The sequence below is a fragment of the Oncorhynchus clarkii genome, chromosome 8 (genome assembly GCF_045791955.1).
Source record: "Oncorhynchus clarkii lewisi isolate Uvic-CL-2024 chromosome 8, UVic_Ocla_1.0, whole genome shotgun sequence".
Classification (NCBI taxonomy): Eukaryota; Metazoa; Chordata; class Actinopteri; order Salmoniformes; family Salmonidae; genus Oncorhynchus; species Oncorhynchus clarkii.
The window spans coordinates 32821234-32940115 of NC_092154.1; the positions used below are offsets into that span (position 1 = coordinate 32821234).

The 118882-nt window shown below is 41.3% G+C and overlaps 1 long non-coding RNA gene across 1 annotated transcript; it reads left to right on the forward strand.

Annotated features, from left to right (window-relative positions):
- Positions 1-35511: 35511 nt before the first annotated feature.
- On the forward strand, positions 35512-112197 carry LOC139415292 (uncharacterized). Its single transcript, XR_011634954.1, has 3 exons — positions 35512-35724; positions 80534-80641; positions 112084-112197. It is a non-coding gene; the product is annotated as an uncharacterized lncRNA (long non-coding RNA).
- Positions 112198-118882: the final 6685 nt, after the last annotated feature.

Genomic DNA, 118882 nt, shown 5'->3' on the forward strand with positions numbered 1-118882 from the left:
ACCACTTTGCAAACTCTTGCCTGCATCTATCTGATCTAGGGTGTAATAAATAGTCCAACATTTGCAAACGAGAGTTTCCATTGGAATTAATACACCCTTGATAAAACACAAACACAGTTTCCTTTCATAGCAGCCACATACAAACAGCATGATCATTTTGATCGTTGTAGAATTCCTTCTTGCATCTATGGGCTCTCCTCCTCTCACCTTTTCTGTTGGCTTATGGACTTCAGTGCACAACACTCCAGGCACAAAAAAGTTTCCAAGCCAAACCATGATATCATAACCACCAGCTGTTACACACAGCCTATCGACATCATTGTAGCAACTAGAACTAACAGATTAGTAAACCCGCTACAATCATGCATTGCAGTGTACAGTCAGCAAGCAGTTCAGCAGTTACACCGGCTGGCCTCGGTGGCAATAAATTAATAAAACCAAAAGCTTACCATGACTTAGAAGAGTTCCATTGTTGGATAGCCATAGTCGGCTAGCAGCATCCCAGCAAGATTTCTGGCTCTCACAGACCTGTAACTTTTTCTTTTTTAAGAGGCTCCTTTGTCCTCCACTCATTACCTGTATTAATGGCACCTGTTTGAACTTGTTATCAGTATAAAAGACACCTGTCCACAACCTCAAACAGTCACACTCCAAACTCCACTATAGCCAAGACCAAAGAGCTGTCAAAGGACACCAGAAACAAAATTGTAGACCTGTACCAGGCTGGGAAGACTGAATCTGTAATAGGAAAGCAGCTTGGTTTGAAGACATCAACTGTGGGAGCAATTATTAGGAAATGGAAGACATACAAGACCACTGATAATCTCCCTCGATCTGGGGCTCCACGCAAGATCTCACCCCGTGGGGTCAAAATGATCACAAGAACGGTGAGCAAAAATCCCAGAACTACACGGGGGGATCTAGTGAATGACCTGCAGAGAGCTGGGACCAAAGTAACAAAGCCTACCATCAGTAACACACTACGCCGCCAGGGACTCAAATCCTGCAGTGCCAGACGTGTCTCCCTGCTTAAGCCAGTACATGTCCAGGCCCGTCTGAAGTTTGCTAGAGAGCATTTGGATGATCCAGAAGAAGATTGGGAGAATGTCATATGGTCAGATGAAACCAAAATAGACCTTTTTGGTAAAAACTCAACTCGTCGTGTTTGGAGGACAAAGAATGCTGAGTTGCATCCAAAGAACACCATACCTACTGTGAAGCATGGGGGTGGAAACATCATGCTTTGGGGCTGTTTTTCTGCAAAGGGACCAGGACGACTGATCCGTGTAAAGGAAAGAATGAATGGGGCCATGTATCGTGAGATTTTGAGTGAAAACCTCCTTCCATCAGACCCGTGGCTGGGTCTTTCAGCATGACAATGTTCCCAAACATACCGCCCGGGCAACGAAGGAGTGGCTTTGTAAGAAGCATTTCAAGGTCCTGGAGTGGCCTAGCCAGTCTCCAGATCTCAACCCCATAGAAAATCTTTGGAGGGAGTTGAAAGTCCGTGTTGCCCAGCAACAGCCCCAAAACATCACTGCTCTAGAGGAGATCTGCATGGAGGAATGGGCCAAAATATCATCAACAGTGTGTGAAAACCTTGTGAAGACAGAACATTTTTGACCTCTGTCATTGCCAACAAAGGGTATATAACAAAGTAATGAGATAAACTTTTGTTATTGACCAAATACTTATTTTCCACCATAATTTGCAAATAAATTCATAAAAAATCCTACAATGTGATTTTCTGGAGAAAAAAAATCTCATTTTGTCTGTCATAGTTGAAGTGTACCTATGATGAACATTACAGGTCTCTCTCAGCTTTTTAAGTGGGAGAACTTGCACAATTGGTGGCTGACTAAATACTTTTTTGCCCCACTGTATATCATATCATAAGATTTGCCAGTCGTAACATATCATACGAATTGTAATTCGTAACGTCATATGAATTGTAATTTGTATTATGTCTTATGCTTACAGTACGCACAGAATAATATGAAATGCTATGAGATCAGTTTGCAGCCTGCAGCAGAGTCTAGCCAAGTGCAGTCAAAAGAGAACATATTGCTTATTAAATAATAATTAAATGAGTCAGTTTTCCACAAATCAACTGTTTTAGTTTATTGTATTTTAACCAAGCAAGATAAATAAATCTGCAATCACTAACAGAGTGAATGAACAAAATCATTTTGGAACAATTGCTACCAGACATTTCAACGATTTGTCTGTCGAAGTCAACATGTTAAGAACAGGATTCATAGTGTAATGAATACTGTTAAATTAAACAGTGCAGGTTCGCCTCCCAGAGGAAATATTTTCACCATTCTGCCGTTTATAGTTTTGAAAGCCCCCTCCCGATACACCTATTTATTAGGTGGCTATTAAAAGAGCCTTTACATTCATGGAGAGGCAGGCAAGTTTGGAAAACACTGCCCTACGGTGCTGCCCAGGGACACAGTGATTTATGGCAGAGTGGCGGATTGTTGGCATGTGCCAGTCACAGAGAAATGCAAACACCAGCTGGTTGATAGAGTGCCAGACCATCTCTATGCGCTTGTTGATGTCCTCCTCCGACTGGAACATCCAAGTCATCCACTGTGTGATGTCAGAGTAGACCACCATGTCCCAGGGAACGTTTGGATGACTACCTCCTAAATCAGCTCGCATCTGACGCACCAGGGCTGTCCGCTTTGTGTCCCAAGTTGTTTCCGACTAGGTGGATGACTATGTTATATTCACAGTCACACCTTGCCTTGGCAAGAGAGAATAATTCAGAACCCTTCCATTGCGGACAGCTCATCCATATTTTACACTGTGGTAGTCATCCAGACAGCTACATTGTGTAATCGCATAGTAAATATTTGCTTCAGTCTGTTTCCTTGCTCTTGCCAATTTGCTTAGAGAAAAGATCAGTAGGATTATGATCTGGGATTTTACCAATCAATAAAATCAATAAAAAGCACAACACTGAGAGGTATTATAATGTTGTGTAATAATGTTGCATAATTCTAGTTATGTTTGTACTTGTATTATTTTTGCAATAAAGATGGTGATTCAACAATAATACACATTTACAATAGGCCTATGTCTAAAAATGCATACAAAAAAATGAGATACAGTATATATATATATATCATTTGGTTGTATGCATTTTTATATATAGGCCTATTGTAAATGTGTATTATTGTTATATAAAGCATGTAAATAATTTTAATAGCAGGACACTGTAAAGTCCATTATCCCTCTGAATAGTATGAGCTACTGCAGTAGGTCAAATGTCTGCTGGAAAACCTTGGTAGAGCATGTGTGGAATAGGCATTGTGGTGCTAATGTGAATTTCCTTTCTTTTTTGGCTTCTGACCAATGCATATGCTCACTTAAATAATATTGTTTTTTGGTTTTTAATAGAAATAAGGCCATGCTCCTGAAAAAATGGTCCTCCCTCATCATAAACGGCACCGACCGCCACTGGATTCCACTGTAGTAGTGCCTCCAGTGTATGTGTACCACAGTGTAACGGCTTTCATCGTCGGATGAGGAAGAGTAGTCGGACCAAAACACAGCGTGGTAAGTGTTCATGTTGTTTATTGAACTGAACACTAATCCAAAATAACAAGAGAATAAATGAAACCGAAACAGTCCCGTAAGGTGCAAACACTAAACAGAAAATAACTACCCACAAAACCCATGTGGGAAAAAGCTACCTAAGTATGGTTCCCAATCAGAGACAACGATAGACAGCTGTCCCTGATTGAGAACCATACCCGGCCAAAACAAAGAAATACAAAACATAGAATGCTCACCCAAATCACACCCTGACCAAACCAAAATAGAGACATAAAAAGCTCTCTACGTTCAGGGCGTGACACACAGGCGTATTTGTGGTTGTAGAAATGTTGGTGAAAGGGGATGTAGACATGTACTGTACATTTAATATATTAAAACAGCATAATATGGCAGACTGGATTGTGTTACCTGTGATAAGAACCAGTCCTTTTTCAAGACATTTTCATTTCCACTTTAAAGCATTAATTAGCGGAGGTGGCCTAGCGCTTAAGAGCGTTGGGCCAGTGACCAAAAGTTTGCTGGTTTGAATCGCTGAACTGACTGGGTGCAAAATCTGGCAATGTGCCGTTGAGCAAGGCCTTTTTAACCCTAATCGTGCTGGATAAATTATTTGTTAAATTATTCAAATGTAAATTAATCAGTTGACACTGACCTAAATTTAAGATTAAAAAGAGTATTTGTCTGCACATCAACCTCCTTTCCCAAAGCTGTGTATGATACACAGTAGCGACCCGTCATTCATGGCAGGTGGTGCTCTGCACCACACTTTTAGGGCTTGCCTGTTTTGCTTGTTATTTTGGCATTTATACGTGTCACGTATCAGTTTGCAAAAAATATGCAGAAAAAAAATGTCATTGAGTTATTAAAGCTGCATTCAAACATGGTCTACTTTTTGCTTTCTTGAGTAAGGCAGCTCCAAAATGAAGGTGTTTCAGCCTAGCTCAGTGCTTTCTGTGGTGGTGGGGCTAACCAGCAAAAAATACAGAGCGTTGCTCCTGATTGGCTCAGTTTTCTGTCATGATTGGATCAGTTTTCTGTCACTTATGGGACAGTACACCATCCCCAATTCTAAGCTTAGAGCCTGAAAATGTGGGTTCTGTCATAGAGTTATATTAGAAGTGCCCATCCAAGAAGGTTCAAGGTCATTGGCCACAGATAGAACGACATCAAATCACGTTATATCTACAGTAGCTTTAATTGGACAAAGCTACTGTATAACATCTTCATTTCAAAGTCTTAGCTAGCAGTCATCATCAGTTGTCATTAAGACAACAATCTACTGGTAAATCCTTTTTAATCCTTGTTATATGAAGAGAAATAATGAGAAATTATAGATAAAACATATCGATGCTCATCGGGCACTGTACATAAAGATTACACAACAAGTTGGAAATCGCAAATACAACAATGAGTCGTTTGGAAAGAATCAGTGGCTAACTGCAAGCGTTGCAAATTAACCACTAACATTAGCTTTGACAGTGCTACCGATAGTAGTGCTTGGCTTGCACGTGCGAATTCAGCTCACACAACATTCTATAATATAATTGTGTTATTTGACGTGTCAAATGAAAGCTTATTTAGTGTTATATGATATGTCTTTTTTGACACGCAAAGACCCGAACGGCATTCAATGTGCCTCACCCTAATTTTCAACTCTTAATTTCGCCTGCTGTTCTAACTTGGTGGTTGACAAATAGCCTATAACCTGTTTTAGAGGAATGTAATCCTCGAATAGTGTAAGAGCTTTCATTGTTTGTTTATATGCCCAATTTATTTATCCTACAGTTCTGACGTGTACTCTGTAAGAACGGCCAATGTTCTGAATTCTGAGGCTGTACATTTCAAAAGTGCTGAACAAATAGTTCAATTGACAATGTCTGTCGTCGTTTGCTCATTAATGCCTTAATCGAAATTACACATTTGTCACGTTCTGACCTTAGTTCTTTTGTTATGTCTTTGTTTTCGTATCGTCAAGGCGTGAGTTGGGTGAGTTGTCTATGTTAGTTTTTCTATGATTTGCTATTTCTGTGTTTGACCTGGTAAGGTTCTCAATCAGAGGCAGCTGTCAATCAATGTTCCTGATTGAGAGCCATATTTAGGTAGCCTGTTTTCTATTGTGTTTCGTGGGTGATTATTTTCTGTTCTGTGTTTTATGTATGCACCGTACAGGACTGTTTCGGTTTCATTTCGTTCTCTTTGTTGTTTTATTATTTAGTGTTCTGAGTTATAAATAAATATAATGAACACTTACCACGCTGAGCATTGGTCCTCCGATCCTTCTTACTACTCCTCCTCGGAAGAGGAGGATGAGAACCGTTACAACATTGCCTCTTATCAGCTTGTCGTCCCTTTATGCCATAGTTTGTACATCTCAATTGTCAGTAGAAACCACTTTTTTTGTTTGTTTGCCGCACCAAGATTCACATGATGAAATATACACACATGTATATAGTGCCACACGTGCAAATAGTTGGCCTTGCTGTTTTGATTTTTGTTTGTCTTGACGTTCTTTGTTTTTGCGTTATTGTTTTCTGTTGTTGGTTTCTCTTGTGTCCATTTTGTTGGTTGTTGTTGTTTTGGTTGTTTTGTTTTGGTTGGGTTGGAGGGGGATGGTGGCTTGGGGGGAATGGTGAAGGTGCGGTTTGTGTGTGTGTGTGTGTGTGTGTGTGAGGGAGGGGTCTATGTGATGGATGAGGATGGTTGAGGTGCAGTTCTCGGGGAACTGTGGGGGGGATCTTGACACTGGTTTCTCCGGTGACTCGCATTGGATGGGATTGTCTGCTAGATGACTGAATGTAATGTAAATGTTGAGCGGTTTCACTGCAGTTTGTTTTAAAATAAAATCCTGCAGTGAGCCATCGGGCAAAAATTCAATCTCACTTTAAATTACCCGTTAGACAATTTGAGTCTAAATAATTTAGTCACCCGTTAGGCAAGTGTTTGTTGACAGTTGCAAGGGGAAGCTGCAGGAGGCAATCCCCCCATGCAGAACAAACAATTGTGGTTTCATCTGAGAAAGGTGCTATTCTCCTCCAACAGTAGAGATACAGTACATGTAATGACAAGGCATGTGGTTATGCAACATTGTAGAGATTAAGAACCAATAAATGCTATGCTGTAAATCTCAATAGCTATACAATAGCTATATTCTAAGTGGTAGGTGTCTCAGGGAAACAATAACTGTTGTTTTCCAATTTTTGCACTGATTAATGTTAGTCAACAATACACATATACATATACATAAATAATGCATACACACAAATGTCTAGGCATGCATGTAAAATCATATATGTCCTTTGTGTCCCTTATGTAAATGTACCTATCCCCTTTTAGATCTTGACAGATGACAGATGCCTGTAATCACTAGTCGTGACATCATCCCTGTCCGCTGACTGATTCTCTTTAGCTGCCTGTTCTAAATGCTTATCAACATTATAATCTCAGGGAACATACATTTGCATTATTATTACCAGGAAATAAATGAATGATATGTAAAAGTGAACATCCGGGTTGAATAAATATTGTAATCCCTGTTACTGAATACCAATGCATTGAACAGTATTAATCCATGATACGTTATGTGAAAGGAAACATTTTTCTTGATTGCTTATCTTCTCTTCATGAGACAAAACATGCTGTTGTCTTATCCTGAGGTAGCCTGATGTTTCCACTGACTTCGAGTATGATAGACTATGAGTATCAAGTGTGTTAATGGACATAATGGTTGCATTTCCCAGCTGTCTCTACATTGTTAGTTATTTGTACCACCAAAACCAGTGGCAACTGAGCTGCCACCAGCATGAAGGAGAAGAAACCTTAACTTTGGTGGAGTATTGAAGCATATCATCCTGAGATGTATTGAAACATTACATGGTGTGTTGTATCACCACTTAATCAAGTGTTTAAACCAATCGTTTTGGTTTGTTTGTTTTTTTACAGTGTAGCTGTGATGTGAGTTTGTAAAATTCCAATGAAATATAACATCTTGCTGACCCAGAAATCAGTGGTTCAATGCCGGCTTCCGCCTGTCCCACTTTCACTCCTTCCCTGTCTCCTCCTGTTTCTAATATGTCGAAATAAAAAAATATATTAAAAAATATTGTGGAATTCGCTCCCTGGCCCCCAGTCATCAATTTTAAGGCTAGAAACTAATTTGCATTTCTTAACCATTTGATTGTATGAGAGACTGTCCGCAAAAAAAAAGAAAAATTGTGATTTGAGCCTGTCTTTTCCATGCAATTAAACCCCAATAGGTGTTTTCAAAATACTCTCTTAAAAACACCAATATTCAGATTGAAGATTCACTTTGGGTGTTTCATACTTCTATTCTGCTTTAAAACACGTTTTTTTGTGTATCAAAACACTTTGGTTTGGTATTGTTGATGTTTTGATTTGTTCTATTCAAACACACACCAAACGCCTGATCTCAGGTTATGTGCACTACCTTTCATGGTTTCATTTACACAATCAAGGTGTTTTGAGTCGTTCTATTTTACTTTTAGTGTACAGGCAGTTAAAGCATATAGAGTGTTTGAACAACAACACCCCACACTGTGAGCATGAAATTGGCAATCCGTATGCATCAATGCCAATCAGTATACAGGATATGCCTGGGTTTTTCAACTTTTTTTAAACAAAACCATTGTCTTAATTCAGAGAAAATATGAACACAGTTTCTGGTTGTGATGAAAGTGAGTTATAACAGTCAGTTTTGCAACTCAAAACAGAACGGCCACATATAGTGCATGCGGAAAGTATTCAGACCCCATGACTTTTTACATCATAGCGTTATTTTAAAATGGATCAAATAAAAACAAAATCCTCATGACTGTACACAATACCCTATAATGGCAAAGCGAAAACAGGTTTTTAGTTATTTTTCATTACACAATCATGGTGTTTTGAGTCGTTCTATTTTTACAGTGTACATAAAGTTGAAGCATATGAGTGCTTGAACATCAACACCCCACACTGTGAGAATGATATTTGCAAAGACATCATCAATGCCAATCAGTACACAGGATATGTCTAGATAACCTTTTTAAACAAAACCATTGTCTTACTTCAGAGAAAATATGAACACAGTTTCTGGTTGTGAGTTATAACAGCCATATTTGCAACTCAAAACAGAACAGCCACATACAGTGCATGGAGAAAGTATTCAGACCCCTTGACTTTTTACACATTTTGTTACATTATAGACTTATTCTAAAACAAATTAAATAAAAACTCATCAATGTACACACAATACCCCATAATGACAAAGCGAAAACAGGTTTTTAGATTTTTTTGCAAATCTATTAAATGTAATAAACAGAAATACATTATTTAAAGTATTCAGACCCTTTGCTATGAGACTCGAAATTGAGCTCAGGTGCATCCTGTTTCCATTGATCATCCTTGAGATGTTTCTGCAACTTGATTGGAGTCAAGCTGTGGTTAATTCAATTGATTGGACATAATTTGGCACGGCACAAAAAATGTCTATTTAATGTCCCACAGTTGAAAGTGCATGTCAGAGCAAAAACAGAGCCCTGAGGTCGAAGGAACTGTTCGTAGACCTCTGAGATACGACTGTGTCGAGGCACAGATCTGGGGAAAGTACCAAAAAATGTATGCAGCATTGAAGGTCCCCAAGAACACAGTAGTCTCCAACATTCTTAAGTTAAAGATGTTTGGAAACACCAATGCTCTTACTAGACCTGGCCACCCGGCAAAACTGAGCAATCGGGGGAAAGAGCCTTGGTCAGGGAGTTAATCAGACCAAGAACCCAATGATCACTCTGACAGAACTCCAGAGTTCTTCTGTGGAGATGCGAGTACCTTCCAGAAGGACAACCATCTCTGCAGCACTTCACCAATCAGACTTAATGGTAGAGTGGCCAGACAGGAGCCACTCCTCAGTGAAAGGCACATGAAAGTACGCTTGGAGTTTGTCAAGAGGCCCCTAAAGGACTCTCAGACCAAGAGAAACAAGAATCTCTGATCTGATGAAACCAAGATTGAACTCGTTGGCCTCAATGCAAAGCATCACGTCTGGAGGAAACCTGGCACCCTCCCAATGGTGAAGCATGGTGGTGGCATTATCATGCTGTGGGGATGTTCTTCAGCAGCAGGGGCTGGGAGTATAGTCAGGATCGAGGGAAAGATGAACAGAGCAAAGAACAGAGAGATCCTTGATGAAATCCTGCTCCAAAGCGCTCAGGACCTCAGACATGAGCAACGGTTCATCTACCAACATGACAACAATCCTAAGCACACACCTAAGAAAACGCAGGAGATGCTTCGGGACAAGTCTCTGAATGTCCTTGAGTGGCCAAGCCAGAACCCAGACTTGAACCCGATTCAACATCTCTAGTGACACTTGAAAATAGCTGTGCAGCGACGCTCCCCATCCAACATGACAGAGCTTTAGAGGATCTGCAGAGAAGAATGGGAGAAACTCTCCAAATACAGGTGTGCCAAGCTTTTAACGTCATATCAAAGAAGACTCAAGGCTGTAATTGCAGCCAAAGGGTTTCCAACAAAGTACTGAGTAAAGGGTCTGAATCTTTATGGAAATGTGACATTTCAGTTCTTCATGTTTAATACATTTGCAAAAAAATTAAAAAATCTGTTTTTGCTTTGTTGTTATGAGGTATTGTGAGAGAATACAACGTTTTAATCCATTTTAGAATAAGACTGTAAAAGTATTTTTTTAAATGGAATAAGTCAAGGGGTCTGAATACTTTCTGAATGCACTGTATGTCCAAAGAAACTGTAGACTTTTGTAACTCTAACACAACTTCCTCCAACTTTCACAAGATGGCGGCCATGATTCTTAGTTAGCAAGGCAAAGACTAGCTGTATTATTTTAAATCTGCCTTTGTGTTCTTTTTTCACAACTTCAAAGCACTCGGAGTATGGAGCCTATGGTGGTCTTTGAAATTGCATTGACTCACCGTACCCAAACACCTCTGGGTCTGAGAGGATTTTGATGTCCTCTCGACAGGTTGAAGTGATGTCATTTCAACCAATCCCATCGACCTCAAACACATCCAGGAACACACACTCCACTTCATTTATTTCAAGTAGGCAGAGGCTAATTGTCATGTAGCACACCAAAAGTGAAGGTGATCAAACTGGATGCGATGGATTTTGCCTCTTTCCTCCTTTTCTATCTCTGTAGAAGAGTGTGTAAGCTATAATCGAGCCGACACTTTGAAAGGCCTGTGCAACTTAGATCTCAGTACAAAGCAGGAAACACCTTGCATTCATCAAGAGGTATTGCATCCCATTGCAAGGATGGAAGAAGCATTGAGAAGAACAGAACACATTTTTGCTCGGTTAAAGTTTCCTCTTTTTCTATGCATGACCAAAATAGCCAACTACCACAGTCATTTCATATCTGCCCAGAAGGCATTATTATGACAAAATGTGCATGCCACAGGCCATATTCTATCAGCAAAGTCAATTGAGAGAAGGGGCATATTATTGAACTGATCTGCCATAAATAACAAAGTATAAAATCATGAAAATTAAAGATGCATTTTCTTATATTTTATCACATCCACAACTTTGAAATATGTATCAAACAATGGTGTTATTAAACCTTGCTCCCAAACACACCCTGCATCAACCAGAGACAGATAAAACAAATAATTTGCCTTCATGGCAGATGTTTGCATGTATACGAGCTATCTGAGAAAATGGACTGTGCCATAGCCAGAAGGATTGTTAGATGTGATGCTGAAGGACCATGTCAGGTAATACCCAATCAACCCCTCACTCAGACAAGGAGCAGCAACCACACATGGGTCTCAAAGTTCATGTTATCCTGATTGGGCTTCCCTCGGATTCCTCACACCCTGGTCAATTCTGTTGGCGTAGGGATTTTATTCCGAAGGCTAAGCATGTTAGGGCCATTCTAAGGACGGCCTCAACATGGAACATGGAAGTATATAATTATCATGACTGTAATCCCTAAGATAGGCATAGATGGGTATCAACCTAAAGCTTCTAGGGATCATTTCCATTTTCCTTTTTGCATTTAAAGCATTGCACACACATGCCCCCACGCAAGCACGCACACTAATACAGACACTAATACAAAGAACAGAGAAATCCTTGATGAAATTCTGCTCCAAAGCGCTCAGGACCTCAGACATGGGCAACGGACACACAATTTAGTGTAATGTAGACTTTGTGTGCAATCATTGTGTTGTCTTTCAATTATAGGTAAGAGCATGAAACTGAGATCCCGTAACACTTTGCTCTAGGTTCAAGGTATAAATTAACCAGACAAATAGATAGTTTTGACTGTTTTCTAAACAGCTTAAGTAGTTGATTTTATTTCTCTATGATAAGTAAGCAATTTCAAGCTGATTTCCATTTCAATTGGCATAGCAATTGTACCCTAATATTAAAGTCTAAACTGAAGCTTTTTGGCCATCAAGGAAAACGCTATGTCTGGGGCAAACCCAAAACCTCTCATCACTTCGAGAACACCATCCCCACAGTGAAGCATGGTGGTGGCAGCCTCATGCTGTGGGCATGTTTTTTATCGGCAGGGACTGGGAAACTGGTCAGAATTGAAGGAATGATGGATGGCTCAAAATACAGAGACATTTTTGAGGAAACCTGTTTCAGTCTTCCAGAGATTTGAGACTGGGACGAAGGTTCACCTTCCAGCAGGACAATGACACTAAGCATACTGCTAAAGCAACACTTGAGTGGTTTAAGGGGAAACATTTATCTTGGAATGGCCAAGTCAAAGCCCAGACGTCAAATCCAATTGAGAATCTGTGGTGTGACTTAAAGATTGTTGTACATCAGTGGAACCCATTCAACTTGAAGGAGCTGGACCAGTTTTGCCTTGAAGAATGGGCAAAAATCCCAGTGGATAGATGTGCCAAGCTTATAGAGACATACCCCAAGAGACTTGCAGCTGTAATTGCTGCAAACGGTGACTCTACAAAGTATTGTCACGCCCTGGCCATAGAGAGGCGTTTTATTCTCAAATTTTGGTTAGGCCAGGGTGTGACTAGGGTGGGCATTCTATGTGGTTTTTTCTATGTTTTTGTATTTCTTTGTTTTTGGCCGGGTATGGTTCTCAATCAGGGACAGCTATCTGTCATTCTCTCTGATTGAGAACCATACTTAGGTAGCCTTTTCCCACCTGTGTTTTGTGGGTAATTATTTTTCCGTGTGTGTTTGTGTGCACCTCGGTTGCATCACGGTCTTTGCTGTTTACCTGTTTGTTTTTTGGTTGTTTCGGTTTCACTTTCATTAAAAGATGTGGAACTACATGCACGCTGCACCTTGGTTGATTCATGACAGGGAGTTTGAGGATAGCGAGCGTGACAAGTATTGACTTTTGGGGGGGTGAATAGTTATGCATGCTCAAGATTTGTTTTTTGTCTCATTTCCTGTTTGATTCACATTAAAAACATATTTTGAATCTTCAAAGTGGTAGGCATGTTGTGTAAATCAAATAATACTAACACCCCAAAAAATCTATATTAATTCTAGGCTGTAAGGCAACAAAAAAGGAAAAATGACTAGGGGGGTGAATACTTTCGCAAGCCACTGTATACATATATATTTCTTTAAATGTAACCTTTATTTAACTAGGCAAGTCAGTTAAGAACAAATTCGGATTTACAATGATGACCTACTCCGGCCAAACCTGGACAACGCTGGGCCAATTGCGTGCCACGCTGGGCCAATTGCGCTGGGCCAATTGCCTGTATTCAAACCAGGGACTGTACTGACACCTCTTGGGATGAGATGCAGTGCCTTAGACCACTGCTCCACTCGGAAATATAGGGGAGGTAATCACGAGGGTAATCAGCAAGGTGATGGAGTCCAGGTGATTGTAACGATGGCGGCAGGTGTGCGTAATAGCAGTTTGAGTGGAAGGCAAGTGTTTGTTAACAGTTGCTAGGGGAAGCTGCAGGAGGCAATCACCCCATGCAGAACAAACAATTGTGGTTTCATCTGAGAAAGGTGCTATTCTCCTCCAACAGTAGAGATACAGTACATGTAATGACAAGGCATGTGGTTATGCAACATTGTAGAGATTAAGAACCAACAATTGCAATGCTGTAAATCTCTAAGAACTACAATAGCTTTCTTCTAATTGGTAGGTGTCTGCAAAAAAATACAACACTTATTGTTTTCCAGTTTTTGCATTCATTAATGTCAGTCAACAACACACATATGCATATACATACGTAATGCATGCACACAAATGTCTAGGCATGCATGTAATATCATATATGTCCTTTGTGTCCCTTATGTAAATGTACCTATCCCCTTTTAGATCTTGACAGATGACAGATGCCTGTAATCACTAGTCGTGACATCATCCCTGTCCGCTGACTGATTCTCTTTAGCTGCCTGTTCTAAATGCTTATCAACATTATAATCTCAGGGAACATACATTTGCATTATTATTACCAGGAAATAAATGAATGACATGTAAAAGTGAACATCCGGTTGAATAAATATTGTAATCCCTGTTACTGAATACCAACGCATTGAACAGTATTAATCCATGATACGTTATGTGAAAGGAAACACTTTTCTTGATTGCTTATCTTCTCTTCATGAGACAAAACATGCTGTAGTCTTATGTTTCCACTGACTTCAAGTATGATAGAGTATGAGTATCAAGTGTGTTAATGGACATAATGGTTGCATTTCCCAGCTGTCTCTACATTGTTAGTTATTTGTACCACCAAAACCAGTGGCAACTGAGCTGCCACCAGCATGAAGGAGAAGAAACCTTAACTTTGGTGGAGTATTGAAGCATATCATCCTGAGATGTATTGAAACATTACATGGTGTGTTGTATCACCACTTAATCAAGTGTTTAAACCAATCTTTTTGGTTTGTTTGTTTTTTTACAGTGTAGCTGTGATGTGAGTTTGTAAAATTCCAATGAAATATAACATCTTGCTGACCCAGAAATCAGTGGTTCAATGCCAGCTTCCGCCTGTCCCACTTTCACTCCTTCCCTGTCTCCTCCTGTTTCTAATATGTCGAGAAAAAAAAAATATATATATATATATTGTGGAATTCCACAAAAAAAAAATCCCTGGCCCCTACTCAACAATTTTAAGGCTATAAAATAATTTGAATTTCTTAACCTTTTAATTGTATGAGAGACTGTCTGCAAAAAAAGAACAATTGTGTGATTTGAGCCTGTCTTTTCCATGCAATGAAACCCCAAAAGGTGTTTTCAAAATACTCTCTTTTGGGATACGGGGCAGCATTTTCACTTCTGGATGAATAGCGTTTCCAGAGTGATCTGCCTCCTACTCTGTCCCAGATGCTAATATATGCATATTATTGGATAGAAAATACTTTGATGTTTCTAAAACTGTTTGAATGATGTCTGTGAGTATAACAGAACTCGTATGGCAGGCGAAAACCTGAGAAAAATCCAACCTGGATGTGGGACATCTGACGTTTGTCGTTTTTCAAAGCTTGGCCTACCGAGTACACATTGAGATATGAATGAGGTTGCACTTCCTAGGGCTTCCACTAGATGTCAACCATCTTTTGAAACTTGAATGAGGATTCTACTATAAAGAAGGGGCTCATGAGACCTGTTTGAGTCAGTGGTCTGGCATAGTGACTCGGTCTCATGACGTGCGCTCCCTCACAGAGTTATCTCGCGTTCCTGTGCTTTTTCTGAAGACAAAGGAATTTTCCAGTTGGAACATTATTGATGTTTTATGTTAAAAACATCCTAACAATTGATTCCATACATCGTTTGTCATGTTTCTAAAGGACTGTAATGGAACTTTTCGAGTTTTTGTCTTGATGAAATGCTCAATAGCATCGTTTGCTTTCGCTGAAAAGCCTTTTTGAAATCTGACCTGTTGGCTGGATTCACAACAAGTGTAGCCTTAATTTGCTATCTTGCATGTGTGATTTAACCTCCCTGGGATATGTGAGACGCTAGCGTCCCACCTGGCCAAAAGCCAGGGAAAATGCAGAGCGTTTTATAGTAATTCAAATAAATTACTATAGAAATCAAACTTGAATTATATCACACATGTAAGCTACACGTGTTGTGAATCCAACCAACATGTCAGATTTCAAAAAGGCTTTTCGGTGAAAGCAAACGATGCTATTATCTGAGGATAGCACCTCCGTAAACAAAAGAGAGAAAGCATATTTCAACCCTGCAGGCGCGACACAAAATGCAGAAATAAAAATATAATTCATGCCTTAACTTTTACGAGCTTCTTTTGTTGGCACTCCAATATGTCCCATAAACATCACAAAGGCTCCTTTTGTTTGATTAATTCTGTCGATATATATCCAAAATGTCCATTTATTTGTCTCGTTTGATCCAGAAAAACAACAGTTCCAACTTGAGCACAACAACTTGACTACAAAATATCTCAAAAGTTACCTGTAAACTTTGCCAAAACATTACAAACTTTGTAATACAACTTTAGGTATTTTTAAACGTAAATAATCGATAACATTAAAGATGGGATGATCTGTGTTCAATACAGGAAAAAAACTAACTGAAGCATGGTCACGCTCCTCTATCTAAGAGTACACTTCAAGTGACCCTCGTTCAAGATTGCCGTACTTCTTCATTACACAAAGGAATAACCTCAACCAATTTCTAAAGACTGTTGACATCCAGTGGAATCGATAGGAACTGCACTCATTGAAAAGAGAGGGACCTAAAAAAAAAAATCTATATGGTTTGTCCTCGGGGTTTCGCCTGCTAAATAAGTTCTGTTATACTCACAGACATGATTCAAAAAGTTTGAAACTTTAGAGTGGTTTCTATCCAAATCTACTAATAATATGCATATCTTATCTTCTGGGGATGAGCAGCAGACAGTTGAATTTGGGATTTGAATTTGCATTTCCTCCGGACGTGAAAATACTGCCCCCTGTCACCAAGAAGTTAATGAAAGTTAGATTTTTATAGTAATTTATTTGAATTTGGCGCTCTGGGGCGCTAGCGTCCCACATATCCCAGAGAGGTTTTAAAAGGCCTGTGCAACTTAGATCTCAGTACAAAGCAGGAAACACCTTGCATTCATCAAGAGGTTTTGCATCCCATTGCAAGGAAGGAAGAAGCATTGAGAAGAACAGAACACATTTTTGCTCGGTTAAAGTTTCCTCTTTTTCTATGTATGACCAAAATAGCCAACTACCACAGTCATTTCATATCTGCCCAGAAGGCATTATTATGACGAAATGCGCATGCCACAGGCCATATTCTATCAGCAAAGTCAATTGAGAGAAGGGGCATATTATTGAACTGATCTGCCATAAATAACAAAATATAAAATCATGAAAATTAAAGATGCATTTTCTTATATTTTATCACATCCACAACTTTGAAATATGTATAAAAAAAATGGTGTTATTAAACCTTGCTCCCAAACACACCCTGCATCAACCAGAGACAGATAAAACAAATGAATCGCCTCCGTAGCAGATGCTTGCATGTATACAAGCTAACTGAGAAAATTGACGGTTCCTATCAGGCATGTTAGGGCCTTTCTAAGGATGGCCTCAACATGGAACATGGAAGTATATTATTTTCATGACTGTAATCCCTAAAATAGTCCTGGATGGGTATCAACCTAAAGCTTAGTTTCCTTTTTCCTTTTCGCAGACTCTTTGCTGTGCATTTACAACAACCATGTAAAGACATGTGCACATGGAGAGTATTGCACACACATGCCCCCACGCAAGCATGCACACACACACTAATACAGATACTAATACAGATGTCTAACACACCATTTAGTGTAGTGTAGACTTTGTGTGCAATCATTGTGTTTTCTTTCAATTATCTGTAAGAGCATGAAACTGAGATGCCGTAACACTTTGCCCTTGGTTCAAGGTATAAATTAACCAGACAAATAGATAGTGTTGACTGCTTTCTACACATCTTACATAGTTGATTTTATTTCTCTATGATAAGTAAACAATTTCAAGCTGATTTCCATTTCAATTGGCATAGCAATCGTACCTTAATATTAGTGTTTTATTTTCTCTCAGGCCAATTTGCTGTAGGCCAGTGCTGAAAAGCCTAATTAAAAACCTAGAATGAGAGGAGTGGAATCTTGAAACCCAGCATCAAATTGCTCTCGTTCCATGAACCATTTACTTTACCCCTGTGATTATTGTAAAATGAAAAGGAATTTTGGGAGCTTTTTTTGATATACTGATATGGAACAGGAATGTACAATTGTCCTTGTCTCTGTTGTTCTAACTATCCACCATGCTTGGTCACAGACAGCAAGAAAACAAGTATTAATGAAAACAAGATGTCCACTGATTCTGAAGTGAGATGCACAGCATAGACACTACAAAAAGAGGGTTCCTCAAAGGTTCTTTGGAAGGGTGATGGTTCTTTGAGGAACCATAATGACTCAAATAAACACTTTGAGCCCTTCAATGGTTCTTTGCCGTTCAGAAAAGGGTTCTTTCTTCTTATACTGATAATGAAAATGAAGAGCTGTTGGCTCATTTGAATATTTTGGGCCATGGTTTGAGCACAGATCTTTTCGTGCAACCGTGAGTGAGTGTCATTCCAGGTTATCTAATGTTTTGTGTTATACAGTGTCATGAAAAGGTGTTTGCTTCCATTCTGATTTTCTCTATTTATGCACATTTTTGGTACTTAATGTTTTCCGATCTTCAACTAATATTATATAAAAGTAACGTGAGTCTACGAATAACAAAGAAAATGCATACTTTTTTAATTAACAAAGTTTTGCATCACCCAATTCCCCTTTGTGAAAAAGGAATTGGCCCCTTACACTCAATAACTGGTTGTTCAACTGTAACGTGTAAGCTGGGAGTCGGGAAGCAAGTACAGGGAGTGCAAATTGAATAAATAAACGAACATGGAACAAAACAAGAAACACTAAAAGCGTCCAGACATGAACAGAGTCAATAACGCCTGAGGAAAGAACCAAGCGGAGTATTATGTATATATATATATATTTAATGTAACCTTGATTTAACTAGGCAAGTCAGTTAAAAACAAATTCTTATTTACAATGACGGCCTACCCCGTCCAAACCCGGACAACATGTGGCCAATTGTGCGCCACCCTTTGGGACTCCCAATAACAGCCGGATGTGATACAGCCTGGATTCAAACCAGGGACTGTAGTAACACTGCTTACACTGAAATGCAGTGCCTTAGACTTCTGTGCCACTCGGAAACCCAACTATATGTGGAGGTAATCAGGAAGGTGATGGAGTCCAGGTGAGGGTGTCATGAGGCGCAGGTGTGCGTAATAATAAGACAACTGGTGACGTCAAGCGCCTGAGAGGGGATGCGGGTAGTAAACGTGACAGTACCCCCTCCCTGACCCGCGGCTCCAGCCGACGGACGATGGCCCCCAGAGGGACGGTCCCGAGGACCATGAGCTAGCCGGTCGCTTCCGCTGAATATAAGCAAGTAATGTCTGCTAAATAATCAAGTTGATGGCGCTGTCATATAGCCTCAGCACCTAGATAAAGCTGAGTGACTCACTCATTCATGGCTTTGGATCAAAATAAATAAGTACCAACATTCTTTCTGGTAGCTGTTAATAAAGACATGTTTTGGTTATCCTGACCTGGACAACATGTATAATAGTTTCTAAAGGAAAAATATTACCACCGTCTCATGCGCATGTCATTTTCCATATGGTTCCATAACGAATTACTATGGAAATAAATATCGCTGAATGACAGAAATATTGGAACAAAGTAGGCTATTGAAGGTAAACAAATTGTTGCTTACTGGAAAATACTCTTTAAAAAAAATTATTGGAAGAGGCAAGTGAAAGGGGGAAAAGACAGCATTCAGAGGTCAAGACAGCGCTGCTCTGAGACAAGCATGGGGACTGGTCTTGATAAATCAATGAGATTTTTATTTTCACTGAATCTCCGTTTGGATATTGGTTAGACTACAATTAGGGTGTGGAAATGTAAGGATTATTTACTGTAGTACTGTAGCCTACTCCCAACAGGTCAAGTTGTACAGCGGCATTATGGGTTACTAGAATTGTATTGTCAAATGTATTTCTTAGTTAGGTTGGCTGTATCACAACCGTCCGTGATTGGGAGTCCCATAGGGCGGCGCACAATTGGCCCAGCGTTGTCCAGGTCTGACCGGTGTAGGCCGTCATTGTAAATAAGAATTTGTTCTTAACTGACTTGCCTAGTTAAATAAAGGTCACCTTGTACAACGCCATATTTTTTGTTTTTTCGTTTTTCTTGTAATAGAACCAGCATAACATTAATCACATTAATGAGGCTACATTTCTTAAAATCAATCCCATGTGCTTACAAAAAAGGTTTTAAATTCTCTAGTACAGCCAATAACTTTCGGTTATTTGAAAACAAAATAATCTCCAAAATATCATTAATGTTTTCGAACACTTGTTTTTCACAAGGGCTATTAGCAGGACAATAGACACGATGTGGTCCCAAAAACACCTCTCTGACAAAGGGTCCAGCACAACTCTTGCTGATGTCACTGAATGGCTCTGTTTAAGTAGCATTTTAGGATTTTGATACTTTGTGCAAAGCAATAGATCAGTATTAAAACATGTGTGGATGGGGCCTCCTGAGTGGTTCAGCAGTCTAAGACATTGCATCGCAGTTCAAACTGAGTTGCTACAGATGCTGGTTCGATACCTGTGCCGGCCGCGACCGGGAGACCCATGGGGCAACGCACAATTGGCCCAGCGTCATTAGGGGAGGGTTTGGCCGGCCGGGATGTCTTTGTCCAGAAAATAGATGCTTTTGGTTTCTCTCCCTCTAAAAACAGAAAGAAATCATTCTAAAAAACAAACTGTCTTTATTTACAAATTAGTTAGAATGTCTCACCCCATGTTCAAGAATGGCCTTTTACCCTTTCGTCAGATTTCAATTGCTCACTTTTGGTTATTTGAAAAGGAAATAATCTCCACAATATCGTTATTTTTTAAACAAGCCGTAGAAAGTTGGTTGCAATTTCAGTTTAGCGCAGCAAAAAAAAAACAGAACAAATAATGCAAGAAATATTGTCGTTAAACTCAAATAAACTAATTGATAAAAAAAAAAAAACGTTTTCAATTGGAACCGTTAACAAATGGAAGGGGAGAAAAGTATTATTATTATCATTAACCCTGCATTATAATTATATAAAATACCCTTTTTATTTACAGTAGTGATGGACAGCTGGAGGCATTTTGTTTTTCACCTGCGTCGCAGGCTGTGAATTCTGCAAACAGCGTTTCTAGGATGGGCTATTAACAGGCGAGGCACAATTGGCCCAGCGTCAACCGGGTCTGGCCGGGGAAGGCAGTCATTGTAGTTAAGAATTGGTTCTTAACTGATTTGCTTATTTTTTTAAAACAACTGGCGGCAATATTATTTGGCCGCCCATATTAATTGTGAAAATTGTTTTCATAAAAAAATAACTATAAAAAAAATACTCCCAAATGCAATATCCCAAAAAGGAAGTCACTGTACCTAAAATACAAAATATAGCTAACTTGTTATGCAAGTGTTGCACACCAATGGAATGTGATTTTGATGTGCAGGCAGTCCTCGATTGACTTATGTGATAGCCGATTCCTGTCGTGAGTCTATATTGTGTTCATAGAGGAAAATGAGGATTTGCAGGTGTAAGATGATACAATGCAAGTTTTTTTTATTGTGCTATATTCCTCTGACCATGCCACCCTCTGAGCATGCTACCCACAACTCACACAGGGACTCGGCACTCCTGAGCGCATCCCTGATTTGGCTCGATGTCTGGAATTCAATCAGCTCAGTTTGAATTGCGACCTCATCCAGCGAGGGTATCGTTTTCTTAGCAAGGGAGGAGAATTTTCCACCTGGGTGGACAGTGAGAGGATCATGCACAAACGCAATGATATCCTTGGGCATGCTGTCATCTTCAAATCTGGTGGATAAGTTGTCCCTCAGCTGCTTGATGAAATCTTCCATCACCTCTGTGACAATGCTGCGGCCTGGTCCCTCTGCCTGTCATTTCTTCAGTGTGCTGAAGTGCAGTGGCCTTCCAGATGACAAGTCCAAATCGAACAACTCAAGCTTCCTAGTAAAGGCCTCAAATTTCTCCACCATGTCCACGACTGTTTCCTCTTCCTTGTAACTGCAGATAAAAATATTATTTTTAAAATTTTACCCCTTTTTCTCCCCAATTTCGTGGTATCCAATTGTTTAGTAGCTACTATCTAGTCTCATCGCTACAACTCCCGTACGGGCTCGGGAGAGACGTAGGTTGAAAGTCATGCGTCCTCCGATACACAACCCAACCAAGCCGCACTGCTTCTTAACACAGCGCATCCAACCCGGAAGCCAGCCGCACCAATGTGGCGGAGGAAACACTGTGCACCTGGCAACCTTGGTTAGAACGCACTGCGCCCAGTCCGCCACAGGAGTCGCTGGTGCGCGATGAGACAAGCAAATCCCTACCGGCCGAACCCTCCCTAACCCGGACGACGCTAGGCCAATTGTGCATCGCCCCACGGACCTCCCGATCACGGCCGGTTACGACAAAGCCTGGGCGCGAACCCAGAGTCTCTGGTGGCACAGCTGGCGCTGCAGTACAGCGCCTTTAACCACTGTCCACAAAAAAAATGTGCGGGTGCAGTTTGCAGTTAACGATTCAATGTTTCTGAGTCAGTCCTCTTATTGGGGCGGGAAGGCCACTGAAAGTTTTAAGCTGAGATTCATAATTACATCTGAGATTGAATTAGTTTCAAGCATCTTATTTGAAATGAAAATATCACTATGGAGAGATGAATGCATATCTCTGTACATTCTTCTCTGAAAATTCCAATTTCATTATCCACCTTTCTTCTTGATACTTTTTGAGAGTGACATTTTATCTTGCTATCAGGAACATTGTTCTGAACAAATGCTGACATTAAAAACATTTGTGTAGCCTTCAGTAGGCTATGTAGACCTGTTTTTCCCTACCAATCAACGAGACTTATCTTATTATCTTATTGTCAATTAATTTATTATGTACTAATCATATGTGTGTTATAGAAATCCATATGATTTATATGTCTAAGGTAATGATAAGATAATGACTAAATTATTTATATGTTTAAAGTCAAGTTAATGTTACGGTTTTCTTCTGGTGAAAGAGAGGCGGTCCAAAACGCAGAGTGGTTATTTATAAACATCTTTAATAAAGATGATAACGTGAACAATATACTTATACAAAACAAGAAAACGTGGAAAACCGAAAACAAAACACAGAGACAGGAACAATTACCCACGAAATACCCAAAGAATATGGCTGCCTAAATATGGTTCCCAATCAGAGACAACGATAAACATCTGCCTCTGATTGAGAACCACTCCAGGCAACCATAGACTTTCCTAGACAACTATACTGAACACAACCCCATAAATGTAATGAGCCCCTAGACAAGACAAAACACAATAAATCACCCATGTCACACCCTGGCCTAACCAAAATAATAAAGAAAACACAGAATACTAAGGCCAGGGCGTGACAGTCCCCCCCACTCCAACACAGTCTTGGACCGCTTACTTCGCGTCCCTTGAGTAGCGACCCTCGCCGCCGACCTTGGCCTACTAATCCTAACAAAGGGCCCCACTGGACTGAGGGACAGCTCGGGACTGAGGTAGCTCGGGACTGAGGTAGCTCGGGCCTGAGGGGTAGCTCGGGACTGAGGGGTAGCTCAAGACTGAGGGGTAGCTCAAGACTGAGAGGAAGCTCAGGACTGAGAGGAAGCTCAGGACTGAGAGGAAGCTCAGGCAGGTTGACGGCTCTGGCAGATCCTGGCTGAATGGCGGTTCTGGCAGATCCTGGCTGACTGGCGGATCCTGGCTGAATGGCGGATCCTGGCTGAATGGCGGATCCTGGCTGAATGGCGGATCCTGGCCGACTGGCGGATCCTGGCCGACTTGCGGATCCTGGCCGAATAGGGGCTCTGGAAGATCCTGGCTAACTGGCGGCTCTGGAAGATCCTGGCTGACTGGCGGCTCTGGCTGCTCCATGCTGACTAGCGGCTCTGGCTGCTCCATGCTGACTGGCGGCTCTGGCGGCTCCATGCTGACTGGCGGCTCTGGCGGCTCCATGCTGACTGGCGGCTCTGGCGGCTCCATGCTGACAGGCGGGAGACTCTGGCGGCCCATGACAGGCGGGAGACTCTGGCGGCTCATGACAGGCGGGAGACTCTGGCGGCTCATGACAGGCGGGAGACTCTGGCGGCTCATGACAGGCGGGAGACTCTGGCGGCTCATGACAGGCGGGAGACTCCGGCGGTTCATGACAGGCGGGAGACTCCGGCAGCGCTGGACAGGCGGGAGACTCCGGCAGCGCTGGACAGGCGAGTAGCACTGTAGGCCTGGTGCGTGGTGCCAGCACTGGTGGTACTGGGCCGAGGACACGCACCTCTGGGCGAGTCCGGGGAGCTGCCACCGGAGGTCTGATGCGTGGAGGTGGTACCGGATAGACCGGACCGTGCATGCGCACTGGAGCACCGAGCCTGCCCAACCTTACCTGGTTGAATGCCCCCAGTCGCCCTGCCAGTGCGGCGAGGTGGAAAAGCCCGCAACTGGGCTATGCAGGCGAACCGGGGACACCGTGCGCAAGGCTGGTGCCATGTATGCCGGCCCAAGGAGACGCACTGGAGACCAGATGCGTAGAGCCGGCTTCATGGCACTTGGCTCGATGCCCACTCTAGCCCGGCCGATACGCGGAGCTGGTATGTACCACACCGGGCTATGCACCCGCACTGGGGACACCGTGCACTCCACAGCATAACACGGTGCCTGCCCGGTCTCTCTAGCCCCCCGGTAAGCACAGGAAGTTGGCGCAGGTCTCCTACCTGGCTTCACCATACTTCCTGTGTGCCCCCCCACAAGACATTTTTGGGGCTGACTCTCGGGCTTCCATCCACGCCGCCATGCTGCCTCATACCAGCGCCTCTCCGCCTTCGCTGCCTCCAGCTCCTCTTTGGAGCGGCGATATTCTCCTGGCTGAGCCCAGGGTCCTTTACCATCCAGTTCGTCCTCCCTCTTTGCGCAGCTCCTGCTGCCGCTGCCTGTCACCACGCCGCTTGGTCCTGTTGTGGTGGGTGATTCTGTTACGGTTTTCTTCTGGTGAAAGAGACGCGGACCAAAACGCAGCGTGGTTATTTATAAACATCTTTAATAAAGATGATAACGTGAACAATATACTTATACAAAACAAGAAAACGTGGAAAACCGAAAACAGTCCTAACTGGTGCAAAACACAGAGACAGGAACAATCACCCACGAAATACCCAAAGAATATGGCTGCCTAAATATGGTTCCCAATCAGAGACAACGATAAACACCTGCCTCTGATTGAGAACCACTCCAGGCAACCATAGACTTTCCTAGACAACTATACTGAACACAACCCCATAAATCTAATAAACCCCTAGACAAGACAAAATACAATAAATCACCCATGTCACACCCTGGCCAAAATAATAAAAGAAAACACAGAATACTAAGGCCAGGGCGTGACAGTTTAGGCAGTAACTAACAAGTATTCCACCCTGTCACAGTATAATGGAGTGAAATGTGTTTGAATCATAAGACTAGAATTATTGAATGTATGTGCATAGGAAAAGAGGAACTGTTAGTAGACAAGGAACTGTGGCAGACAACTTGTGACCACTGTGAAGCTGACAGTAAAGTCTTATCACGGTCGTCCGGGGCCCGCGACGAGGCGGAGGGGGGTCTACGTCCCACACCAGAGCCGCCGCTGTAAGGGAATGCCCACCCGGACCCTCCCCTTTAAAGTCAGGTTTTGCGTCCGAGTCCGCACCTTTGGGGTAGGCCAGGGTGTGACTGGGGTGGGCATTCTAGTTTCTTTATTTCTATGTTTTCTGTTTCTATGTTTTGGCCGGGTATGGTTCTCAATCAGAGACAGCTGTCTATTGTTGTCTCTGATTGGGAATCATACTTAGGCAGCCTTTTTTCCTTTGTATTTTGTGGATAGTTAACTTTGTTAGTGGCACTATAGCCCTAGTAAGCTTCACGGTCGTTGCTTTGTTTCTTGTTTTGTTTATATAAATAAAGGAAAATGTACGCTCACCACGCTGCACCTTGGTCCGGTCATTTCCACGACGATGTCCGTGACAAACAATGCCTCAAATATTTGTCTGTCAGCCTTGCATTAAAGAAAATTGTGATAAATAAAAAAGTATGCCAGTTTAAATTCAGGACCAAAAATTGACAGCTGTGCCATGTAGATTGCAAAATAGTTGGAAAGAGATTTTAGAAGTACTGATTCCATGGCACATGGTTTATGTATCGGTTTACTGATATACCGGATTCAAAATTCTTGCAACTAATAGAATGTTATCTTGTAACGGAGATGCTGGGAGTTAAAAAACAAGTGCAGGGAGGTGATTTGGACATGAAACACATAACCAGTACTGACTGGGAAATGGAACTACAGGAATGACAGATATAGGGGTCGTGATAGAGTCCAGGTGTGTCACATGATGAGGCGCAGGTGCACATAATTAGTAAACCAGCAGCATCAAGTGCTGGAGAGGGGGAGCAGACATGACAGTACCCCCCTGATGCACGGATCCAGCCGGAAGATGAGGACGGCCTAGAGGGCGTGGAGCGGGCTGGTCCACATAACAAAATTAGAAATCACGGATGATGTTGGGATCTACAATGTCCTCCACCCAAACCCAACACTGCTCCTCTAGACCGTGACCCTCCCAGTCCACCAGGTACTGTAGCCGAACCCCATGACATCGGGAGTCCAGTAAGGATCTGAGGGCATAGGCGGGACCTCCCTCGACATCCAGGGGAGGTGGAGTGGTGTCGTGGGGGACAACCTCAGCCAGGGGACCAGGTGGTGATCCGCCTGCTCCTTCTGACAGTGGACAGTGCACTGGAGTCTCACGTGGGCATCGCTCCACACTTCATCTGTGTGCCTGAACCACTCATCCACTGCCGAAGTTGGAATAGGCGCTCACCCCCCCTCTCTGCCCGCCGGCGGATGCTCTGCAGATTTTGTTGCAAAGAGACAGAATCGTTAGATCATTTGCTTTGGTACTGTCCATATGTAGCTTGTTTTTGGTCGCAGGTTCAGGAATGACAGTTAATTTAAAAATATATGGCAAATAGGAATCAAACTGGATGGTCTTCAGAAATACATGGGAAGTGTTGAGGGCAGTGGAAGGATAGGAGTAAAAACAAACAAAAGATAACTATTGTAAAATAGATTGTGCCCTTAAACATAGCATGTTTAAGCTGGAAGTAGAAGCATTGTTGTGTTGTTGACAATTAGTTTACGCCAATTATGGGAGGGGTGGTAGGGTTAGTGGAAAATAACAAAGGAAAATATATTTAAAAGATTGGACACACCTACTCATTCCAGGGATTTTCTTTATTTTTACTCTTTCTACATTGTAGAATAATAGTGAAGACATCAAAATGATGAAATTACATATATGGAATCATGTAGTAACCAAAAAAGTGTTAAACAAATCAAAACATATTTTATATTTGAGATTCTTCAAAGTAGCCACCCTTTGCCTTGATGATAGCTTTCAACTGTTCAAATGAGACTGCATGAATCAGGCCTTCATGGTTGAATTGCTGCAAAAAAAACACTGCTAAAGGACACCAATAAGAAGACGAGACTAGCTTGGGCCAAGAAACACAATTACTTGACATTAGACCAGTGGAAAAATATATTGGAAGCCAATTACATTGATGGAAGCTACAATCTATCGACATCTATAAAAAATATATATACAAAATAAATACAAAACAATGCTTCAAACGTATTTCTTTTATTTTACTTGTTTTCTGTTTTAGAAATGTTTCAATGGTCACACAGTATGGAAGTGGAACTCCTAACCAACAATGATGTTGGGGATGCAGGCTGGGAATTTCATGCTGGCGTTCAACATCCTGCTCCCTGGGAACAACTACAGAAAGATCTCCCTTTCATTCACATGGGGGTTGTTTCCAGACTCCTTCTTCAAGGTACAGCAGCTGTTGGGGCCATCAAGGCATTCTGGCAGCACAAACATAATGAAACCATTGACCGACTGAAAACAAAAGATGCAGTTGTCATACTTAGTAAATAAAATACTTATCATTTTTGTAAGGTTGGGAAATTAGAAACATAGCACCTTTATTAAGAGGAAGGATGTTTTTAAATGTATGAATAAAATGGGAAATATCTTCCAAAGTTCTCAAATTGTTTGTGATACAAAAGCAAATTAGACATCCTTCCTCCCAATGAAGATACAGGATATTTGCCAGAACAATCTGTGATACCAAAACATTTTTTGGACCTTCCTGGTGTGAAATAACCCTTATTACATACAATAGACAATTTACAATATTATTTGGGATTGCAGCTGATGGTCATATGGACGGTTCTGGACATTGTGCCCAGTACTGTTCTTATACAGCAATGGAGAATGAGACCAAGGAAATCCTCTCCATCATGACCATCGGCAAAAGGGAAACCTAGCAGAGCTATTGCAGAATGGAGAAAGAGGGCTTCGTAAGGACGAAGCTGGTGACCCAAGTCCCACTGACTTGGGTCACCAGCTTGTCTGCTTGTCTGTAAGTCTGTAATGATGCCCACACCCAAATTTCTGCCCTAATGAATGAGTTTGGTTTTAATTTGAATACCAACAATAGACAAACACAACTAGACAACACATGGCTCCAATAGTATCAACTCATAGTAATTCAACAATAGTAATTTCATCTCTCAGTGGAATTCAAATTGTGTAATTGCACAGACTTGAATTCTCAAACATCACACACAGTGATGTGCGATGTTTTGTCCTCAGAACCAGACAGGCCGATACAAAGAAGTGAAGCACTTCATATGTGGCATGGGGGGCAAAGGACATAGGCAAAAATATTGATGCTGTAAAGTATTTATATTGAGGAAGTCATGCGATCTCCACTGCTTATTATATTGTACCTTATGTTTCAACTGAAATGCCTAATTGAGAGAATTCTCTTAACCCACTTTTCAAACATTCTCTCAAGAAATGCTGGGCAGCAGGCAGCGTATTGCATCCTTCTCCAGTGGAGTATGGATATTGTCAACCACAGTGGACGCTGCTGAGGGAGAATGGCTCATAATAAATGGCCAGAATGGAGCCAATAGAATGGCATCAATCACCTGGTAGCCATGTATTTGATACCATTCCGCTCCAGTCATTACCAGTTCTCCCCAATTAAGGTGCCACCAAGCTCCTGTTGTCAACCACTTCTGGTGGAGATGTAAGGAGGCTGGGACATATGAAGAGTTCATTTTAAGTGAAATACTGTGGCACTAAGAACAGCTTACTATTGGATGATTTATATTTTGAATTTATATTTGGAATGGCTTGTATCGTACTTGACTGTAATTTCAGCACTGCCATTACCGTGATTAATGATATGTCAGGCTATTGTGTAGTAAATAAATGGTTACTGATAAATGGTTTTCACTGCTGTAGAACATGAGAGGCATCCTGCACCATGTTGTAGAACACAAATGGGCCTTCGGCAGCTTTCAGCATGACAGTTTTCCTGAGAAAGGCCCAAAGTCCTGAATGGAGAGAGGTTCAGCAGCCCACAAGACTGACTGAAATTGTGCTCGACCAGAGGTGTCTTAAAGTTATCACCAAACACCTGGCTTTTAGGTCTTGTAAATCATATATGTGTCATATATTTTTCTATGTTTGATGAGACGACACGTATAAGGCTAATTGTGATGCTTTTCTGAGGTCAACTGCAGAGCTGGAGGCATTCCAATATCACATTCTGATGTATGCCAGCAATAGGTTTGCCTTCACACTGCACATATATGAGGACAGGACTCTCCTGGCAGCATTGGACAACAATCAACATCGAGAGAGGCCTGCTCTCGAGGAACAAAGCTGGCAACAAGATGTGAGTGATTCCTGTTTCCGTACCTGTTTTGGGCACTCATCTGTTATGTACATCTCCGGTAAGAACCAGAACCTGCCCAAACTTATTCAATGCAGCAGCACATTTTCCAGCCTATTGGTTATACCTTGATGTTGTAATGATAATTACTCGTTCCTCGATGTTCGGTGTTCTATACCCTGAGCTACTCACAGTACAGACACTTTCAAAACAAGTCCAAAAAATGGACAGTGCTTGCGAAGAAGAACCCCAAAACCCTAGCTACATCTCTGAGCAGCAAGCATGTGTGGTCAGACAAAGGTTGGCATCCAATATAGGAATGCCAAGGATCATCCCTTGTGTAGCCAGTGACCCAAGAAATCTTGGCCTTCTCCCTGACATTGCAACACCACTCATCCAGGAACTGGGTCAGGCACACGTCAGCTGGGGGCCAGGTATGAGTGATAAGATTTAAAACAGTGTTTTTACAAAGGAGGGTCAAACAGAGTGTTTCTAGATGCATCTTTTCCTCCCTCTCCCTAGGATCTGAACAGCTGCACTGACTGGAAACCCCATGTCCACATGCACACACACATGCATGCCTGCACAAGCACACACACATGCATGCATAATCTCACACACACACACTGAATACCAATAGCTAACAATTAGTTCCTATAGTTTCTTGTAAAAAGCTATTACAAATAACCACCATTGTTATTGTACATTGTGTTATTGTACAGTCCCCTCTACTCAATTAAATAGACCTCATTGCTTATAAATAGCAATTGTAAATAACCTCATGTTATTGATCATGTATTATAGAGTCCCTTCGACTCAATCCACCTGTAAATATACCTTGTGAATACTTTGTCACTCATGAATGTTGTCTTACGTCTAAATAAATGTAGTTATGCAGAGTCAAATGATTTGTTCTATGATTCTGTTTCATTTTAAAAGACTTAACTATTTGTGGAACAAATAAATACTTTTGTACTTCCACTATATTCAACCTTTGTTTGTAACATTAGTTGTTTTTATTAAACAGTGGGTTAGAGTTAGCGAACAGTTCATAATACATGGACAGAATTCTCTAGGTCAGTCTGCCAGGAGTGAATCCTTTATAGTGGCCATTAGGGTCAGGGAAAGCGTCTCTGATGTCCCACACGCAGCAGCTTGGAATAACTATCCTGTGGCCCTGCCAAAGCGTTGCACGCTGCCAACAGATGAACTGCTGGTAGGCAGCATGCCTGTACTCTGCATGGTCTTCTCCCTGTTCCTCACTTTCAACCAGGGATAACAGATCATTCCTATAACCCTGATGTTCCTTAGGTTTCCAGGCTCCAGGCAGTATGTGTATGTGTGTGGCATTGTACTGATACAGGTATTTGGCCCCCCAACGCAGCCCTTCTTCTCAAAGTCAGTTGGCATTTTCACCACACCTGCCACAGGTGCACCAAAAATCTAATCAAATAAAAGTTGATTTGTCACGCGCGTCGAATACAACAGTGAAATGCTTACTTACAGGCTCTAACCAATAGTGCAAAAAGGGCCTCCCCCCACATCTCCACCACCTCCCTGGTTAGCCTGGATGTCCTCTCCAGCATCAGCATCAAGACATCATGCCTCTCTCTCGCTCTCTACTACAGCTGTTTATGATACAACTAAAGTTAATGAGCAAAAATAAGAGCTACTGTATATTTCCTGGTTGACATGAGTACCGGAGTTGACAATCTGGTCTAGATTTGGTTTAGACTAATCAGACATGGTGTAATGTGGCTTACAAACCTCCACCAGTGCTCTTCTATCTTGACTATGATGATCAACTCTCTCCCTGTAAGCCAGGGATTTTTCCCAGATTCTGAATCTGCCCCTTCTACCTCTTCCACTGTTCCCTCCCCTGGAACTGGTTGATCCTTTTGCCCTACTCATTACATGGGCCCCTGTCTCTACACTGGCCCTCAGCAGTCCTCCACGGACCATTTGACATCTGCCCCTGGCTTTCTCTCTCTGTGTAGGCTTCTCTGTGCCATGTTCAAGCAACAGATTGTCCGAAAGGGAATAATTCAAGAATCAGGATGCGCCAAATACATTTACATGTACCAAAAATTTGACCTGGTGAAATGGTGCTGCCAACAATTGACAGAAAATATACTCTTTGTAAGAATAACAATTAGTAAATGGTAATAGTATTTACTGTAAATATTTTGTTAACCAAGCCTTGACTGATAGGTAACTTAGCTACAACTATAAATAAATTCATATGGTCATTAAATATTAGCTATATTACCTCGACATGATCTGCCATCTCTGATGATGTTAGTTCTTTGGATTTTTATGTTGTGGAAGAAAGACAAACGTGACTCATTAGCGAACATAAATACACTCAATGTTTTCTAATACATGAAATGAAAACAAACATTTTATATTACAATGAACCTAACTTTAGCCAACTTTTATTCTGCTCCCTAACTAATTTAGCCAGCTAGCTAGCCCACTAGTCTAGCCAACAGGCAGAACACAGCTAAACACTACAAAACATGCAGAACAGGTTATCAGAAACTACATATTTTCCAGAACAGAACAAAGTGTACAATATAATGCATAATGGCTCATCACATAAAATAATTGAACGTTTTATTCCAAAAGTACTTACCGGGATTATAGTCCGACTGGATTGGCTGCAATGCTAAACTGCAATATGGCAGAGTGACAGTTGAGTTATAAACATCACTCAGCATGTGAGCCAGATTACATATTGCCTACACTCGAGCCCTATGTCATCACCTCGCCTGGCTGAGAAATCAACTGAAAAATATTTTTAAAAACCTGAAGGGGTGAATATTTTAAAAAGCTTGGGTATTTCCAGTGCCGTGGCGTCAAAGCATTGAATAGGTATAGTTAAGCCGTAATATCTCTTATTTGGGAGATATAAACCAAAATAGAAAGTGCATTATTTAATTTAGCGCTTACTGAGTCTGGTTTCAGTAGAAGGAACCATGAATTCTGCTTTATATCAGAGAATTCGATAATGTAAGGCCATCTGTCTGGGAGCTGAATCTGAAGCGCAGCGGAGTCATGCAGCAAGACAAATATCCAAAACACACAATCAGGTCTACACAATCAGGTCTACACAATCAAGTCTGAAAATGGCTAAAAAGCAACACATTTTAAGTTTTGTAATGGCCTTTAGTCAAAATCCAGACCTAATCCCAATTCAGATGTTGTGGCAGGACTTGGAAAGAGCAGTTCATGCTTGAAAATCCACAAATGTTGCTGAGGTTAAAGCAGTTCTGCATTGAAGAGTGGGCCAAAATTCCTCCACAGCAATGTGAGAGATTGATCAACAACTACAGGAAGCTTTTGGTTGTAGTCATTGCAGCTAATGGTGGCACAAGCAGTTATTGACCCCTCCTGTCTCAGCCTCCAGTATTTATACTGCAGTAGTTTATGTGTCTGGGGGCTAGGGTTAGTCTGCTATATCTGGAGTATTTCTCCTATCTTATCCGGTGTCCTGTGTGAATTTAAGTATGCTCTCTCTAATTCTCTCTTTCTCTCTTTCTTTCTTTCTTTCTTTCTTTCTTTCTTTCTCTCGGAGGACCTGAGCCCTAGGACCATGCCTCAGGACTACCTTGCATGATGACACCTTGCTGTCCCCAGTCCACCTGGCCGTGCTGCTGCTCCAGTTTCAACTGTTCTGCCTGCAGCTATGGAACCCTGACCTGTTCACCGGACGTGCTACCTGTCCCAGACCTGCTGTTTTCAACTCTCTAGAGACAGCAGGAGCGGTAGAGATAGTCTCAATGATCGGCTATGAAAAGCCAACTGACATTTACTCCTGAGGTGCTGACCTGTTGCACCCTCGACAACTACTGTGATTATTACTATTTGACCATGCTGGTCATTTATGAACATTTGAACATCTTGGCCATGTTCTGTTATAATCTCCACCCGGCACAGCCAGAAGAGGACTGGCCACCCCTCATAGCCTGGTCCCTCTCTAGGTTTCTTCCTAGATTTTGGCCTTTCAAGAGAGTTTTTCCTAGCCACTGTGCTTCTACACCTGCATTGCTTGCTGTTTGGGGTTTTAGGCTGGGTTACTGTACAGCACTTTGAGATATCAGCTGGTGTAAGAAGGGCTATATAAATATATTTTATTTTGATTTGATTTGAAGAGGGCGGATACCTTTTTTACACAGGGGCTTTGGGTGTTGCATAACTTTGTTTATGAAATAAATTAAATAAGTATGTAATTGCTGTGTTATTTGTTCCCTCTGGTTCCCTTTATCTAATATTAGGTTTTGTTGAAGATCTGATAACATTCAGTGACAGAAATACACAAAAATAGAGAAAATCAGAAAGGGGCCAAATACTTTTTCACAGCACTGAATATGACCATGGCCAGTTCTGCTGTCGTGTGAAAGGCTCAAGTCTTCAATTGCTTCAATTGAGAAATGTTGACCAAATCAGCTGTCCCAGAGCTACCGAACCTTATTCAACTTGTCAATTAATACAATATTAACACCTATGGAATTTTAACAAATAGCATGTTAAACCAGAATAAAAAAAAACTGTATTGTTCTTGAAAAGGTTATTTGTAGAGCCTTTAAGATTGGGCTCCTGAGTGGGGCAGCATTCTAAGGCACTGCATCTCAGTGCACGAGGTGTCACAACAGTACTTGGTTCAAATCCAGGCTGCATCACATCTCATAGGGAGTCCCATAGGGCGGGCAACAATTGGCCCAGCGTCGTCCGGGTTTGGCCAGGGTAGGCCATCATTGTAAATAAGAATTTGTTCTTTTAACTGACTTGCCTAGTTAAATAAATAAAAATATAGAACCATTCTCCATGAATGTTCTACAAAGAACAAATAAAAGGGCCTTTTTATGGTTCTTTATAGAATTTTATGGAACTGTTCTTTATAGCACCATAAACATTCCATGTAGAACCTTATGAACATGTTTTTTTATAGAACCTTACAAAAAAGGGTTCTATATAGCACCACAATCTGCTGTGGTTAGCCTGCAAGCCAAATAACCCTTATTTGGCACTATATATGACGTTTTTTTTCTGTGTGTATTTATGAAAGAATAACATTATGATTGGGGGTATTTGGGCCATTTGAAAACATTAAATTAACACAAATAAAGCAAGTGACATGTGAAATGATATTGCAAAACTCTGACTCAGACTATTGCAAGTGGCCTGTGTGTCGCCCTCGCAATTTTACGGAGGACCGAAAATCAATTTGTTAAATGCTGTTAAATGCAAGCATGTTCAATCTTGAATCACTTAAATCTATTTATATTAAAATATCTAGGCCTAATGTTTTAACTATGACTCCAAATGTGACATTTCAACCAATGCATTTGGCATCATCTTCTGAATGCACGCTTATAGACCCACTCATCCTTTCATTAGGCTGTAAAAAAAAAAAAAAAAAAAAATGTCGTTAGATTGAATGTGCGACAAAGAGGACGATAATGCGCAATATGCGGTCAATGTTGGTCAAAGTTTAGATGGAACCCTGACTATAATAGTGTTGTTGGGGGCGAATGAGCGCTTCCTCTCAGTCTCTCACTGCCGGTCTCTCCTGCGGTTACCGAGACGCAGGCTGGTCGTGCCACCTAAATACCTCAAGCAGCTATCTGCTGCTCTGCGTTATCCCCTTTGTGCCGCGCTGTGTGATTGTTGCAGAGGATTAGGCTACTCGTTTCTACAAGGTTTTGCTCGGAGCGCAAAATTATCCGGTATAGGTGTTTTGCCAAAAATCAACTAATTCTGAATTGAACAATAGGCTATTGCTTTTTAATTAATTTGTCCTGGTATGCTTTTAATCCTGTGCTATTTTTCAAGTATTTTAAGGAAGAATGGAAATCGATTCAAGTAAAGACGAATTACGATAGATCAGAACTATAGATTACAGTAAAATTGAGTGAGCGTTCGAGTTTGATTGAAATAACTCAACATAGCCTACATTTGACCAGTTTCGCTGCACCAATATAGTGCCCGTCTTTCAAACTGCTGAGAGACTGGAGAGGTTGTCTCGCACTGAATGAGTCGCTTTGGAACGCGCGCTATCCACAGAGCGAGCCGGTGATGAAAAAGGTCGGGATTGCGATCAGTAGGCTAGCCTATATTGGAAATTAAAAACGATTTTGGAATAATGGTGAAGTGAAAATAAGAACGCCGAAGATGCAACATCTCCTTGGTAGAATACACGATGGACAAACGCCTGCCATGAATGGTAAGAAAAGCACCTGTCCGTTTTGGGTGAGGTTTAATCATTATCAAGTCGTTAGAATGGCACATTGAAAAGTCCATTAATTTGTCTAAACATACTTTCTCATGCCCTTATGCATCGTAAATTATTATCAACATGTTCTATTAATTTGTGGCAAATCATGGTGCCATTATTGGCTAAATATTTTGATGTTAGATGGAATTACTCTTGTTGTTGTTTAGGATATATTTCTGCATTATATCATTTTTAACCCGCGCCCCTACCCTAGTCGCATCCATGCCCCATTGATAGGCTATTGTAGCCTGAAACATTAACTAATATTTAACACCCATGATCAAACCGGAATGTAAGATAACAATACCCATATTCATTCAGATGTTCGATTATTTAATAGAAAGGCAACGATACAAGTATACGTTTTTAGGGGACATATGAAAGGAGAATGGAATTGGACATGATTATTGTCTTAGTAAGACCCCAGTGCAGATGAACGCAGTTATTGTATGACTAACGAAGATTTCTAAATGCATGTTACTGACTATCTGGGCATGTTGACAATTTGGAGCCATCTTTGACCTTAACATATGAACCAATTTTGCACTCTCCTGTGCATGAATGCATAATACACATGTGACCCAGACTAAAGAGTGAACTGCTTGCATGGCTGGAATTTCTGGTGACCTTACATCAATCTATTAAGATTAGTCAACTTGGGAAAGCAACACTACTGGATACTGTGTTTATGGTACTTGCAGAGTAGCCCTAGTATTCACTAGTTCTTGAAAAGGACTCCCTATTTCACACATTGAAGTACTTCTGGGAAAGTAATCTGATTCAATGTGTGGAGTCATCCTGAATAGGATGGGTTCCATTTAGTGGTGTGGATGGAAAGAGCACCATTGAAAAGAAACACAAAAAAATGTGTTGGGTATTGATGTAGCCCATTCTTTTTACTCTCCATTTGAAGCGCTTATGCAATTAAAGTTATTTGTCCAATTTGTACATGCCCATGCCTGCACTTGCCACAAGTCATTTGTCCAATTTGTATCAATCTAAATGTGTTTTTTTCGCGAAGGTTTAAGGGCTGGCCGATATATTGTATTTTAAGGTATGGATCCATAAACCGGTATGGATTTTTACAATACCAACTATAAATCTATTTAGATCAAATTTTAAATAAATTAGAAGTTCTACACATTGGATCACTTCACTGTCAGTTGTTATCCTCTGCCAAGGGATAATCTGCGGTGGAAGGTGGCCGAGCCACCTCGATGTTTGTAACACCATGGGACATCCAGAAAATGGTTCTTCTCGCGGACACCTCTGTAGCTTCTGAACGGTTTGGCCTAGAAACTGCAAGTCCCACGGGACTCGTCTGAATTCGGTACCGTCAAAGTGCCAACTTCTGTTTGTAGCGTCCGAACCGTTTGGGCTTCAAACTTTTGTGACCCTCCCCTCTAATGGCTTAGACTCTTAAGAATCAAAGGGATACTTTCGGATTCTGGCAACGAGTCCCTTTATCTACTTCCCCAGAGTCAGATGAACTCTTGGGCACTATTGGCATGCTTCTGTGTCCAGTATCTAGTTGATGACCTGCACTCTAAAAGTCAAACGCAAGTTCAAGAATGTGTGAAGAAAAATAATGAGCACCTTCCACAACACGTTCTCCAAACCTCCAGTTCTGCTTCTAAGATAGTTGTGGCACTGCTCCTAGATTCTCAGTCCTGCCAGAGCTGTGTGTATCAGTCCACAGATGGGGTGGTCAGTACAGTATGTGTGAAGTGTTTTACAGAGGGAAGAAAGCCCTGCGAATACAGGGCCAACAATATCTTTAATACCTGTACTGTGCATGCAGGAACACTAACTCCTTCTCTGGCGGTGCTAGCTGTTCATGGCCAGAGCTCACTACAACATCACGCCAGGCCATACAGAAGGAAAGGGAACCTCGCTATAGTGCTTACTGCGAACCCACTGTCTGCTGTTTTAAGAGATGGCGTTTGCCTCACAGGGATTAGAGGCGTGCCTCTAATTGACTTAGCATGAACCATTTTACACCATACAACTCACAATCACACTCCAAACCCATGGTGACACATGCATGGAGATCCTAGCTCAAATCACCATGATGTGGTGGAGAGGTTAAGTGACAGCCAATAAGACCAGAGCCAGATTCCGTCATTTTAAAATGCATGCTGCCTTGTGTGTGAAACAAATGCTGGGCTCAGCCCAATCAAACTGCTAATCTCTTGGTAATCACATATTAGGTACCCCACGTGAGTTTTGTTTACATTTAAGGTAGGCAACATTGAATATGTGCCTTGTATCTTTACTGCAAAACATTCAATATACTTGCAACCATCAGGGAACTGATTTTCTTTATAAGACATCTGTATTGCTAACTCATGCATTCAACTGAATCCATCCCCTCCTCCCCATCTGTATCTTGGGTGCCTATGTGTATATACTGTAAATACAGCAGTTCTGTAAACAGTCACGTATTCTTATAATTGTCTTCAAATGATTACATTACAACCACTCTAATAAGTATACTTGATTGCTTATGCAGTTGTCATTTTTGGTCAATTGAATCGAATTGAATTACTTAATTTTTCAAGAAGAACTTCAGTATTCATTGTGAAATGTCCTGCGGGTTGGGTTGGATGGCACCGACATAGACAGGTCTTTGGGCTGTCAAATAACACCTCTCTAAGCAGCCCCTGGGCAGGGCCTCTCAGAGGATCTGCTGGCTATAAATAATGGCACATATGTTGCCATGCTTCTGGCTGACGCACGCTAAGCCCCATCCTTAGCTGCCTGGGACACACAGTACAGAGAGCTCAATGCATGCACTGCTGTGTGGTATGACTGAGGAGCTGAGTGATAGGACTACGTGTGTGTGAACGGTGTGTGTGTGTGTGTGTGTGTGTGTGTGTGTGTGTGTGTGTGTGTGTGTGTGTGTAGGGTATTGGGGGGTGACATAGGCCTCAGGCGTGCCTCCCTCTATCTCTTCATCTTTCTCGTCATATTTGTCATTCTTGTTTTATCACCATAACCTCACCCTATCACTGTTGTTTTTTTCATCTCCTTTCTCTCTTATCCTCTGCCTCTCTACACCCACCCCTTCCTTTTCCTCCCACCCAGCTTGCACTCCTGACTGGCAGACTCTTAACCTGTCAGAGAAAGTGGTTACTGCCACTTTGTTTTGCCAAATATATTTCAGAGAATTTTATAGGCCCATCAGCAGAAGGAAACAATAGCATCACCATGGGACATGTAAAGACTGCTTGGTGTGCTAAGCACTGATATCATGAACATAGCATTACAGTTTTAAACCACAACACCAACCACAGGGACACACACACAATTACTACAAAAATGCTGGCCAACAGGCCTGATATCAGGTGTAAGATGGGACAAAAAAAATGAATTCACAAGCTTTTCAGCTACAGGCATTCCCACAATGTCCATATACCAAGTTATAGTGAGTTAATACTTTCATTGATGGTGTAAATTCCTCCTGTAAATAAGGCATTTATAACACTTTTGATAATGCAACACCCATGAAGTTGTGATGGTTTCATAAAGGGTATTATTCAAGGCCTTATGTATACCCCCTTGAAGTAATGTATTTTTGTTTTAGCATGGTTGGAACAAATAACAAAGAGTGCGTCATCTGATAGCAAAAATATGGCTAAATATGAATTTATATCGGTCCTGCTCTAAAACGCAGCATGCATTTCAAAAGAGTGACAACATCGCTGGTCCATCAAATAATTGTCATATACATTACTCTTACAGAATTGTCACTTGGGCAAGGATATTGGACAATGAAAGCCTATTGGAGGATAACGTTTATCTAGGACAGAAGAATTTATAACTGACTTTTTCCAACATAACATAGTAGGTAGAGCAGATCCCCTTATTGTATGGGACACTTTTAAATGTGACTTTAGTGGCCATACAATTCAATACTCATCTCTAAAATAAAAGCAATTTAGGTCTAAAGAGTCCATATTAACAAAGGAAATAAAAGGACTAACAGTACAGATATATAGCAATACAAACTGTACCATAGAGGCACAGAATATGTTAGAGGAAAAACAAAAAGAAATTGAGGAACTTATTCAAGAAAGATAAAGTGCAATGTACTATAAAAATTAAGTGAACTGATGGAATATTGGGGAAAAATGCACCAAATTATTTTAAGATTTTCAACTTAGAAATGCTACCAAAATTAATTTACAGAAACTTCTTACAAATGTTATAGTCACCACGATTCACCATTCAATATTTTGAAAGAGGACGCAAAGTACTTTAAGCATATGCTTTCGTTTCAGTCTCCTTCATTTCCATTAACCAAATTCATTGTATGGATTTGTTTCTATTAATAATGTAAAACTAACATCTGTACAGAAAGACTCATGTGAAGGCCAAATTGCAGAGGCGGAACTTCTTGATGTAATTAAAGCCTTTAAGTCTGGGAAAACTCCAGGGTTGGATGGCATACCAGTTGAGGTACAGTGCCTTGCGAAAGTATTCGGCCCCCTTGAACTTTGCGACCTTTTGCCACATTTCAGGCTTCAAACATAAAGATATAAAACTGTATTTTTTTGTGAAGAATCAACAACAAGTGGGACACAATCATGAAGAGGAACGACATTTATTGGATATTTCAAACTTTTTTAACAAATCAAAAACTGAAAAATTGGGCGTGCAAAATAATTCAGCCCCCTTAAGTTAATACTTTGTAGCTGCGATTACAGCTGTAAGTCGCTTGGGGTATGTCTCTATCAGTTTTGCACATCGAGAGACTGACATTTTTTCCCATTCCTCCTTGCAAAACAGCTCGAGCTCAGTGAGGTTGGATGGAGAGCATTTGTGAACAGCAGTTTTCAGTTCTTTCCACAGATTCTCGATTGGATTCAGGTCTGGACTTTGACTTGGCCATTCTAACACCTGGATATGTTTATTTTTGAACCATTCCATTGCAGATTTTGCTTTATGTTTTGGATCATTGTCTTGTTGGAAGACAAATCTCCGTCCCAGTCTCAGGTCTTTTGCAGACTCCATCAGGTTTTCTTCCAGAATGGTCCTGTATTTGACTCCATCCATCTTCCCATCAATTTTAACCATCTTCCCTGTCCCTGCTGAAGAAAAGCAGGCCCAAACCATGATGCTGCCACCACCATGTTTGACAGTGGGGATGGTGTGTTGCTTTTACGCCAAACATAACGTTTTGCATTGTTGCCAAAAAGTTCAATTTTGGTTTCATCTGACCAGAGCACCTTCTTCCACGTTTGGTGTGTCTCCCAGGTGGCTTGTGGCAAACTTTAACCTACACTTTTTATGGATATCTTTAAGAAATGGCTTTCTTCTTGCCACTCTTCCATAAAGGCCAGATTTGTGCAATATACGACTGATTGTTGTCCTATGGACAGAGTCTCCCACCTCAGCTGTAGATCTCTGCAGTTCATCCAGAGTGATCATGGGCCTCTTGGCTGCATCTCTGATCAGTCTTCTCCTTGTATGAGCTGAAAGTTTAGAGGGACGGCCAGGTCTTGGTAGATTTGCAGTGGTCTGATACTCCTTCCATTTCAATATTATCGCTTGCACAGTGCTCCTTGGGATGCTTAAAGCTTGGGAAATCTTTTTGTATCCAAATCCGGCTTTAAACTTCTTCACAACAGTATCTGGGACCTGCCTGGTGTGTTCCTTGTTCTTCATGATGCTCTCTGCGCTTTTAACGAACCTCTGACACTATCACAGTGCAGGTGCATTTATACAGAGACTTGATTACACACAGGTGGATTGTATTTATCATCATTAGTCATTTAGGTCAACATTGGATCATTCAGAGATCCTCACTGAACTTCTGGAGAGAGTTTGCTGCACTGAAAGTAAAGGGGCTGAATAATTTTGCACACCCAATTTTTCAGTTTTTGATTTGTTAAAAAAGTTTGAAATATCCAATAAATGTCGTTCCACTTCATGATTGTGTCCCACTTGTTGTTGATTCTTCACAAAAAGTACAGTTTTATATCTTTATGTTTGAAGCCTGAAATGTGGCAAAAGGTCGCAAAGTTCAAGGGGGCCGAATACTTTCGCAAGGCACTGTATACCAAACCTTTTTTATGTACCCAGAGGACCAATATTAGTATGTTTTAACCACTCCTATGACAATTTTTTGATGATCAGATACTCAACAAGAAATTCTGATTTAATTATTACTGAAACAGGGGGGGGGGGGGGGGGATTCTAGGCCATTTAGCAAAATGCATAGCGCATATACTGTAATTTAAAAGGTATTGTTGGATACTATTCATCCTAATCAGTTTTTTACACGGATGATGGGTTGAAGATAATATAAGACAAGTACTGGAAACTATAATATATAACACAAATATAACACTATGAAAAATCTGGGAAACCAGGCCTGCTGACTTTGAAAAGTATTTTGGTAAAGTACAACGGAAATGTATACATAAATGCCTGGAATATTTCAATTTTGGATATTATTTTATGCAATGGGTTAAAGATATGTATAGTAACCACAGGTGTAAAATAGTAAATAATGGCTACTTCTCAGAAAGTATTAAACTGTCAAGAGGAGTTACACAAGGTTGTCCACTATCGCCATGTCTACTTACTGTATTTTGGCCATCGAAATGTTAGCTTTAAAATCAGATCCAACAATAATTGCAAGGGGCAAGAAAGCCACGGCTTAAAAGCAAAGTTGTCATTGTATGCTGATGATTCATGTTTTCTTTTGAATCCACAATTTAGATTCCTCCAAGGATCTTAGATACTTTTTCCAACCACTCTGGATTACAACCAAATTATGATAAGTATACTATATTACTTATTGGATAACAAAGAAATACAACTTGTGTAGTTTACCAATTAAACGGCCTGACGGTGATGTGGACATACTTGGTATTCAAATAAATTATCTCGCTGCAATACATTTTTATAGAAAGTTAGCAACAATAGATCCGATCTTGCTACTATGGAAAGAAAAATACCTGTGGAAAAATCACCCTGATTAACTCTTTAGTCATATCGTAATTTACAGTTGAAGTCGGAAGTTTACATACACCTCAGTTTCACAATTCCTGACATTTAATTCTAGTAAAAAATCCCTGTCTTAGGTCAATTAGGAACACCACTTCATTTTAAGAATGTGAAATGTCTGAAAAATCTTAGAGAGAATGATTTATTTCAGGAATTATTTATGGGGTGAATTTATCAGTGAATTATAAGAGAAATAATCTGTCGGTAAACAATTGGTGGAATGTCCTAACCAACTTGCCAAAACTATAGTTTGTTAACAAGAAATTTGTGGAGTGGTTTGAAAACGAGTTTTAATGACTCCAACCTAAGTGTATGTAAACTTCAACTGTACCTATTTGCTTATGGCCTTACCTACACCTAGCGACGGGTTTTAAATTATATGAGCAAAAAATCTTTCCCTTCATTTGGAACGGCAAACCAGACAAAATTACATGGGCCTGTTTGTATAATTAATATGGGCAGATTAAATATTAAAGCATTAAACCTCTCACTAAAGGCTTCAGTCATAGAAAAGTTGTACTTATTAAATCCAAACTGGTACTCTAGCAAATTAGTAAGAATGTCTCACTGAATGTTCAAGAATGGCCTTTTTCCCTTCATTCAGATTACAACCTCTCACTTTCAGTTCATTTCAAATGTAATCTCATCTACATATGTATATATTTACAAAACATTACATGGGGGATTGGAAATTATGCAGACAGTCACATTGATGGAAGCTACAATCTTTCTGCAAAATTAAAGCTGATCTACCCCATTAAAAATGTAAAACAAATGTAGCCACCTTAAAGGAGACTTTTTATATCTATACACTGCCTTTCGTGTTCCATATTTCTAAGCAGTTTGTCAAAGCTGAGCTCTTGTGCATTGGCACAAATTATTTATCATGGTGTATATTAGTGATAGTGCAGAGATGACATCCTCCCTTCATTTTAACTCTCTAAAGTGTTATGTGCTGTGAAGATATACAATGCCTTCGGGAAGTATTCAGACGCCATTACTTTTTCCACATTTTGTTACATTACAGCCTTATTCTAAAATAGATGAAATAAATACAAATCCTCAGGTATCTACATACAATACCCCACAGTGATGAAGTGAAAACAGGTTTTAAAACTTTTGGGAAAATGTCATAAAAATAAAAAACTGAAATACCTTATTTACATAAGTATTCAGACCGTTTGATATGAGACTTGAAATTGAGCTCAGGTGCATCCTGTCTCCATTGATCATCCTCGAGATGTTTCTACAATTCAATTGATTGGACATGATTTGGAAAGGCACATGTGCATGTCAGAGCAAAATCCAAGCCTTGAGGCTAAAGGAATTGTCCGTAGAGCTCAGAGACAGGATTGTGTCAAGGCACAGATCTGGCGAAGGGTATCAAACCATTTCTGCAGCATTGAAGAGCCCAAGAACACAGTTGCCTCTATCATAAATTGAAGACGTTTGGAACCACGTTTGGAAACACCAAGACTCTACTTGGAGCTGGCCACCCAGCCAAACTGAGCGATTGGGGGAGAAGGGCCTTAGTCAGGGAGGTGACCAAGAACCCGAGGGCCACTCTGACAAAGCTCTGGATCCTCTGTGGAGATGGGAGAACCTTCCAGAAGGACAACCATCTATGCCACACTCGGGTCAATCGGGCCCTTGTGGTAGAGTAGCCAAACGGAAGCCACTTCTCAGTAAAAGGCACATGACAGCCTGCTTGTAGTTTTCCAAAAGGCACCTAAAGACTCTCAGACCATGAGAAACAAGATTATCTCTGGATGAAACCTGGCACCATCCCTATGGTCAAGCATGGTGGTGGCAGCATCATGCTGGGGGGATGATTTTCAGCAGCAGGGACTGGGAGACTAGTCAGGATCGAGGACAAGATGAACGGAGCAAAGTGCAGAGAGATCCTTGATGAAAACCTGCTCCAGAGCTCTCAGGACCTCAGACTGAGGCAAAGGTTTCCCTTCCAACAGTACAACGACCCTAAGCAGACAGCCAAGACAATGTAGAATTGGCTTCAGGGCAAGTCTCTGAATGTCCTTGAGTGGCCCAGCCAGAGCCCGGACTTGAACCCGATCGAACATCTCTGGAGAGACCTGAAAATAGCTGTTCAGCAACGCTCCCAATCCAACTTGGCAGAGCTTGAGAGGATCTGCAGAGAAGAATGGGAGAAACTCTACAAATACAGGTGTGCCAAGCTTGTAGTGTCTTACCCAAGAAGACTTGATGCTGAAATCGCTGCCAAAGGTGCTTCAACAAAGTACTGAGTAAAGGGTTTGAATACTTACAGTATGTAAATGTGATATTTTATTTTTTATTTATTTTTACTTTTTAGCAACAAGTTCTAAAACCCATTTTTGCTTCGTCATTATTGTGTGTCGATTGATGAGAGAAAAAACTATTTAATACGTTTTAGAATAAGGCTTTAACGTAACAAAATTTGGAAAAAGTCAATCTGTCTGAATTCTCTCTGAAGGCACTGTATGCTGTTGCTAGGATGTGTTCACTCTCATCTCTGGGTTGAGTGTTGTTTGGTGCTGTGTCATGAATGGTCAGAGTGTCCTTACTGTTGTGCTTGCCAGTGGAGGCTGCTAGCCTGAATGTCAGTCAGAGCAGAAAAGGCATTAGACTAAAAGGCTCAAGAGATGAAGTATCCCCTGCACAGCACAGACAGGCACTGCACTCAACTATATAGGCCTAGCCTGGTCTTCCTAACTGCCTTATTCGTCATGTTGGACAAGACAGCAGCAAGTCTAATTTGTCATTACAGCCACTACAATGTCTCCTCATCAGCCATTTATTCTGTCCTTGGACCAGTAGCATCCCTAAAACTGGGATTAGAAGGTCATGCCTGCCAGCCCACTCCATCACCCAGTGTACAGAAACATGTATGGGTGGAGAGGGGTATTCAAACAAAGGCATGGCGGTGAATTATACACAGGACGATGTGTTTGGTTTAGCCTGGTTCCAGGTCTTGCCAAATCCTATGGTTATCATCACTATTTGGCAACAGAAACCGATTTGGGACCAGGCATGTTTGGTTTGTTCCTCAGTGTCGAGCAGGAGGTCATGTGACCTCTGAGTCATCCAGAGGTGGAAGTAATAAGCCTTCTGGCGAGGGTTCAGGTGGCAGTCGAGAGATGAGTTCGGATTGGTCTGCCATATAGAAGGCTTCTGTCTACTTGAGCTTGTTAGTAAGTAAACGTCTGCAAAAAAGCATAATGAAATTGTTGCCAGCAGAGCTGGTTAGGCTGTTTTCATGTTATCCAATCATCAGCCAGAGCGTCAACTGTACGCTCCGAGAATGAAACGAGATTGGTGGGGCTAAAGCTTAAGAGGGTGTGAACGATGCTGAATGGGTGTAGACAAAGAAGATCTCCTCACTAGATACCAAAACATTCAAAGGCCATTTTCTCAAAAGTGAGTTTACAAGTTGATCAACTTTAAAAGCAGAATTACTTTCCCATTTTTACTCAAATGCAGTGAATGATATACCATTTTGTAGCTCTGAGTCTCTACAATAAAAGAGTTTAACATGATTTTTGAATGACTACCTCATACAAACGTCATCCTCACCCTCCATTTGGCAAATCAGACCATAATTATATCCTCCTGATTCCTGCTTACAAGCAACCAGTGACTAGATCAATAAAAAATTGGTCAGATAAAGCAGATGCTAAACTACAGGATTGTTTTGTTTTCAACCAAAAACAATTCAATATTACTTTCGAAATATAGTTAATGACCTTAAAGTTAAGGCGATCTTACAAACTTATGTAACAGTATTTATTCAGCCTTAAAATGAATAACACACATCCATAGCCACATTTTGAGATTACTTTTACTAAATGTCTTCTTATGTAATCATAGAAAGCATGCATGCATGTTCAAGATAGAATGCAAAGATCACAGGCATGTGGAGATCTTCACAATTCCTCTAATAACCTGTGCAGAATCTTAAACAACATTGATCACTTGCACTATGTACTTTTAATGGAATATCAACTTCAATTGAGGTCATTTGGTGGGGCTATTAGATGAAGCACAGTTTTAAAACATTAAGTTGTTGTGTAAATACAAAATATCTGACATTGCGTTCCCGTTTGAACATTTTTGTGCTTTAAATTGTTTGTAAGCGAAGTGATGACACATTTAGATGACAACTAAACCAAAAATCCGACAGTGTTTTTCCATTGAAATTTGGTTGTGCTTTAGACGGTTGAAAGCATAGCGATAACACATTGGGAATTCAACAAACTTCTGGCTGTCTTTTTTGGGGTGGGTGAATAAAGGTTGAAATCTTATTGATCAATGTCTCAACCAAATATTACCCAAAGTTCCACAGTTAAATGACGTGGTGTGCCCAGTGGGTTATGTCTGCAGCCAATCAAAGCTCAATTGTGGGACAAAATGTCCTAATTCCTTTGTCTCAAACCTGTCTGTGCATAGCCAAACTGTGGCCAAAGCCAAATCCACTCCTTATTTATATATTTATTCATGATTCCCTGATCCCTCTCTTCTATGGACGACCCAATCCCGCAACTGACAGGTCAGCACTTAGAGAGTTAGAAACCTGCCCCAGCTGAATTGTATACTGAAAAGTATTTAGTTGTTTTGTCAAGTGGAAATGTGCGGCTGTATGATTCAGTCCTTGCTGCATGCATTTCCTGTTTTGGTAATTGATTAAGATATCGCCCCCCGCCCCTTGCTCTGTGAAGCTTCACAGTCCTCCAGTGCTCCTATAGTGCTGATTTCTTCGAGCAGCATGCATTCCATCACATCGTTTACACACCTAGCTTTATCAATAACTCCGCTGCATCGAAGGCACTGGGTGTCTCCGGAAAACTGAGGTCAAGCAATGCCAGAAATGATTTAGAGGCTAACGTATTGTTGGTGCTTTTCAATTGTTATATGTTCAATTGAATTATGTCTGTCCATGTCTTCAATAGCTTGGAACATTTAAGAGATTTAGGCACACGGTGCATACTTACTAGAAGTTAATGTTGAGTAAACTGCTGCCTACATGTTCTCTTATTATGATTAAAGAAATTAGAGAAATTAGTTGTACTGCTGGGTTTTACACACTCAAATGTAACAAAAGACCACATTTGTTATAAAGAAACGTACAAATAATACATTTATGATATCAGTTATCATTATCATTAAAACGTCAAATTATGGTGCAGAGCGTTCGATTTGGCTGCTGGGGGAGGGCGCAAGGATTCCCCCTGCTCCGCTGACACCATTGACAACTATGTGTCGTTGGCAAGGGAATGGTAAATAAATATCAGAACTATTCGGCTTTAATATCATCACCTTTTGAAGAACATATTCAGAACTAAACATTTCTGATTATTCCACATTTACCTCTATCATCAGAGTTATTCAGCAAGTAACTGCATGCTTGTCATGATCAGTAAACATCAAGGACATGTATTTTCATATACAGTTTCTCCAGAAAGTATTCATACTGTACCACTTGACTTGTTGCGTAATAGCCTGTATAGATTGTCTTCGCTCAGTCATCTACACACAATACCTCATAATGACAAAGTGAAAACATGTGTGTAGAAAATGTTGCAAATGTATTTAAGAATGAAATATTGAAATAACTACGTTACATAGAGTACCAGTCAAATGTTTGGACACATCCATTAATTCAGGGGTTTTTCTTTATTTTTTATTATGTTCTACATTGTACATCAAAACTATAAAATAACACATATGGAATCATGTAGTAACCATTGTTCAACAAATCAAGATATATTTTATATTCTTCCTAGTAGCCACCCTTTGCCATGATGACATCTTTGCACACTCTTGGCATTCTCTCAACCAGCTTCATGAGTTAGTCACCTGGAATGCATTTCAATTAACAGGTGGGTCTTGTTAAAAGTTCATTTGTGGAATTTCATTCCTTCTAAATTAATTTGAGCCAATCAGTTGTGTTGTGACAAGGTAGGGATGGTATACAGAAGATAGCCCTATTTGGTAAAAGACCAACTCCATATTATGGCAGGAACATCTTAAATAAGCAAAGAGAAATTACAGACCATCATGACTTTAAGACATGAAGGTCAGTCAATGCGGAACATATCAAGAACTTTGAAAGTTTCTTCAAGTGCAGTCGCTAAAACCATCAAGTGCTGTGATGAAACTAGCTCTCATGAGGACCACCATAGGAAAGGAAGACCCAGAGCTACCTCTGCTGCAGAGAATAAGTTCATCACCAGCCTCAGAAATTGCAGCCCAAATAAATTCTTCACAGAGTTCAAGTAACAGACACATCTCAACATCAACTGTTCAGAGGAGACTGCGTGAATCAGGCCTTCATGGTCAAATTGCTGCAAAGAAACCACTACTAAAGACACCAATAAGAAGAAGAGACTTGCTTGGGCCAAGAAAGATTCTGAGTCTTTGTGAGATGCAGAGTAGGTGAACAGATGATTTCCACATCTGTGGTTCCCACTGTGAAGCATGGAGGAGGAGGTGTGATTGTGTGGGGGTGCGTTGCTGGTGACATTGTCAGTGTTTAATTTAGATTTCTAGGCACACTTAACCAGCATGGCTAACACAGAATTCTGCAGCAATATGCCAGCCCATCTGGATTTCACTTAGTGCGACTATCATTTGTTTTTCAGCAGGACAATGTCCCAAAACACACCTGCAGGCTATGTAAAGGCTATTTGACCAAGACCAAGAGTGATGGAGTGCTGCATCAGATGACCTGGCCTCTACAATCACATGACCTCAACCCAATTGAGGTGGTTTAAGATGAGTTGGACCGCAGAGTGAAGGAAAAGCAGCCAACGATTGCTCAGTATACCTGTATGTGGGAACTCCTTCAAGACTGTTGTTATTGCATTCCTAATGAAGCTGATTGAGAGAATGCCAACAGTGTGCAAAGCTGTCATCAAGGCAAAGGTTGGCTACTTTGAAGAATCTAAAATATATTTTGGTTTGTTTAACACTTTTTTGGGTTGTACATGATTCTAGATGTGTTCTTTCATAGTTTTTATATCTTCACTATTATTCTACAATGTAGAATGAGTAAGTCTTCACAAGTATTCAAGTAGTCAAAAGTTTACTATTTGGTCCCATATTCCTAGCATACAATGATTACACCAAGTGTTTGCCTACAAACTTGTTGGATGCATTTGCTTTGCTTTGTTTGGTTGTGTTTCGGATTATTTTGTCCACAATAGAAATTAATGGTACCCCATAACGACAAAGCAAAAAAAGATTTTTGGAGAATAAAAAAAAAAAATCTCCCGGTGTCTGGTGGAAAGCAGACTGAACCAAGTTTCATCTAGGATTTTGCCTGTGCTTAGCTCCATTTCGTTTTATTTCTTATCCCGAAAAACTCTCCAGACCTTAGCAATTACAAGCACACCCATAACATGACGCAACCACCACTATGCTTGAAAATATGGAGAGTAGTACTGAGTAATGTGTTGTATTGGATTTGCCCCAAACATAACACTTTGTATGAAGGACAAAAAGTAAATTTCTTTGCCAAATGTTTTGCAGTATTACTTTAGTGCCCAGTTAAAAACAGGATGCATGTTTTGGAAAATTTGTATTCTGTACAGGCTTCCTTCGTTTCACTCTGTCAATTACAGTGCATTCGGAAAGTAGTCAGACCCCTTGACTTTTTCCACATTTTGTGACGTTACAACCTTATTCTAAAATTGATTAAATTAAACATTTCTCATCAATCTACACACAATACCCAATAATGAAAAAGCAAAAACATTGTTTGTTTTTTTACATATTTGCAAAGGTAATTAAAATAAAAAACAGAAATACCTTTTTTCCATAAGTATTCATACAGTTTGCTATGAGACTCGAAATTGAGCTCAGGTGCATCCTGTTTCCATTGATCATCCTTGACATGTTTCTACAACTTGATTGGAGTCCACCTGTGGTATATTTAATTGATTTGACATTGACGGTCTCCAAGAACACAGTGGCCTCCATCATTCTTAAATGGAAGAAGTTTGGCCAAACTGAGCAATCGGGGGAGAAGGGCCTTGGTCAGGGAGGTGACCATGAACCCAATGGTCACTCAGACAGAGTTCCTCTGTGGAGATAGGAGAACCTTCCAGAAGGACAACCATCTCTGCAGCACTCCACCAATCAGGCCTTTACAGTAGAGTGGCCAGATGAAGCCACTCCTCAGTAAAAAGGCACATGACAGCCTACTTGGAGTTTGCCAAAAGTCACCTAAAGGACTCTCAGACCAACTCTTTGGCCTGAATGCCAAGCGTCACGCCTGGAGGAAACCCTGCTCCATTCCTATGGTGAAGCTTGGTGGTGGCAGCATCATGTTGTGGGTTTTTCAGTGGCATGATTTTCTTCAGAGACAGGAACTGGGAGACTAGTCAGGATTGAGGGAAAGATGAATGGAGAAAAGTACAGAAAGATCCTTGATTAAAACCTGCTCCAAAACGCTCAGGACCTCAGATTTGGGGCGAAGGTTCACCTTCCAACAGGACAATGACCCTAAGCACACAGCCAAGACAACGCAGGAGTGGCTTTCGGACAAGTCTCTGAATGTCCTTGTATGGCCCAGCCAGAGACCGTACTTGAACCCGATCGATCATATCTGGAGAGACCTGAAAATTGCTCTGCAGCGACTCTCCCCATCCAATCTTACAGAGCTTGAGAGGTTCTGCAGAGAAGAATGGGAGAAACTCCCCAAATATAGATGTGCCAAGCTTGTAGCGTCATACCCAAGAAGACTCCAGGCTGTAATCCCTGCTGTAAGGCTGTAAGATGCTTCAACAAATTAATGTGCTAGAAGTCTGAATACTTATGTAAGGTGTGAGGTTAGCAATCTTTTTACTACTTTAATACGCATATAAGTGAAGATGTGCCAATACTTATGCTCCCCTAAAATGGGGGGACTATGTGCGAAAAGTGTTGTAATTTCTAAACGGTTTACCCTCAAATTAAAGCACTGTAAACGCATAGCCATTGTTTGATTTCAAATCTAAACTTTTAGAGTATAGTTCCAATAATGTGGAGGGCACTGTATATATCTTGAACAAGAATAAAAATGCAACATGCAACAATTTAAACAATTTTACTGAGTTACAGTTCATATAAGACAATCAGTCAATTGAAATAAATTCATTAGGCCCTAATATATGGATATCACATGACTGGACAGGTGCGCAGCCATGGGCGGGCCTGGGAGGACATAGGCCTACTCACTTGGGAGCAAGGCCCACCCACTGGAGAGACAGGCCCAACCAATCAGAATTCGTTTTCCTCACAAATGGTCTTCGGTTGTGATTCCCGGTTGGACATACTGCCAAATTCTCTAAAACAACGTTGGAGGCAGCTTATGGTAGAGAAATGATGGTGGAAATTCCTGCAGTCAGCATACCAATTGCATGCTCCCTCAAACTTGAGACAGCTGTGGCATTGTGTTGTGTGACTAAACAGCACATTATAGAGTGGCCCTTTACTGTATCCAGCACAAGGTGCACTTGTGTAATTATCATGCTGTTTTATCTGCTTCTTACTATGCCACACCTGTCAGGTGGATGGATTATCTTGGCTAAGGAGAAATGCTCACTAACAGGGATGTACACAAATTTGTTCACAAATAGTTTACACACACATAACCAATAATCTCTGACGAAAAAACACAAATGTAAAAAAATTGGTGGAATTCTGCTGTTCTATCGCACATGAAATGATGTCCCACAGACAAAACAGTGTGCGTTGTTTCCAGTATCTTCTTTATTGTTGTAATATCGTAAATGGATGTTGCAGTTTCACCATTAAAGTTGAGATCCGCATTAGGAGAAATGGAGCCACTGGCCGCCTTAGGCGCATTTGTTGTTGTTTTTGTTTTTGTTTTGTTTATTCAACGGTGGAGTGGAACTTCAGCATCAAGGTAAAAAAAAAAAAAAAAAAAAACGTAGTACATACTCTGCTGTTCTATGGCGTGTGCAATGATGGGCAATGATAATTAAACAGTGTTCATTATTTGAAGTAGCGTCTTTGCTGTTGGAATATCACAAACGGACTTGGCAGTTTCACTGGCATTGGATTCCAAATATTAAGTATTCCATCTTTAATGTTTTGCCTATCAGAAGTGTAACCTGAGGCATTTGTCTCACTTGTTAGCTCCTGTGGGATACTAAGATGGCTAACGGGGGTAAAGACATAAAAATAGATAAATTGAGCTGTGTGTCTCTCTCAGCCACCAGAGAAGAAGCCCTGTGTCAGCTCTTCCCCACTGTGGCCCTGAAATGAAACACTCTAAGCCACAGATTTACGGCGAGCTCCAGTTGGCCTTTGTGTAATTTTCTAAAGATTCATTTTGCAATGAGGGCCAGACCTTAGCCACTCAATGGCCTTACTCATTTTTAGACGCCATTGCAAAAATAGACAGAGAGAAGGAACCAAAGGCTTAAAGAGGGGAAGATATGAAATAGACAGAGGGACAGCCAAACACAGAGAAAGAGCAAGAGAAGAGAGAAGAGAGGAGAAAAAGACACTGCAAAGAGAGCAAACAAGAAGGAGCAGAAAGATTGAGAAAGGGAGGTGCAGAGTGAGATAAAGAGGAGGTACTGAGGGCGACAAAGTGATACAGAATGAGAGAGGGCCTTACTCATGAATCATTGAGCAACGTATGATGAGAAAGAAACAAGGAGAGAGTGAGATGAAGAAAAAACAGTGACAGAGGAGAGAAAGAGAAATGATAGACGAGAGAAAGAATGTAGGCTGCAGCGAGTGAGAGCTGGGGAATGAGCAAGAACCATGAAATGGGGGAAGAAAGAGAGGAGTGTTACCCGGCATTGCGCAAGAGGCTTTCATTAACACAGGGCCCTATCTGAGGGGGGTACTGTGTCCATGTCAGTGTGCCACAGCTGACCCGCTTTCTGCCACACGCTGCGCCATGGCCCTTGAGCCAATTAGAGGCTCACATCGGCCCTGCTCATTTCCTTGCTCACTGCAACACCTCGGCATGCTCACTGCATGCTGAGTGAGTGTGATCTGAATGTGAAAGGAGACGCTTAAGGGGACAACGCCTCCACATGAACGCTCTCTGAACACTCTCTCTTTATCTTTCTCTCTTGACGTGAACACTCACCTCTTTCTTCCTCTCTTTCTCTTCATCGCTCTCTCTCTCTCTCTCCCTCCCTCTCATAGAGATGATAGAACATGTTGGCTACTACAGTAGCCTAATGCAGGGGAAAAGGGAAAGTTTGTTATTTTCACAATAATGCCCATATCTTAGACAGTGATTTCCTAATAGTACCAGCCAGGTTGTTCAAGATTGACGTCGAAATGCCTTCAAAACCGGCCACTAGGGGCAACAGTGAGCTCTATTACGATAAAGTAGACTTGGGTTTTGCTAGGGCTTTGTTGATCAGGTTGGATGGGGAATCCCATGACTCTGGATCAGAAGGTTACGTGTTCGATCCCTGTAGTGGCATTGGCTTTCTTTGGGGTGGTTTTGAACCCTATCCCAAACTTAATCCTAACCATAACCATTTGGAATGAGTGCCTAAACTTAACCCTTAACTTCAAAATGTAGAGAAATGGAATGATGCATAGCAGCAGGAGCAACAAAGACACTTTGAAATTTGATGGTTGGAGAACGTGGATTAACTTGTTGACAAGGACAGGGAGCTCAGTATTGGTCTTGTTACTAATACTGTATACAGTTGAACAAAAAGTCAAAGTACTGTAAATTACACTCACGCACACACACACACACACACACACACACACACACACACACACACACACACACACACACACACACACACACACACACACACACACACACACACACACACACACACACACAGCTGTGTCCCAGAGGATCAAGTATAACAGCTTTGGGAGTGTGTAGTGGGAGGGAGAACAGCAGGATTAGCATGGTTCTGCTGCTGATGCTAAAACCACTGGAACTCAGCATGGGTCTCCTGCAGAATATAGCTTCCGTCTTGTCTTTGATAACTCTCTATATAACACCCTATATTATAGCAGAAAATGACTGCCCGAAAGGTCAAGATTGGGTTTGTTTTGAAATGACTCCCCTTCTTCGATAGCACTCTCTTCTTACATAAAGCTTTTATATCGGGGAGCCATGTGGCAAGAAATGTTGTTTGGCAATTATTGGATTTCTAAAGGTCGCGGATACACTCTTAAAAACACACACACGCACGCAAGGACACACACAAATACACAATCACACTCAAACATAACCGTTGTGATGTATGAATTAGTTCTATTAGGGCTGTGTAAAGATAACGCCCTCAAACAGCAATGCAACTCTGGCTTCTTGGCAACTACATTGGCCCTTATTTATCCTAGCTGCCTGGTAACTCGAGCGGTTTGTAAAGTGGTTATCTCCTTAGGGAGTAGCTGAAATATGTCCTCCCCTCCCCTTAGGGTAGTATCAGGCAGGCCTTGGCAGAGATAAACGCTCAGGATTATTGTTGTCGCCATGTTGGCGAACCTCCCATTGTTTTCTCCTGACATTGTTCACCTGTCAGGAATACTTAGCTGCCTTTAGAGAGATCTGTCTCCTCTCCACATGTATATAATTCACCCTGTTCTCTCTCCATGTGGCCCCCGCATGACTTTGTTCTTTGCACGTTGTCCTCAGCCATTGTATAAGGGATGAGTGGCTTCAAAACTTTTGGTTCCCCCTGCTCAAGTGCTAGCATGTTGTGTTAACTTCATTAAATTATTCAGGCAATGAATGGCACTATTTCCTCTCTCAAAGACATCAAGGATCATCTCATTCAACCTTGTTACTGAATTTGGCTCATGAAGAAGCATGATTGTATAAAATAAATAGGTCATGATAATGTTTTCTCTTAATCTCCCCAATGGATACAATTGTTTACTATATCAACAATTCAGCGCTAATATCATTGAAATGTTCAATACTTAGCATCCTTAATTAGCAGGCTTTTGTCGAGGACAACTCTATCCAGGGCATTACGTTTTTATGGCAATTTTCTCACACAGCTTCATTGTGTAATTGATATCCCGTTCACTGCATAGCCGTTCATGCCAGGCGAGCCTGAAAAGAGGACGGAAGAGCCCAGAGGACCAGTGCAGCACACAAAAAAAGAGCTTTGAAGTGAAGCTAATAGTGGAGAATTCAACCTACATACGGCTGTGAAGAAGAAACGCATGGTTGCTTTTCATGGCCCACATTTTGTGTCATTTTGTGTTTTGTGTCTCTGTTTGTGTGTTTTAGGTTATACTATCCTTTTGGGAACAGAAGTCCCCAGAAAGATAGTAAAACAAGGAAAATTGGGACAAGTGAGGAAATTTCACTGGTCCCCACAAGGAAAAAAACTATTTTACACTTAGGGGTTAGGGTTAGAGTTAAGGTTAGGAGTTAATGTTAGGAGTTTGGGGATAAGGTTAGGATTAAGGTTTAGGGTTAAGGGTTAGGGAAAATAGGATTTTAAATGGGAATCAATTGTTTGGTCCCCGCAAGGATAGTAAAACAAACGTGTGTGTGTGTGTGTGTGTGTGTGTGTGCGTGTGTGTGTGTGCGTGTGTGTGTGTGTGTGTGTGTGTGTGTGTGTGTGTGTGTGTGTGTGTGTGTGTGTGTGTGTGCATATATGTGTACACTCAGAGTGTCACGGCTGTCGTAAGAACGGGACCAAGGCGCAGCGGATGTTGAGTTCCACAAATTTAATTCAAAGAGAAACTTAAACAAAACAAAATTTAACAATAAACGAACAACTAAACGTGGTGCACATGCACAAACAAAACAATATCCCACAAACACAGGTGGGAAAAATAGCTACTTAAATATGATCCCCAAATAGAGACAACGATTACCAGCTGCCTCTAATTGAGAATCATACAAAACACCAACATAGAAAATATAAACTAGAACACAACATAGAAATTATAAACTAGAACACCCCCTAGTCACGCCCTGACCTACTACACCATAGAGAAACAAGGGCTCTCTATGGTCAGGGCGTGACACAGTGTTTGTTTATTTTCAAGGTACACCGTTTTTTTTGCCTGGTACCACCCCTTTTTGTGTTATCGACACAGTTTGGAAAATCGTATAATTTATATTTGCATGATACAGTACCGCCTACTTAATAACTGAGTCCTAACTGCCTCACTGCAGTAATTTAGGCAAGGCCTCTTGATTGGCATGGCATGATGGCAGGATCTGACCTTTTGGTTGCTCTAAATATCAGTTGTTTAGTGAAGCGGAGACCACAGTTCGTTCCCTACTCGGGCCTTGCCTCTGGCTGTGCTTGTACTGTGGAACCACATTACTAGTCCAGCTATTAGACACATAAAATGTTAAATTTTTCCTTTGAAGTAAGCCAGCTAAGGTCTCGCCCACGGATTAGCCCCATTTCCCCCTCAGGCAATCAGTTAGTCTGCCAGTCCGCCATCCGGCGCAATTTTGGCCCAGCGTTGGCAACTGGCCTCCTTAGGATTGACCTAGGTCAGAATGCCCATGTCAGGACAAATGTCAGATCAGACTTTTGATACTCAAATATTAGCACATTTTATATCCCTAATATCTGGGCTGTAGTTGTCAGTAAATAATGTCAAAGAGCTTGTTTTCTGAAAAGCACTTTATTTGATCGTATTTTCATTAGTGGACAGATTTGACTTGATGTATTTCATAGCTGATAGGAAATATTACGTTGGCTTGTGTTTTTGGAGGTATCGGGTAATGTTTTATTTTTTGTAGACTACGATAGGGATTACGTCTGTATCATGTTTTTACCAACTGACAAGTGCTGGGTTCTGCCTAATGCAAAGTCAGTATTTCCATATGCATCCTTACATAGATAACATAGATAATGGTATTTTAAACCATCCTACTTTAATTTGGAGATAGCCTGGTCCCAGATCTGTTTGTGCTGTCTTTCGAGTTTGGAAACAGCACAGACAGATCGGGAACCGGGCTAGCTTTGAGACCAGTTAATAGCAAGGCAGTGCAGAACAGATCGCCTCGACCCGTTTGCATCGCATCCTTAGGACAGTGTCAGTGTGTATTGTGTTTGGAGGGTTATTGTTTTCTTATCAAAATGGATTCATAGTCTGTACTCTGTAGCTGAAGGTTGCGGCAATAACAAAGGGGCTAACGTGATAACAGAACCCTGAGCACTAATGCAGCCCAATGTATTATACATGGCCCAGCGGCCCTCCATTAGAGAGGCCTATCCCCCACTCTTTACTACTGCATGGGGAAGCAGAGCAGGCACAGCTATACCGTACAGTACTCACAGTTTCTTTGCCTACCCCTCCCGCACCGTTCTTCGTCTGTAGTTGTCTCTAGCCGTCTCCATGCAGCTGGTGAAAGCAGATGTAAGACAGGGTGGCTCTTCTGAGCACACCCAGACCGACGTGACATCAAACAGAGGTGAGAGGGAACGAGAGGAAGGAAGAGAAACACACAGCACTTTGATGCGAAACAGGATTTCTTTTTTTTTAAATGCATGTTGACATTTGGCACCTTCTTGTGTACTTCAGTAACAGGTTGTTAAAAAATGTCTTACAAATGTGGCAAAGCAACATCCTATATTCTTGTTAGTATTGAAACTTTGAATTGTGGCATTGACTTTTGAATGGCACTGATCTGATGTACAAACAGTCGTAACTGTCAAAATGGAGGCTCTTAGCTCAGGGTTATAATACAGAGGTGTCATCGGTGTTGCCGTTTACCGCTGCCTACGAGAGTACATCTATTCAATTTTAATTGAAGTTAAGTACTCCCATGATCCCTTGGATTATTACAGCATGATTTGGTGGATGCAAACTCATAAAGGGGACATTGGGGATTGAGATTGAACTCAGCCAACCCCAAAATGTATCCTACTATTATGCTGTTGTGCCATGGCCATATAGTTAGTTAAAGGTCTCTAGATGGATAAACCCATTTCGGCATGGATATTACCATTGAGGGTTTGCACCATTTTTAAGTAGTCAATTGGGCGGGGCATTTTATGGGTTAAGGAAGGATCACATGATTCCATCTGGGTAATCAGGAGGGACCAGCTAATGAATTATTCTTGTGAACAAACATTGAGAGGCAGTATGCACCCTTTCAGTTTGTTTGCCAACTCATAGCAGAAGACTAAGAATGACTTATTTTTAAAATGGAGATTGCCTCAATAGTATATTTGAACTCCTTCAAAGGTCTCAACTGCCTTATACCACTGGGATTAGAAATTATTTGAGTGACTAAAACAAGTAAATAGCCTGCTCCTATTTCCCGCTTACGATCATGGCTGTATGGATGCATGGCGATACTCAGACCTCTTCCATACGGTGGCCAAATCTAAACAGTTTCACTGTCTTAAAATTTAATTGCAAAACTGCTGAATTGTTCAATATGCTCGTTGATGCATTGACCACAAATCATCTACATGGATATGCAGTATGAATTTAATGAATTAAGATAAATGAAAATCAATCGCTAAGGAGGAGTGGGGAAGTCGTTCTCCTCAACGGCCCTTGCCCCAGTAATAAAAAGAGCAGCCTTGCAGTTTCAGGCCTGTTAGTAAGCACAGCCAATGTAATATTTATAACATTTATTGGCTACAAAATAAAGTCCAGCTTTCCTGAATTTAATCTCCAGTTCACAAAAAGACCAAGGCTACGGGGAATGGCAGGAGAATACAAATCACCTCTCTGCTTCCCAGTGAAAAATGTCCTGCAGCCCACCATACAGCTATTTATGTCTCACTTCATTTTAATACCAACCCATGTGGGTCAATACCGCAATATCAAAACTGTCATGATACACTGAGTGTACAAAAAAAGTAAGAACACCTTCCTAATTTTGAGTTGCACAGGCTCAATTTGTCGGGGCACGGACACCTACAAGGAGACGGAAGCGTTCCACAGGGATGCTGGCCCATGTTGACTCCAATGCTTCCCACATTTGTGTCAAGTTGGCTGGATCCCCATTGTGTGGTGGTGGACCATTCCTGATATACACACAGGAAACTGTTGAGCATGAAAAGCCCAGCAGTGTTGGAGTTCTTGACACAGACCAGTGCACCTGGCACCTACTACCATACCCGTTCAAAGACACTTAAGTATTTTGTCTTGCCCATTTACCCTCAATGGCACACATACAGTACAGTCTCAATTGTCTCAAGCCTTAAAAAACTCATTCTTTAACCTGTCTCCTTCCCTTCGTCTACACTGATTGAAGTGGATTTAACAGGTGACATCAATAAGGGATCCTAGCTTTCACCTGGATTCACCTGGTCAGTTTATGTCATGGAAAGAGCAGGTGTTCTTAATGTTTTGTACACTCCTTGTATACATCATATGATGTATCATATAGGTTATTGAAGGTTATTGGACATGCAAAAAGGGGCATTTTTAAAAGTAAAGATGACAAAGTGCTTGACTGAAAACCTGCTAGGTCACTGTGTTGTATGATAAGTGATGTACTATTGCTGCAATTCTCTATCACAAAATGTGGTGGGGAGTAGTTGTTGTGGTTCCTATAGAATCTTAAATAGCTGCTATTGTGGCCATGTTTGCCTGTTAAATAAATGTGGTGCATGCTTGAGTAGCTAAAATAGACTCTGACAAGAAAGTACACACTGCATGTTCAGCTGCAATATTTGGATGAGATTAAGTGTCGCTGTTCTTTCTCAAACCCTCACCAAATCCCTGTTGTTTGTATACTTGTTGGTTGTCTTACTCACCCTGAGTCTAAGCACACTAGGCCCCCTACCTCTTGATCAGCTTTGCCCTTTGTCAGACACCCTACTATACAGGCTCAGTGGCTACACATTGAGACGGGCGTCACGTTAGGTTTGGTAAAACCCTCTAGCAATTAAAATAGAGTAAATAGGTTAAATAGATCAACTTAAACAATGTGTTAACCCAGGCCCTCAATTGGCTACCTCGCCAAACCAGGACAATTTAAAAAATAGTCTTCTGTGATTTTGTTAAAGCTGACATCCTCATGAGAGAAACAGTGGCACTGCCCCCCTCCCTCAGACACATGTAATATAGCTTATTTTTCAACTTTTTAAAATTAATCATAATACATATTCTGCTGTTCTATCGTGTGTATAATGTTGTGCAATGATGCAATGGTGTCTGACCCTAACCCTATCCTAGTTAAATAAATACAAGTGACATTAGAAGCATGTTGTTGGTGCACTTTCTCCAACTAGAAAGCTTTCTCGCGATGCTTTCTCTGTGTCTACTACTGGGATGTACTGTATAGTAGTAATTGCACAACCTGTTTAGTTAACTAGAATAACCTTTGTGAACATACAATACCTTGGCAGGGCTTTCCATTGATTTCCAATGTGTTCTCACAAACCGGTTAAAAGCCCCATTCAGACTTCAGAAGGGAACCAGTGTAACGATGTACGCTGAGAGTCGGGAAGTGAAGTGAATACAGTGTGAATACATTTAATTCATAAATAAACAAAACAAGAACCACAAACAGCGCACTGACATGACACAGAAACAGAAACAATGACTACTGGGGAAGAAACCAAAGGGAGTGACATATAAAGGGCAGGTAATCAAGGAGGTGATGGAGTCCAGGTGAGTGTCATGCGCAAATGCTCGTAACGCTGGTGACAGGTGTGCGCCATAAGCGAGCAGCCTGGTGACCTAGAGGCCGGAGAGGGAGCACACGTGACAACCAGGCATACTAGAAAGCCCAACACACACACACACACACACACACAACATGCATACAGTCAGTTAAACCCCTCAGCAGTGTTTCCGATTCCTCTTCTTAATCAAGGTAAATAGAGTGGACCAAAGCTTTGATTACTCCAGATTCTGAGAAGTGATTTCATCCCTGTTCTGACCATCTCATTAAAGCCCATTGAAATGTCTGTTTAGAACCTTAAGATGAGACCCTCATCAGTGACATACAGTCTTAAGACAGTCTTTCAGGGTCAGACACTGACTTTCACCATTAGGATGCAGGTCAGACAGGATTTTTACATGCTTATTATTGCACAGTTAACGTGTATTGGAATAGGCAGTGTGTGTGTGTGTGTGTGTGTGTGTGTGTGTGTGTGTGTGTGTGTGTGTGTGTGTGTGTGTGTGTGTGTGTGTGTGTGTGTGTGTGTGTGTGTGTGTGTGTGTGTGTGTGTCCAGGAGTCCGCTTGATGGAATAACTGAATGTTTTAAGTAAATGTATACTGTAGGTATTAAACCGTATACTGTAGGTATTAAACTCACTCTTGAGATAAGTAGCCTAATTTGGGCGACACAGAGGAGAGTCATTTATGGCCTGAGCATTTCTTAATGATCTATCGCCACTGCGGTTGGGCTGCCTATAAAGGTGTATTTAAAGGTGCTTAACGCTGATAAAGGAGTAATACTAGATAACGTTATGTTGGACTCCTACTAGGCTGTCTTTAGCCTCCTTCGGCAGTTGAATTGTGCTATCAACAGTGTCCACAGTAAACAGAGTCAACAAGATAGATGGTGAGAGGAAGAGGCCGTGCAGCTCTACTTCCGCACGTTACTAAAACACACATCTTGAGCCATTCTGCCTCTGTTGACTGGTGGCTGTGTGTGTGAAAGGGAGGTTGTCGTTGTGCGTGGGAACTGCAGTGTCTGTGTATGTGGGGGGTGTAACTGCGTGTGTGTAAATTTGTTTTGGTGCTGCATGTGACAGCGTGTATTCAAAGGCTCTGATTTGCACCCACTGTATTTTTGCACCTTCAGCCTATTCGTCCTTTCAAAATGACTCCATCACTCCATCTTTCCTTTGCCAGGTTCCACCGAGACTGGGACTGCTCTGTGATGACTCACACAAACAACTATTGATCAGTTGTTTAAAAATGCACTTCTGTACTCTACAGTATCTACTGCTGTGTTTGAGTATAGTCCTGCTAGTGCCTGTTAAGAACCGGCTCAATCCCCATAGTTCAGGATAAGGCTCCCATCTCCCATGCAGTGTTCATGTGAGGATACGATACAGTGGGCATGTGTGGAAGACGAGGATTTAGCCCAGATAATCAGATAAACTTGGAATGAAAGACAAATGGCCTTCGGGCATTCCTGTGCTTAACCTACTTAATTGTAGCATTCTCACTGTAACAGGTAACAGTTTAGTGGAAGGGGACATTCACATTGGGAGACTATTAGGAAGCATTACTTTGTCATTAGTTATAGGCATGTCATTTAGCCCTTAGCACATTGAATTTGAATTTCAGCTACTGGTGGGCAGGATATTGTATTTCAATACAATTATTAGGGTCCTACCATTTGGGATTTTATAGTAAATAATGTAATTAAGTTATATGTGGTTAAGGAGCCTATATGGGTTTTATATACATTTTTAGATTGAGAGCAGTAAACTGTACCAGCCAGGCCTCAAAGTACTATAGTAAACCTAAATCTGTGACACTGAAATTAGTATGAAATGTTACATTTGGTACGGTTACATAAGACAGAAGATTACTTAAGGAGGGAGGGAGGTTGGGTGGGTGTATAACGTGAACATCTAGCAAGCCAAAGGTTGAGTGTCTGAATCACGTCACAGACAACCTTAGAATTCTAGCTAATTAGCAACTTTGCAACTGTATACTACATTTTTGCTTCCTTGTAACTGCTTAGCATGTAAGCTAACCCTAACCCTAACACCAATCTTAACCCCTAACCCTATCCTTAACCTTAACCCTAACCCCTGAACCTAACCTTAACCCCTAAGTTATTGTACAAATTGCAATTCATCACAGATCATATGAAATAGATGATGGACATCCACAAATTAATACATACCGTAGGAAACGTTAACATATTATACTAAATGGAGGGAAGGAGATTTACAATTACTATGGACACTAATGGACACTAATATTATATTAGCTTATATTAGCTGAAATTGAGACGTATGATTGCACTGGGGTAATCTTCCAGGAGAGAGCTTTTTTATTTAAGTATTCAGCATGTGAGTCCAAAATGGCTGTTTTAGTTAAGGGGATATCTACTCATATTTCTTCACCGTGCATGATTATTCAGTTCTGATTATAGGCCTATGCCTGATGCCAAGCCCATACAGTAGTAATGTAATCTACCCCTGAAAGACATCATAAAGATGATCCATCTCAACCCAGAACCATATCATATACATACAGTATGACACTATCTCAACCCAAACACAACTTGACATTCAGTGAAGGGACACATGCTGATTTCCCCCTAAGTGTGCATGTCCAATCAAACAGGACAACAATAGTCACAACATCCCTTCAGCGGTCTCCGATCTGAGTGTGTCAATGAGCGAGTCAGGAACCTGTTAAGAGAGCAGAGCGGACTGCACACAGCGTGCACAGAAAAACACACCGTTGCTCATTTAGTTTCTTGCTTTGTTTCATTCCATGCTCCGGCCTCTGAGAGTTCATTTGGGCCTGTCAAGATTGATAAGCATGCGTCATCATGCTCTGATTAAAATGTAATGTCGTCTCGATGCCGTGTCCTTTGAATAAGAGATAGATGGAGGAGGTAATGCAGTGGAAAGCAGAATAGATTTCATGCAGTGCTTCTGTGTGAAGCCTTGTGCACAGGAATAGCACAGGGTGGAGCAAGTCTACATCAACCCCTGGCAAGATGTTTAAGTTGCAGTCATTCATACTTGTGTGGACTAGCTAGATACCTGGTTCTTGTATGAGTCACCTCTTGTAGGTCTTTTCTCTTTTCTGGGTTGTGCATTTTTCTTCTTTGTTGCATTAGTACTCAGGAGCATTATCGTTGTTGTCTGTTTTAGTCTTTCTTCCAAACAATTTAACAAATAGATAAAAAGCACATGGTAAACAGCGTTTGAGAGCGGACATGCAAAACCACTTTCTCCCCAAGCCTAGCGCACCTTCTCCCTTAGATGTGATGGACATTTTTAAAACATGTTTACTTTGATTTTGCATAAAAACATGCCTTGGCGAGACTATTTGAGGCGGATTCAGAGGGTGAGGGGCACCTTTGTCAACCGTGTCACCCTACCTGACTGACTGAGGACGGCCCTGTCAACACCAAGTCACACTGATGTTTATTCATGTCCCCAGAACAGACCTATATATAGCGGAGCAGAGAAGCTAGCGGAGAGTGATACAATTGCATTTCAAGGCAAAAATGAAAAACACCTTCCGGATAGGCTGTCAGCTGTACACACATTTTTATTTATTGGCTGGCTTCTCGAGACATTGTTTTGTAAGTGACATTGTGTGACATTGTTTTGTATTGTTGTGTGTAGACATGGACGGTAATAGTTTTGTTCCATTAAGATTTAGTTGTTTTTCTCTGGACTTAACTGTCTTTTCTCCAAGACCTTTTGCCACCAAAGTTGAAGGGTATGCAAATTATTATCACGTCACTGTGTACACTTTCTCCTGCATCTTGTAGAGAAGTGCAGTCACAGATGATTAAATGTGGAGCACACAGAGGATGGTCCATTTGAGACAAAGATGTCTGAAACTCTTCCGCTATTAGCATGTCCATGCGCATTCTGTCAGTCCCATGTGTTTTCCTGTGTTCTTCTTACCTACCGTATTAATTCTCTCTCTCTCTCGCTTTCTCTCAATCTCTCTCTCTACCTCTCTCACTCTTTCTTTCCACTGCCCCAAACCACTGTTTTTTTTTCCATGAGATTAGTAGTGCAATTTGAACATAAATCATTCTAAAGCTGACAGTGGGGCTTGATTTGCATGACACAGCAAGATTCCTATTTAGGAAGTCTGTCTCACCTAGGAATGAAATACAAGGCACCATGGCTCACTGCAACACGACTGTGTTGGATTTGGGTTTGGGAGCTTATACTTTGCGAAGATGATGCTTTCAAGCGAAATATCCGGGAGTCATGGCATCTAGGGGTTTAGGGTGATGATTTTGGGAGGGGCAGAGCTGCAGCAGCTAACTGTAATGACAAACTCTAGAATAAGTCCATAAGAAGAGACAGCGAAGCAGACCCATGTGTTGGCGATAGCCCCTTTTTAATCTCTGCCAGGGATGGGTGGTGTGTGTCTGTGCGCGTTTGAGCTCTTTAGCCAGACCTGACGAAGATGCAGCTCTTACCGTTGTAGACACTGATGATCTAAGTAGGCAGGGAGGCCAGGGATTGAGGTCACATTACACCCAAACCAGAACTGTCCAACTTCATAACACGGCAGCTTGGCTCAACTTTTAAGTTTGGGTGTACAGTTTTTTTTAGTTATGTTTGGCTGAGGTAATTCAAATGAAACTCAGCCGAAACCTAACTATAGCTAACAGTTAACTATATTTTTGATGATGGTAATCTTTATGTGCCAACAAAACTAACGAACAACCAATCAAGTGCCAGATCCCTTATAATCGTTGCTTGATTTTATTTTATTTCCCCTTGCCAAAGACACACTGTGTAGCTTTGCCTCAGTAGCACCTGATAGGTTTCAGTGACAAGAGGAAGCAACTCCAGCCAGAGGGCTGCTGCTACTCGTGTGCTGCTGTGCCTGGGAGAACTCACCCGGCAACACATCAGAAGTCGTAAATCCATTATTTATGCTCTCCAGAAACATCAAAAAGGTTTCCTTGGCATTCATGAGAACGATGAGATGGGATGCGTGCTAATCAGCCGAGCACGCAATCTCTGAAGACTCCTGGCCACCTCTGACCCTTCCAACACAGGGGGTTTCAATCAGAGCCTAGCCAATTCATTATTGGTGTCAGTGTAATGGCAATAATAATAATAATAATAATAACATGGTGATTTGGCAGATGCTTTTATCCAAAGCAACATACTGTAGTGATTAACAAGATATCTCAAATATGTGCTGTTGCTGAAATTGACAGCACTATGCATGCTCCTACCAACTAAGCTATCTGAGCAACTATTTAGTGTCTACTCTTAAGTGTGCTTGCACATCAACCTTTTTAGTTCCTTATCTTTTGGGCACTGATGTCTCTAACTCTCTGCCCACTTTGGTGTGTTACCTCCAGTACATCTCGGCCCTGAGTGTGAACAAGCTGCCGACCAACCAACGCCATTATGACAGACACATCTTGCCTCTGGGGCAGGAAAGCCTTCACTGCATTGACTGGGGGCATCATACAATACCGCTGTGCATGCTGAAAGGTGTGACACCACCTGCTCGGTGAGCTGTCTCTCTCTCAGTCCAGATGAATCATTGAAGAGGGAGGGAGGTGCAGTGAGTGAACACACACTTTGTCTTAGAGAGTGTGCCTGGCTTCTGCTATCATGGTGTGCAGAACACCATACCATGTATGATCAGTCACAAAACTGTGCTGTGTCCTACAGTCCCAAAACATTAGTGGTTAGAACCGTCCCAATAGCTTGCAGTGTAGAAGAGTCCCAAGAACTTGCAGTGTAAAACAGTCCCCAAAATGTGCAGTGTTCAACAGTCCCAAAACTTTGACATGTAGAACAGTCCCAACACTGCCATTTAACACAGTCCCAACACTTTGACATGTAGAACAGTCCCAACACTTTGCCATGTAACACAGTCCCAACACTTTGCCCTGTAGAACAGTCCCAACACTGCCAAGTATAAGAATCCCCAAACTTTGACATGTAGAACAGTCCCACAACTTTGACATGTAGAACAGTCCCAACACTTTGACATGTAGAACAGTCCCAACACTTTGACATGTAGAACAGTCCCAACACTTTGACATGTAGAACAGTCCCAACACTTTGGCATGTAGAACAGTCCCAACACTTTGACATGTAGAACAGTCCCAACACATTGACATTTAGAACAGCCCCAACACTTTGACATTTAGAACAGTCCCAACACTTTGACATGTAGAACAGTCCCAACACTTTGACATGTAGAACAGTCCCAACACTTTGACATGTAGAACAGTCCCAACACTTTGACATGTAGAACAGTCCCAACACTTTGACATGTAGAACAGTCCCAACACTTTGACATGTAGAACAGTCCCAGTTTGAACAGTCCCAACACATTGACATGTAGAACAGTCCCAACACGTTGACATGTAGAACAGTCCCAACACTTTGACATGTAGAACAGTCCCAACACTTTGACATGTAGAACAGTCCCAACACTTTGACATGTAGAACAGTCCCAACACTTTGACATGTGGAATAGGTCTCAACACTGCCATGTAGAAGAGTCCCAACACTTTGACATGTGGAATAGGTCTCAACACTGCCATGTAGAATAGTCCCAACATATTGACATTTAGAACAGTCCCAACACTTTGACATGTAGAACAGTCCCAACACTTTGACATGTAGAAGAGTCCCAACACTTTGACATGTGGAATAGGTCTCAACACTGCCATGTAGAACAGTCCCAACACTTTGACATGTAGAACAGTCCCAACACTTTGACATGTAGAACAGTCCCAACACTTTGGCATGTAGAACAGTCCCAACACTTTGACATGTAGAACAGTCCCAACACATTGACATTTAGAACAGTCCCAACACTTTGACATGTAGAACAGTCCCAACACTTTGACATGTAGAACAGTCCCAACACTTTGACATGTAGAACAGTCCCAACACTTTGACATGTAGAACAGTCCCAACACTTTGACATGTAGAACAGTCCCAACACTTTGACATGTAGAACAGTCCCAACAGTTTGACATTTAGAACAGTCCCAACACATTGACATGTAGAACAGTCCCAACACGTTGACATGTAGAACAGTCCCAACACTTTGACATGTAGAACAGTCCCAACACTTTGACATGTAGAACAGTCCCAACACTTTGACATGTGGAATAGGTCTCAACACTGCCATGTAGAAGAGTCCCAACACTTTGACATGTGGAATAGGTCTCAACACTGCCATGTAGAATAGTCCCAACATATTGACATTTAGAACAGTCTCAACACTTTGACATGTAGAACAGTCCCAACACTTTGACATGTAGAAGAGTCCCAACACTTTGACATGTGGAATAGGTCTCAACACTGCCATGTAGAACAGTCCCAACACTTTGACATGTAGAACAGTCCAACACTTTGACATGTAGAACAGTCCCAACACTTTGACATGTAGAACAGACATGTAGAACAGTCCCAACACTTTGACATGTAGAACAGTCCCAACACTTTGACATGTGGAATAGGTCTCAACACTGCCATGTAGAAGAGTCCCAACACTTTGACATGTAGAACAGTCTCAACACTGCCATGTAGAAGAGTCCCACTTTGACATGTAGAACAGTTTTGACATGTAGAACAGTGACATGTAGACATGTGGAATAGGTCTCAACACTGCCATGTAGAATAGTCCCAACACTTTGACATGTAGAACAGTCCCAACACTTTGACATGTAGAACAGTCCCAACACTTTGACATGTAGAACAGTCCCAACACTTTGACATGTAGAACAGTCCCAACACTTTGACATGTAGAACAGTCCCAACACTTTGACATGTAGAACAGTCCCAACACTTTGACATGTAGAACAGTCCCAACACTTTGACATGTAGAACAGTCCCAACAGTTTGACATGTAGAACAGTCCCAACACATTGACATGTAGAACAGTCCCAACACGTTGACATGTAGAACAGTCCCAACACTTTGACATGTAGAACAGTCCCAACACTTTGACATGTAGAACAGTCCCAACACTTTGACATGTGGAATAGGTCTCAACACTGCCATGTAGAAGAGTCCCAACACTTTGACATGTGGATTAGGTCTCAACACTGCCATGTAGAATAGTCCCAACATATTGACATTTAGAACAGTCCCAACACTTTGACATGTAGAACAGTCCCAACACTTTGACATGTAGAAGAGTCCCAACACTTTGACATGTGGAATAGGTCTCAACACTGCCATGTAGAACAGTCCCAACACTTTGACATGTAGAACAGTCCCAACACTTTGACATGTAGAACAGTCCCAACACTTTGACATGTAGAACAGTCCCAACACTTTGACATGTAGAACAGTCCCAACACTTTGACATGTAGAACAGTCCCAACACTTTGACATGTAGAACAGTCCCAACACTGCCATGTAGAAGAGTCCCAACACTTTGACATGTAGAACAGTCTCAACACTGCCATGTAGAAGAGTCCCAACACTTTGACATGTAGAACAGTCCCAACACTTTGACATGTAGAACAGTCCCAACAGTTTGACATGTAGAACAGTCCCAACACTTTGACATGTGGAATAGGTCTCAACACTGCCATGTAGAACACTTTGACATGTAGAAGAGTCCCAACACTTTGACATGTAGAAGAGTCCCAACACTTTGGCATGTAGAGCAGCACACCAGGGTGGGGTGTAGAGAGAGAGGAGGAATACCTCACTGCATCTCACAGCGTGAGAGACTGCCCCAGCTCCTGATCTGTACTGATGCAGATTAAACAGTCGCACTTCTACTTCAGGGCTGCTTTAGATTGCCAGTGCTTTTAGTTCCCTGGGTTTGCAGACAGTGAATTTTAAAACATGCGTGTGCACACAATGGAGGATGGATCATTTTTTTTGCCATGCATATGCCACAGTGTGGAAGAAGACGTGATTTTAGCATAAGAACAAGAAGAGGTGTTACATGTACGAGTGAGAGTGAGCGTGAGAGTGAGACATAGAAAGCACTGGGTGTATGTGCGTAGAATGTGGTGTGTGCACCATCAGCAGGCTGGTCCCTTACAACATAAAAAAATATGTCGAATTTGCTGCAGTTCCACATGTGAAATAGCTGTTTTTACATGTTGAGCTTAAATAGTTAATTCACATGCAAGAAAACTCCCAACTGTTAAAATCTCACTTTCACGTGTGGAAATCCAGATTCATGTGGGGTTGAAATAATGTTATTCTCCTCACATGTGGAAAGATGATGTCAATATAATTAAAATAAGGATATACAGTGGGGCAAAAAAGTATTTAGTCAGCCACCAATTGTGCAAGTTCTCCCACTTAAAAAGATGAGAGGTCTGTAATTTTCATCATAGGTACACTTCAACTATGACAGACAAAATAGGAAAAAAATAGCAAAAATCCAGAAAATCACATTGTAGGATTTTTAATGAATTTATTTGCAAATTATGGTGGAAAATAAGTATTTGGTCAATAACAAAAGTTTATCTCAATACTTTGTTATATACCCTTTGTTGGCAATGACAGAGGTCAAATGTTTTCTGTAAGTCTTCACAAGGTTTTCACACAATATTGCTGGTATTTTGGCCCATTCCTCCATGCAGATCTCCTCTAGAGCAGTGATGTTTTGGGGCTGTTGCTGGGCAACACGGACTTTCAACTCCCTCCAAAGATTTTCTATGGGGTTGAGATCTGGAGACTGGCTAGGCCACTCCAGGACCTTGAAATGCTTCTTACGAAGCCACTCATTCGTTGCCCGGGCGGTGTGTTTGGGATCATTGTCATGCTGAAAGACCCAGCCACGTTTCATCTTTAATGCCCTTGCTGATGGTAGGCTTTGTTACTTTGGTCCCAGCTCTCTGCAGGTTATTCACTAGGTCCCCCCGTGTGGTTCTGGGATTTTTGCTCACCGTCCTTGTGATCATTTTGACCCCACGGGGTGAGATCTTGCGTGGAGCCCCAGATCGAGGGAGATTATCAGTGGTCTTGTATGTCTTCCATTTCCTAATAATTGCTCCCACAGTTGATTTCTTCAAACCAAGCTGCTTACCTATTGCAGATTCAATCTTCCCAGCCTGGTGCAGGCCTACAATTTTGTTTCTGGTGTCCTTTGACAGCTCTTTGGTCTTGGCCATAGTGGAGTTTGGAGTGTGACTGTTTGAGGTTGTGGACAGGTGTCTTTTATACTGATAACAAGTTCAAACAGGTGCCATTAATACAGGTAACAAGTGGAGGACAGAGGAGCCTCTTAAAGAAGAAGTTACAGGTCTTTGAGAGCCAGAACTCTTGCTTGTTTGTAGGTGACCAAATACTTATTTTCCACCATAATTTGCTAAAAATATCATAATTTTTTTTTTTTCTCCTCATTTTGTCTGTCATAGTTGAAGTGTACCTATGAGAAAAATTACAGGCCTCTCTCATCTTTTTAAGTGGGAGAACTTGCACAATTGGTGGCTGGCTAAATACTTTTTTGCCCCACTGTATACCCATTGATTCTTTGAGAATATAACGTCATACCCCATCAGAACCCCAAATGCTCTATAAGCTTGTTTTACTCCAATGTTTGTAAACAAAATAATTGTAATCAACCACTGTATAGCCTAAAAACATGGTTAAAACTATAATTTTAATATTATGGATGGTCAGTACTTGCATCCATAGCAGTGGGGATTTTAGCATTTAAACCTTGGCGGGGCAAACTCAACAAAACAAAAAATGTATGCCAGCAAAGCCACTACACAACACAACACTGAACAATACATGAATTGCACTAACGATAACTAACAGTGCCCACAAACTGTTAGGGCATGCATAAAGCTGTCCCAGCTTGTCCCAAGCAAAACATAAACCCAAATGTATTGGTAGCAAAACAAAATATTGATAGGAAATCATTTCGAAATGTGAGAACAAATGAATTGTAAATGGATGCAATAGTTTTCAGTGATTTAAAAAAAAAATATTACATGATTAAATTAAACGCCTCCCTCTTTCCTGTAATTTCCCCTATCTTTGGTTATGTTTCTTTGGCCTTTGCTTATACTGCCTTTTTTGCAAGTTGCACATTTTAGACCATTCATTCCCTGGATGGAAGTTGTAGTGGAAATTTCAGTTCTGAGAGAGACTTGGACAATTATTCAAACAATCATCTTTATTCAACATTGATTAATTACTGCAATAATGAAACCGTCGACCGCACACTCTAGGTTGTGTTGCCGAGAGCTTAACTGATGAATGAAATAACAGCGATCTTATATAGGCCCTAAATGCTCAGTCAGTCATTTCTACCGTTCCCATCAGCCACCTTGATCCATCTCCTGGTTATCTGCACGGGATGTTGTTTTACTTCCAAACCGGCTTAGTTTCCCAGTTGCCAGGAAGATGAGACAATGAGACATTGTTCTAAACTCTAGGCCATCTCTATCTCAGGTCACACAAACATCTTGTCTCTAGAATGCCAGCTTTTAGATGTTAATCACCAAGTCATTGTCAGCTCAAGCTATCCCTAGCAAAACCCATTTCCTTAACCAGATGCCCAGACTAACTGCAGGAAGCTAGAGTGGACAGCATAAAAACTCGACATTAGCAGGCCAGTCTTACTCTTAGTTAAATATATAACTGTTGACTATTAATATCAAACAAAATTGGGTAAGTATGTAATTTTTCCCTGACAGAGTACTAAGGTAGCTGGAAGTGGTGAAAATGTCTAAAAGTAATGTTTGAAGTCCAAGTGTCTGAAAAGTACGGGGTTTGTTCACACGTGTCTGAAAATCATGTGATTGTTTTTATATGGTTTTTTTGTAAGGGGTAAGCTATAGAAGAAGAACCTTCACATACTGCTTCGGTCCACTGGTGCGTGACCGAATGTGCCTGTGCTGCATATCTGCCATGGCCTCAAGTCACAGCTCTGTTATAAAGGGAAACTAACACAAGAAAGAAACATAGTAGGTCAGCATCTTCTTACTGAGGTGATCAAAGCAATATGGCGAACCTGAAAAACTCTCTGGTACCCCCTGATGTCTGTTAGATTTATAATTACTGAAGTATTTTTTTCCTTACCAACATTCATTAATAATTAAAAAGCTATTCGCATAGTATGATTCAACTTGGCTGGTAGGGGTTAAGATTGTGCTGAATGGTTAAGCACTGAGTACCTTTCAGCAAATATTGCTTTAAACCACTGTAATTAGCAGACAAACTACAAGCTGCAATTATTTCCCATCATTGTAAATAACAGCTGGCTGCATTCATTCTTAGGTAGATTTATGAATGTATGTTTTAATGTTTCATTTGTAATTTCATATGAAGGTCACGGCTGTGCAAAGCTTGTTTTTGTCTCTTTTGCCCCTCTCCCTCACCATGGCAATGCAAGCCTATGAAAAAAACTCCATTGTCATAATACATCTGCATTGGTGCTCCAAAGTTGTGAAAATGAGTGTGTTCCATATCTTAAGTCTCAATGGGCCATAAAAAAAATTGTTCATCAGTTTTGTACAAAGACGTTAGACTTTATCCTGGCAGTGCTTCCCTTTGCCTCTGTGAATATTTAAGTCATGTTGTGCAGAATTATGCAAAATGTATGCAGTGCACATATTTTTCCTGCAAGGCCATCAGAATATTTGTTGCACTATGGCTTATATTCCAGGGGGTGTGAATACGATTCAACAGCAGATGCCAAAAAGCCAAGTAATTTCTTGGAGAAGATTGTGTTCCTGTCGTCCTGTGGACTGGTGCAGGTTTCCCAGGGGTTAGGTATACATATCATCGACCAAAATGGGAACGTGTCCCGTCCTCCACTAAAGAGCAACAAATTAGGTCACATATGCAACAAAGTATTTTGCTGACCAAGAGTTGTAAAAATCTAATTAAAATCAAATCACATTTTATTTGTTACATGAATACCACAGATGTACAGTCGTGGCCAAAAGTTTTGAGAATTACACAAATATTAATTTCCATAAAGTTTGCTGCTTCAGTGTCTTTAGATAATTTTGCCTGAGAACACAGCCATGAATAAAGAATGGTACCAACACGCCCTCCGAGAGCAACTTCTCTCAACCATCCAGGAACAGTTTGGTGAGGAACAATGCCTTTCCCAGCATGATGGAACACCTTGTCATAAGGCAATGCCCCAAACAATCGGAAAGGGGATTCATCAGAGAAAATTACTTTACCCCAGTCCTCAGCAGTCCAATCCCTGTACCTTTTGCAGAATATCAGTCTGTCCCTGATGTTTCCTTGCTGCCCTTCTTGACACCAGGCCATCCTCCAAAGGTCTTTGCCTCACTGTGCATGCAGATGCACTCACACCTGCCTGCTGCCATTCCTGAGAAAGCTCTGTACTGGTGGTGTCCCAATCCCGCAGCTGAATCAACTTTAGGAGACGGTCCTGGCGCATGCTGGACTTTCTTGGGTGCCCTGAAGCCTTCTTCACAACAATTGAACCACTCTCCTTGAAGTTCTTGATAATCCGATAAATGGTTGATTTAGGTGCAATCTTACAGGCAGCAATATCCTTGCCTGTGAAGCCCTTTTTGTGCAAAGCAATGGTGACGGCACGTGTTTCCTTGCAGGTAACCATAGTTGAAAACAAACTGTAGCAAGCTTTCTGGTCACGCGCCTCTATCTAACAGTACACTTCAAGTGACCTTCGTTCAAGATGGCCATACTTCTTCATTACACAAAGGAATAACCTCAACCAATTTCTAAAGACTGTTGACATCCAGTGTAAGCGATAGGAACTGCAAGAAGGTCCCTTAGAAATCTGGATTGCCAAATGAAAACGAATTGAACAGTGAGTGACCTCAAAAAAAATTTGGAATGGTTTGTCCTCTGGGTTTCGCCTGCTAAATAAGTTGTGTTATACTCACAGACATGATTCAAACAGTTTTAGAAACTTCAGAGAGTGTTTTCTATAAAAATCTACTACTAATATGCATATCTTCTAGCGATGAGTAGCAGGCAGTTGAATTTGGGCATGCATTCCATCCGGGCGTGGAAATACTGCCCCCTGTCACCAAGAAGTTGACAAACATTGCAGGTCAAGAAATAGAGTTAATAAAATATTTACTAAATTAACGCAATAAAACCCAACATAACAGTAACAGGGCTGTATACATGAGGTACCAGCACCGAGTCAATGTGCGGTGGTACAGGTCAGTCAAGGTAATTTTTAAATTGACTAGATAATAAATAGCAAATAGCAGCAGTGTAAAAACAAAAAGGGAGTGGTCAATGTAAATAGTTTAGTTCAGCGGTCTTATGGCTTGGGGGTAGAAGCTGTTAAGGAGCCTTTTGGTCCTATACTTGGTGCTCCGGTACCATTTGCAGTGCGGTAGCAGAGAGAACAGTCTTTGATTCTGGTGACTTAAGTCTTTGACAATTTTTTGGGCCTTCCTTTGACACTGCCTAGTATATAGGTCCTGGATGTTCGGAAGCTTGGCCCCAGTGATGTTCTGGGCCATACGCATTACGCTCTGTAGTGCCTTACTGTCAGATGTCGAGCAGTTGCCATACAAGGCAGTATTGCAACAGGTCAGGATGCTCTAGATGGTGCAGCTGTAGAACTTTTTGAGGATCTGGGGACCCATGCCAAATCTTTTCAGTATCCTGAGGGGGAAAGGTGTTGTCGTGCCCTCTTCACAACTGTCTTGGTGTGTTTGGATCATGATAGTTTCTTGGTAATGTCGACACCAAGGAACTTGAAACTCTCGACCCACTCCACTTCAGTCCCGTCAATGTTAATCGGGGCCTGTTCGGCCCTCCTTTTCCAATAATCCACGATCAGCTCCTTTGTATTGCTCGCATTGAGAGAGAGGTTGTTGTCCTGGCACCACACTGCCAGGTCTCTGACCTCCTCCCTATAGGCTGTCTCATCGTTGTTGGTGATCAGGCCTACCACTGTTGTGTCGTCAGCAAACTTAATGATGGTGTTGGAGTCGTGCTTAGCCACGCAGTTGTGGGAGTACATGAGGGGACTAAGCACGCACCCCTGAGGGTCCCCAGTGTCGAGGATCAGCGTGGCAGATGTGTTTTTGCCTTCCCTTACCACCTGGGGGCGGCCCGTCAGGAAGCCCAGGATCCAGTTGCAGAGGGAGGTGTTTTGTCCGAGGGTTTTTTGCTTAGTGATGAACTTTGTGGTCACTATGGTGTTGAACGCTGAGCTGTAGTCAGTGAACAGCATTCTCACATTGGTGTTCCTTTTGTCCAGGTGGGAAAGGGCAGTGTGGAGTGTGATTGAGATTGTGTCATCTGTGGATCTGTTGGAGCGGTATGAAAATTGGAGTGGGTCTGGGTTTTCTGGCATGATGGTGTTAATGTGAACCATGACCAGCCTTTCAAAGCACTTCATGGCTACCGACGTGAGTGCTACGATGCGGTGATCATTTAGGCAGCTTACCTTCACTTTATTGGGCGCAAGGACTATAATGGTGGTCTGTTTGAAACATTTAAGTATTGCAGACTCGGTCAGGGAGAGGTTGAAAATGTCAGTGAAGACACTTGCCAGTTGGTCCGCGGATGCCTTGATTACACGCTCTGGTAAACCGTCTGGCCCTGTGGCTTTGTGAATGCTGACCTGTTTAAAGTCTAGCTCACTTCGGCTACAGAGAGCCTGATCACAAAGTCGTCCAGAACAGTTGATGCTCTTCAGTGTTCCTTGCCTCAAAGTGAGCATAAAAGGCATTTAGCTCGTCTGTTAGGCTTGCATCACTGGGCAGCTCGAGGATGGGTTTCCCTTTGGAGTCCGTAATATTTTTCAAGCCCTGCCACATCCAACGTCAGAGCCAGTGTAGTAGGATTCAATCTTAGTCCTGTATTGATGCTTTGCATGTTTGACGGTTCATCTGAGGGTACAGTTGGATTTCTTAAGCGCCCGGATTAATGTCCCGCTCATTGAAAGCGGCAGCTCTAGCCTTTAGCTCGGTATGGGTCTAACCTGTAATCCATTGCTTCTGTTTGGGATATGTATGTACGGTCACTGTGGGGATGACATCGTCGATGCACTTATTAATGAAGCCGGTGACTGAGGTGGTATACTCCTCATTGCCATTTGATTAATCCCGGAACATATTCCAGCCTGTGCTAGCAAAACAGTCCTGTAGCGTAGCATCCACTTCATCTGACCACTTTTGTATTGAGCCAGTCACTGGTACTTTCTGAGTTAGTTTTTGCTTGTAAGCAGGAATCAGGAGGATAGAATTATGGTGAGATTTGCCCAATGGAAGGCGAAGGAGAGATTTGTATGTGTCTCTGTGTGTAGAGTAAAGGTGGTCAATAATTTTTTTCCCTCTGGTTGCACATTATTTGCTTATGGCATTATACAGCTCATTGGGTGCGGTCTTAGTGCCAGCATTGGTTTTTGTTGGTAAATTGACGGCTACGAATGATATGGATATGAACTCTCTTGGTAGATAGTGTGGTATACTGCTTATCATTAAGTATTCTACCTCAGGAGAGCAATACCTCGAGACTTCTTTAATATTAGACATCGCGCACATGCAGTTATTGACAAATTGACACACAGCCCTCGCCCCTCGTCTTACCAGACGTAGCTGCTCTGTTCTGCCAAAACACAGAGAAGCCAGCCAGTTCTATATTATCCGTGTCATCGTTCAGCCATGTCTCGGTGAAACGTAAGATATTACATTTTTTTATGTCCCGTTGGTAGGATAGTCTTAATCGTAGAGCTTCCAGTTTGTTTTCTAATGATTGCACATTGGTCAATAATACCGAGGGTAGTGGTGGTTTACTCAGTTGCCGACGAATTTTCAAAAGGCACCCAGACCGCCGCACCCTGTATTTCCGTCTTTCCTTAACTCAAATGACGGGATTTGGGCCTGGTCTCCGGGAAGCAGTATATCCTTCATGTTGGACTCAACGAACTAGACAGAAAAAAACATTTGTCTATTTCGAGGTGAGTAATCGCTGTTCTGATGTCCAGAAACTCTTCTCCGTCAAAAGAGACGGTAGCAGCGACATTATGTACAAAATGACGTAACAAACAATGCGAAAAAACAAACAAAATAGCACAGTTGGTTAGGAGCCCATAAAACGGCAGCCATCCTCTCCGGCGCCATGATAAGGCTTCGTTGTACCGTTGTTTCGGAGTGCCCTTGAGAAACAATAGAGTGCAGATTAGTTTGAGTCATGGTTGCACCGTTACTTTAGTGAAAATGGCTTGCTTCTAGCTCAACCAGATCAAAAGATCTGACCCATATTACTAGAGCACCATTTTTATCTTCCTAGCGGATCGCCAGGACCATAAACAATGTTGTGGGCTGTGGTGGGAGAAGTGGTGGAAAAAGTACCCAACAGTCATAATTGAATAAAAGTAAAGATACATTGAAAAGTTAAATACAACAGTACTTGAGTAAAAGTTTAAAAGTATTTGGTTTACAATATACTTAAGGATCAAGAGTAAAAGTTTAAAAGTATTTGGTTTACAATATACTTAAGGATCAAAAGTAAAAGATTAATAATTTCAAATTCCTTATATTAAGCAAACCAGACGGGACAATTTTTCTTGTTTTTTTATTTACAAATAGCCCGCAGCACACTCCAACATTTAGACAACCATTTAAAAACAAAGCATTTGTGTTTTGTAAGTCTGCCAGATCAAAGGCAGTAGGGAATGTTTTCTTTATAAGTGCGTGAATTTGACCATTTCCCTGTCCTGCTAAGCATTCAAAATGTAACCAGTACTTTTGGGTGTCAGGGAAAATGTATGGAGTAAAAAGTACATTATTTTCTTTAGGAATGTACAGTAGCGGAGTAAAAGTACAGATATCTATCTTAAATAGTACTTTAAAGTATTTTTACACCACTTTGTGCTATTCTAAAACGACTTGAGCGTCTGTCTACGTCGTTAAAGGGATACTTCGGGATTTTGGCAATGAGGCCCTTTATCTACTTGCTCAGAGTCAGATGAACTTGTGGATACCCTTTTCATGACAAAATCTCGACTTATCCTTTCAACCATTTGTTCACACTTTGCTCAATCAAGTTACCTTTTTGGCTAGAGCTAAAAACCTGGTAACTTTACTATTATATCCAAACATTTTTGCACAATAAAAGGTGGTGAATTAATAAATTACAGAACTCTTGCAATGCATGAATGAGAACTCTTGCATGTTGTCATCACAAACCTGATGTTTTTAAAGATAGGAAAATAGTGATTTTACACAATGTAGAAACCTATTATTCCACAAATTACGTTGTAATTTCAGTGACAGGTATTTGTATCAACATTTTAGCTTTTATAATAAATTAATGTATTTATACTGTTACATATTAGTTTCTAGGGCTTCTAAAGTAGCTAGAATTCATATAGGCCCAATATAGGCTGAATCTCAATCAATTTAAGAAATCATATTTTCTGGTGCTCCAAAATTGAATGTGGTGCTACTAACTTTTTAAAGTGCTACCAATGAAACATTTTAATTTATATCACTGCCTATGCAGAACCAATAATGCATGTCTGGATCAATCTACACTCCTAAAAAAAATATTTCTATAGATATTTTTCTATTATCTTCATATTCCTGTGAAAAACATGCTGCACTGTAAATTACACTGAGATTGATAGAAGTGGTCAAGTGACAATATAGCTGTAAATCATCTTAAAACAAGACATCTAAATGAAAATGACTGGTGGTGTCATTACATGGAGTGTGACTAAATGTGGATTGAGGGAACGATATCCTATACAATGTGGGGGTATAAATTGTGAACGCATATAGTTGTTGTAATGGAAACGTACCTGTTAGGGAGGAGAGTGACTGTGAAAGACCACTGGCTCTTCTTGAGTTTCACAGATTGTGATATCAGCAGACGAAATTAGAAATGGCGGGTGCAGTGTAATAGTATTGGCTCGGCCCCAAGGGAAGGATTGCGTATCGGCGTAATGAATTGCAGGGGAGGGAGTCCCTGGGCTTTGCTGCTCCATGTAAACACCATAATGGAAATATATTGGATTTCCTTTAGGCTCCTTGCACTGGTTAATTGCCAGATTGACAGACCAACCTGAGATCTTTATCCAAAAACCACCTAGAATACAGAGTTCCCTTCCCTAAGTGAACAGCCAGCAGAGGCATCCTCTGTGTATGGTTCCTCTTTTTGGTCCCGTTTCTGAAGTTTATGAATATTTCACGCTGGTGTTTGTTTGTGTTTTTCTTTTAGGTGAGAGCGTAACCCGATGAAGTATGATACATGTATATCACATGCAAGGGAGAGCAATTGCCAAGAATTTTCTGGAAGAGGAGAACGAGACGTCAAGGAGGCAGAAAGGTCAGTGCTCTTTGTTATACCATAAATGACTCTACCTCACTCATGTTTGAACAAGGAATTTGTTTTGAAAGAACATGTTCTCTCCTGGATGTGTCAAGATGAACACTTTATAACAGTGTAGCCTGCCTATGTTGGCTTCAGAGGTGAACAGCAGTACAGTGGGGAATCAGGCTAATTTCTTTAACTAATTAAACAGAACTGTGACTAACTACCCTGGATTTACGTAGAAACACACTTAACCTCCCAGTGAGATGTTGCCGACAGTCAATGCTACCTTCTAGCAGCAGACAGTGACGCCAATTGAGTAATTTAACTTTACTGTAACTAACTACCCTAGATGTATGTAGAAATATAGTAAATATCCCAATGTGATGTTGCTACCTGCCAATGCTACCTCCTAGCAGAGATTCCATTTCAAACTGACACTGATCCACCTCTCAAAGCCGCAAGGCACTAAGAATGGCAGCAGATGAGCAGAGCAATGTTTGTGAAAAGTTTCCCTTTGTGCTGTGTCACTCATTAGATACTAGACAAGACACCTGTCCTATGGCTAACACAATCCCATTAGCCCAGGCTAGGAGTGGGAAAGGGTCAGACAAAGACACAGCCTCATCTTTATTTTATTCATTCGACTGAGAATCTGTGTGAGTTTGATTGCTCTTCACTCACAGTGAGACGTGTCCCCCATACGCAATCATGGCCCAGTCCATGGCATTAATTGTATGTACCACTACCATAGATTCGGCTGCTTGGGTTTCTTTTTCTCCCAAGGTTGACGATTCCCTCTGGTTTCATCTGTCGTCTCCCAGGACATACAGATTTATTTGGGTAACGGCGCTAAAACGGTGTAATTGCCATCTGCATTGAATAACAAATTGTTGATTGCAGATGCTACCACGGCTGCACGTACGCGGTAGCACCCGGGTAATGTGTTTGTCAGGTTTCTCCCATACCGGCCACAGCTGTTTTATGGATGTGAATTCACTGAGACAGAGATGGGGATGTTTACAAAGCCAAAGATATCCTGCCTTAAAGCGCAGAGCCCAGGGCCTTGAGTGCTGCTGGAGCTACACTAGATACCCCCCTAAACTGTATCCTGTCTGTGGCTGGCTGGATCTCCCTGGAGGTATATGCTTTTAACCTTGACTCACTCCCCATTCCCAAGCCATTTGGCAAAATAAAGGAGGAAGGAAGGAACACACAGAGGTAAATTACACACATTTGACCACTCTCACTAGACAGGCCACTGGAGCCTGGGGAAATTAAGCTCCACTGATAGTCTGTACTGTGCTTTATCAAACAGTGGTTATCAGTCTTTATATTCATTAGGACTCCATTTGTGGCTGTCCTGTTGTTGTGGCTGTTGTTACTGGTCTCAAAGCATTTCACACTTCTTCACCATTAAGAAAATCACTAGATCTGAGATTGATTTGCCCGGCTCAATGTTTTAGCAATCTCAATATCCCGGCTCCTCGGTTCTGTCCAACTTGGGGTAGATTAAAGGAGGATTGAGAATGAAGAAAGAAGCACCACGATATACAATGATCTTTTGGATAATCAAAGGGGAATAGAAACACGTCAGAAAGTAAAGAGATGTCTTCAATTCACTAATACTAAACATGTGCATTGAACATGGGAACATCTCTATTTTGGGGGATTTTGATCTTGAACAATATTTATTAGTGGTATGGGTAGCGCCATCGTGCATTGCTATAGCAACGACTGCGTCATTGGCAGTGTTGAGCAAATGGTGAGTTTTGGCATGGGGACTGAAAGTGAATGTTGCCCTTTCCTCCACTCGCCTCCAACTTCGACACTGCTCTGTCATTGAGATCAGGACAACAATGTTATGGTAAGTAACTGATACAATCACTTTTATGTTGGTAATTATAATATTTACATTTTAGAGTATTTTTTCTGATTAATAAGATTAACTTTTGACAACAAGCCGAGTAGACAGTCAGCCGAGTAGACAATCAGTAAGGAAGGTAGATGGCTACCATAACGGTACTTGATTTAGCTCATCTTGTCTATGCTAATATTTTATTTGATATCTGTACAACATAAAATTATCTTATTGACAATTTGAAGTGTGTTTGTCTTTAGGGATTATTCAGAGCTCAAACAAATTTGCTAGTGATGCGATATGTAGCTAACCAGCCAGAGAGGGCTAATGCAGGATTGCTATTTTACCAGTAAAATGTATGATCCCCGTACTTATAATTATTAGCTAGCTAGCTAGATACAGTGCCTTGCGAAAGTATTCGGCCCCCTTGAACTTTGCGACCTTTTGCCACATTTCAGGCTTCAAACATAAAGATATAAAACTGCATTTTTCTGTGAAGAATCAACAACAAGTGGGACACAATCATGAAGTGGAACGACATTTATTGGATATTTCAAACTTTTTTAACAAATCAAAAACTGAAAAATTGGCCGTGCAAAATTATTCAGCCCCTTTACTTTCAGTGCAGCAAACTCTCTCCAGAAGTTCAGTGAGGATCTCTGAATGATCCAATGTTGACCTAAATGACTAATGATGATAAATACAATCCACCTGTGTGTAATCAAGTCTCCGTATAAATGCACCTGCACTGTGATAGTCTCAGAGGTCCGTTAAAAGCGCAGAGAGCATCATGAAGAACAAGGAACACACCAGGCAGGTCCGAGATACTGTTGTGAAGAAGTTTAAAGCCGGATTTGGATACAAAAAGATTTCCCAAGCTTTAAACATCCCAAAGAGCACTGTGCAAGCGAAAATATTGAAATGGAAGGAGTATCAGACCACTGCAAATCTACCAAGACCTGGCCGTCCCTCTAAACATTCAGCTCATACAAGGAGAAGACTGATCAGAGATGCAGCCAAGAGGCCCATGATCACTCTGGATGAACTGCAGAGATCTACAGCTGAGGTGGGAGACTCTGTCCATAGGACAACAATTAGTCATATATTGCACAAATCTGGCCTTTATGGAAGAGTGGCAAGAAGAAAGCCATTTCTTAAAGATATCCATAAAAAGTGTTGTTTAAAGTTTGCCACAAGCCACCTGGGAGACACACCAAACATGTGGAAGAAGGTGCTCTGGTCAGATGAAACCAAAATTGAACTTTTTGGCAACAATGCAAAACGTTATGTTTGGCGTAAAAGCAACACAGCTGAACACACCATCCCCACTGTCAAACATGGTGGTGGCAGCATCATGGTTTGGGCCTGCTTTTCTTCAGCAGGGACAGGGAAGATGGTTAAAATTGATGGGAAGATGGATGGAGCCAAATACAGGACCATTCTGGAAGAAAACCTGATGGAGTCTGCAAAAGACCTGAGACTGGGACGGAGATTTGTCTTCCAACAAGACAATGATCCAAAACATAAAGCAAAATCTACAATAGAATGGTTCAAAAATAAACATATCCAGGTGTTAGAATGGCCAAGTCAAAGTCCAGACCTGAATCCAATCGAGAATCTGTGGAAAGAACTGAAAACTGCTGTTCACAAATGCTCTCCATCCAACCTCACTGAGCTCGAGCTGTTTTGCAAGGAGGAATGGGAAAAAATGTCAGTCTCTCGATGTGCAAAACTGATAGAGACATACCCCAAGCGACTTACAGCTGTAATCGCAGCAAAAGGTGGCACTACAAAGTATTAACTTAAGGGGGCTGAATAATTTTGCACGGCCAATTTTTCAGTTTTTGATTTGTTAAAAAAGTTTGAAATATCCAATAAATGTCGTTCCACTTCATGATTGTGTCCCACTTGTTGTTGATTCTTCACCAAAAAAATACAGTTTTATATATTTATGTTTGAAGCCTGAAATGTGGCAAAAGGTCGCAAAGTTCAAGGGGGCCAAATACTTTCGCAAGGCACTGTAACTACATAGCTAGATATCTCTTTAGGTGTTTGTTATCTGTGACATAAAATAGTAGCTAAGCCAAGTTTTTTGACTGGAAGGTAATTGTCAATTATGTACTATTAGGACTATATACAGTGCATTCGGAAAGTATTCAGACCCCTTGACTTTTAAAAAATGTTGTTACGTTACAGCCTTATTCTAAAATTGATTAAATATATTTGTTCATCAATCTACACAAAATACCCCACAATGACAAAGCAAAAACAGGTTTTTAGAAATGTTTGCAAATGTATAAAATAAAATATCACATTTACATAAGTATTCAGACACTTTATCAGTACTTTATCGAAGCATCTTTGGCAGAGATTACAGCCTTGAGTCTTCTTGGGTATGACATTACAAGCTTGGCACACCTGCATTTGGGGAGTTTCTCCCATTCTTCTCTGCAAATACTCTCAAGCTCTGTCAGGTTGGATTGGGAGACTCACTGCACAGCTTTTTTCAGGTCTCTCCAGAGATATTAGATCAGGTTCAAGTCTAGGCTCTGGCTGGGCTACTCAAGGATATTCAGAGACGTGTCCGTCCGAAAGCCACTCCTGCATTGTCTTGGCTGTGTGCTTAGGGTCATTGTCCTGTTGGAAGGTGATCCTTCTCCCCAGTCTGAGGTCCTGAGCGCTCTGGCACAGGTTTTCATCAAGGATCTCTCTGTATTTTCTCCATTCATCTTTCCCTCATCCCTGACTAATCTCCCAGACCCTGCCGCTGAAAAACATCCCCACAGCATGATGCTGCCACCATCCATGCTTCACAATATGGATGGTGCCAGGTTTCCTCTAGATGTTACGCTTGGCATTCAGTCCAAAGAGTTCAATTTTGGTTTCACCAGACCACAGAATCTTGTTTCTCTTGGTCTGAGAGTCATTTAGATGCCTTTTGGCAAACTTCAACTGGGCTGTCATGTGCCTTTTACTGAGGAGTGGCTTCCATCTGGCCACTCTACCATAAAGGGCTGATAGGTGGAGTGCTGCATGAATGGTTGTCCTTCTGGAAGGTTATCCCATCACCACAGAGTAACTCTAGAGCTTTGTCAGAGTGACCATCGAGTTCTTGGTCACCTCCCAGACCAGGGCTCTTGTACCCCGATTTCTCAGTTTAGCTGGGCAGCCAGCTCTAGGAAGAGTCTTGGTGGTTCCAAACTTCTTCAATTTAAGAATGATGGAGGCCACTGTGTTCTTGGGGACCTTTAATGCTGCAGACATTTTTGGAACCCTTCCTCAGATCTGTGCCTCGGCACAATCCTGTCTCAGAGCTCTACGAATAATTTATTCAACCTCATGGCTTGGCTTTTGCTCTGACATGCACTGTCAACTTTAGGACTTTATATTGACAGGTTTGTGCCTTTCCAAATCATGTCCAATCAATTGTATTTACCATAGGTGGACTCCAATCAAGTTGTAGAAACATCTCAAGGATGATCAATGGAAACAGAATGCACCTGAGCTCAATTTCAAGTTTCATAGCAATGGGTCTGAATGCTTATGCAAATAAGGTATTTATTATTTATACATTTGCAAACATTTCTAAAAACCTGTTACCGCTTTGTTATTATTGGGTATTGTGTGTAGATTGATGAGGGGAAAAAATACTTGAATCTATTTTAGAATAAGTCTGTAACGTAACAAAATGAGGAAAAAGTCAATAGGCCTGAATACTTTCCTGAAGGCACTGTATTTTAGTGGGTGTTTTTTTTATCTCTCTATCTCGCTCTCTCTCTGACACTGTGGTGGACTGTCAGCTCTCAGACCTTTGTGAGGGTATGCAGGGGCTGGAGAGAGTGGACATGATGCTGCTGAAGTTTCAAAAGGGCTGAGGGACAATTACACCCTCACAGGACACACCCTCACAGCCTAGCTGAGCCTAGATGAACTTCAATGTACTTCCGTAAAAATTGTTGACTTTGTTACAGGAAAGTTAGAAAGGAGAATATGATGTGGTTTGTTTGTGTAGCACCTGAATGGGAGAGCAGTTATGCTGGGGAGGCAGGGTAGCCTAGTGGTTGGAGTGTTGGAGTGTTGGACTAGTAACCAAAAGGTTATAAGTTCAAACCCCCGAGCTGACATGGTACAAATCTGTCATTCTGCCCCTGAACAGGCAGAACAACCCACTGTTCCTAGGCCATCATTGTAAATAAGAATATATTCTTAACTGACTTGCCTAGTTAAATAAAGGTAAATATATTGTAGGGGACCAAAATTGTTTTAGGTAGTGGCACTCCAGTGAGTGTGACTCATTGCGCACATAGGCACGAGTAAAGGGACTCAAAGTCTTCACCAAGTATCTCAGACTGTCACTGGTAATTTTGCCTTATTCTAAAATTGATTAAATCATTTTTTTTGTTCATCAATCTATGCTTTCATTTTTTTCCATTCTGACTCTTTGTGTATTAGGATATCGGCCTAGTGGAATGTAGTACAAAAGAAAATGAAGTTGTAATATTATGTCATAATATGCCTTATTCTTATCATATTTTGTAGTTACATAACAATTTTGGTAACAATATCCCTGAGATTAATTTTGGATATAATGTGTTGGTCATGACAGTGATGTGCACAGTGAGCCACATTGTTTTCAGGTTTGAATGAGACAATATCTTCCCCTAGCCTTGTTGTTTCGATAAAGTTTTGGTTTTATTCATAATATGTTACTTGTGTATGTCTTTCCTTGTCATATTTAAGACTAAGGGTGTTTTCACATATAGTCCTCTTTTAACTGATCTCAGTCCTCTTTAAAGTGAACTTTTGGGTAAAAAAACAGACAAAGCAAAAACAATGTATTCACACGGCCCCTGCCTTTGAATGAGGACACAAACTCTTTGCAAGTTCACTTAATCTATTTTGTGGTCTGAGTCCTCTTTGCATTCACATTGCTATGTTTAGAAATTAACATTCCATCAGAATGTGTCATCGGACAGCTACAGTGCCTTGCGAAAGTATTCGGCCCCCTTGAACTTTGCGACCTTTTGCCACATTTCAGGCTTCAAACATAAAGATATAAAACTGTATTTTTTTGTGAAGAATCAACAACAAGTGGGACACAATCATGAAGTGGAACGACATTTATTGGATATTTCGAACTTTTTTAACAAATCAAAAACTGAAAAATTGGGCGTGCAAAATTATTCAGCCCCCTTAAGTTAATACTTTGTAGCGCCACCTTTTGCTGCGATTACAGCTGTAAGTCGCTTGGGGTATGTCTCTATCAGTTTTGCACATCGAGAGACTGACATTTTTTCCCATTCCTCCTTGCAAAACAGCTCGAGCTCAGTGAGGTTGGATGGAGAGCATTTGTGAACAGCAGTTTTCAGTTCTTTCCACAGATTCTCGATTGGATTCAGGTCTGGACTTTGACTTTGTCATTCTAACACCTGGATATGTCAGGCCTCTTGGCTGCATCTCTGATCAGTCTTCTCCTTGTATGAGCTGAAAGTTTAGAGGGACGGCCAGGTCTTGGTAGATTTGCAGTGGTCTGATACTCCTTCCATTTCAATATTATCGCTTGCACAGTGCTCCTTGGGATGTTTAAAGCTTGGGAAATCTTTTTGTATCCAAATCCGGCTTTAAACTTCTTCACAACAGTATCTCGGACCTGCCTGGTGTGTTCCTTGTTCTTCATGATGCTCTCTGCGCTTTTAACGGACCTCTGAGACTATCACAGTGCAGGTGCACTGCACCAATTTTTCAGTTTTTGATGTGTTAAAAAAGTTTGAAATATCCAATAAATGTCATTCCACTTCATGATTGTGTCCCACTTATGGTTGATTCTTCACAAAAAAATACAGTTTTATATCTTTATGTTTGAAGCCTGAAATGTGTCAAAAGGTCGCAAAGTTCAAGGGGGCCGAATACTTTCGCAAGGCACTGTATATACAGTATGTGTTTAATATACTATCAAGATAAGAAAGTGTCTGATCACGGAACATCCATATAATTATAGAAAAGTTACACTGTTCTCGCTAAAATTGCTTTAACTCATTCACAGTAAAAAAAAATGTATTACTATTCTGATTTCAAATTTTAAACCCTTACTAAATAACGAAGACTCAATATGTGACCGACCGGCTCGATTCGGTCTTATTTAGCTAAATTTGAAATTGTGATTTTTTTTACATTGGACAAAAGTAGAGACTCAGAGATAGAAAATGGTATATCATACACTACAGTTGAAGAACAACGCTAAACTACTTTTTGATGAACTTGTAACCTTACTTTTGAGAAAATGGCCTTTGAATGTTTTGGTACACATACAGTACTGGACGTCTTTGTCTACACCATTCAGAATCTTTCACGGCCTCTTAAGCTTTAGCCCCGCCCATCTCTTTCAGGAGTGTTCAGAGCGCACACTGGGCAATCAGGCCGAGGAGTAGGGTTGCTCTGAGCGTTTTGTCCTAACAACAGCAGTCAAGCACCCAAGCTAACTGGCTAATGTTGGCTAGCTTGCTAGCTACTTCCAGACAAAAATGAGAGAACAGCTCACTCTGACCATTTTACTCACCCTAGCAGAGCTGGTTAGGCTGGTTTTGTGTTATATATAACTATCAAATCAAATGGCTCTGAGATATGAATAATATTACTACACAGATCATACACATAATGTTAGCTAGCTGACCTAACAACAGCAGTCAATCACCCAAGACAACTGGCTAACATTGGCTAGCTTGCTTGCTACTTCCAGACAACAAATGAGAGAACAGCTCACTCTGACAATTTTACTTACCCTAGCAGAGCTGGTTAGGCTGGTTTTGTGTTCTCCAGAGCGTTGGTGACTGCAAATGTGCTGCTGGCACCAATTTAATTAAAACATTTTGCCAACGTTTACTGACAACGGCCATATTCAACGGGTGTTAAGCATTCGTAAATGTATCAGTTATTCTGTGCTCTGGCACACTCAGACAAGAGTCTTCTGAAATAGCCAGAGTAGATAGCTGGTAAATTCGCTCTGGCTACGTCTATCAACAGTTGTCGCAGTGACATCATTAATATTCTATTGAAATAGTGAAGTATTTTGTTAAGACGTGTAGCTAGCTAGCTAAACAATGAACCATAATCCCAACTAATGACGTTACTACCCTGCATGAATCTGCAGGTAGCTAATTTACCAGGTTCAATGTTAGATAGCTAACATCAGGCTATAACTAGCAAAGCAAATGGCTCTGAAATAAATAAAAAAATATTACTACACAGATCATACATGTTACGTTACCTAGTGAGGAAGCCAGCTAACGTTTGCTAGCTAGCTAACAGTACACTTTAACTTAAAGTGAAAATAACTTTCTGTAAAAAAAAATTTATTGTAATATCTGAAAACGTAGCTAGCTAGACTATCTTACCCATATACATGAATGGACGCTTCGCCCTATGTCACAAATGCCATGGTTGGCCTTAGTTTGAAGATGTAATCCGGAGGCAGGTGTTTTCTCCATCTCATTAGCTATCTTACTCTAATTCCACTGATTTCAAAACTCAGTCCAGAAAGTGGAGAGCAACACTTATGCCATTTTACTACATCATATCGTTTAAACAAAAGCCTTGTTAGAAAGGATTACCTACTACACATACTGACCAGCTCAAATAGATGTGCTTCAAGACCAATCTAAACTCTCTGGATGTCCAGCTCACCCATTATCTCAGACAATCAGGGGACCGTCGTTGGAGGCTCCAGACTGGAGACTGTCACTGGAGGCTCCGGACTGGGGACCGTCGCTGGAGGCTCTGGACTGGGGACCGTCGCTGGAGGCTCTGGACTGGGAACCGTCGCTGGAGGCTCTGGACTAGGGACCGTCGCTGGAGGCTCCGGACTGGGGACCGTCCCTGGAGGCTCCGGACTGGGGACCGTCGCTGGAGGCTCCGTGCCATGGATCATCACTAGAGGCTTCGTACATGGAGCTGGAACAGGTCTCACTGGACTGAGGAGACGTACTGGAAGCCTGGTGCATGGAGCTGCCACAGGGCTTATCAGGCTGGGGAGACATACTGGAGGCCTGGTACGTGGAACCGGAACAGTTCTCACCGGATTGGGGAGATGCACTGGAAGCCTGGAGCGTGGAGCAGGCACCTGATACACTGGGCCGGATGCCCACTTCCGCCCGGCAAATGCGGGCGCTGGCACAGAATGCACCGGACTGTGAATGCTCACTGGAGACACAGTGTGCATCACCGCATAACACGGTGGCTGACCGGTCACATGCTCCCTACGGTCAGCACGGGGAGTTGGCTCAGGTCTAAACCCTGACTCCGCCAATCTCCCCATGTGCCTCCCCCAAAACAATTTGGGGAGTTGCCTCTCGGGCTTCTGTGACCGGGTCTTGTCCCCTGCCATAATCTCCTCCCCGGTCCAGCTCATCCTCCAAGTTGGCGCACGCTGCTTGGTCTTTTTGTGGTGGGTAATTCTGTCAAACTCCCTGTCATAGATGAGCCAAGGCGCAGCGTGCATGTAATTCCACATTTTTTTAAATAAAGTGAAACCTTCACAAAAAAACTGGTAAACAGAAACCGAATGTGACGCAACCGTGGCGCACACAAACACACACAGAAAATAAATAATTACCCACAACATTAGGTGGGAAAAAGGCTGCCCAAGTATGATTGCCAATCAGAGACAACGATAGACAGCTGCCTCCGATTGGGAACCACACTTGGCCAAAAATAAAGAAGTAGAAAACATAGAATGCCCACCCAAATCACACCCTGACCTAACCAAATAAAGAAATAAAACAGCTCTCTAAGGTCAGGGCGTGACACTGTTTTTTCTCTATCTTCATTAGGAATTTGTATAAATGGCCGCTTTTTGGGGGAAAAAAGTGTTGATTTTTGTATAAGATACACATTTTCACAGGTGTTTTTGCTTGACTGATTACCATTTGATTGATGTGGTGCTATTGTTTGTCGTATCATTTGAAAGGGCTGTTTTTCAGCTTTCAAAATATGTATCATGTTTTCATATATGGTTTGAGACCAACAAAGTATGCTCACTAATGCAGAGGTCATGGTGTCAGTATGCAGAGGTCATGGTGTCAGTAAATTCAGAAATTCAGAAATTCCCAAACTCTCCTTTCAGTGACGCAACAATGCCAATATGGCAATTTACAGTTATACAGTTAGCTGGTGTTCTAAAGCCAAGTGTTTCCATTCCCCTTTAATGTGCTCTCCTTTTCACACAGATTGATCTTTCTTTCTCTTCTTTCCAAATGGATTTGTTCATAATTCATGGCAGTTTGGTGCACTGTGTACAGTGTGTGATCTATGTGTAGTCAGAGCAAGTCCCCCATGCCCACCCGTCTCTATTATACAGGCTCAGCTCAGAGCCAGAAACACTAAAGCATGGCATGGCCTCTCTACTCTGCTCTGCAGAATATTGCCAACATCCTCTACCCCCAGGCTGCTTTACAGAGCCTTTCATTGGTATGTGTCACTCACGACCCCACTGATTCACCCTGGCTGGTCACCCGCCACTGGCCTACAGTCACTCGCCCACGGACAACATGACAATGGCAAGCTAGCCAAGTATGTGCTGTGTGTGAGCCTAGGTGTGAATATCGCTGGGCTGCTGAAAGTGTCCAGCCATCTGCCAGTGCATATGGAAATAGCTCTGAAGCTTGGATAGATACCCTCTGAGCTCAGGAATTAGAGCATTTTCACTGAGGCATAGTTTTCACTGATGATGCTGTACAGTACATTGGTCTCCGTGGTGCTGGTGTCAGGCAATATAACACATGCAAATTTGAGTGAATGTGATTTACACATTCTAGTCTTGTTGTGGTTTGTTTAGGTTGCCAGGATAATTTTAACGTCTCATTTAGCATAGCAGATACAGTACCAGTCAAAAGTTTGGACACACCTACACATTCCAGATGTTTCACAGGCAATGGATATTAGACCGGTGGAAATATGTCCTTTGGTCTGATGAGAGATTTTTGGTTCCTACCGCCCTGTCTTTGTGTGATGCAGAGTAGGTGAACGGATGATCTCCGCATGTGTGGTTCCCACCTTGAAGCATGGTGGAGGAGGTGTGATGGTGTGGGGGTGCTTTGCTGGGGACACTGTCTGTGATTTATTTAGAATTCAAGGCACACTTCACCAGCATGGCTAACACAGCATTCTGCAGCGATACGCCATCCCAACTGGTTTGATTTAGTGGGACTATCATTAGTTTTTCAACAGGACAACCTTCAGGTTGTGTAAGGGCTATTTAACCAATAAGGAGAGTGATGCATCAGATGACCTGGACTCCACAATCACCCAACCTGAACCCAATTGATGGTTTGGTTTGGGATGAGTTGGAACGCAGAGAGAAGGAAAAGCAGCCAGCATATGCAGCTCAGCATATGTGGGAACTCCTTCAAGACTGTTGAAAAACAATTTAAGGTGAAGCAGTTCGAGAGAATGCCAAGAGTGTGCAAAGCTGTCATCAAGGCAAATATATTTATATTTTTTTAAATACTTTTTTATTTACTACAGGATTCCATATGTTTTATTTCATTGTGTTGATGTCTTCTACTATGTAGAATAATAGTAAAAATGAAGAAAAACCTTTGAGTATGTGTGTCCAAGCTTTTGACTGGTACGGTATGTGTGACTCAAATTGTTGTTAAAATGTGTGTTGCATGAGAGAGATTAAACTCTTTTCTGGGTGGCTGCACTGCCATTAAAAAGAGAGAACTTACTAAAAGTTCCAACCTTTTCTTTGGCACAATGTGTTGTGGTGCCATGAACAGAAACATACTAATTGCTCGCCAAGGCTATCCACAGACGTGCTCTGTTCTCAGACTAAAGGGAATCATATACACTGTGTACAAAGCAGATAACAATGTGTAGCAGTGTACAGCAAGGGGAGGATTTGAGCTAGTGTTCGTGGCCCTCTACAGCTTAAGTTGCATGCTTTAATGTGTTCTAAGCTTTGGCACCACCTGTGATAGGTGGGTGAGGGATAAAGAGAATTCCATTTGATTGGCACAGTGGCATGAAGGTGACATGTGAATGTGAAATGTAAAATATACATCGGTGAACAACGGCACAATCTGCAATATTAACTGCTGTTCAATGTTCATGTACATACATGCTGTACATTTATCCAACACCATCCCTCAGCTTTATAGCAAACCTAGTTGTGTGGTTTTGGTGGATAATGGCACATTCATTTCATAAATCCAGTCATGTTCTCATAGCACTAGGTCAGAAAATGTTATCATAGTTGTTACAGTAAATACTGTATATATCTCTATGCTGTATCTATCTATATGGTTGTGACTGTGTAATAGAGGGCCATAAGAGAGATTTATGTAAGGGATGACATAAAGGCCAAATGCATATGCTGATGTTTGCATTACTCAGAACCTAGTGCTGTGTTCATACAGCGTGGGAGAGGCTTCCGGCTCCAGATGGTGCCACATGATTTTCATAGTATTACGACTGTAGTATTGTACAGTCGCTGTGACGCACACAATCGTCCAAGCAGTGACCTCGCTTCTCTTCCGTTACATTCGCCATGGGCATCATGCACCAATTATTTTAGAGGGACCACAAAGTGTGTGATGGAAGCAGGGGTGATCTTAGAATTTTCCAAATACCCGAGACTGAGTTTTTCCTGCAATCTAAAACCATAATCATTATTCCTAATTCTATGTAAAAAAAATATTATAATAATAATAATCTGCATAGGTTATCTAAGAATACATCTTAACCTGTTCAATTGTAATTTTAATTAATTCACTTTTATGCCTTAGGAGTTTAATACAACTGCCACACAGGTACAAGGTATCATAACCCACGAATGGAAGCACTTTTAGTCTTTCCTGAAGTCAGCTAAGAAAGTGAGACAACTTGAGTGACAGCCTGAAATGCCTTGGTAGCTAGTTATGAGGTTGGGAGATTGTATCACGTTTCAGGTAAGACCCAGATGCAGACATCATCAAAATAACAACAGTGTATTAATTGAACAGGGAGAGGCAAAAGACAGGTCAAGGGCAGGCAGAGGTCAGTAATCCAGAAAGGTGGGGCAAAGGTACAGGACGGCAGACAGGCTCAGGGCAGGCAGAACAGTCATCACCGGGAAAAATAAGAAACAGGAACAATCGAGAGACTGGAGCAGAGGGAAAACCGCTGGTAGGCTTGACGAAACAAAATGAACTGGCAACAGACAAACAGAGGACACAGGTATAAATACACAGGGGATAATGGGGAAGATGGGCAACACCTGGAGGGGGGTGGAGACCAGCACACAGACAGGTGAAACAGATCAGGGTGTGACAGATTGAGAACCTACAGTATTTAGCTGGCTCACTAAAGCCAACTTCATGAAGTTGGATGGTGGCTAGTACTACAGAGAAACAACAAAACATTTGTGTTTTATTCTTTCATCAAGATGAAATCAATAGGCTATATAGCTTGATCAAATTAATTAGCAAACAGCCTGTGAGTCCTGCCCATCACCGGCAGCTAAAATCAAATCAAACACTGTGTGTCACTCTATACTCTCTCTCCTCCTCCACTGACGATACTGTCTGCATGCATTAGAGTATCTAGCGTCCTGCCTAGCATATCTCTGCTCTGTGGTGCACCTTGGAAGGAACCACTTACTAGGGAGAATAGGGGGAGGGGTAATCTTTGCACAGTCTAGTCAGTGTGCCCCATCTGCAAAATACAGCCGACAGACAGATCTTTTTATTAATAGTTATGATAAAATTTGGGCTTAAGAATGAAGTTGAGTAATTAATTTAAATCTGAGGGGGCACATGCCCTTGTGCCTCCTATGATAAATGATGCCTGTGACACTCACCCATATTCCCATGGGGAGGATTACCTTGATGGTTTCCCAAAGCAGAACATCCTCATTGTATTTTGTTAATTAATTTATCTATGAAACATGCTCAATCGCCACTATATCCTATAAGCTGCTTTGCATAAAGCCGATCATGCTTACTTCCACTTGCCAACAATCAATTATATATTTTTGGGTCGTACCTACGTCGTACCTTGTCTTACTGTCGCATGCTTAGCTGCATGCAGGATGTAACAAATGTTGAGTAGTCCTCATAACATCGTTGAAGAGCAGTTGTCAGTAGATTGGTGAAGCGGTCAAGCACATGTGCAAACATTTGTGCAGCACCTCCCACTCCACTTGAAACTGGAGCACACTACAATGGATGGTGCTCCACATTGCATCAGGGAAAATTAGACTCATTGGAACAAATGAGTTTTGTTGCTCAATTTTTGTAGCTGCAGTATGAAAGTGTTTAAAACACACTATAATAACCTTGTCTCCTCTGCTTTTTCTTACTCACCTCACTATAAGGCAGTCTTCGTAAAAATTGACTCCATTGCCCCCTAATTAGTTATCAACATCCCTATTTGAGAACAGGAGTTATGTAGAGAAGTCCAGCAGGCTTTATATTGGACGTTTGGGCACTTTTGGATGTGCAGTGGCAGTATGAGCTGGGACTGTGTAGAAACTCCTAGCATTAAAGTGCAGTAGATTTGAGAAAATATTTAATCTTCAAAAGGTAACTGTAGGGAAAGATGGCGGCCCCCATGTACTTACCACAAACGCCTTATTTGCTAAGTTTGCCAGATTGGACAGTGCTCTTGTCACATTGTATAAATGATTGGAAACAGGCGCAGGACTACGTAACTGGGGGTTTTAATACTCCACCCAAAAATACAACATGCTGTGAAAAGGCACGGGGACGAAGCCCAAAACAAACATGTATACCAAAACACAGGGATGTAACCCAAATAAAAGAGCAAGGTTAAACCTCTCATAAATACATGGGACGAGACCCGTAATAACAATACACGGGACGTGACCTGTAATAACAAGTGCACAACAATACACGGGACGAGACCCGTGTACACAATACACGCAGCACGGAAGCCGAAACAACAAAGCACAGGTGCGCACAAGACCAACGGAAATGGGAACAATAACCAACAAGGCAATGGTGAACAGAGGGCACATATATACAATTATCAATCAGGGGGAATGGGAACCAGGTGTGCGTAATGAAACAGTTCGGTGGTGCCTAGAGGCCGGTGAAGTAGACCTCCAGTGCTGGTGCACAGAATGAGCAGCAGTACCAGGGGAATCCGTGACAGCTCTCTGTTACTCTTTTTTTGTATTGGCATTAGCACAGTATACATGATCCCAATTCTAGCTACAAGATGGAGGCACATTGAACCATGTTGCGCATCGTTGACGTAATACCTGAATTCCTTCATCTTTATGCACATTTGCCATTGGCTCACCATTCAGGGACATAGCATCGCATACAGTAGATTACATCCCTGTGAATATGACTGGGTCGGATCTTGTTACACAAGGCTACACTGGCCTTGATGTATGTTATGTGGTTGTTGTTGAGTCTAAATTTTATCCCTCATCAAAAGCTCTTATCATCTCTCCAAATCATTTATACACGAAATCATTTTGTGTTTTGGTTGTTCTTGTTTCTTTTTACTTTGTGTTTTCCTCGATGGATGTTTTATTCATTTATTCTGGGATGTTTATTAAGGTAATGAAAGGAGAGAAGGGGATGGAACTCATCATGTTTTATGGATCAAAGACACAATGAGGTCTAAGCTTCTTTGGTGCTGTGTTTCCCCCCCAATTAGTCAAGACTCTGACAACCTTATCACTGGCTAATATAATAATACAGTTTATGCCACTTAGTGGGTTTGATTCCCAGGACCACCCATACATAAAATGTATCCATGCAACGACAATCATGCATGGATACATTTTATGTATGGGTGGTCCCGGGAATCAAACCCACTACCATTGCATTACAAGCACTATGCTCTACCAACTGAGCTACAAAGGACATTTGCTGCCTGTTCGCCACTCTCTAACCCTCTCTCCACCAACCCTTTGGCCACCACCATGACTGATATTAATCAATAGTAGATGTGATGGGGGCCCATGGTATTGCAACTGATTTGGGTGTCAGAGACAGTCCGGGGTATGTAGGACCTATGAAGCTACGTCACAGTCAGCCCAGTCCATGTAAAACACTTGGGCTCAGCCTATTTTTTTGTCAACAATCCTTTTTCTTTTTACTCATTCTCCCTCTCGTGTGTCATTCATTGTAGGCCCGCGGAACTCAGTCTGGGTCTCAACAATGCTATTTCTCTGTAACAAATTAACAACAGACTTTCAGCATGCTTATAGAGAAGGGCACTCAGCATGTGGAGTACTGCACTGACACAAGAGACTGATTGGTTGAAAGAAATGTATAATAATAAGATTGTGGGAGCTGTACTGTTAGATTTCAGTGCTGCCTTTTTATATTATTGACCTGTTGTTGAAAAAACATTTGTGTTATGACTTTTCATCCTCTGCGTCATGTGTGCTTCCCCCTCGGGCATCTAGGTCACCAGGCTGCCGTTATGGTGCACACCTGTCAGCATCATTACGCGCACCTGCAAGTCGTCAGACTCACCTGGACTCCATCACTTCCTTGATTACCTGCCCTATATATGTCACTCCCTTTGGTTCCTTCCCCCGGCGTCATTGTTTCTGTTTCATGTCTGTGCATTGTTAATAGAACTCAAAAGGTTTTCATTATTGGAAAAGCTTCTCCAATGTCAAACATGTAAAGTGTGGTGTACATCAGGACAGCCCTCTACTCTTTTCTATTTTTACCAATGACCTGCCACTGGCATTAAACAAAGCACGTGTGTCCATGTATGCTGATGATTCAACCATATACGCATCAGCAACCACAGCTAATGAAGTCACTGAAACCCTTAACAAAAAGTTGCGGTCAGTTTTGGAATGGGTGTCCAGTAACAAACATCTCTAAAACTGAGAGCATTGTATTTGGTACAAGTTCTAGATCTCAGCTGAATCTGGTAATGAATTGTGTGGCTGTTGAAAAAGTTGAGACTAAATTACTTGGCATTACCTTAGATTGTAAACTGTCAAACATATCAATTCAATGGTTGTAAAGATGGGGAGTGGTCTGTCTGCAATAAATAGATGCTCTGCTTTTTTGAGCAAGTCCTACAAGCAATTCCTACAAGATCTAGTGTTGTCTTATCTTGATTATTGTCCAGTTGTGTGGCCGAGTGCTGCAAGGAAAGAGCTAGTTAAGCTGCAGTTGGCCCAGAACAGAGCGGCACGTCTTGCTCTTCATTGTAATCAGAGGGCTGATATAAATACTTTGCATGCCAGTCTCTCTTGGCTAACAGTTGATGTCACGTTTGTCATAAAAAGTAGACCAAAATGTAGCAAATAAACTAAATGTGAAGCTACATGCAGTGCAGAACGCAACTACACACAAACATAGTCAAGATCCCACAAATCACAATGGGGAAAATGGCTACCTAAATATGATCCCCAATCAGAGACAACAATAAACAGCTGCCACTGATTGGGAACCATATCAGGCCACCATAGAAATACAATTCCCCTAGATAACCCACCCTAAATCACAACCCGACCCAACCAACATAGAGAATAAACAGCTCTCTATTGTCATGACGTTGCCCTCTTTGGGTACAGCGAGCACCATCCCCCTCTCTCTGTCTCCTACACTCAGGCTGCTGTGACCTCAGGTCGTAAATCCTGGAGGAGATTATCTCCTCGTGGCCACAGTATAGAGAGAGAGTGAGTTTTCATAGAGAGAACAAATGAATTTCTTCCACCTCACAGAACTTGAGGTCCGAACAACATTTATGTTCTGGAGAAAGTATAAAAGATCGGTGAAGAATCAAGCTACGAACTGGTCCGTTTGGTACAATTTTGTGAAACTCATGGGAGTAGATACGGCAACATTACCATAACGCTGTTTATACAATAGTCTCAGATGTGAGGCTTACATCTAATTATTGTATAAGATTAATGAGTGAGGATGATCCTGATTGTGAAATTGTGTAATGTGATTTTGTACTGTTTACCTTCTTGACGCACCCTTCCCGTTAGCGGGATCATTTTAATCAACATCCGCTGAATTGCAGAGCGCCAAATTTAAATTAAATTACTAAAAATATTTAATTTTCATGAAATCACAAGTGCAATATAGTAAAAAACAGCTTAGCTTGTTGCTAATCCACCTGTCGTGTCAGATTTCAATAAATCTTTTTGGCGAAAGCTATCCAAGGATTTATGTAAGCACATCTCTCTCAGTAGACAAATTATTACAAACAGCTAGCAGCCAAAGATTGGTCACGAAAGTCAGAAAAGCAATAAATTAAATTGCTTACCTTGTTTGCACTCACGAGACTCCCAGTTACACAATAAATGTTCCTATTGTTCCATAAAGATAATTTTTATATCCAAAATACCTCCATTTGTTTGGCGCGTTATGTTCAGAAATCCACAGGCTCGAGCGGTCACGACATCGCAGACGAAAATTCCAAATAGTGTCCGTAAAGTGCGTAGAAAGATGTCAAATGTTTTTTATAGTCAATCCTCAGGTTGTTTTTACAATATATAATCGATAATATGTCAACAGGAATGTAGCTTCTTCCATAGGAGAGAGAGAGAAAATGGCTGTTGCTATGAAACTATGTCTAAATACTGTTCACAGCTTGAGGAAGCCATGGGAAAAGGAATCTGGTTGATATCCCTTTAAATGGAGGCAAGGCATCCAATGGAACAGAGAGCTTTCAGGAAAAACAGCACTTCCTTGTTGGATTTTCCTCAGGTTTTCGCCTGCAATATCAGCTCTTTTATACTCACAGAAAATATTTTGAAGTTTTGGAAACTTTAGAGTGTTTTCTATTATATGCATATTCTAGTTTCTGGGCCTGGGAAATAGGCAGTTTCAAATGGGTCCGTTTTTTAGCCAAAAACAAAAATACTGCCCCCTACACTCGAAGTTAATGAAGGAAACTGCAATTCCCTTTGGAGTTTAACTAAATCAGAGGACCGCCCATGAGCACAGTTATGGTCTGGCGTCCTGGGACAGGCCCCTTTCTGCTCTTCCGAATAAAACCCCCACCTTGAGAATTTCTCAACAGACCATGTTTCTCTCAATTACGAGAGGACTAAGGTTGAGACCAGCTTACCTCGATAACGAGAGGGCTAAGGTTTGAGAGGAGACCATAAACCTGAGTATAAGCTAAGGTTTGAGTAGATGGCTAAATCCTTTAACCATACCACGTGGTTAAACTCTTAGACTATCGATACCGACAGAATAAGAACAAGTCTTTGATATTAATTACTATTCTGCAGCTAGGAATTCGGTATCATTGAACGCGAAGACCGACAACCTCCAGAACATCTATTCTATAACGACATGAATGAATGTCACTCTGAGCTATCCATTCTAACCACGACAGACAGAGAGAGAGAGAGCGGACAAACTCTCCAACAGAAACAAACTTTTCAACAGAGATCCCGACACACTAAGCGTAAATATATATATTGATTGCAATTGTTCCCGAATGAGTGAGCATTCATGTGCAAAAGATTAGCATTTCAATTGTTATAATTATCAACTGTGTGTTGTCTTATCTCAGTCGACCCCACTTTCCTTTTGTGCACCAAGCAGCGATGCCGGTTTAGCCCACTAGGGCACATCCGCTATAATTTCTTTGTAACCATATCTACTGTTTGTTATGCATTTCTGTGAGTACTTAGTTAGTAAACAAATATTTTAAGACAATTGATGTATGGATGACTCATAGGGAAGACTGAAGACTGGGTTCGTGCAGATAACCAACAATTTACAACGTTTGGAATGAGACATTAATTCGAAGACTAATTGATCAGATGTTAAATATCTGAACGTTATATTAGGAAAATTATAACTTTGTAATCTGAATATTTTCCTTGGTGCCCCAACTTCCTAGTTAATTACAGTTACATGACTAATCAGTTTAATCGTGTGATAATAATTACAGAGAGTTATTTGATAAAGATTAATCTTCAGTTTAATGATGCCAAAGACACGACACGATGGTCAGAGCGTGACAGTTTGGAAGGGACTGACAGCATCACTTCTTCTTTCTGTAAGAAACAATGTGTTAAATAGTTTGCATAGTCAACTTACACGCAGCTCTGACACACACACTTACCCCACCAGACATGCCGCCAGGGGTCTCTTCACAGTCCCCAAATCCAGAACAAATTCAAGAAAGTGTACAGTATTATATAGCGCCATTATTGCAAGGAACTTGTTCTATCTCATATTGCTCAAATGAACAGCAGACCTGATTTAAAAAAAAAACAGATGAAGCAACACCTCACGGCACAATGCCTCTCCCCTATGTAACCTAGATAGTTTGTGTGTATGTATTGGTAATGATATGTAGGCTCTGTGTGCCTTTTTTAAATTAATTGATGTAGTTCTGTCCTTGAGCTGTTCTTGTCTGTTATTGTTCTGTATTATGTCATGTTTCATGTTTTGTGTGGACCCCAGGAAGAGTAGCTTCTGCATTTGCATCAGCTAATAAAATAACAATACCAAACTTACTGTTGAGAGTAAAAAAACTGAATTTCCAAAATGTGGTTGTACATCAGCAGTTGGTCTTTTGACAAAATTAGAGCATGTCAGCTAACATTTTTATATTGGTAAGTTAGTCAAGCGGCCAGCTTTATAAACTTGCAGTAATAATAGTCAAATTATAGAGCAGGAGTGGCTCCATTGATCAGTAGATATCATATTTAAAACAGCAAACATTTGTCTCCACCCTATGGCAAAATATGTAGAATTGCAGGAAATTAGCTGCATAACTGCAAATTATTCTCTCCACCCAAAAGACAAATCTGTAGAATTGCAGCAAACTTGCTTGAAAACTGCAACAACATTTTGCTTAGGGCCCCCAAAACGCTAGGGGCCGGCTCTGACTGCATGTGTGGGTATAGATGTGGGTACGCAGACCTTCATGATGAGTTCAGATTTTCTGTGGCCCCCACCCCATCAAAGTTGCCCATCCCTGCTCTAGATACAGATGTTGGGTTTCATCAGCGATGCAGTGCTATATTTAGAACAGGCCAAGGCACTGTTACCTAATTGGTAGAGTGCGAGGAATGGAGTTCAACACAAGACAAACAGAAATCAGTTACAAGTAAGAATGCCAAGTATCATAAAATGGATAAATTGGATTTCAATGGAAGTTATATTTTCTCTTGCATCCCTTTTTTTTTGAATGGATACGAGTGTTACTGACCAGCCCTTTGGGATGGCATATTTTTGGAGAGGACTTGATATGTCTGTAATGGACAGACAGAAATAGCTTTCCTTTGTTCCGTTATCCTTTGGGAATGAACATTCACAATGAATGGGCTTGCAGAGATCAGTCTCCTTTATCAGAGCTGCAGTCTGCAGTGTTAACCCATTTACCTCATGTAGCCTAACACTGTAATATTCAAATGCATCTGATTCACATTGATACAGTGGTTGCAGTACCTCTTCAAAGGGTCCGTTTAGAGAAGGACAAATCCCAGTGTTATTATTACACGGCAGCGCCTCTCTAAAGTAGAAAACACAGTCTATGTGAAATATTTGAATTTCAACATTCTGTAATTCACTTAAGAGCTAGACTCTCCGTTTTTCTTATCGTGAACTATTCCATTGTAAACTAAATGGAAACGCTGTGGAGTACGAATCAATGCAGGGAGAGTGGCGAATTTGGTTTGTATATTAAATTAAATATTAATTTCAAATGTTTGACTATTGAAGGACTGAGCCATAGCGCTTTATGCAACCAAGCCTATGCTCCCGGAATCAATTTTATTCACGTGCCATGTTTTTATTTGTTGATGACCCTCCAATTGGTGATGAGAGATTTAGGTCCAGAAGATGAGAGAGAGATCAGAGATTTCATGCCGAGAAATCACATCAAAAACATGTATTTGGAATGCTTTTTTTCAAATTCCATAAGATATTCAGTGGCAATATTATTTGCGTGTAGTAATGAAAAGTATCAATATTTGTTTTGGTTCTGAGCGTTATGTTCACACTCATTAGTTGAAGGTGTTTTTGCTGGCTCTGCACTGTATTCTAATAGGGTTTTATATGCCTGTATGCAGACATGGCTGGTGGCTCCAGTCTTATCATTCTGCTTAAAAGGTAGTCATAGTCAGTATGTAATTACAGAGTATATTAAAATGCTCCGTTGGGTTCCTTCCCTATTAAAAGTGGTCTTGTTAGGAATATATAGTTATCACAGACGAACTGCACCGTCAGCTCATAGCACCCAGCTGGGAGTCTCTCTCTCTCTCTCTCTCTCTCTCTCTCTCTCTCTCTCTCTCTCTCTCTCTCTCTCTCTCTCTCTCTCTCTCTCTTTGCAAAATGATAAAACCAAGCTGGGGGCTAAATTATATTTGTTAAATTAAGAAATAAGACAGGACAACAAGTTTGTTATACATGATGAGGCAGTCGTGTGCTATCAAGAAACAATGTGCACATACTGTTTACGTAGTTTTACATGGGAGTGACTGTTTACACCACCCCGCTCACCGAAATGGTTCGCCCCTACAGACAGTGAGTCACGTGGTCGCGGCTTTCTATATAAAGCAGGCAGACCTGCATCGAGGCATTCAGTTACTGTTCGACTGAACATTAGAATGGGTGAAACAGACTTTGAGCGTGGTATAATCGGCAGTGCCAGGTGTGCCGGTTCCAGTATCTCAAAAACAGCCAGCCTCCTGGGCTTTCACGCACGACAGTGTCTAGGGTTTACTTGGCACACGTTAGGTCCCTTGATACCAACTGAGAAACGTTTCCTTGCCCCAAATAATTCAAGATGTTCTGGAGGCAAAGGGGGGTCCATCCCGGTACTAGATGTACCTAATAAACTGTCCACTGAGATTATATTGTGCTGTTTGTTTTCTTATACTAGTACAGTGAAGCTAAACACTTTGGGTGGTTTCTCGGACACAGATTAAGGCTAGTCCTGGATCAAAAAAAGCTAAATCAATAGAGAATCCACAGTCAATAGTCTGACACTGTTATATATGACACCATTACACACCATATAACCTTTATCAACAGGTGTCACAACAGTACTCACTGCACCATGTTGCTGGTCACACACAGTACAGTGCATTACAGTTTCTCTGTGGGATTGACAGCTAAGCTATTACGTGTAAAACACTAGTTGAGCGGCGGTGACTCAGTCAACTAGGCGGCAGTTGGCGGGTGATGAATCTGCTCCTGGCTGTGGCGGCTGACTGGCTGGTGCAGCCGGTCCGTGGGTGTTGCCTCGCAGTATTGCCATGTCACTTTGATTAGGAGCACAGTCGCACACCATTCACATATAACCTGGGCTCCTCAGTCACAGTAATCGTGTCCATTTGTGGAGTGACATGAAGGCGATTGATGTGTTGTAACGACCTGGGGCTGAGCACTGAGTATAGCCCCGCAGCAATACAGGTGGAAGGAAAAAGAAAGCGACTTAATGAGCTGGGAGACCTTGAAGTGAGTCAGACACAGACAGACAGACAGACAGACAGACAGACAGACAGACAGACAGACAGACAGACAGACAGACAGACAGACAGACAGACACACAGACACACAGACACACAGACACACAGACAAAGGGACAGAGAGAGAGAGAGAGAGGGAGAGAGAGAGGGAGATAACAGAAAGCTCAGTAAAGGTTCCTTTAGAACTTTCAGAATCAAATCAAAGTTTATTAGTCTCATACACAGATTTTCTGGTGTTATTGCAGGTGCAGTGAAATGCTTGTTGCCAACTCCAATAGTGCTGTATATTGTCTCACAAATACAATACTAATACACCAATATGTGCAGCCTTGCAGATGCATTTGAGCAAATATATGACATTTGTGGTGCTAGAATTAATAAAGCTTCATATTTTGTATTCTTTTCCTGTTCTCGAGGTAAAAAACTTTAGTATTGGTCATATTGTCACAATGGACATTTGTAATTGCCCTTGGGCGGGCCTGGGAGCCAAGTGTCAGCTTCTTGGGTAGCTGCATGCGGTGTATAACAGAATCCGCTTGATTGCACCTAAGGCAAAAACAAATGCGAGGGGGAAATGTTGTGAACTCACGTAGATTTGGGTCACTTTTGAGGATGTTCCAGTGTTTGAATACAATGGATTTGACACGACCGGCACAAGGGTTATACTCTGTGAAGCTAATGATATGCGCACTACGTTCCTGCAATGCCGGTTTGATAAGAGTGTCATTGAACAGGCCTTTTCTGAACGTCAGAAACAGAAACCAGGACAAAACGCCCCCACGTTTGTGTTTTTCCATAGAGTATAACCCATGTGCCAGTCTCATCAAATCCATTGTTTTGAAACACTGGAACATCTTCAAAAATTCACAAAATTGCCCCATCATATTTGTTTTTGGCCATGCGCGCAATCTAGCCGATTCCGTTACACACAGCACACAGCTACCCAAGTAGCATGACAATTTACTCCCAGGCCCAGCCAATGGCAATTACAAATGCGGCCACTGTGTACGTTGTGACAATACGACCAATTCTAAAGTTTTTACCACCCAAGAACAGGTAAAGAATGCAAAATCCAAAGCCTCATTAATTGTAGCACCACAAATGTCATATACATGCTGAAATGCATCTTGTGGGGCTGCGTATATTGGTCAAACTAAATGAGCATTTAAACTTCGCATTGCAGAACATAAGGCTGCTATTCAAAATAAAAACACGGACTATGTTATTGCGATCCACTGCATTGAAGCCAACAATGGCTCACCTTCCTCCCTGTGCTTTGAAGCCATAGATCACAAATTTCACAGAGAGGAGGTGACATCATACGTAAACTAAAACAAAAATGGGCATTCTGGCTGTACTCCTGACACTCTGTGGATCCTAAGGGTCTAAGTGATGATTTGTCACTGTCCTCGTTTCTATAATGTTGTTGCCTTGATTATTTGGGTCTCTGTGTCTCTGGATTCACTGGAACGCAAATATCACCTATGTATATTTTGACATGGCCTATTGATTAATGAGACACACTATTTATCTTATTATTTGTGCTATAATTGCCATTTACCTTTAAACATATTATCATTGTAATTTCTTTACATTGTTGTGTCTCAATGGCCCACTAGGCTATAAATAGGAACTAAGTGTCTTTCTGCTAGATGGTAACAGAGTGAAGAGAACGTGGCTCGGGTGACTGACGTCCTTAGCCTTCCTTTGACACAAGTGCTGTAAATGTCCTGGAGGGCATGCCCCCTGTGATGCGTTGGGCTGACTGCACTACCCTCTGGAGAGCCATTGAGTTGAGGTCAGTGCAGTTGCCGTACCAGGCGGTGATGCAGTCCGACAGAATGCTCTCAATGGTGAATTTCTTCAGCCACCTGACGAACTTAAAGCTTTTGAACCTCTCCACTGCGGCCCCATCGATGTGAATGTGATGTCTTGTTGCCTCTTCTGTCTCCTGTAGTCCATGATCAGCTCCTTTGTTTTTTTTTACGTTGAGGGGGAGGTTATTTTCCAGACACTACTCCACAAGGGCTTTAACTTCCTTGTCAGCTCTCTAGTCATTGTTGGTAACCAGGCCTACCACTTTTGAGTCATCAGCAAACGTAACGATTGGTTTGGACTCGTGCGTAGCCATGCAGTCATGGGTGAAGAGGGAGTACAGGAGGGGGCTGAGCACACACCTTTGTGGGGCCCCGGTGTTGAGGATATGAGTGTTCCTACCATCATGTCTACACTCAGGTGTTGCCTGAGTGTGAACTGTATTATTATACATTCTGGATGGACTGGTTACCTTACGCTACGCTTGAAAATGTCTATCCATTAGTCTGGGAGAGAACGTATAGCCCTAGGCGATGCTGTTGGTATCATGTTTCAGGTAAGACCCAGATGCAGACAATGTCGAAGTAACAACAGTTTATTAATCGAACAGGGGCAGGCAAAAGGCAGGTCAAGGGCAGGCAGAGGTCAATAATCCAGATAGGTGGGGCAAAGGTACAGGACGGTAGGTAGGCTCAGGGTCAGGGCAGGCAAAGGTAATCCAGACCGGAACAATCGAGAGACAGGAGCATAAGGGAAAAAAGCTGGTAGGCTTGACGAAACAAAACGAATTGGCAACAGACAAACAGAGAACACAGGTATAAATACACAGGGGATAAATACACAGGGGATAATGGGGAAGATGAGCAACATCTGGAGGGGGGTGTAGACAATCATAAAGCCGACAGTTGGTTCATTGATTGTGCAGGGCTGCTTACAGTTAGCCTGCAATAAGTGAATTTGTATTTGATTTTGAATAGCCTAGTAATAGGGAATGTTTTATATGATCTTTATATAGGCCATAAAGATCATCAAGGACAACAACCACCCGAGCCACTGCCTGTTCACCCTGCTATCATCCAGAAGGCGAGGTCAGTACAGGTGCATCAAAGCAGGGACAGAGAGACTGAAAAACAGCTTCTATCTCAAGGCCATCTGACTGTTAAACAGCCACCACTAACATTGAGTGGCTGCTGCCAACATACTGACTCAACTCCAGCCACTTTAATAATGGAAATTGATGTAAAAAATGTATCACTAGCCACTTTAAACAATGCCACTTAATATAATGTTTACATACCCTACATTACTCATCTCATATGTGTATGCATGTACTGTACTCTATATCATCTACTGCATCTTGCCATCTTTATGTAATACATGTATCACTAGCCACTTTAAACTATGCCACTTTATGTTTACATACCCTACATTACTCATCTCATATGTATATACTGTACAGGCAGTTAACCCACTGTTCCTAGGCCGTCATTGAAAATAAGAATTTGTTCTTAACTGACTTGCCTAGTTAAATAAAGGTAAATAAAATATGCAGTTCTGTACCATCACTCATTCATATATCTTTATGTAGATATTCTTTATCCCCTTACACTTGTGTGTATAAGATAGTAGTTGTGGAATTGTTAGGTTAGATTACTCGTTGGTTATTACTGCATTGTCGGAACTAGAAGCACAAGCATTTCGCTGCACTCGCATTAACATCTGCTAACCATGTGTATGTGACAAATAACATTTGATTTGATTTTAATAATTAATTGAGTGACACATTACCTTCAGTTATACAGAATATCTCACCGCCATGTGTTTCCTTCTCCTCCTCTATCTCCGTTATTTCATTCTTGAGCGCGAAGACAAGCTGTCAACAGTTTAGTTAAATATATTTTCATTGCTAAAACATATTACTATTTTTTATTTTACCTTTATTTAATTAGGCAAGTCAGTTAAGAACAAATTCTTATTTTCAATGACAGCCTAGGAACAGTGGGTTAACTGCCTGTTCAGGGGCAGAACGACAGATTTGTACCTTGTCAGCTCGGGGGTTTGAATTTGCAACCTTCCGGTTACTAGTCCAACACTCTAACCACTAGGCTACCCTGAGAGATCTCCCAACTTAAGCACTGGGAAGCTGCAAGAGTAAGGTTGGAGAGCCCATGGCATACAGAGTTTGGGCGGAATATCACCTGTCGGGCAGCGAGAGCATGCTCCTTAAACAGTGTTTGATGTGTGGAGTGAAATAAGTGTTTTTATATTTATTTCTCAGTTGCATACTTAGCACATGATCCACAGTGGTGGAAAATTGTACACAATTATCATACTTGAGTAAAAGTAAAGATACATTAATAGGAAATGACTCAAGTAAAAGTGAAAGTCAAAAAATATTTGGTTAAATATTAAGTATGAAAAGTAAATGTAATTGCAAAAACTTACTTAAGTATCAAAAGTAAAAGTAAAAGTATAAATCATTTCAAATTCCTTATATTAAACAAACCAGATGCCACAATTGTCGTGTTTTTAAAAATGTACAGATAGCCAGGGGCACACTCCAACACTCAGATATCTCTCAGAAACAAAGCATTGTGTTTAGTAAATCCACCAGATCAGAGGCAGTAGTGTTGACCAGAGAGGTTCTCTTGATAAGAGCGTGAAATGGACCATTTCTGTCCTGCTTAGCATTCAAAATGTTAGAAGTACTTTTAGGTGTCCGAAAATGTGCGGACTAAAAAGTGTATCATCATTTTCTTAAGAAATGTAGTGAATAAAAAGTAAAAGTTGTCAAAAATATAAATAGTCAAGTAAAACACAGATATCCCAAACACTACTTAAGTAGTACTTTAAAGTATTTTTACTTACGTACTTTACACCACTGATGATCCTTTATAAAACTGAAGTAGCCCTAACCTACAAAATAGACCAGTGCGAAAGAGCACAGCCTCCATTCGCTAGGCTGATAGAGTGAATACAGTTGACATGTATTTTTTGTTGTTCTAAATCTAAATCTAAACTCATTTGACATATTAGTAAAGACAAGAGGATCACTTGATGAAAGAACAGCTGTGCAGCCTGAGGCAAGACACAGAGAGCAAGCTTTTTTAGCTACTTTCTCAAATCATCCACAGCCTGTCGTCGTGTCATGCAGCCCATATATGTTTTGATTTCTAAGGTTTGTATCATTCACAGCTAAAGTTGCCAATTACTCTAAATCGAGCATGTTTCAAACGATCACTATTATGTTCAACATAGCCACTTCATATGCACACTCGCACTGTAATGGAGGAAAATATCATTTCGATTTTATTCAGCTAAGTTCAATTGTATCCTTCTTACTATAAAATCATATATATTACTATAAAAATGATGTTACGGACTTATAAGCATATGTTGTCAGCTAAATGAATGAGCCTACAGCCTGTGGCATGGAGCATAGCCAGATAACATACAGTAGACCAACTCATATTCTGTTCTTCTGAAATACATTCTCTTCATATCGTAATGTTTCTTTAGATCTTACGGAAATAAATAGTAGATTTATTGTGATGGTGTAAAGGAAATTGACTGATTGATTTATTCCAAAGGCGCGCATCAGCGGCGTGGAGGCGTGGAGGCCTGGTGATGCTAAACCTGTTTATGTGAATTCATGGTAAATTACCATAAGACCGGCAGCATGACAATAACCGGCTGACAACATTTCATGACCGCCACAGCCCTATACAGTACATGGCTGATATGATTATGTAATTGGATACAAGAGTGGACATATTGGAACCATCATGCATCATGATATCCTTTTAGGCCCTGTAGACAAGTTCACCATCCAAAACAGTTGTGCAATCCACAAGCCCATCGATATCTAGCGGATGCTATCATTGCAGTAGGCAGTATAGCAGGCAGTACAGTAGGCAGTATATTAATGTTACGTAAGTGGTTTGTGGACCTAAAGAGTACTAAAGAGTGAGTGATAGGTTTAGTTTACCATTGTTGTTGTTGTTGTCACTGCTGTGTGGTGAATCATGGCCTGTCTGACCCTCTGACGGATGACGCTGCCTCGTGCTAACACCAAAGCTCGCTAATAGCGTCTGGTGTAAGATGTGCGCCAGTCACAGCGCTCATTAGAGAAACCCATCTATAAGGGACAGGAGAGTAGAGTGTTGTGACCTTGAGCAAAGGAACTAGCTCGTCCCAAAGTCAGATACGTAGTCATACTATATGGATGAGGATCATGAATTTGTCAGTCATGGTCTCGTCAGTCTAGCTCACCTTCTTGTTGTAGCGCAAATCAAATCAAATCAAATTTATTTATATAGCCCTTCGTACATCAGCTGATATCTCAAAGTGCTGTACAGAAACCCAGCCTAAAACCCCAAACAGCAAGCAATGCGGGTGTAGAAGCACGGTGGCTAGGAAAAACTCCCTAGAAAGGCCAAAACCTAGGAAGAAACCTAGAGAGGAACCAGGCTATGTGGGGTGGCCAGTCCTCTTCTGGCTGTGCCGGGTGGAGATTATAACAAAACATGGTCAAGATGTTCAAATGTTCATAAATGACCAGCATGGTCGAATTATAATAAGGCAGAATAGTTGAAACTGGAGCAGCAGCACAGTCAGGTGGACTGGGGACAGCAAGGAGTCATCATGTCAGGTATTCCTGGGGCATGGTCCTATGGCTCAGGTCAGTTGAAACTGGAGCAGCAGCACAGCCAGGTGGACTGGGGACAGCAAGGAGTCATCATGTCAGGTAGTCCTGGGGCATGGTCCTAGGGCTCAGGTCCTCCGAGAGAGAGAAAGAGAGAAGGAGAGAATTAGAGAACGCACACTTAGATTCACACAGGACACCGAATAGGACAGGAGAAGTACTCCAGATATAACAAACTGACCCTAGCCCCCCGACACATAAACTACTGCAGCATAAATACTGGAGGCTGAGACAGGAGGGGTCAGGAGACACTGTGGCCCCATCCGAGGACACCCCCGGACAGGGCCAAACAGGAAGGATATAACCCCACCCACTTTGCCAAAGCACAGCCCCCACAACACTAGAGGGATATCTTCAACCACCAACTTACCATCCTGAGACAAGGCTGAGTATAGCCCACAAAGACCTCCGCCACGGCACAACCCAGGGGGGGGGGGGGGCGCCAACCCACTGTGTACACATCTAGCAGACTGACACCCGGAGGCTTGCTCTAGGGCAAAACAGTCAACGCTGAGATCCTCTCACTGAGGAAGCAACTCACAGAACCTTACTTTTGTAATCGAGGGATGATTTTGATTTCATGAAGTTCTGAGGTGGATTTGATGTTTAAACTGTGTTTTCCTTCTCTCTCTTTCCTACAGGACGGTCTTATGATGGTCAGAATGAGCTCAGGAATAAGGCTTTTGCTGAGGTGAAAATTATGGAAGCCTGACCCAAGGAGAATCTTCCACCTGATTATCCATAGCCTGGTCGCTGTGAGTCTTACATCCTATATCCATCTCTCACTGGGACACACGCACGCACGCACGCACGCACGCACGCACACACACACACACACACACACACACACACACACACACACACACACACACACACACACACACACACACACACACACACACACACACACACACACACACACACACACACACACACACACACACACACACACACACACACACACACACACACACACACACGCCTCTATACAATCCTCTATCCCTTTAGAATAGCTCACACCTCCTCAGGCGGTCTGATTGTGGCCACTGGGAGAATGATCACATACAGCAGATATAAATAGCGTCCGATGAGAGGAGGCAGAATCCACACCTCTGTGTGTCCGCCAAGAGGAACCGCCTTTTAAATTCAGCCTCTTAGTGCTGTTTAGCGCCTGGAGATGACTTTCCAGGAAGTTATGTTTAATCTGGTTGGCGGAGAGAAAATCACCATTGATTGCCTTTTATTTAAGATTAATTTTTCAGTGTTGGGCCTCTGAAGGTCTACATGTGAAGGAGTAGAATGTTGTCTTAGGACTCTTAGGATGGTGTAAAACTGTCCACAAAATGTCAGCACTAGAATTTCTTCTCCTCTGTGAAATGTGGGGGATGAACATTTCAAACCTATTTGTATCTAGGAAATACTGGCTCTGGAGCAGTTGTGTAAAGTACTTAAGAAAAAATACTTGAAAGTACTACTTAAGTCGTTTTTTGGGTGTATCTGTACTTCACTGACTATTTCTATTTTGACAACTTTTACTTCATTACATTCCTAAAGAAAATGATCTACTTTTACTCCATGCATTTTGACATCCAAAAGTACTCGCTACATTTTGAATGCTGGACAGGAAAATTGTGTAATTTACAAACGTATCAAGATAACATCCCTGGTTATCCCTAGAGCCTCTGATCTGGCGGACTCACTAAACACATGATTCATTTGTAAATTATGATGTCTGACTGTGCCCCTGGCTATCTGTAAATAAATTAAAAACAAGAAAATGGTGCCGTCAGGTTTGCTTCAAATAAGGAATTTGAAATGATTTCTACTTTTACTTTTATATTTTACTATTATATATCATTTTATATTTTAGCAATTACTTTCACTTTTGATACTTAAGTATATTTAAAACCAAATACTTCAAAAATATTGATAAACCTCTTTGTCATGCTAGCTGTAACTTTAAGGACACTGTATGTCACTCAATCTCAACTCTGGAGCTCACAGCCAGTTCCACTGGGTTATTTCATTGTTCTCCTCTAATCAGGGACTGATTTCGACCTGAAACATCAGGTGGTTGCAAATTAATTGTCTGATAGAACAGAAAACCAGCAGGCTCCGGACGTCAAAGGGCAGTGTTCTCCAAATGGCATCCTGCGCAGGGTTTACTTTGGCCCCCATGTAAAAAGAAATGCTATGTTCATTGTTGGACATAAAAGACTTTCAAAACACCAGGAAATCAGCTCCAATTGATTTTCATTTTGGAAATCTTTCCCCAATTATTTCCACTCATAATAGAGAGATGTGATCATATACAAATGTAAGCAAGGTTTGAAATGATTGTGTTTCAGTCAAAAACTATATCTGTGGTCAATTTGCAGTCAATTTTATGTCTACAAAGGATTTGTAATTATGTGTGAGTTCATAAATTTACTCTGGAGTGCCAGAGTTTGCTCTGGGCGTTAGTAAATTCAGAGCTTTGTCAGATTGTCCGTTTGTAAATTTGGAACATTTCACACTTGGAGCGTTCAGAGTGCACACTGGACACTCGGGCCAAGGAGTAGAGTTGATCCAAGCGTTCTGACCTCACAACGGCAGTCAAGCACCCAAGCTAACTGGGTAAAGTTGGCTAGCTTGCGCGCTACTTCCAGACACAAAAGAGAGAACACCTCACTTTAACCATTTTACTCGCCTTTATTTGGCTCTTGTCATGTTATCCAGAGTGTTGGTGACTGTAACTGTGCTGCTGGCAACAATTGAAGAAAAATAATATTTGCAGACGTTTACTGACACCAGTCATATTCAACGAGTGTTGCACATTCGTAAATTCATCAGTTATTCTGCGTTCTGGCACACTCAGACGAAAGTTCTCTGAAATCGGAGTCGATAGTCAGAGTGAATTTGTGTTCTGGCCCCCCGACCATCCGCTCCAGAAAAAATTGGCCCGCGGTTGAATCTAGTTGATGATTCCTGTCGTAGGGTAAGAGTTAAATACCCCTGCTGTATAAAATTCTGAATATGCCTTGTTTTCCTCATTAGTGTTCTGATGGAGGCCGGAGAATAAATTACTAATGTTGAATTTATGATCTGGAGAGTGTTCATTTCTACGCTGGCTCTTTGGGGAACTAGAACAACCATACATTCAAGCCACATCAAAAACAGCTTGCCACCTCGTAAACAGAGGTCCAAAATTTCCCGAATACAACATTTGTTATTCTAACTATGCTCATTAGGTTAAACAGTAGTCATTGATTAAAGGAACTGGTGATAGCTTGTGAAACCCACACACTCCTGATCAGCGTATTTAAAGGCTGGTCATTAGATAGCATATTTCACCATACCAAAGTGTTCCCTGTAGATATTACTATTATTATTAGCAATGATCTCTCTAAATCAATCCATGTTGTAGCAAAGCATTTTGAAGCAAAGCTTCTGGTGATTTTTAAGAATGAGATACAGTACAGCCAAGATAGTCTGACTCACTTGGCAGCCATTTCTCTTTCGCCAGCTGACTAATTACCGGCCCTGTGTTTGGAGCAGAGTTCTCTCCATTTATCTCCATCTCTCTCTATGGAATAGGTAGAAGTCATTCAGATCTCAACATTTGAAAGTCAAAGGATTTGGCTCTGGATGAGGTGAGAAATACCTAGCAGATGTTCATTTCACAGAACTAAAATCTGGTGTAATTTGGTCAGATGCTCGATTTACGCAGTCTGGCCATGAGAGATTAGGGACAGGTCCAAATGTACAGTGGGGCAAGAAAGTATTTAGTCAGCCACCAATTGTGCAAGTTCTCCCACTTTAAAAGATGAGAGAGGCCTGTAATTTTCATCATAGGTACACTTCAACTATGACAGACAAAATGAGAAAAAAAAATCCAGAAAATCACATTGCAGGATTTTTTATGAATTTATTTAAAGATTATTGTGGAAAATAAGTATTTGGTCTAAAACAAAAGTTTATCTCAATACTTTGTTATATACCCTTTGTTGGCAATGACAGAGGTCAAACGTTTTCTGTAAGTCTTCACAAGGTTTTCACACACTGTTGCTGGTATTTTGGCCCATTCCTCCATGCAGATCTCTTCTAGAGCAGTGATGTTTTGGGGCTGTTGCTGGGCAACACGGACTTTCAACTCCCTCCAAAGATTTTCTATGGGGTTGAGATCTGGAGACTGGCTAGGCCACTCCAGGACCTTGAAATGGTTCTTACGAAGCCACTCCTTCATTGTGTATGGGATCATTGTCATGCTGAAAGACCCAGCCACGTTTCATCTTCAATGCCCTTGCTGATAGAAGGAGGTTTTCACTCAAAATCTCACGATACATGGCCCCATTCATTCTTTCCTTTACACGGATCAGTCGTCCTGGTCCCTTTGCAGAAAAACAGCCCCAAAGCATGATGTTTCCACCCCGATGCTTCACAGTAGGTATGGTGTTCTTTGGATGCAACTCAGCATTCTTTGTTCTCTAAACACGAGGAGTTGAGTTTTTACCAAAAAGTTATATTTTGGTTTCATCTGACCATATGACATTCTCCCAATCTTCTTCTGGATCATCCAAATGCTCTCTAGCAAACTTCAGACGGGCCTGGACATGTACTGGCTTAAGCAGGGGGACACGTCTGGCACGGCAGGATTTGAGTCCCTGGCGGCGTAGTGTGTTACTGATGGTAGGCTTTGTTACTTTGGTCCCAGCTCTATGCAGGTCATTCACTAGGTCTCCCCGTGTCATTCTGGGATTTTTGCTTGCCGTTCTTGTGATCATTTTGACCCCACGGGGTGAGATCTTGCGTGGAGCCCCAGATCGAGGGAGATTATCAGTGGTCTTGTATGTCTTCCATTTCCTAATAATTGCTCCCACAGTTGATTTCTTCAAACTAAGCTGCTTACCTATTGCAGATTCATTCTTCCCAGCCTGGTGCAGGTCTACAATTTTGTTTCTGGTGTCCTTTGACAGCTCTTTGGTCTTGGCCATAGTGGAGTTTGGAGTGTGACTGTTTGAGGTTGTGGACAGGTGTCTTTTATACTGATAACAAGTTCAAACATGTGCCATTAATACAGGTAACGAGTGGAGGACAGAGGAGCCTCTTAAAGAAGAAGTTACAGGTCTGTGAGAGCCAGAAATCTTGCTTGTTTGTAGGTGACCAAATACTTATTTTCCACCATTATTTGCAAATAAATTCATTAAATATCCTACAATGTGATTTTCTGGATTTTTTTTCTAATTTTGTCTGTCATAGTTGAAGTATACCTATGATGAAAATTACAGGCCTCTCTCATCTTTTTAAGTGGGAGAACTTGCACAATTGGTGGCTGACTAAATACTTTTTTATTAAAAAAGTGTCATTAAAAAAAATGCGCTCCCCTCCCCAACCTTACAAATATTTTCACATTACCCTCCCATTGTACTTTAAAATAAATTGAACACCCTCCCCCTCATACAATTAACTCAAACTTATGTCTACGACCACAAATAACAATACATGTAACTACCCTCTGTTTATAAATGTGGATATCGACTTTGCCACTTCAGCATGCTTTTCTGGCACAGTCGATGCCACACAAGGTTACAGGCCAGAAGGTTGTGGGTTCGCTGACCACCACAGACTAGCTCACTCTCCCTGCCTGTTTCATTACAATACAATCAGAGCCAGCTGCAGACAATGTTTAGCTAGGGGAAAATCAGATTTTCAACATTTTGATGCCATATTTATAATTTCATAAAATATATGCAATGAATTTCTGTGCCAATGTTTCTGTACCAATGCACCGCGCAACCAATAAACAAAGCATACCAACTTCGGGTACTTCAATATCATGGTTTGTGTTTTCAACACCACAATAAATTGACTTTGTCAGTCTTGACAAACAGAAAATACATCTGTCCCTACCTTGTAGGCTTACCCAGTATTGAAGGCTTGGCTTGACAATATCCAAATGCTATTAAACTTTTTAGTGTTTTGTAATAGATGTCTCTTTCCATTTATCAATTGGCCGCTGCACAGCTTGGATTGATTGATTGATATATTTTATTTGTCAGTTAATTAAAAACAATACATACACAACTATTTTTTATAGTGACCAGGATTGCATAATAAAGTCAGGGACTTATTTCCATTGTGGTCCCTATGTTTTACATACAAATATACATAATTACATAGATGCAGACACATTACATAGATACTGACACAGAAATAACCTCCAGATGAATATGAGGGGGAGTTTAAGTACAATTCTTACAAGCTTGTTTGGCTGGAAGCTTATTATTTAGATGTTTGGGGCTGCTGGTGAACCATGATGTGCCGGCATAATCAAGTCACACTGGACTTGCGCACTTGCCAGAGTCTTTAGGGTATCTCTAGCTAGGTATAGCCTTTTTCTTTTAGGGGGAGGGGTTTACTTTCTTAAAACAATAATTGTCCACATTACATTTCAGCTGTCAGAGATTTTTAATTCAAATATTTTGTATAAAGATAAGCATTATATTGTTAGATTATAGGAGTAACTCTGGTAGGCCTGAAACATTCTTCCTCACCTCAAGTTGAACTGTCGGAGTCAGTTGGAGCGCCTTGGCGCACTGCCTTTGTATCGTAGGCCTGCAGTAACTAAAGCTTAATAATAGCCACACCATACCAAGCATTTCTATATTTTTGTAGGGTAATGTCAAAAGTAAGTCAAGCCATAGTTTATAGTGAAAATAGAAGCAGAAGAGCAAATATAAAGCAGGGGAAAAAACGCACTACCCTCCCCTGTGCCGCCCTAAAAACCACATAACCCTCCCCGAAGCAAAAAAAAAATAAGTTTGACAACCCTCTCTTATTTTGGACCACCCTTCTTCCCCAGTAAATGTTGATCTGTCCCTTAAGGAGATGTGGCTGCTAAGAGGCTGAGAGATCAAGTTCTCTTCGTGTGTGTAAGATTCTGCTTTGTACTTTGTTTATCTTGCACGATGGCCCAGCGCAGAAGCAAAAATAGCTGTGCAAATGTGATGATCTGTCAATCTTATGGAACATTAGCCACTTAATGGGAATGCAGAATCCTCCTTTCAATATAGGCTAAAGAAAAAAGCGACCATTAGCTTGTGTCGTTAGTCGAAAACTAACTGTGTTCAAAGAATGTTCTGCATATTTATACAGATGGAATTCAAATACTGATAGATGAGTGTGTGTTGATGAGTTTGAGCAGTCAAGGGTTTTAAGGGGTGAATGAATCGAAATCCTCTTATACCTTCGGCTCTTTGTTGCAGTGTATGGCACATCCAAGTGCTAGATGAATAGAGATAGATCATTATGAAAATAGGTTAGGCCTGAAATTGATTTGAAGGCTCTATTTATGTTAGAAAGCAAACATTTATTCCCTGAAGTCTTGCAAAAAAAGCAGAACGCAATCGGTCTTGCACATATCTCCCTATGCAGTTCACATGTTTATGACTCATGTGTCTT